General features: G+C 38.8%; 3 protein-coding genes across 6 annotated transcripts; 1 reads left to right on the top strand and 2 right to left on the bottom strand.

The window, feature by feature from the left end:
* The first annotated feature begins 7141 nt into the window (after positions 1-7141).
* Positions 7142-15559, top strand: psap (prosaposin). 2 transcript variants are annotated; one of them, XM_005810992.2, is made up of 15 exons: positions 7142-7250; positions 9616-9749; positions 9831-9905; positions 9982-10107; positions 10487-10684; positions 10781-10924; positions 11005-11061; positions 11360-11365; positions 12645-12803; positions 12890-12982; positions 13096-13279; positions 13506-13669; positions 13766-13846; positions 13966-14073; positions 14970-15559. In XM_005810992.2, exons 1-15 carry the CDS (start codon positions 7217-7219, stop codon positions 15006-15008), a joined length of 1602 nt encoding a protein of 533 aa, XP_005811049.1. In that variant the 5' UTR covers positions 7142-7216; the 3' UTR covers positions 15009-15559. The 2 variants fall into 2 exon arrangements, with proteins under 2 accessions (XP_005811049.1, XP_005811050.1); XM_005810993.2 differs by lacking the exon at positions 11360-11365.
* On the bottom strand, positions 15155-21708 carry slc29a3 (solute carrier family 29 member 3). The gene is made up of 6 exons (XM_005811001.3): positions 21559-21708; positions 19931-20293; positions 19471-19553; positions 18761-18987; positions 17395-17557; positions 15155-17256 (listed from the first exon to the last, which is right to left on the bottom strand). Exons 2-6 carry the CDS (start codon positions 20234-20236, stop codon positions 16641-16643), a joined length of 1395 nt encoding a protein of 464 aa, XP_005811058.1. The 5' UTR covers positions 20237-20293; positions 21559-21708; the 3' UTR covers positions 15155-16640.
* A 6555-nt stretch (positions 21709-28263) lies between these two features.
* Positions 28264-98132, bottom strand: unc5b (unc-5 netrin receptor B). Of its 3 annotated transcripts, XM_023327412.1 has the most exons (17): positions 97451-98132; positions 49737-49967; positions 49356-49499; positions 48942-49045; positions 47375-47555; positions 46096-46263; positions 44305-44469; positions 40547-40579; positions 37184-37378; positions 35732-36094; positions 35561-35648; positions 35134-35308; positions 34812-35051; positions 31531-31680; positions 30832-30996; positions 30569-30747; positions 28264-29139 (listed from the first exon to the last, which is right to left on the bottom strand). In XM_023327412.1, the coding sequence occupies exons 1-17, from the start codon at positions 97629-97631 to the stop codon at positions 28974-28976; spliced, it is 2928 nt and encodes a 975-aa protein (XP_023183180.1). In that variant the 5' UTR covers positions 97632-98132; the 3' UTR covers positions 28264-28973. The 3 variants fall into 3 exon arrangements, with proteins under 3 accessions (XP_023183180.1, XP_023183181.1, XP_023183182.1); XM_023327413.1 differs by lacking the exon at positions 40547-40579; XM_023327414.1 differs by lacking the exon at positions 46096-46263.
* Positions 98133-143801: the final 45669 nt, after the last annotated feature.

The raw sequence follows: 143801 nt of genomic DNA, 5'->3' as shown, positions 1-143801 counted from the left end.
GATCAAAATTCTTTTGGCAATTTTCACTGACAAGATTATGTGCTCTTGACATTTGCTGAATTGTATACCAACAGTATGATGGTAGGATGACTGCATTTCTCTCCATTTTTTAGTGAAAGTATTTCACAATAACCAGAATCCCAAGGTTCTTTACACGAAAAGCAGGTCTAAGTTAAATCCAGAAACTCAGCTCACAGACTGGTTCCAATTCAGTGCGTACACTTCACCGTGATCCAAAGCAGAATGAATTGCAGTGAAATTCAGTTCATTGAAGTGGCTTAAAACTGCCATCACAGAAGCAGACTTTGTGACATCACTATGACATCATCAGACTGTCGTCTGTTCAATTACATTACAAACTTGCATTCTGCAGCCAGGAACAGTTTCAGAATTAAACGTATGGTTCTTTATTAATTCAAATTCAAAATTCAAATCTCTGTGAAAGTACAGAGATACTCCAACGTGCTGCAACCCAGCACAATTCTAGAAATAAATATTGAATACCTGAAAGGAAATTTTAGGAATACTAGAATATAATGTCTGAGTGTTCAATGATTTTGTATTTTTATGTATTTTTGATGTAAAGCTCTTTGAACTGTCTTGTTGCTGAAATGTGCTATACAAATAAACTTGATGAATGATATATCTTTTTCACTTATTAAATAATCGTCATTTTTAGAGTGCATTTTGTGGTGACAAAAAAAAAAAAAAAATATATATATATATATATAAGTGGAAAACCCCCAGATTTTTGAAAGAGGGAGAGAGAGCAAGATTAAAAGAGAAAGACAAAGAGAGAGAGTTTCTTCACTACTTGCATTCACCATGCAAGTAGTGAATATAAGAATTCAGTTACAATTTTTTTGTACAGCTTACTTACTGTACAATGACAATAAATCAAACCTAATTCTAAATGGTGAGGAGTCAGACTGAGCAATAAAATAAGCTCACCTAAGTAAAAATATTCCTCTGCAACCCTTGGCCAAAAATGAACAAAACATCATGTTTGGAAGAAACAGTAGGGGCGTAGGATGGCTTATAGTCGATAGACTGTAGTTTTAACTAACATATAAAAAACCACAATCTGCCACACGACCTGCTGCCAAGACAGGCTGCAGGTCATGGCAGCCACAACCTGCCACAGCTTAATAACGGCAGCTTCTAGCTTTTGTGACGTATGCCACGGCTTTTGTGTCAGACTGAATGTGAATGATGTTATTTAGAAAAAAAGAAAAAAAAACAACCAGTGGATCTGGATCTAGCTCTGCTACAGAGCTAGGGGACATGGGGAACATTTTCTTTTGCATTTCCTCTTAAGTTTTGCAGCCATGGCAGCCTGTGGCAGGTTGACCGGCAGCCTGTGCCAGGTCTTGGCAGACAGTGGCAGCTGTTACTGTGAACTGTGAACTGCTATGCTAATAAACTTAACCTACATTTTTTATAATTTAATAATCATAATAAAAAAATGTTAATATTTGATTTATTTAAATTTTTTTGGCACTTGGGGGATTTTAAAATTAACAATAAACTGACAGGAAACAGGAAGGAGAGAGAGGGTGAAGACGGGCTGCAAATGTCTTCACCCCATCTCTCGTTAGATTTAAAGCACGCTATAACTGGGGTATGTAACTCTAATATAAAATTTCAAAAACGTTTTTTTATATACTTGTTAAAACTGTCACTACAGCCTACTGTCTATAAACCATTTTATGCCCCTCCTGCTTCTTCCAAAGATCATGCTGTTAGTTTTTGGTAAATGCAGGACATTTATTTGTATGGCACATTTAAGCAACAATGCAGTAAACTAAACAAAACACAAAAATACAGTCATTGAACACGCAGTCATCGTAATTAAAACAATAATTTTAGTCATTGTCATTCCTAAAATTTCCTTTGAGGTATTCAATATTTATTTCTACAATTGTGCTGCTCAGTTTTGCTGCACGTTTGGAGTATCTCTGTACTTTCAGTGACATTAGTATTTTGAGTTTGAATTAATGAAGAATAATGCCTTTAATTCAGAAACTGTTCCTGGCTGCAGAATGCAAGTTTGTAATGTCATAGTGATGTCACAAAGTCTACTTTTGTGATGCCAGTTCTGAGCCACTTCAATGAACTGAATTTCACTGCAATTCATTCTACTTTGGATGAATTGCAAGCCACACTGAATTGGAACCAGTCTGTGAGCTGAGTTTATTGGATTGATAGGAATTAGACATTTCTGGATTTAACTTAGACCTGCTTTTCGTGTAAAGAACCTTGGGATTCTGGTTATTGTGAAATACTTTCACTAAAAAATGGAGAGAAATACAGTGATCCTACCATCATACTGTTGGTATACAATTCAGCAAATGTCAAGAGCACATAATCTTGTCAGTGAAAATTGCCAAAAGAATTTTGATCGCTTGCGACCAAAACTTGACCTTTTGGAGGCAAAACGCACTAAACACGTAGCAAAGAAAGACGCAGAGAAAGTAGCAAAAGAGCAAGGATTTGACCGGATTGCTGAAGAAGAAAGGATGTTCAAAGAACAAGAAAAACGTGCCCTCATTGAAGACAGCAAATACAAAATGATGCAAAGAGACAAGGCCGTGGAGAATTTTAACAGAGAACTCAATAAGCAAGGGATGAAAGAATACAACAAGGTGTTGGCGGCATATCAGCGAGACAAGAAGACAGCTGCACAAAAACTTGCAAAAGAAAGTGGGGAGATTAATTCTTGGAACAACAAAGCTGATGAACGCATTAAAAATGACGCTATTAAACGGAAACAGAACACACGGGCTCACGCCGACGATTATGTTGGCCGGATGCGTGAAAATAAACAAATTGCAGAACAGAAACAACTACTTGGACTAGAGGAAACAAGGCAAATTATGCTCCGAGATGCATACCTAAACCAAAGGGAAAATGAGGACAGAGAGAAATGGAGAGAAAGGGAAAGAAATTGCATTGAGCAAAATGCTAAAAAGCAAATACGCTCTAAAATGGAGCAGGTGGCAAAATCTCGCAAGGAGAACCCAGTAAATTGGGGGGATTTTCTCTCGAGCTCTAGAAATCCAGAAAAATATAAAGCCGACAGATTAAGAGAGACTCAGGTGAAGATACAAACCGTGTATGACAAGCTGGCAGAGATAAAAAATGAGGAAGCTTCCAGGTTGGCTTCAAGAGAGGATAGAATCAATAAACTCGAGTCACAAAGGAGGATGAAAGAAAAACAGCGAGCGGAGGAAGAACAGGAGAGAAAGGCTGCAATGGAAAAATCTGTTTTGGAAACAAATGCTTACCAAGCAAGAGAGAAATTGGAGGGGATACAAATCGACAAGGAGAAGAACAGAAAAAGGTTTTATGAAATGAGGGCGGCTGACAAGTTTTATGTGGCTGAACAAGAAAAAAAGAACCAACAAAAACGACAAATCACCCTCGACTTTTCCAACTTCAACCTTCGACTGGCGGCAGAGAAGCGTGGCAAAGAGAGATGTAAGAAAAACACGAACATGGAAGAACAGCGGAGTCTTCATCACAGTTTCACTACTGTTTCAGATCCAATTAAGAAATACATGAAGACTGAACTGCAGAAGGCTGAAGACAGGGGGCTGGATGTACAATACATCCAAAGCAAATTTAGGAAACCCAAGCCACCTCCAAAAGTTGGTGATTCTTGCAGGGTTTTAAACATTTGTCCCAGTTATGACACTTGTCCCAGTCTTGACACTGGTACCAGTCTTGTCACTAGTCCCAGTTTTGAGCCAGACCCAGCAAATATCATCAAAGTGCAACATGCACGTATAATGAGGCATGTCCAAAAGCCAAAAGATGGTTCTCTGCCACCTTCAACTTCCAACACTCCCTGCAATTGACTAAAGTATCTAAAACAGTGGTCTCAATCTGCAGTCCTCAAGAGCTATCTTGCATCTTTTAGATGTGCCCCTTGTCCTGCACACTTGAATTAAATTGCAAAACTGCCTCACTAGCATCCAGTCAAGCTCTACAGAACTCTGCTGATATGCTAGTATCAGCAGGTGTGCTGAAGGAGAGAGACTTCTCAAAGTTTCAGTAGACCGTCCTTTCAGGACCAGAGTTTGAGACCACTGCTCTAAAACTTACCCTAGTTCTTCAATTTAATCTCATCTCTTCATCTCTTGTCTTGTCTTCTCATCTCGTCTTTGTTTTGTCTGTTGATTCTCTCCGGGTGCTCTGGCTTTTCCTCAAGTCCACAAACATGACACTTAATTGATCTCTTTAAATGACCCCATTCCCATAGATTCTGTTATGCTATAAAATATGTATAGAAAATGGGTGGATAATAGAAATCAACTTGTATACAACTGGATAAAAAGTTAAATTAATACAGTAAAAATAACAAAATCTCCCCACTATGGAATAGCCACTAGGTGTCCCCATCTCCAGTCCTCAAGGGCTACCATCCTGCAACTTGTAGATGCATCTCTACACAAACACACCTGAATCAAATAAACTGCTCATTACCAATCTAAGGCACCTACCAAAGCCGGTGATTCTTGCAGGGTTTTAAACATTTGTTCCAGTTATGACACTTGTTCTTTTCTTGATGCTGGTACCAGTCTTAAAACTAGACCCACTTTTTAGCCAGACCAGGCAAATGTCATCTAAGTGCAACATGCAAGAATTATCAGGCATGTCAAAGCGTCAAAAAATACACATGATTCTCAGCCACCTCGGACTCAGACACCAAAGAGAAGTCACAGCAAATGCCCTTCAATTCACAAACGTATGTGAAACAGTGAGCAAGTGTTGCATCATGTCATGTCGTGATGGGTTTGGGTCTGGTCTGGTTTGGTCTGGTCTGGTCTGGTCTGGTTTAGGTCTGGCTCTGGTCTGGGTCTGGGACTGGAATTGTCGGGTACGGTCTGGCTCTGGTCTGGATCTGGGACTGGAAGGGTCGGGTTGGATCTGGGTCTGGTCTGGTCGGGTATGGTCTGGGTCTGGTCGGTTCTTGTCGGGTCTGGTCGATTGGGGTCCGGTCTAGTCTGGGTCTGGCCTGGTGGAGTCTGATCATATCTGGAGGGGTATAAGTCTGGGCGGGTTATTTGATATCTATCTATCTATCTATCTATCTGTCTGTCTGTCTGTCTGTCTGTCTGTCTGTCTGTCTGTCTGTCTGTCTGTCTGTCTGTCTGTCTGTCTGTCTGTCTGTCTGTCTGTCTGTCTGTCTGTCTGTCTGTCTGTCTGTCTGTCTGTCTGTCTGTCTGTCTGTCTGTCTGTCTGTCTGTCTATCTATCTATCTATCTATCTATCTATCTATCTATCTATCTATCTATCTATCTATCTATCTATCTATCTATCTATCTATCTATCTATCTATCTATCTATCTATCTATCTAGATGGATAGTTAGATAGCCAGAAAATGGCTATCTATCCAAAAAATGCATCCCCTCCTATATTAAACAGTTAATGGTGATGTCTATCTAGATATATATCTATCTATCTAGATAGATAGATGCATATCTAGATAGATGCACATCTATCTAATATCTCTAGATAGATAGATAGATAGATAGATAGATAGATAGATAGATAGATAGATAGATAGATAGATAGATAGATGCAAATCTATCTATCTATCTATCTATCTATCTATCTATCTATCTATCTATCTATCTATCTATCTATCTATCTATCTATCTATCTATCTATCTGGATGGATGGATGGATGGATGGATGGATGGATGGATGGATGGATGGATGGATGGATGGATGGATGGATGGATGGATGGATGGATGGATGGATGGATGGGTAGGTAGGTAGATAGATAGATATTAATATTAGCATTTTCAGGTTGCCTATAAAAGCTGCAACAAATGGTACCACCAGCATTGTGTCAAGAACCCCCCAGCTGACACAAATTGATGAATGTGTACTACTTAAGAGTTAGATTTGAGTAAAGTGCGTTACTCAAATTTAACTCTTAGATTTGAGTAAGAGTTAGATTTGAGTAAAATCTAACTCTTTGAAAACATATTCATTTTTCACCCTTTGTGGTGAAATAATGAATGCATAACATCAAATAGTCCAGTGACGCCAGATGAGGAAGGCCATCAGAGCCTCCAAATGTCCCTTGCCAGAAAATGCATGCCCTGTAATGTGAAAATATTGGATGGTATGACATTTTGTACATAATGACACATATCCTCTGAGCTACTGGTATGACTTTTATATCTGTAAGACACCTTTTCAGCTGGGGATGCAAATAATTTGCTGTGCCAAAATATGCATCCCCCTCCAAACCTGTAGAAATAGAGTTAAGAGGAGTTTCACCTTTTCTACATAATCACACTTCTTCTCTGAGCTACTGGTAAAAGTTTCATATCAACAGGACAATAAACAGGGGATGCAGATATTGGCAAGCTCAGAAATGCATTGCCAAAAAATGCACCTACTCCTATGGTGATATCAAATTTTCTACATAATGGGCCTCTGCTTTGTCATGCGTTAAGCTATGACATAATAGCGTTAAGCTATTATGGGGTTAAAAGAAAAAGCGGGAAACTGCAAACCATGAGCGGAAAACATATTAATCAGACACTGACTAAATCATTCGACACATAGGCCTATGTGTCAAAACCGTATTTCAATTCACCTGCGAAATAAAACCGTTTTAGGACTTGCATAGTTAAGAAACATAATAATGTTACTAGTATTTTTAAAAGTTGCCTCTTCGGTCATATTTCAGTCCGTTTACTCAGCAATATGCGAGAGGTCACGGCGATGCGTGTTCCCGCGACAGGGCATGCGTTTTTCGGCATAACACCTGTAGCCTGTGGCAGTTTATGCCACAGGCTACAGTGATTATGGCAGCTGAAGTGCCAGTGCCGCTTCAGCAGCCACTGGCATGAATTTACCCTTGATTTAAAGGAACTCAGTGTTTCAGCTGTTTTGAAGTTTTCTGCAAGTTTTTTTTTTTTTTTTTTTTACAGATTAGTAGAACTTAATAAGGCATTCAACATCGAAAAAAACCTAATCAATTAAAGAGTTTTGTAATAACAGACATTTTTAGATTCCAAAAGGTTAGCAAAGTGTTGAACTTTGACATCGTGCTCATCAATTGCTGACTGAGGGTCACATGCCTGAGTCAGCTGACTGTGAGCCATCATAAAAGATTGAGCTCAGTTCCCGTTCTGCATTTTCCTTCTTCAACCACCGACAAACGCAAACCGACTGGAAACAACGCAGTCATGCTGCTACTAACTCTGCTCTTCGTGTCCTCAGGTAAAATCAACGCACAAGGCTCAATTTAGAAATTGTGTTGGGACTATTTTATCACTGAATTCTGGCTCGTCTCGGGTTACAATAATAGCTCTTATTTTCTAACTGAGTGCGTTTGATGATTGGGACGCGGAAGCGTTTCATGTGTTGTTAGCTTTGGTAAACAAGTTAACTTAAAGGGCAAACACCCTGGATATCAGGGTTGTTTTATTGTTAACACAAATGAGCTTCAACTGTTGAAAACATTATTTTTTTCAAGCTATAAAATAATTCGTCTTTAGTTATGAGTGAAATCCTCTTTGAGGTTTACACGTTGTCCGCTCGCTGATCTTTCAGTTTCACAGCTAATGTTAGCCTGCTAGCTAAGCTAACGGGTTTAAGCTATGTTTGGAGGTTGTTTTTTTTTTTAGTTTTTTTTATTTTTTGTTTTCCTGTGGCCTTGCTTTGACTAGATTAACCTTCAGTGTAGCCTCTGCTTTTCATTCGTATAGTTTTTAAACGCCAGCAATTTACACTTCGTCATTTCACTAACATTTCTGTATTTTGGAACATTTTCAGATATATTTTTTTCCTGGTGTTTTTGTTTCTTTTTAATTCTTTCGTTTTAAGCTGCTGATCTATGACATTTTCGTCAGCCGATAGCTGTATGATCCTGTATCAAGGTAATGACCAGATGGAAATGGGTCACTGCAACAAATCATTTCTAATAGAAACTTTGAAACAAGACTATTTCACTGCTGTATTATAGGTCTTATGGACCTGAAGGGAATAAAATGTATTTGTATCTTGTTGGTGCTGAAGATTGCATAAAGACTACAAGCATGTTGTAAATTCTTTTTCAGGCTTGTGTATTTAGTGCTTATCTTTAGTTTAACTTGTGATTATAGAGTCAAATGCTCTATGCTCCTGGACATTCTTGTCTTCCAGGACATTCCTAGATTTTAGCGTCACTTTAACATATCTTCACGAGCTGCATACTTTGTACTTTAGTTGCATTGATCTAGGCTATTTGTTAAAGTTAGTTCAATCTGATTGCAATTTACAGCTATTTTTAACATTTTTGGTGCATTTTCTGCTTAAGTGCCATAAACTTATAAAAAGTTTCTGTGCCCTCATGCTTATACAAAATTCACAGCAATCCTAAAGCATGTGCTGAAAGCTGGCCTCATTCAAACAGTTAGTTTGCCTGGGAACAGCTTGTTTTGTCTGACTGCTCATGTGACTCAAGTAGCGGATGGGAGGGGCCCTGCCCTCTCTGAGCTGGAAGATCAGAGGTTTCTGTTGGAGCAGATTTGAGTGTTGCACCATTAGTAATTATCAGACAAAAACACATTTTGTCCTGTGTTGTCATGGTGAGTTATTATCATGAGCTAGTTTATTTTATTAAAAGGAGTAATTGGTCATGTCCAAATTTAGGTCCGAAGTGTTGAAGTTGGTTGCGGCTTCATTTGATAAAGATTTGAAAAATGTAAATGAGGCAGTCTCCGGTGTTTTTCCACACGACTGTTTTCAGTTCACTAAAATCAAGAACTGTTAGTTGTATTGTTTTTTTTTTTTTTTTTTTTTTTTTGTATGTGTATGAAAGGCATGACCTTTATTTGCCGGATGTAATTACCACTTCTGCTTTATAAGTATCACTTCATTGTCCCCGTTGGGGAATGTTCCTTTTTAACGGGGACATGCATATTTACTTTTGCATTGGTATCTGTTTTTGGAAACCATTCTTTGCTGTGTTTTAAGGCCACAAGAATATAAACTAATCATATTAGCAATTCATACAAATAGGTTTTGATATCTGTCTTATGCAAGATGATTTAAAAACGGTTTGATAAGGTATTTGTATACAGATGAAATACTTTAAGCTTTATTGAGCAGCTTGCACAACATTAGGATTCAACTCTTTTTAAGGGATGCTAAACTTGGAGGGACCAGTTTTAATATGTGGAACTTTACAGGATCAGTTTCTAAAGTCAAACCTCAGGAAATGTTTGGCATTTGGCATGTACAGCAGCACAGAGTCATGTTGGTCAGACAATGAGCTATAAGACTTATCCGCTGGGTATTTTAAAGTTAAGTTTTTTGCTTTTTTTTGTTAATCTTATTGATCAATATCACAGTTGAAAGTGCGATAACTTCCTCTTGGAACTTGTGACTGACATTCCAATTCTAAAGATCTTGTTTCTAAGAAATCTTGCTTGACTAGAAAAAACAGACAGAATAAATCTCCTTAACCTGTTCTCTTGTGTTTGTCTTTAAATAATTGAATACAATGGCAGAAACTTAACTCTTTCTTTGTTTTGTAGTTGATTGTGATTTCTAGAAAAGCATTAAAAGCGTAAAATTTGACTTAATTTATTGTCTCTTTCAGCTGTAGCAACACCTCTGCTGGGCACTGAGCAGTGTGCCCGTGGCCCCCCCTACTGGTGCCAGAGCTTAAAGACGGCATCACTGTGTAAAGCTTTTTCTCACTGCCAGCAAAATGTGTGGAGCAAACCTCAGATGGTGAGATTTTTATAATTTGGACTTTTCTGACCATTTCTAAATGTGGTGTGTTTTCTAAGATGTTTGCCACTTTTTCTCCAGAAAACAGTACCATGCGACATGTGTAAAGAGATATTGATGGTGGTTGAACAATTGCTGAAAGACAATGCAACTGAGGTAAAATGAGGCAAAAATTCAGAGTTTCTTCAGTCTTTGCTGAGATTTAAAAGCATCAATGATGTTTTTATTGCAGGCGGAAATTCTTGGGTATCTGGAGAAGGCATGCCATCTCATCCCTGATCAGGGTCTGGGGGCTGAGTGCAAGGAGATAGTGGACAGCTACTACCCCATCCTCCTTGGGATAATCACTGGGGAACTGGTAAGCAACATTGCTTGGAATATAATGCTTTTAAATTAAATGTTATCCTATTTTGTATTAAAGTTTATCAATTAAACTGGGTAAATAAAAGTCAATCTGCTCATTGACATGGGGTGGGAGGAACAGAAGCAGCTGTGTGGACACAGTGCACTCTGCTGAAAAGGGGCCATTGATGAGGAAGTGAATCTAAATCTGAAGGAGAACAGAGCAGTCGCTGTGCAACCCACAACCCTGACAAAAAGCATTTTTACTTCTCCTCTTAACTCTCACCTGCTAGAACAAGACGTGGAGCAAAATTAGCTAAATTTAAATAAAGCCACTTACCATGATTTTCCTTGATTTTTTTTTTTTTTGTCTTTTTTTTTCTTTCTTCTTTAAGGAGGATCCAGGTGTAGTGTGCGGTGCGATGGGTTTGTGTAAATCTGCCCAGATGTCCCTAGCCAGGTTTGAGCCCCAGGAGGAGCTCAAGACCAATGAAATCCCTGAGATGGACCTTGCCCAGCGTGTGGCACCCTTCCTGCTCAATGTTCCTAACCTCCTGTATCCCCAGAATACAGGATATCCTGCTCCAAAGCAGGTACTCTTGCAGTCACCCCTCTGCTCATCTAAAGAAGCCTTGCCATTTAAAATTTTTTTTCTTTTAATCTTGTTTTGAACATCTTTCCTTCAATAGACGGGTGACGTAGTGTGCCAGGACTGCATCAAGTTCCTCTCTGATGCTCAGGCAGAAGCGAAGGCCAACACCTCCTTCATCGACACTCTGATTCAGAACATTGAGCACCAGTGTGATATGTTGGGACCAGGCCTGTCCGATATGGTAAAGACTTAAAATGCGTCTATTTCATATGAATCCAAATGACCTGAAATCAGACTTTGAAGTGTTGTTTCTCATTGCAGTGCAAGCAGTACGTAGGACAGTATGGCCCTGCTGTTGTTCAGCAGCTGATGTCCATGGTGAGTCCTTGTGGGTTCTTTAGAGTCTTTAAGACCCATCTCCCCATGTTGTAACATGAATCTAATGCTTAGACCTCAGTACTAATGGCTGATTTTGTTTTTTGAGGTTGCTGAGCCCATGTTTGTGCCAACAGCAGTTTCATTTGTTTTTGTTTAGTTTTTTTCACTGTATGAATTACTCTAAAAAGTTTCCTTTTATTAATTTTGCCTGTATTCCCCATTTACTTTTATCCTCTTCATCCATATCATTCTGTTCTTTCCCTCTTTTACCCCCTGGGTTTTTTTTGCTGCCCCCCAGGAACAGGTAGGTCACTCTGTGTTCAGCCTGTAGTCTTTTAACCTCTAGTTCTTCTACTTGCTCTTGGGAAGTCCATTTTTTGCACTTAACACTTGCCACTGATGCATGAGAATAGTTGTTTCACAGTTTACCTTAGAACTACTCACTATTCAACATCACGTTAAATGACCACAGTAAAAGTTTCTTTTGCTTCCAAACTTGCTTCAATCGTGCAATGCAGGGGCATCTCAAATGTTAGTGATGGAATTCAAAAAGTAAAACTCTTGTTTACATTTGCAATAGCAATTTTGATAAATACATTTTGGTCTTTATTTTGATTATTGCTCATGGCTGCTTTAAAAACCCAAAACTAGTTTCTCAAAAAATTCTGACTCTTACACAAGATCAGTGCTGCACCATTTATTTGGTCAGGACTCCTCTTGCATGAATTAAATCAGTGTGACCTTGCACTGAGTTCATGGATATTTTTCTTTCAAGTTTTTTTTTTTTTTTTTTCTCATTCCACTAAACATTCCAGCACTTCAAACCGCCAGCTAGATTGAAGTGCCAATTCACATGTCAGTTCAGTCAGATTATTGTATGCAATAAAATGGATTTTGGTGATCAAATGATGCAGTTAATACAACTGGTTAAAATTTTTTGTTTTTTTTGACAACTCAGCTGATTGCAGGGAGTCATTGACTCACTGCATTCACTTTTATTCAGCTTCTTCTTTCATGGTTTACTATTCTTACTGACCTCCAGTGCGGTCTTCCCCCAACATTGTTTAAACCACAACGTAAGCGGAACAGTTTCTGTAACAAAATCCTGCTGCATTGGTCTAATGTTTAAATTTTCTGGGAAGCTGAGTTTTGGATTTTTTTTTTTTTTCTTTGGCTGAAATCCATAAAGGAAAATTGACACCCTGTGTGTAATCTATGTACTGTAGTAAAAGTTTTACTTTTTAAATTTGTATTGCTGATCCTTACCTCTTCAGTGAGATGCTCCTGTATATTCAAGTGGATTTGCACATTGTGCTGAGAGATGCACTAATCTTCAGTTGGACAGTTGTCTGTTTCTGAGTTGGTTCTACAGTTATAAACACTCTTAACACTGGGTGTGTTTGGCACTGGTAAAATGGCTGCGTTAGGTGTTTGGATTGGTTTTGTGGTCTGTACTGCGTGCATAGTGCATGACTGGCAGTGTTGTGTAACGACATGTTCACATTCCTAACGACATGCCCCAAGGCAGCGCTGCAGAAGACGGAACACTGACTGCTAAATTAATGGTTTACTTCTCTCCGCAGCAACCAAAGGAGATCTGTGCTCTTGCCGGTTTCTGTCCGGAAATGAAGAAGTCCGTCCCCATGTTGGACCTTCAGCCTGCAAAGGCCATCCCTGCTGCCAAAACCATGGTGGCTGCTAAGCTTTTCCCTGCCACCAAAGTTGAGGCTCCTGCTTCCAGGGTGGGTATTGGGAGGTGGATTTTAATGATTTCTCACTTTATTTTTTAAAATTAAAAATAACTTTTTCTACATAATTAATATTGCAGCCGATGGTACGCATCCGTGATTCGCCAACTTGTGCAATCTGTGAGTTTGTGATGAAGCAGTTGGAGTCCATGCTGGAGGATCATGCAACAGAGGTGGGGGATATATCACAAGTTCTTCTTCCTAGTATCTTCAATTAAACAGCCCTGCTGCCTAAATTCTGCATGTGTTTGGCCTTAATGTGTCTGACTCTTGTTTATGGTTTCAGGAGGAGGTTGTTCAGGCTGTGGAGAAGGTGTGCACATTTCTGCCCTCCTCTCTGACTGCCCAGTGCAAAGACCTGGTTGAGACGTACGGCCAGGCCATCATTGAGCTGCTGGTGCAACAGGCTGACCCCAAGACTGTCTGCACAGTGCTGGGACTCTGCAACGGTGCTAGCCGCGCATATATTGGTACGTAGTCGCTTTTAAATATATTCATCGTATTTTCTTTGTTGCTATGGTGAAGTATTAGGGCCACGCTAAGAAAAAAAAAAAAAGTCATAACGTTATGACTTTTTTTTTTTTTTTTAATATGACCCTTACCTGTGTGGTGCAGCTTGGTCTGTTTAATGTAAACCATAGATATGCAAAACTGAGATTAAAGTAGTTCAACGTATGGAAAATAAATATGTTCCAGTTGCCCTGGATAAGGCTCGTTTTGAAGTTGGCGGCTACTGTGAGGTGTGCAAAATGGCCGTGAGTTACATCGATGGCATTCTGCAGAAGAACGCCACAGAGCAAGAGATTGAGGAGGCTGTGAAGAAAGTATGCAGCTTCCTGCCTGACTCGTACAAGACGGAGGTGAGTGGTGGTTAACTTTTTTTTTTCTCGTTTTTTATATATATATACACACAAACATAACTTTACATCAACCCTGTTGTATGATTCTGTCTGCAGTGTGACCAGCTGATTGAACAGTATGAGCCAGTTCTCGTCCAGCTGCTGCTTCAGATGCTCGACCCAGACTTTGTGTGTACGGTAAGTAATTATTTTCTCTTTTGTGGGAGAGATGCACTTATAGGCAGATCTATATAATATGCTATGGATTTTCATCAATGTTGAAATTCAGATTCTGAAATCTGCATCTTTTGTTACAGAAAGTGGGAGCTTGCCCTGCAGCTAACCGTCGTTTCCTAGAAATGTTGGCGTGTTCCCGGGGACCTGACTACTGGTGCAAGGTCAAGGGAGCAGCAGAATTGTGCGGCGTAAGTACACGGCTCTTCAACAGGATACTTTCATGTCAAACTGGGCTGCCATGAATTTTGTTTTCTGGTTAATCCACGAAACTACTTGGATTAGAAAAAAACTTTATACAAGATCAAATGTAAACACATTTACACTTAGTGTTGATGAGATTGAACTGGACATGAACAAAATTTGGTGCAAAAGAAGCAAGTTTCTATTGCATATTTCACTAAAATATATGAGGAACGTTAATGATTTTATTAACAGTAGTGGGTATAGTTATAACCGATTCATTTTGATAAACATTTACAGAAGAATTTAACACTGAAGTGAAAATTAGTTTTGTTTGTAGTCAATCTGTATCCCCTGGGCAAAAATGCTATGAAAGGTTGCCATAGAAACATTATGCAACTTGATAATGCCCTCAACTTCAGGCCTGATCATAATCTGCATAAAATGTCTTGTTTTACCAATCAGTCTGATTAGTAAAACAATCAAACAGATTGGTAAATTTGTAATACAGGAGAAAATATCTTCAGGCTAAGGAAAACGATGCATGATTGGATGTGAAAGGAAGAACGGTAAGCTGCCGTGGTAGAGTACTAAAGTAATTTGGCAATTCACTATTTTACCATCACCTAAAAGAAACTCTTAAATTTCACCCAAAATTATGCTAATTTCATGCCGTTTAAATTAACATGGGATGAAATCATGCAAACAAAAAACCCCCCGCAGATGTCAATGAACCCAAAATTAACTTGCAAAATAAAAAATTCAATCAAGGATGAAAAAATATTAAAGTCAGAGGGAAGCTGACAATAGCCTAACTATTCTGTAGAAATGCTGTTTTGCATCTGTCAGTTTTTTTGAAATTACTGATTTATGATGCCTATCTAAACCTGTTTCTGTCTTTCAGACTGTGGCTCACTGCAAACGTTATGTGTGGAAGGAATAGAGCATGACGACGAGCTGGAAACGGAAATTAAAAGGAAAATTACTTTAGAGCTGCTTCCATTATTAATTTTTGTCTAATAGACTAAAACTGCTGTGATGTCTGACTAAAATGACTTCATGTTTTGAATATGATAGAAATGGACTAGCTTTTTTTTTTTTTTCTCTATAGTTTGGGAGATGAAGGGTTTGAAGGTGGGAGGTTGGGGTGAAGACACAAGTGATGTGAAACTTGGTCAGGTCTGATTTTTGTATGTATTTTCTGTATTGCTTGCTTGAAATGACAGATTGAACTTATTTCACCCCTATAGATTTACTGACTGCAACCTTGTGAACCAATTACTATTGTACTGGCTTGTCATTATCTTGGCAAATATGTGTGAATCTTGAACATTTTGCAGATGTTTTTATGAGCACATGTGGAGGCTACTTCTCAATGTTTGCACTCTTATCTTTGTAAATTTGTCTGCAATGCCAGAATCTTAAATCTGCTTTGTGCAACTGAACGATTCAGTTGATTTGACTTTATCAATTAAAGTAATTTCCAAACCAAAACAGCTCTGTCTCCATATTAACCTTGAGTCATCACACTTTGTACAAACTTTGCAAATATATTAAATCTATAGACATTTTTAGTGGCATTTTTGCTTACCAAAGCTCAAGTATCTGTACAGACATGATTTCAAACATGATGCCAATTATAAAGTTTCATAGAAAGTCAAGGTGAAAACAGTGTCATGCCTCCTCAATACTTGCAGAAGATGAGAGTACCATCAGTCAGATGACTCTAGAAAATGCTAAGTCTACATGTTAAACAATAACTGAAAATCTGCCAAATATACATCATTCTACCTTGCTGGCAAATAAAGGACTCATTGTGTTAGGTTCATTCAGACAATTTGCAATTGCTTAATACTAGAAGAATACAAGGGCACAGGTTCCTTGTCCTAGGGAGAATTTTGGTACAAAATGTGCAAAAAGCCCCTTGTGAAGATGCCAGTCAAAGCTGATGGGTCACTCAAGGTCAATCAACAGCAAGATTAGCTGGCATATACACTAGCTTCTGGCATTTTCTTATGACCAGTATATTTGGAAGTAGTTTCAAAGCCAGAGATCACATGGAAGAAGGACAAAGTTCTTCCAAATTCACAGTAAGCTGAATTAATCAATTAATTTAACTACAAAGACACATTTAGGACAAAGTATCAGGAAGTGTTGTGACCCAGCCTTCACAAAGCCTTGTTAGTACCATAGAAACGATGAATCAAGCTTGCTTAAAACAAAAGCAACTTTGGTCTTTTATCTTCAGCAAAATGTACTTGTTACACACTGAACAGTTACATTTTAAACTCATCATGTAATCTTTTTACATTGTTTATATTTTAGCAAAATTATAAACAAAGTGTTTCATTTATTGCTTACCCCAAACTTTCATCTCCTCCATATCCTGTGTATAATTTCTGCAATATGTCAAATTGCACACATAATGCTTCAGTTCTTAGAATCGGCACTAATTACTGTAGGATTGAGACGACACTGGAAACCAGATGAGGTACAGAGAAACTGACACCTGGTGGTCCAGTGAAAGTAAAGGCTGTATGTTTTTCTTCACTACAAAGCTATATATGGCTTTGGTTCAGATATTGTGCACAATTAAAACAGAAAACGCAGATCCAACAGCCAGCCCCAGAGTGAGGAAGAAGGACATGACCACTCCTGTGGCTTCGGCCAGCTCCCGGGGAACCACCTTTGGTCCATAGATCATCGGCAGGGTACCCAGGTAGCCGTTAGAGAGACCCAGCAGGCAGTTGAAGACCACAGGGTAAACGTCATGGGGGAACAGCACAGTATGGAGGTGGTTCCGTGGCTGGTAGTTACAGAACATGAGAAGTGGCACCATCACGGAGCGACACAGCACCAGCACTGGCAGGACCCGACTGGTGGGGCCAGGGGTCTGCACCCAGGCTGTCACCTGCCTGCCACTAAAGTCTGCAACGTTATAAAGGAGAAAACTGGTCAGAGGTACAAAATAAGTTGTTGCCCAGGGGCTGCCGCTGTCCGTGTTCATAGACTGGATTCCAGATGAGACGGAAGGGAATACTGATATTGAGACGAAGAAGACATAAAAGACACAGAGTCCAAGCACCCCGGCCTTCTTAATGATGGGCTGCAGCGGAGGGACTCCGCCTGCTGGACTCCGCTCCTCATTGAGCGTCCCGGGACTGACGCAGGTCGCTGCCGCCATGTAGTGCCTGACAGGAATAGAAGATGTGTCAGCGTTTGTTGAATTTATTACATTTTCAAGCATGTTTGCTGTAAATGTAGCAAATAAAAAGCTAGAAAGTTTTTTTCCCTAAATGAAAGCGTGAAAGGAGAATTACTATTCTCACCTTGAATATGCATAGTTTGGCAAAAGCAAAAACGAAATAATGCAGAGCAGGATAAAGACGTCTGCTATCAGGAAATAGGACAGAGCGTTGGTGGTCACGTCCTCAGACACAGCTAGGGTCACTATCGATGCTAGTGCAGTCAAGGTGCCCCCCATCGCCTGGCCTAGAACAAAAAAGAAAAACAAGTTAATGTACAAGGCAACATGTACCTTGTACAAGGTACATTTTAAATGTACCATAAAAAACATTTAAAATTTAATGACATAAATAAAGTTGAATGTGATAAGCTTTACTCCCGTGACTCAACCAGGGTGGAAGAGAATGGATGAAATGTGACACTTTGAATAAATTATTTATTAAATTCACAATTTATTAAATTCACAATTCCTATAACTCTAGGAATTGCTAAAATGAAATATAATTATTTCCGTATTTATGTAATGGTTGCCGTGGCCATCAAATTCAATAACTGAACTGCTGTGCAGAATAATCAATGGAACCATCTTTAGATGAGCCACAGTTCAATTAATACATGAAGCCTAAAATCGTAACTAAAGTCTCTCAGTAATGATTTAAAACTGTAAACAAACACTTATTTAAATCTCATTCAATAAATGTCATTTATATACATTTAAATAGCAGAAATCGAGAAGTATTTTTTTTTTTTTTTACAAGTATATGGCGACATCTGCTGGCCAACCTTCATCTTTGCATTAGAATGAGACGAGTTCAAGACCAGTAACTGTATATTGGTATACATTTGTATATTGGCTACGATACAAATTGGTTAAAGTACTAAGTAGACACCCAAGAAATTACTAGAGTAAGCCTAAAAAAATGGTATTTGGTAAAAAGGCTACTTCCAAGTATCTAATCAACACATCTGACTTAGTATTTTACAATATCATCATCAAACAGACAAAAGTATAGTTATCTGCAAAATTTAGTATTTAAAAATACATATGCTGAAAATGTTGAATGAAACAAGTTCTGAACTAAAACTGAATACTTTATTAAAAAAGCCCCCAAAAAACAGAAATCCTGTCTACAGTGCCCATTTTTCAATCCTTAAAATTGACACAATTTTTACATTTTAAAGTATTACAGTAACAACCACCGCACTTTATTGTCAAACTGTTTGCATTTTATATATTTTTAATGTCTGTTTTCGTGTCTACTTGTCTTGTTCATTGTGACGCATGCTGCTGCTACCTTTCTTGGCCAAGACATCTCGTGACAAAGGTCTTCATCTCAATTGGCTTGTTATATGGTTAAATAAAGGTCTACCGTAATAAATACATATATATATATATATATATATGGATGTAGATGTTACACAGGCAACTGAAAACATCAGCAATCTAACCTGATATAAAGGCTTGAGAGATCCTCATGGGAAAATAGCCACTGATCCCAAACATGCTGCCACAGAAGATGTTGGAGGCTCCGCTGACCACAGCAACGCTGACAAGTGTGCCGGCGAAGAACTCCATCTTGTATTCTGAGACGTCCACCTTCACCAGCACCGTGGTCACCACGAACACCAACAGCATCACGACGAGGGAGGACAGGATTCGAACCTTTGGAGACAACCTATGAGCAATCAAACAGAGGAGAGTTGCTACTGGGATAAAAAAAAAACAACAAATAAACAGCGCAGTAGAGTCTCTGAGGCCTCTATGCTTCATCACCATTTTCATAAATATGAAAAGCTTGATGTGTCCCATCAAGCTTTACATATTTTGTCACATTACCAACTTTAATGGTAAGCAGCTGGTCTTCATGATGATGTTTGTTGACTGATTTTCTCCAACAAACCCCTGACATCTTCACACAACAGCTGAGAGATTCATCAATTTATTAATTACATGACTTCAGAAGGCAATAGGCTGCACTGGATTTGTTTAGGGGTTTCAGAGTAAGGGGGGCTGAATACAAATGCCAGGGTTTCATTTTTTTCTGTAAAAATTTTTTATAATTTTCTTACAACTTCACACTTCTGTGGAAAAGTACAATGTCAATTTTTTTTGAAACGGACTGTAATCTGTGTGACGTGTGTGTATAGTTTGTACTAGCCTGTTAACAAGAAAATAGCTGAGTATCAGGCACAGCACAGAAGGCACCGCTGAAGCAATGGACATGTAACTTTCAAAGTAGTCCTGTGTAAAGAAGAAGAGAGAAAATACTCTTCTTTAAGAACAACAAAGCACACAATCATGTTTTCAAATAAAATATGAGGAAGGGAATGGGAGAGAACAGGAAAATAACTATTTTATTGTAGTGTTTAAGTCAACTAAAACATACTATTTCTCTTCGTTGTATGTAGGGCTAAAACAATGAATTGGATTAATCACAATTAATCAATTATTGAAATAGCTGCAGTCCTTATTGTATGTAAATTTCCTTTAACATTTCAAAGGGAATTTCTTTGACATATGAAACAACACTTTGTCCAATCATACTATCACATGATATTCACACTGCCATATCAGAAACTCAAAGATCTTTAGCTGTACGTCATCGTCCCGCTACTCACACCGAGACCAGAGTGTTTGTTCTGGTCAGTGCTGTTGCTAAGTTTGTAGAGCCAGTATTGCTTCGCCGTTATGAAGAAGTTCCAGGGCAGCAGGGAGCCGATACCCATCAGAAAAAAGGTGAGATACACCAGTTTGTACGAGTCTTCTGGACTGTAGCGCATAGCCAGAGGCGCCGAGGAAATCGTGGGAAGAAGGGTTGCAGAGGGACTGATGTCGTCATCCTCCTCATCCTGGCTTTGTTGGTCATATAAAGGTGGAAGATAGGATGAGTTGACGCTGGGAAGCACAGGTTGTGTGTGGTTCATCTTCACAGGCAGGATCCAGGGTACTCAGAGGGTGAAGACAAGGGAGAAGAGGGCAGGCTGAGGCAGGAAAGGAGAGAAGAAGAAGAAAGTATTACTCGAGTCATTCTGAAGATAACGTGACTGCAGTAAGAATGAGATTTCAACAAGAGCTGAAGAGTTTAAAATCCCTTTAAAAATCTCACTCAACAATTTCCCTATGTTGTTGTTTTATATTACCTTGCAAAATTATTCATGCCTCTTTAACTTTTCCACATTTTGTCATATTACATCCACAAATTTCAGTGTATTTTATTGGGAATTTGTGATAGACCAACACAAATCAGCACAACAAAAAACAACAAACAGAGCCCAACTGCCTACTGAAGTAAAGCAGATCACTTTTCTACTGCAGTAATAGAGAAGAGTGGACAGGATGATGATGATCTGAAGAAAATGTAGCACAGTTTGTACTTTTGAACATGACTTCGTTTTTTTTTGTTGTTGAAAAGTTCAAGAGAGCATAAACATTCTGATTTTAAATCATCTCAGTTTATTTATAGAAGGGCCAATTGACAACCAACGTCATCTTGTAATAAAGGCCATTAGAGAAAATACTTTTAAGTGGCTCTGCATGCAAAACCATCATGTAGAGTAGCTTTATCAGCACTGTCACCACCCCACTATTATTAGAGTCATCACTTCAGTTAAATCAGTGTGCCACTTCTCTCCCACAGACCTGGATCAGTCTCTCTCTTTGGTAACTCGAGTCATGATCTGCCAATTTAATCGGAGTCAAATCCTCCACCAGACAAACGTTTCTCACATCCCGTGTTTGTCAGGCATGCGATTGTTTGACTCATTAGTCCGACTTCAATCAAAAGCCTTAATTTCCTCACACCTCTTCAGTGTTTCTGCAAAATGCTGACCGGATGCTCCTGCATGATCAGAATGCTGCAGAAATTCGTCAGAAAATGTATTAAAACATGTTTTCCCTTTAATGTGATAAAAACTTTGACTATTGTTATACTAAAGTAAAAGCTGATTTTGCAATTTAGGGGGTGAGAAAGAGGAACTAATATTCACATGATACTAATGCCATAAAAACTATTAGTCAAAGATCACATAACAGCGACATATTTCCTTAAAGAAAATATGATATCACCGAGTACTTTTTCTTGTTTATGTTCCAGTACACTGTTTTAATTTGCTGAATTTGACAAAGTTTCAATTTGTGTGGTGGGAATAATTAAAAAGGGTAAACAGTAAAAGCTACAAACAAAGCTAGCTAACCCGAGCCTTGCTAAATGTTGTTACTAGTAAATAAAATGTATTTCGAGACGTACCTCATCCCTGAAGACTCCGAAGCTTAAACCTGAAGGTCTTCTCAGCAAACAAAACTTCATTTGGCAAGCAAAGGTCTTTCTCTGGTCAGCTGACTAACTTTCTAACAGATTTTCGAGCTGGGATTTTTAACAGCGGCAATCATTAGCACAACTCCACTTCCGGTTCTAAGAGTTAGAAAACAAAAACTAACAAAAACAATACAAAAAAACCACTTTAAAATAGCAAAATTTATTTTCAGAACTGTTTGCATAATATGGGAAACCGAAACATCATATGAAAATGTTTAAAGAGGGACTTATTTTTATTTGTAAGTGCGTCGTAAAAGTAAAATCTGCTGCTTTTATTGTGAAAAGCACCAGCGTTTTACAATAAAAGTACAACTTTAGTTAAATTTTGCAGCTGCATTTCAGTACTGCACTAAAAAGACATTTTTAAATTCAGTAATTCAATTCAAAGAGTGAAACTCATATATTATATGGATTTATAACAAAAAGTAATATATTAAAATGATTTTGATGATTATACCTCTTCATTAGCTTTTCAGAAATTGCGACCAGTATTGACACTCTTGACAAGTTGGGCACCAAAGGTAATTGCTAAAGAAGTAGGCAGCAGATTATTTGGGAAGATTGTGAATCAGTCAAGACGGGTAGTGCAACTGCAGTACCCATATGGGGGAAGACATATTTTACGAGTTTAACTTGCATTTGCCCAAGTACGACCCATATAGTTGGACCAGGTGGGCCCCATCTGTGTCATCAGTTGTAAAACATACTTTGATTATCCACGTTTGTCCACGAGGGGCCCACAATTACAGGAGGTTAACTCTGAATGATTGTTCCAAATCCAGGTAACAAAAACCCAAATGGGTTGTATATCTCTCATTTTGAACCAATTGAAACATTTCCAAGAAGGACAAGTTGCTGAAGTCTACTGTAAAGTTTGATATGTTATCTGCTGGTCAGTCCACTGTGTTTTATTTGGTCAAAAGTCAATACTGTGGAAAACCAAGAAATTATAGAAAACTTCCTGCTACCGTCTGCTGACAACCTCAATGATGTTGAATTTATTTTCCAGTAGGACTTGGTACCAAGCCACATTGTCAAAGGTAATAATACTGATATTTTCTATGGATAATTTTCAAGAGAGCCCTAAGTGAAAGCAGTCTGTACAATCAGATGACCCAGATTGCTTTTAAAGCAACCTGGGTTTCCATTACACTTCAGCAGACCACCAGCTGATCTCCTTCATCCCATGTGACATTGATGCAATAATTCATGCAAGAGGACTTACTTTTCAGCGGGTTGACATTTCTCTGTCATAAATCCTTTTATTATTGGTCTGATGAAATATTCCAATTTTCTGAAAAACAGATTTTTTTATTTTTATTAACTGCGAGTTACACCTGTGATATATTGTAGGTAAAACTTAAAATATTTTACTCTGTGCTTAATGAATATGTTTTATATACATTGAAATTTTAAGAGTTACTGAAATGTACTTTTCAATAATAAATAAATAAATAAAACACATCTTAGAATAGTGGTTCTCTAACTTCTTATAATAAGTAGGGGCTGAATTAATACCAAGTTTACCAGTTACTCTGTTTGATAGACTTTTAAAACGGTATCACAACAGGATTTGGACCTTTTCAGTTCATGATATGAGTAAACTGTTATTAACACAAAAACTGTAACTGAAACCTGAAAGTGAACCTGTTACTATTAAAGTGCTAATAATTTCACTTTCTGTTGTTTTTGAAGATTCAGTTTTGGAATTCATTAAAAAATAATAATAAATTAGGATTCGCTAGGTCATATGAACCAGAAGATGGCGCTGTCGGACAGTTTGTCCGGTCATTCTGGTCCTATTAGAAGAAACGAGGCTGGATGTTTCAGGCGCACAAGTCACAAGAGATGGCCTGCTTTGCTGCTGGAAAAGAAAATCTGTAGACTCCTTTCTTCTGGTGAAAATAATGGAAATAACAAGATCAAATCTGTCAAAATTTAAAAAGGAGAGTGTTAAAACTGGCTCCTTTCTAAATTATTAATAGGGAACTTTATTTTATATACACCCTAAATGTCAGCTGGAAAAATTGGAAGAAATGTTGCTTATGGGGTTCGAATAAAAGCAGTCATCATGTGGAGAAATTTGGTTTTCCATGTTTGATGAATTCTGTGTTCAGATTCTTGTTTTGAGTTATTTTGGGATATTTTGGGTTATTTCTTAAAGCTTCCTGATGTTTAGATATTTCTCTCTATATATGTTTTCTGTGTAATCAGCCTCCCATAGTTTTTTCTGTTTTCAGTATTTAATCACCTGTTTAATCATCTGTTTTAAGTATTTATACCTCCTTAGTTCATTCATTCATAGTTGGAGTCATTTGTTTGCTCATCTTGTGTTTCTAGTTTAATAGTGAAATTTTCCCCTCCAGCATAATTTTGCCTGTCTCTTTCCTGATGTTGGGTTCTACAGATCATGTCACACAATGTTATTTTAAATGTTGGTGTGATTACAAGGATCACTGCAGTGCATTTACTCAGGATTATGACACCATAAGAGTTTCACACTGTACCACACCTTAATTTTTCTTCTCAGTTCGAGAACCCCTGTTATAATGTTGTAATACAGCACTCAAATCATGCCATGATTCAACAACAAAAAAGAAACTTAGTAAAGAACATCACACAAAGTCGTTATTGATGACCCCCAAGACTTTTGAGAGCATTTCCCTGGACTGACGAGACAATAGAGGAACCATTTATACGTTGTTTGTTGTGTTACATCTGGTGTAAGGAAAAATAACATGAAATCTAAGTCAAACATGTCGGTAATGTAATATTTTGGGGCTGCATTGTTGCTTCTGGACATAGATGACCTACAGTAATTGCTGAAATAATACATTTCTGTCTTTAACAGGACATGCTGACAGTTTGTCCATCATTTTGCGACCTTACACTCAGGCACATTTGGGTTATGCAACAGGACAACAATCCGCAACACACCAGCAAGTTGACCTCCGAATGTCAACTTGCTAAAAAGAAAAGGAAAACTCCCAGAATCATAGTTCTGTCTTCTGGTCAAAGTCTGGACATGAATCTGTTAAAATACCATGGCATAGCCTTAAACAGGCTTGTTGCTTGGAAACCTTCTAATTAAGCTAAATCAAAACAATTGTGGAAAGAGGAGTGAGACAAAATTTCTCCACTCTAAAGTGAAAATCTCATTGCCAGAGTTTTTCACATAGGTTGAAGTTGGCTTCGATGTCTTTAGTCCCGTTTAATAAATTAAATAATCATTTGTCTTTACTTATCTTTGCCTGATATTTTTAAATGATTTAAAATATAAAATTTTGATACAAAGAAGAAATCTTTAAGCAGGCAAATACGTTTTCACAGCACCATACATGCAGCAGGTTTGTAACTCTGTATTTTCACTTCAAATGATTAAGTTGTGTGAAGATTGAAGGCAGCGTTTTAGACATTACTAAAGATCCGCTTCATTTGTGCATTGCCTGTCAAGTCAGTTCCCAATTAGCAGTGAAATAATTAATACAACAAGTGCCAAGTGTTGCTAAGCTTTGAGGCCACATCCAGGTGCACAATCAGTAAAAATGGGATATTTATTTCTGACTAAATGGAATAATCCAACAATTCCCCACACCGGCTGCAGTCATAAAAGAACTGAGGTTAGAACCCTTGATGTAAATGCCCAAGTCATTCCTTGAAGGGCACTATTAGTGTCTCCAAGACCTGTTAATGTGAGGACCCGTCGGCCTGCCTGTTAAAAGCCTTCGAAGCTAAATGGACCTAAAGGGAATTTGTCGGCGAGGTGTGAAGCAAAGTGGTGCAGGTTGAGCTCCTTCACATTTTCAGTTAAAATGGGGTGTAATTGACGCAATAGATGCCATTTAGGAGACATTTTGTCCAATAGAACCATTTGAGAAGCATTCTAAGGGATTTTTCTAATGCATTATTTGACTTCATAACAGTGAGATATGATGGAATTAAAGAAAAAAAGAACAAAACACATATCCATGTTAATCTAAGAAATATAATTTATTGCATAAAAATTATATTTAGTTACAAGTAAGAAGGCTAGACAGGTATTTACAATTGGTACTTCACAGAGACAAAATAATGTCACTGAACCCATTTAGAGTTTCTGTAAAAATGTCTGAATATTTGAACAAAGGCAGAGTTTGTCTCCTTCAAGTGAGCCGACCAATCACGTTCAGCTTTAGCAACTCCAGCGATTATGGCCAACAATCCAGCGGACACAGAGAGATCTGCACGCAAAAAACACTGTATAGTCATCAGCAAGGAGGTTTCTGCAACAAGAATGGTGAAAAGAGAAACATCCCGTGGTGCTCACTGAACCGACTGCAGTCTGGTAAAGACCTGCAGGGCATGGCCTCACCATGTAAGCCACGGCTCGTCCTGAGCCCGTTGCACCACTCTGTTTTTTGTTTTTCGTCATTTATGGCATCCTCGGTGAGGTGAGTGATCCAACTCTTCCAGTCCAGATGGAGAAATCTTTGAGCAAGATTAGCATCCCCCCCCAAAAAGAAGAAAACTAAATCACCATTAGACCACTTCAGGATACAAAAATCAAAAACCCTATGAATGCTGTGATCTGTAAAAATAGAAATACTCTTGGAGGAAACAAAAGAAGTTGGAAATGCTTCACTTTTCCTTTGTACTTGCATAGCACTTACAGAGAGAAATGACAGCTCCAAATGATGTATACATTTTTTTGTTTGTGAACATCAATCTGCCCCCACAAATGCATTTACTCACGCACGCTCACTTCATTCACACAAAACAGTTGCATGACTCACAGCTGAAGAGGAGGGATACTGGCGCTGTTTTGGTTTCTGTCTTTTTAGAACTATAAACACTTGCTTCTCCTTTCTTGGAGACACAAAACAGAAAGGAAAAAACTAAATCTGTGGAGGATGAAATTTCATTTTCTCATCTAACAATAACTGATCGATCAATAATGATAATACAAATGGCTCGAGGAGCCTAACCACAGAGCAGGCAGCTCAGGAGAAAGATCGTCAATAAGCCATCACTGTGAGATAAAGGAGGATAGAATGTCTTACAAGACATAATTAAGCTTGTGTTGCGGTAAATTAACATATATGGTCCCTTGCTGCCAAATTGATTTCAGGTAAGGCTAATTTATTCTATAATCGTCTCTTTTTCAGACGCAGAAAAGCAAGGGTCCTATATATTATGATGCCTCGCAAAAGTACTCATACACCTTGAACGATCCCCAATTTTGTCATGTAAAAACCATAGACATCAGTATATTGTATTGGGAATTATGTCTTATAGACATTATAGTGAAGAATAACAAAAATGACATATGATTTTCAAGGGTTTTTACAACTTGTTTGGAAGTCTCAACCAGCTCTGCACATCTACAAACTGGAATATTTGCCCACTCTTCTGTGCAGAATAGCTAAAGCCAAGTTAGGTTAAACAGACAGCATTTGTGAACATCTCTTTTAAAATCTTTGGATCTGGGTGTGGACTTTGACTGGGCCAGTCTAACACTTGAGTAAGTTTTAACTCTAAACCAGCTCTGGTGTTATGTTAAGGGTTAGTTGCTAAAAGATCCATCTTCCAATCCACTCTGACCAGTTTTCTGGTCATGCTGAAGAAAACCATCCCCATAGAATGATGCTGCCACCACCATGTTCCATCATGGGCATGGTGGGATGTGCAGCATTCATTTTCTGCCACAGAGTTTTCCATATCTGACCAAAATAATCTCATTTTACTTGTTTGCTACATGGTTTGTGACAAAATTTTAATGGGATTTTTCATAAGTTTCTATCCAAAATGCCTTTCATTTGTTCCTCACCCATAAAATATGGTTTTCTGTGAACTTATTGTCCCACCTGAGCAGAGGATCTGTGTAGCTCCTCCCAAGTTAACCTGGGCATGTTGGCTGCCTCTCCTTGCCTGGCCTCCCAGTTAGTTAGAAAGCCGAATTGTGGTCGATTTGAACAATGTGCTGGATTTTATTGAGGAGAATCAGAGTAAAGAGCACAGATGCATGGCACAATTGTACAAATTTGTATGTGTTAAAACTTTTGAAAACAATCCATCTTGAGCTGGGAAAATGTGGAAAAAATTCAGTGGGTGTTTATACTTTTGCAAGGCACTGGAAATATTAACATCTTGAATCGGTGCACAAAATAAAAAATATAATTATTTTTTCCTACCAATAACCACCATCTATTCACTTCGCTGTAGAATGAAAATACAATAATCAAGAGCAGCTCGGTAGCCTAAAGAAGCACAAATGGTAAAACAGGTCCTATATGATAACTCTGTCAGTAAGAATGAAAAAAAATGCAATCCACAAATATGGATAATAAATTAAAAAGCGTTCCCCAAAGGAAACTTTTAAAGGATGATTCAGTTTATTCTCGGCAGATAGGGAGCGCAGCAGAGCGATGGAGGAACATAAGAAAACATGAAAGAGAAACACCCCTGTGAGTCGGAGCGATATGCCAAGGCTTTGAGGCGTTTGTTGGGACAATAAAAAGAGTCAGTCTAGTTATCTGCCAATCCTGAAACAAACTTTGCAATTTAATCTCCCACCGTTAAGGAGAGGCAGACCCTTTTTTTACTCCCCTTTTCAGCCAGAAGCAATATGACTGAAACCTTTAGGATCCGATTCTTATCTGTCCATAAGACGAGAATTCTTCGCCTGCCTGTTTCCGAGTCGATTAACGACCACTTTCTCCATGTGTGTATTTTGGAGAGCGCGCGTGCGTGTGTGTGTGTAAGGCTGCAGGCAGGTTGGTGCAGCCTGTCATTCACAGCCTACTCTGAATAAGAATGAAGAAAACAAAACCCTGTACCATGAGATGAGATGGTGTTGAATCATTAAATCATGCACTTCCATGCTGCTACTGAAATAATCCCATGTCAGCAGTTAACTGCGTGTTGACTAAATGGATTTCTGTAGCTTAATTTAAAACAATGTTATTAAATATGTAAGAATAATGTAATTTTCAGCACTTAATAACACGTTACATCACAATCTTGGTAGACTTTGCAGCATTTGTTCAAGTTGGTGCGCCCAGAATGGTTTTCCATCTTGCAAATCCAATATTGCTTTGGAGAGCTGAGGCTGAATCAGGCTGGCAGTTGGACGGCACACATGGGGACGGGCTATGGTTCATATGCAGCTACAATGGCTGGTCAGGACTCAGCAAAAGAGTGGGTAGTACAACCGAAACGCTCTGCTGATGAAAGATCTGTGTCAGCGTGTGCATATTCATAGGCAAGGATTCTCATTTTCATCACTGCGGTGGAAATAAATCCCCCTCCTGCTCCCCCCGAAACAAAAGTCCAAAAATGTCTTGCTTGGTCTTGTGTATCTTGGTCAATCAACAATCCCCATCTGTTGTCATGACAACCAGCACTTCACTTTTGCCCATCTCCTCCAGAGCCGTCGCCAGAGAGACCAGATCTGCGTCACCTTGGTGACACGCTTCCCATAAGTCCAGCAGAACACCTGTGGGGCTGGGCTTTGTGGCAAAGTAGTTCAAATACCTGCGACAGAGGAGAGGACATGTTGAGAGAAGACACGCAAACTTAATTTCTAAAAACATCATAACAGTAACAATTATAACTCCTGTTCTATCTTTAAAAAAAAAATAAATCACAGGTTTAGACATTTCTTACGTCTTTGGAAATTTAAGTACAAACACAGATGCATAACTTTTAGATGGTGACAATTCAAATGTTACCATCTATAATATCCAGGTACACTTCAATGATTGTGGGTTATGAAAAAAAATGTAAATCTGCTTCTCAGAAAAGTTGCAACAGAACTTTTTTTAAATACAGAAATGTTACATTATGATCAAAACAAACATAGAGAAGACAGTAAACATAACAGTTGTCCAGAATACAGTCAATAAAAAACTCCACGAGAGAGCACAACACAACAAGGTCATTGAAAGAGACACAGGCTGTTCCAGGATCAGAAAATTGAGTGGAAGGAAAAACTACACAATTTTGTTTTTCTGAACTTGATAGGATTGCATCCTGTTATGTTGGTCATTTTTAGGAAAAACTAAATCAGAATGCTTTGGTTTCTCTGGGAAAGTTTAAAGATGTTTTAAACACTATTTTACTGGAATAATTTATTGGATATTCCCAAACAGAACTTTGAACATGTCCTGTCAAAGCAATCAGGATTTCCTCAATAGCTAGGCAGAGCCACAGGCTGATCACCTTCTTGCCACTGATGCAGTAAAAGGAGCCCAGAGTCCATATAGTGTACAACAGATGGACATAAATCGCTGCAGCTTGAGGTTTTTATATTGAACATCATTTTTATTCGTCCTGAGAGCACGTAGCCTACTAAAGTAAAACTAAGTAATGCCAGTTGTCCACAGATGTTTCACACATTATGCATTTAATTTCTAAACCAGATTTACAATGCAGATTACACTCAAGACATACAGGCACAAACACACTCATCAAATCCAGCAGATAAACAAAAATTGGCTCTATTTTTTTTAGACAGGTTGCAACTGTTCCCCTCTTCAGTCCCATTCAGAGAAGATGCAACCTGGATTAAAGAGTTGAGGAAAATAGCTTTGAACAGAGAGCTTAATGTCCTGACAACGACTGTTCTCATAACAAAAAGAACAACATTAGATTATGCTGGAAAGGAATCTAGTTTGTAGCCCTCTCTATGTGAAATGATTTTCATTAACATTAATAACTGTGTGCTTTATTTTAGTTTGAAAATTAGATAGCTGCACAAAATATGGTTTGCGCAAATGTAGTTTATACGCAGAGCTCTGTGACTTTGCTGCTTTGATTTTTATGCCATTTTTGAGATGGAAAAGTCTTTACACAGATTTATTTTCCTTCCTTCCAAACTGCTGGTGAAACTTTATCTTGACAGCAAATATCCATCGTATATAAACCATCTCACCCAGACATGGACATGTGCGATGGATCTGACCTGTCAAAGCCCAGACTGCGAGCCAGAAGTCTCCAGTCGCACCCTCGAGCGCTGGGCGCATCCAAGCTGGCGCAGATCTTCTGTCGGATGGAGTCGGGCAGACGAAAGGCATACGGTCCCACCTGAGAGGAAGGCAGGCAGGTGCTTCCCGACGGGAGTGGTGAGTGAGGTGGGAGAGTCTGTTTTGACAGAGGAGTTCAGATTAACCGTGGTGCAAACACGTGAGCGTCAGTGCAGCTGAGGATCTGAGTTGTAAAGGTTACCTCCTGGATGTCCGTGTGCAGCTGGAATATCTGTCCCTCCCCTTCCACCTGCCGGACGCAGATCTTGCAGGCGAGCTGCGACACGGCCAGGCTGGCTCGCTCCAGGCTGAAGGTGCAGTGTAAAGGTCTCTGGCTGCCGCTCCAAATGTGATAGAAAGGGATCTCCTGTCGCGCAAAGAAGCATGTTTAAAACCTTCAGCACAGAATCATCCATAGGAGCATCTGGTTTCTATTCAAGGAGCATATGTTTCCTACAACTGTCTGCTTGCGATTTATTTCAAGCGCACAAAGCCCATAAATTAGGACCGCTATCAGCTTTCCTGTTTGTTTTTTCTGGAACATATTCAGACTGTAATCTTATTTCTGCAGTATCTAGTCAGTGGAGAGGCACAATGTTTACAGCAGCACTGAAAGATGCCCCACAGAATATTTTCTCTGATAAGAAAAACTCTTCAGATTTAATATTTGCACACAAAATTTCCAATCAGTGCTTTTTGCTTTTGTACAATTTTTAATCATTAACATTTAACTGTTTTTCATAGACTTTTTTTATTAACAAAAAAGAAACCATTTCTTCTGCACAGGAAGAATCAGTTTAGACGTACAAATAACTTTTTAGTTGCAAAATCAAATGAAAGAACTTCATTTGTCTCATAAAGAAATGATCTAAAATGAATGCAGAATGTTTTCGTGAAGCACCTGGTACTTGGCCAGAAGTTTGCTCCTCCAGTGATTGTGAGGAATGTCGTGGATGGACAGGCGGAGGTTGTGGTAGCTGTCTTTGAAGAACAGCGGCTTCGGGTCTTCTAGTAAAACTCCACCCAGACTCCTCTCCAGATCCAGAACTTCCTGCGTACAGACAGAAAGCATACACAGTTAGGAAAATACTGACTTTATCACTTTAATGCATCAAGTTTTGAAAAAATGTTTCACTTAAATGTAAATACAAAGTTTGTAGAATGTAGGAACAGAAAGTGCAGACTGCTGCAAAAACAAAACAAAAAATTACCAGGTGTCTTGTCGATTTCTAGTGCAAATATAACTTTCTGACTTCTAATATGAGAAATATTTCTTGATATAAGTGAAATAATCTGTCAGTGGAACTACTACTTTTTCCATCAATATCAAGGAATTATTTTCTTAAAACAAGTTCCCATATCTTGCAGAAAAGTTCCTAATAAGTTATTCTTGCCTTACTTCAAGTGTATTGAAAATTTGCACTAGAAGACCAACAATACTTGGTAGGATTTTGTTTTTGAAGTATAAAAGCTAGGCGAACTTTGATCATGTGTTTCTTTGGTGAGCATTTTATAGAAAACCGACTATATTTGAATATTTACCTGCTCAGAGTTCAGTTTGTTGTTCCCCTCATTTTTAGAACGAAGTTTGTATTATTTTTCTACTCTACTGGTCTGTTGTTTCTTGAGGGATTTGAAGGTTTAATATTAATGTGCTGAAATTTAATTTGGATGCATAGCTGGAGAAAGACTGACAGAGGCCATGTGCCACTATTGCCACGAGCCACTATGGAAATAAGGTATATTAGTTTTTATTATTATTCAGAGGCACGCATCAATATTTTGACCTTTTATGACTTTTGTTTTATTGTTTGAGACTTTTAAAGTAAATTTTATATAACATATTTTGAATGTAAATTTCTACCCTTATTTAACCAGAGGGAGCGTCTCAACATTTATGCATTATTTGCAATTGCTGGCGCAATTAATTGCTAGGTGATTCACTCAGATTTCCTTCTCTTCTTTAGCTGCCTTTTTTCTGCATGGATTCAACGGATACTATTAATTTTGTGTTAACTTTGGCTACTCCAGTCCTTGAGGAACGATGTTCTGCATAATATTTTCCTGCCTCAACACACTTTTCCTTGACTGAATCGTTGGCATGCAAAATCTGTCAACTGGCAGAAGAAATGATTAAACTATTTGAAACAGGTGTTGGACCACAGACACACCTAAAGCTTGCAGACCACCAGCTCTCAAGAACTGGAGTTCCTGGGTTTGACTGTAAAACCCCAAGAAACTGGATGAATATTTTGATCTATAGAACTTCAGTGCTTCTGTGATTAGCTGTCTCTTTATTCTAGATGGCTTTATTGACAAGCTTTTGGTGCCATTAACTATGAAGGATACCTTTGAAGTAATCTTCACTGAGTGCTTCTGTCTCTTTTTCTTGGTCTGTCATTGGTGGACATACTATTTTATGCCATTAATTATTAGAATTTGCTCCGTGTTTTCCCCTCTAAACAGAAATCACTGCTTCTTAGAAGGGGTGGAAAATAAGTGAAACATTTGAAAGAAAGAAAAATGAACAAATTTCGTATAATAATAGTAGCTGCTTTAGCAATAAACAAACAGTGTTTTCTTGTGTTAGTTTGCACTTCAAAACTATAAGGATCTGGATGAATATTTTGAGCTATAGAAAGTGTCCCTATGTTTAGCTGTGTCTTTTTTCTCGATGAAACTATTTAAGGTGCTTCTGATACCTTCAACCGTTTACATTTTCTTTTACACAGAAAGCACTTCTGGGCCGTTTTCAAGTTTGTTCCTGCCTTCTAATCTTTTTATGTCTCAAGCCAATAGGGGCAGATTATCATATGCATTAAATCTGATTCTGCTAAATGCTTCTTCTTGTTAGAAGGAGTTCATTCACTTTCAATGTGGATCAATATAAACGACTCCATGCGACTTCATTATTAGGAATAAAAGATTAACTGAATTTGAATGTAGTGTATGTTTTATAATTGGAACTGCAAGTAACTGATGATCATTGGACCAAACTTTATTCAAAATAATTGAATGTGAATTAAATCAATCTGAATTTTGATTTTCTCCTTTATTCTCTTTTCAAACTCGTTCTCTATAAATCATTATCTTACCTACATTCCAAACATAACAATAAATACATTTTCTTGTTAGAAGAAAATTAGGTTTATTTTATTTATCGATAAAAAATGTGAGTATGTTCACTACTGCGTTTGTTTTAATCCACTTTTATAAACATATATATTCCATGAAACCTTCAGAGTGCTATGGAGAAACATTAGCGCAACTTCAGCTCTTTTGCAGGCAGTCAAACCTGAACATTCATTTCAAGCGTCCCCATGTGGCTCAGAAAAAAGCTTTCCGCAGATAAAAGTTACTCAAAGAGCATCTTGGCTGCAAACAGCCAGGATTGGTGGGACAGGCTTTCAGAAGGCTTCAGCAGAGAGGAAAATAAAAGGTTAGAAGAATTTTCTCAAACACAGAGAAGCCGAGTTAGTGAAGCAGTACAGATGAGATCATGCAGACGGAGATTTCATCTGACGTGGAGTTCATTAGAGACACAGTGCAGGAGACAATAACACCAGAAATGTGAGCCATGAAAGCAATTAGATATTCTGAAAGTAGCCCTTTACAATGGTTTTGAACTCATCACCTAATTTAAGACTTGAATGCAAACCAGCACCGGCAATCACAGACAGGATATAGCTACAAAGTGGCCGCCATTGTGTGAAACGGCGTCTTAAGTGTTTTATGTGCCTATTTAAAAGCACTTTTAACAATCATATGAATTCAAAAAATTATAATCACACAGTTTTGAAAGGTCAGCGTATAATAGTGCCTTTGTTATTTCTTTTTCCCCATTTAATCAATCATACTAATAACCCTAATGTGCTTGAGCTCACAAAGTGATGCCCAGAGGTTCTCCTTCAGAGAGCGGAACGACGCTTCCATCGATTACAGCAAGTCATCCAGGTCCTGAGGCAGAAGAGCAACTCCAGACCTTCACAGCACCACTAACATTTTTGACTTTAGGTACAATCATTTTCTTTAGATCTAACAGGATGCACACAAAAGGTTCTTTATTTCCTTTACTCTACAAAATGTTTGATATTTTCTTCAAGGCAATAAATACTAAGGTAAGTGAGGCCTGCAGAGCTTTTATATGCTGTGGAGGGCAAAATGTGAATTTCGGAGAGGCACCTTGAGAGCGTGTGGCGTGTCGTGGATGCAGTAGATGCGCAGGCTGTAGTCCAGGGAGAGGCATGGCGCGCGGGGAGCGAACAGAGCCAGCTGCAGGCGCTTGCAGGCCGGCCGTGGAGGGCAGGACTGGCCCACCAGGCCGTACGTTCCCAGCTGCTCCATGAGGACATGGCAGCATTCCTCCTCCAGCTGCAGGTAGCAAGGAGACGACAAAGTCTCCTCCCCGACCGTCAGCACCTCCTGGAAACGAAGAGTGAAGTTTGACTTAATTGTAAACAAAAAGATCTTTGAACAATCTAAAAACAGCTTAGGAATGACTTACCTCCCATGCTCCCTGGTGCGTTTGCGTTTTGAGTGTGAGGGTCCAGTCGGGCGTAGGCGTGTCCAGCTGAGCGCAGTGGGGAAGCGTAAGGACAACAGGCCGGTTCAGCAGCATACTTGATGGACCACAGCTCACCACGGGACTTAGCACAGTCTGGCTCCCCTCTGAGGGTAACCTGCAAACCCCCAGCACATACATGTTTTTCACAAATTGCCACACTTCATTTATTAAAAGCTAATTGCCTCAACAGCTTGGAATTCGCTCAAATTTCTGACCTCAGGAAAAAAGACTCCAAAAGAACTTTTTTATCACGGCAGTAAGCCTTGCATCGGAGAAGTTACTGATTGAGGTGAGAGAAAGGTCTATGCTGCCCTGCGGCTGCTGAAGGAGGGTGGGGAGAAAAGGAATAAAGATGAAGGACACTCACGTTGTTTTGTCCCACTTGTTAATAATGAGGTACATCTCGTAGAACTTCCCCTGAGGGATTGTGCCAGGCGGGACCAGCAGGCTCACACCTTTGGGAGAAGACGTGCCGACATGTTTAGTCTGTAATCAACATTGCCTGACATTGGCTTTTCTTTCTTGGAAGGAGTTTTACCCGTGTTGGGGATGGTAAGTCGTCCGCCCAGATGTCCCAGGGTGGCGCTGGTGCTCAGCCCCGGCTCTCTGGACAGTGTGTGACTGTGAAACTCTCGCTCTCGGCCCACGGTGCCCACCGACTTCAGGCTCAGGATCTCGCCATCGCCAACACCCATATCAGCCGGGAGCTCCAGAGAGGACAGAGTGGACGAGTTGTACACCTTGATTTTGAGACTGGGGAGCGGGTCCAGCAGGGGGGAGGTGGTCATGGGGATTTTGTGCGGGCTGTCATTGATGCCCTGAGGCAGGGAGAAGAGCGGTCCACGGAAAGCACCGGCTGTCGCTGTAAGATCCGGAGGAGCCGAGGGGTGGAGAGGATTATCTGCAAACATAGGGGTAAAAATGGGGCTTTTAGGACTAGAAATGACACAGGCGGGGCTGAGAGCGCTCAAAGTGGGGCGAATAAAATGGATTAATGTTGCTAATTAATATTTGATAGCCAGAGCAGGAGAAAAGACACTCTGATAAATGCTTAAAGTGTGAAAAATGTGATGCATTAAGAAAGGGATCGAGACTTGACTGAGAGGAGGTAATGGTACATGGGAGCTGATTCATAGCAGGATTATATATAGTAATGCGATGGTGAAATATAAGAGGTGCTTCTTTTAAAAGAATAGCAAGAAAAATATAGAAAGTTACATCCATAATGTTCAAAACCAAAAAGTTCACTAAGTGCCTTTCAAAAGTATTAATACTCCTTTAACGTCAGATATTGTCACATTAAAACACTAAATTTCAGTGAATGTCATTGGAGTTTTATTTATTTACAGTTACAGTGTTCAAGTTCAATGAACTGAATTGTTTTGTGTTTGTCACACAAAGTCAGGAGTTTGTTTTTATTTTATTTTGCAAAGAAATTGTAATTATTTTGTCAAAGTAAATCTAGTGTGTTTGTCTTTAAATACCCCAATGGAAATACAAGAAAACAAATTTATAAAAAGAAGAAACAAAATGAAGAATTTTTGCTCGTAAAGTAAAAACTTTGATGCTCCTAAATAAAATACATCAAAATCAACTAGCACCAGAAGCCTAATTAAGAATTTGCTGTTCTCCATCCAATCAACGAGCTATTTTACTAAATCTGTATATGTGCAAAGCTGTTAGAGGAATACCCCAAACAACCTGCAGCTGTAATTACAACTGTAGTGGTTCTGCAAAGTCTTTACTCAAAGGGGCAAAAAACAAATGCATGCCACACTTTTCAGATTTGTATATATTTTTTTAAGTTTTGAAATGATGTGTCATTCTCTTTCCACTGAGTAAATTTCTTTTAGCATCAAAACAAATAAAAAAACAAGATGTATTGAAAATACAGTTGAAATGCAAATACATACAGTATGTATACTGTATATATATGTGTGTGTGAATACTTCTCCATGCCATTGTATGGATGTAATGTGTGCAAACTCACCCTGCCTGGGAGCCTTGTAGTTGCCAGGATGAAATGCTGCAGTAAGAGCAGATGAAGAATCTGTGATGTCTCCGTGGAGATGGCGACATCGGCGGCGATACGCCAGCACACCCACACCAAGAGCCATGACCACCGTCAGCAGCAAGGCTACTACCAGGCCTGTGTACACCGCTACACCCATACCAGGAGACAACGCTGCAGGGCAAAGGCAGACAGCGTAAGATGAGACAACAAGGACGGCGATAAATCATGTTGTTATCTACATGCAGCTAAAAAAAAGCAAGTTATTCGAGTTCCTGCTGAAACTATACAATGACTCTGAAGAAAATATTAGCCCTGATAAAGTAAACAGGACTGAAATAATTAATTGATTACTGAAGTCAACTAATTTAATAGTCTGTTACCCGGAGCATAAAATGCTAAAGACTAAAATATGCCATTTGCTTATTTTAACAAATGGCATATTTGCTGGCGTATATACCAAACCCAGAGAGCTGAGAGAACCAGCTACATTTTGCATTTCAGATGAAAAACCTTCCTCGTCTGTTCTACCCAGAATTCTTAGTGGCAAAATTTTAGTTTCTCCTGATTCAAATTCTTTAAAAAGAAAATACTAAGCACCTTTCACTAACCAATTATTAATCAAAAAATAGTCTTGTAAAGATTAAGTCATCGGCTACTAATGAAAAATTCATAAACACAAATTAAAACCAAATTATAATAGAATGATATAAATAAAAGTTTCAGGTGCATTTATTTCGCAGAAAAAAGAAAAGTGCCAGTTATTGCACCACATGTGATTTTGTGATTTAGCAACCATTTTCTATCATATAACTTTTTCCCTCTGAATTAACATGCAAGAATAAAATAATGGATTGATCTGAAAGTGTTCCAGACTTCTTTACAAGGGGAGTCAGTCAGTGTGCAGGGCAGTTTAACAGTTGCTGAAATCGCTCCTTGTGCCCCCAGCAGACAGCAGCGGTCTCTGCTCATCGTTATCTCAATCTGACTGCCTCTAAACATTTTACAACACAACAGATTGCAGATGATATCAACAGTCCTCAGTGCAGGCCGGTGGCAGAATGCTCCGAGCATAAACCACATGGCCTGAAATAACCTGAGCACCAGAGTCTTTGGTTTTTGGTTTGACTTCAGCTGGCCAAACTGTTGCTGTGCGTCATTCTCGACCCTTCTGTCTATTGTCCACATTTCCTGTCTGTCTTTGTCACTTTATGAACGATCCATAAAAACGCCACAGAAACCTTTAGAAAAATAATTTTTGATCAAAACTAGTGGTTAATTGGAGGGTCTGTAATTTATTGAATGTTATTTATCACATTTTAATCAGAAACCATATATCGACAATTCCAACAAAAAATTTGTTGCTAAATTATTGAATAAACAGACATGTGAGCTCAACAACTCAACCATCAGATTAGTGCAAAGTGCGATTATACACATTCGGTTTTCAAGTGTTTCAGGAACCTCATGTAACTTCTTTAAAAACATTTCTTTAGAAATGAGGACTGTGGACCCTGATATTAGTATTGGGGACGTCTCGGCTGCTGCAGCATGCTTAGCATTGAGATTGTATTTTAGACTTGAATAGCTGCGGTGACAGGCCAGCTCCTTTTGGCACAACTTGCTTACAACAACAGTCTTTTCCAATGACCCATCAAATCATATTTTGAAGCAAAAGTCTGTCCCCAGTGGGCCATGAGTGTGCAGGGGGACTAAATAAAAATCCACGCCACACTTTTCAGATTGCGACTGGTCAAATAACTAGAAAGACCTGTTGTTGTCCTCCAGAGAGACCTGTTGTTTCTAGCACATAACTAGAAAGACCTGTTTTGCGCTGGTTTATAACATAAAATCTGAATAAGATGTTCTGATGTTGACTGTAAGTGTGGCTGTGAGCAGAAACACATTTGCAAACAGCAATAGATTTTTGCACAGACAGGCTACAACTTCTCATGCATTTCTTCACAACATGCTGACCGTTAAAATGCACCCCGTGTTCAGTTTAAAGAAAAGGGTTAATAGAGATCATCTCATTAATTAACAGCCTCCTTCTACCAAGAAGAGATGCATCTCATCCCAAAAATAATCACGAACAGAGGTCGGCTGTGGGGGGGGGGTTATTTGGCCCGAACTTCACCTGCACCCTGTTGAGCTTGATCAGCCTCCCCTACTGGGTGATTGGTTTTGACTGGTCAGTGGGCTGTGCACCGCCTGCTTAGCCCAGACTCCCCAACTCTGGCAGAACCAGATGCACGTGAGCCAGTCACACCACAGCAGAGAGGAGTCAAGAAGACAAGGAGCAAAGTTGGCGGGAGAAAAAAAAAAGAAACAGAAAAAAAAACAAGAAGACGTAAGATAGGCTGGATGAGAGGGCTAGATGAGAAGCAATTTGGCAAAAAGGACAGGAAGGAGGAAGATAAGGTTGTGATTTGTGGAGAGGCATTGTACGTGTGTTGAGGAGGGGAGATAAGCATAGCGAAAGACTCTTCAGCAGGAGGAGAAGAAAGCCGGAGGCAGGCGAGCTGGCAGAAGGGAGCCCTGTTGCTCACGTGGCGCGACTCAACCGAATCCGACAGCCGTCTGCACTTATTACAAGAAATGGAACAATAGCGAATTAGGTGTGTTGCTGCAGCTACTCTCCCCTTACGCCACATAGCATTAAGCCAGAGGAATTACCATCAGTACGAATGTAAACCAAGTCACAGATGAACTGAGAAATCAAATGTTTTAATGCTAGAAAATACTCTGAGCCTTGAGTGAGAGTAAAGGAGGGAAACGTGATTAAGTTAAGGTCAACATTTCAACAGGGTCCACGCTTTACTTATTTAAACTTCCAGAGGTTTCAATGCTTTTATAGTAGTTAAAACATAATTATACACAAAATGGAACGTGGATGGATGCGTAGATGGATGGATGGATGGATGGATGGATGGATGGATGGATGGATGGATGGATGGATGGATGCATGGATGAGTAAACAAATGAATGGATGAACATGGAATAAAATACAAAATAAAATCTTGAAACAAACATTTCTCCATTCTCTGTTTCCTTGTCCTATACTTTTTCACGCCTGAAAAATTCCTGAATGAAACTTGTCTAAAAGCTCCCAGACTGTGTAGAAAACTTGTTTCAAAAAGACTAAACAACATCAAACTTTTCTGCTGGACAGGAAGACGACGCCTGTCTTCACTATGCAGCATCTGCGCTGACACAAAACGCAGAAGACGTTGACACACACGTTCAGATTCCCAACGTGTATCAACACATGTTCACTCAAACACATAAAGGAGATGAAGACAAACAGAGCTGAAAGCAAAATCGTGTGGAAGGTGGACTTACGATGGCTCGCATGTTCTATTGAGACCTTTTTATCTGTTAGAATCAGAGAAAAAAGAAACAAAAGCAGAACATAAGGAAATGGGAACAAAAACATAAAAAGGGATGAGCTAGTTATGCAAATGAAAGATGCAATAATTTAATGCAATAGAAAACTAGAAATGAAGAAAAGCTCATTTATGAGCAAAAACAGTAATAATCAGTAATTTAAAAATGACTCTCGTATTTGTGTGCTACAAAGTAAGAGACACTATAGATCTAAGCAGACCACTCTCTATCCCCCGCAGGGTAAATTATAACCTTCATCCCACAAAAAAAAAACTCAACATCTGTCCCAATGGGAGCAGTAACTTCCACAGTGAATCATAACTGAACAGTCGGAAGAATATCAAACCCATCGGTCAGGATTGTGTCACTTAGCAGATCTCAAATCAAATAACTTTCCCTCTGTAGCATCATCAAAGCACCAAATGGTTTCCTGGAGTTCGTCTTTCGTCCAATAGCAATTAGAATCTAGCAGGGATGTAATGAGCGCAACGGGTGGAGATGTCTCACAGCATTGTACATTTATGACGAGAGGGAAATGTGGGACCGAGCGCCGGTGATTTGATCATGTGAATTTCATCAGAGCAGCTTGTGACCCGCAGAATAATCATTTAAACATGCAGGGGAAATCAAGATGTCACCTGCAGTCTGCCATGTTACACATTTACAGATCAGGAGAACAGCAGTCTGTGTGTTCCCTTTACGTAAAAACCACCTCAGAGACCTTCTTCCTGATTCTCCCCTGAGAATGAGAACAGATCAGCTGTGAAGAAGCCTCTTTCTGTCAGGACTTGCTCGCTTGTCTGACAGATCTGAAACAGAGAGCTGCTCTGCGTACCATCTCGCAAAATGAATAATGCTCACAATTTTAGGGAACTTTCTCTGTTGGGTTGGATTTATTGTTTTGTCACTTTCTTGCAAGTTTGTCTATGAATTGAATGCATCCCTCTGTCTTTTTGGTTGTGCAATTGTGAGATGCGAATGCGCTGTCGGTTGGATTCTTCCCAGCTCGTCACGGGCAGCACATTGGGTGTCAGAGTGAGTCTGACTCACTCTCATATGCTCTCCTCCGCGCTAATTTTTCAACTTGGCCGTGTCACGCTCACTTCCCACTCGATCCGCTCTCTTAGCCCATACTTGCACCGGCTTTCCTTTTCACTTCCCCTTTTTTTTGTTGAGCTTTTTAGATCTGGAGCGGTTGCCTTCTCTTTTTATAAAGCTAAACATTTTCCTCATGAATCATCTGTCTGTCTTGCTTTCATCTCTCGAAACGTTGGCGCTTTAGTGGCCTAACACCCCTGGAAAACTGCTTTTTACAAAAAGAAAGCTTTGAAATGCGCTTTGCTTTACAAAACGCTGAACTAAGAGCAAAGAAATCACTGCAGGCGAGATTTTTATAGTTATCATATGAACGGCTACCTGAAGCACCAAACATGCTCTCAGGGAATGGACACCTATGGCTCTGACTGAAATAGTCTTTTCAGTACGGAGGGTAAAAAAAGTACTGAACACACCACACCTTTTCTAGGAAAATATATATTTCTTAAGGCGCATTTGACATGAAAATCTAACCAGACATCAGTAACAATGATAAATATTAATAATATTGTTGTGTTAAGACCATTTCTAAAAAAATGTGTTTTATAAATAAATATTTACACTAGAACTAGACGATATTTTAAATATCCAAAATAAAACACAAAACAATTGAAATATAAACAACAGAAAATGTACATAAAATGGATCAAGATGTCTCTTCATACAAAATTGCCCTTCAAAGAAATAGTAATCATCAGGATAGAAATGATCAGGCTCATTTTAATTCCTCATGTGATTAATTGTGTATTGTGACAGGGTTATATATATCCACAAATTAAATTTTGTGTAAGACATGACACCAGCTGAAATCTGTCAGGAATTAGGAAGCAATTTTGCTCCTTATTGCAAATCAATATCAGACATTCAGTCCCAATCTACTGCCTATAAAAAGGTTTCCCATTACCAAAGTGTCACGTCTCACGATGGGCAAAACCAGTGATCTCCCAGAAGACCCTCACAGCCTTATTACTGCCAAACACACTGATGGCATTGCTGACAGTCTAAACTCCTTTCAGTAAAACTAGCCACAAGTTATGTACTCATCCTCCATTGCTTTCTCACTGTGCAAGACGCCACTGCTGAAGGAAACAAATCTGTTGCAATTTCTCAGTTCCAACAGTCTGGTTAGATGAAACCAATATTAAATTCTCTGAATGCAATAATAAGCAGTTTTTGGAGGTCATGATAAAAATGGTGCCATATGATAAAAATGATGATAAAAATGAAACCAAGGCACATTGACCCTGATACAAGTCAAAGAAATTATCATCGGTTTCAAACAAAGAAACTAAAGCTGATTAAATGTTCCATCCAAACACTTGACCCGCGTCCTGGAGAAAATCTTTTGGATGAGGGTTTTTGTGGAAGAATGGGTCAAGATCAAACCTGTGCAATGAGGGCAACTAGTTACCTTCATACTGGAAGGTGACTGGAAGCTGTCATTTAGAAGAGAAGACTTTTTCAAAGCAGTAAATGAAGTTCAGTGACTGTCTTTTCATGTGTCATTCCATTTTATTACACAAAACTTAATTTATGGGCAGCTAGAGTCTGATTTATTTGTATTTGTTGACTGGATGGGTCGTAACTTAGGTCTGGTTATGATTTCATGTCAGTTGCACCTTCAGAATTATTTTTCCTTAAAAGCCAGTTAAGGCAGATAGTCGCTCACACTGAGTAAGGCTCTGCTGGAGGTTTCTTCCTTGTACCGGTTTGAAAAATAAACCATAGTGTTTTATCATGGGGATCAATTTGTAATGTATGTTATTGATTTTAAATCTTTTTGTTCAACTAGACTGAATATTTCTGCATATAAACTGGATCTGTTTGTCTTGTGAAGTGCATAGGGATGACCTGTGTTGCCAGTCCATATAAAAATAAACTAAATTAAATTGAAAATTGCTGATGTGTTCAAAATGTGTTTTACACACTGTCTATTACTATCTCAAGGTAGGTGAAATTCAGCTTTTGGCAAGTTCACCATCAAAAAAAAAAAAAAAGGTTTTACAAGAACTTAATTTCATGATGCTAGAAAGTTTGTTTTCATCCAGGTAGAGGAGGATTGGACATTATTTTGAGATGATTAGACCTTAAGCTTGTTTTGTTGTAACAATGTTTTAATTATCTGATCATTTTGAGATGGCAAACTCTGAGTGCTTGGGGTAAGATGACACAGAAATATTAAAAGGATGTTGAATTTTCCACAACCTTGTAAAACAAGGTTTCAGTTAATTTAGACTGTGTGAGAGCAACATTTTAAGTAGATAAAAGGAGGGCTAAAATGAACTTAAAAAGTTACTATTTGGAAATTTTGGACCGACAATAGGCATCTTCTTTTTACATGGAATACACGCGGAGACATTTGAGTAATCACAGCTGTGCAAACCAAATTAACGAATAACTTAAGATTGTTAGGAAGAGTGAATTTTGACGTAACATAACAGCAGAATCTCGTCTCACGGCGGCTGCTCTTTCAAATAATGTTTTTTTGCAGGAAGGTCAATAAACAAAGACTAGAAAATTGACCAAAAATTCAGATTGGCACATTAGTACCAAAAACTTTCTACTTTGATCCACATTTATGCAAAAACCAAGAAACTTTAAAAAGAAAAATAACTTACTTCTTGCACATAGGCCCTCGGTGCAGTTTTTGCTCTCCATCATGCTTCCGCTACAGTGCTTCCCTCCATTTATTGGCGGTGGGGCTTGGCACTCGCGACTGCGCCAGTGGGTGCACTCTGTCCCACAGGCGGACCACTTTGCCCACTCTGTCCAGCCTCCGTCCACTGGAAGGACAACAAAGATGTGAGTCATTTTACAGCCCAGTATTTCCATTAGTCCAGGTAGAGGAGGATTGAACATGACGTTCTCCTGGCATCTAATGTAATGGCTGGAAGTGTCTGAGTTTGCTGAGTTGGAGTCTACCCAGATTCTTACACATTTATTCAGACTTTCAGATCATTTTAAACACACAAACATAAAAAAGTGTGATTTGGTTTCACTATTTTAATTATGTTTGTGGATTAGAGTATTCTAAACATTAAACGCGCTAAAACTTTGCACTAAGAGACTCAAAATATTGTAAATGTGCATGCGCCAGTGGATTAAAATATATATTTTTTATTTGCTTATCTGTATAGGAGTTGTTTATACTATCAACTTGAGATAACAAAAACCTGAGCTTTATTGCCAAGATGAGTTTCAATACCCACTATATGAATATATAACAATTCTGACCTTGCTTTGTAGTGACAGAAAATTCATTATCTTGTTTTGTAAGAATAAAATTTTTCTTGTTTCAGTGTTTTCAGATATCAAAATCACAAGCATGTTTTTGTCATGATAGCAGTTTTTCTATATTATTTTGATTTTCTTTTTCATTTGAACAGTTACATTGTGTCAGTTATCTCATTAGGCTAAAATCAGGATTTAATGTTAATTAAATGGTATTTGCAATATATTTCATTATCTCATTATGTATATACAGTAAATACAATATTTTAGGGTTGTTTTCTCATCATAACATTTTTGATATTATTATCCTAAGATTTTTAGTTATGATTACAGTCTGAGTGGCTCAATGTCATGAAATGAGCCACTCATTTTTAATTAATATTTTATTATTAGTCAAAATTTCTTAATTGCTTGTTTTGTTGCTGTGTTTGTAATTTGGCTTGTTTTATCAATACAGGTCTCTCTTGTAAATTATATTTCAAAGATTTAAACAATAGAAAACTAAACATATACAGTTATATTACTTACATAAATATTAATTATAAAAACAGGTGACAAAACATTCAATAAATTAAAATTAATGTTTCTCTTCTTTGAATTTGATAAAGACTGTATGTTATTTACTCATTTTAAACTGTTTTTCATGTGAAGATTGCTTCTTCTCCACAAAACTTTCCACATTTTAACTCCTTGCACAGCAGCACAAATAACTTTTCCAGAAGTTTTAAAATTATGAACACCCTTACATGATAATTTCCTTCCTTTACAGAAAATAATGTTTTAAATATTATCTGCATTATCTTTTACCTCTCAACAAATTTGAGCTGTTTAGAATTTCACAGAATCAGCAAACTTCCATATGTCAAGCTGGAAAAAATAACGAATAAGTTTGGTCTCTATGCCACACATTTTAATGAATTCAGCTTTTCATAGAACAGAAACTGCACAGAAAACAGAATACAGAGATGAGTCTGGAAGCCCCAGGAAGTTTTCCCCAGCTGATTCAATGCTTTTAAACAGTGTGTAGGAACCATAGTCTAAAGGAGCTTTCACATACAGCAAAGCAAAGATGGTCATAATGGTGAATGACTGTATTCCTTCTTCTAGCAGTTACAGTTTTGAGTAAGAAGCCTTTTCAGGCTTTAGCACATAAAAGTTTGGAAAGGTTTCTTCTTTACCTGGGCACAGTGTGGTGCAAGTTACTCTCTGCACCGGCGGGCCCTCACAGAAGACTCCTCCGTTCAGAGGGGCTGGATTGGTGCAGCTGCGTGTACGACGTTGCCAGCCACGCCCACACCGAGCGTTACACTCTGACCATTCAGTCCAAGAAGACCACCCTCCGCTAACTGACACAGAGACACACAAATGGCAAAACCTCTCAGTTTTCCTGCTTTATATTTAAGAGGAAGAAGCCTATTATTCCAAAAGCAACATTAAAAAAGCCAGATTATTGTTTACAGGTGCACTCAGGGACAAAGACCTTCATTTTTGAAGACATGTCTTAAGATTTGATGATAAAGTGTTTGGTCATAAAAATCAGTAGCTGCATTTCTATAGACCATCAAATTGTGTAATTTGATATTTTGAAAATATATTGACTTAGTGGAAACATGCCAATTTTGAAAAAACTCCCATTTTTCAATACAAAGTTTCGGAAATACGATGAGGTCGTTTTATGGCTGTATCGAAATTGGATTATTTGGCAAAACTCCAATTGAAACACTTTTTTTGCAACACAGGAGTCACATAACCAATAACTGGATGTTGCCACTGGCACAAGAAGAAGGCTACTGTTATATTTGGGGGAAACAGTGGGAAGCTTGTAAGCCTAAAAATACCATTCCAACTGTCATGTATGGAGGTGGCAGCATCATGTTTTGCAGCAGGAGAGACTGGTGCATCACTATTACATTATTAGTGACACCAAGTTAGTTACAAAGTTCAATATTTTGTCAAGTGACCATCAGAAAGCCCTGATCCCAGTCTGTTAAAAACACATTGTGAGCGTGAGGCAGCTGATAAACCTGACTCAGTTAAAACATTTCTATGAGGAGGAATTGTCCAAAATCACAGCAAACTATTGTGAGAAGTTTGTGGAAGGAAAGCCAAAATGTTTAAAATCATACTGTTTAAAAGGCGATTCCACTAAATTAAGTAACTGTGTATAACACTTTTCAGTTATTGGTCTGGTTTGATGTCACACACAGAGAAAAAAAACACTATTTTTGCTACGATGTACCTAAATATCCAATTTCAACTGTACATAAATATAGATAAAATTAAGTAAAAGTGTTTTATGTTACTGCTAAATCAAGGAACACAGGAGTGATTATGGTGACACAATTACCTCAAATGCTCCTCGACTCCACGAATCAAAGTTTTGGATAAACAATCAAAGATGAGTGAGATGAGGTTTGAGAAATGAAAAAGACAAACATGTGGTGCAGCTTAAGTTACCATAAACAATGAGAGTGGCTGTGCTGCTCCGCCGTCTGGCCACCACATTTCTCGCCACACACGTGTAGTTTGCCGTGTCTGAGAGTCTGGCCTGTTTGATGATCAGGTCGTGATCAATAGTGATCAGGAAATTGGAATCCTGTGACGGATCAATGATATCCTCGTTCTTCAGCCAGTCCACCTTTAAATGATGCACGGGAAGAAGACTATCAATTACTGATATTGTTTATCAACAGTTATTAAAAGAGACGGATATTAAGGTTAAAAACTGAAATAATCAATTTAATTTCTTTAATATTTTAAGCTGAAAGTTCCTAAAAATAAACTGCACAAATCAGCAGGTGTTTATGCAGTAACATGACTCAGCACGCCATCCACAGAGCCGCTCAGTAAACACGATAAACCTGCAGGGTATTAAGACTCCACAACACACGGTGATGATCAAACACTTCTGAAACTTTATCATTCTGTCTGAGGATAGAAAGTCTGTTGGTTTGTGTTGATTCTCAAATTCCAGCTTTACGCCCCTCTCTAATCAAATGACTGCTTTCCATAAACAGGTGCAAGTCAATTAAATTGACATGCAATTGATTTTATTCGATAAACTTAATTGAAAAATTAGAACTCTAATGTTTACATTTGTACATTTTTAAATTATTTCTTGGTTCGGCTGAGAGTGAAAAGTCAAATTCAGTTTCTTAGAGAATTACAGAAAACCAATAAAATATGATTTTAAATGAAGAAATGTCAACCTACTGAAAGGTATGTCCGCATACAGTATATTATATGCACTTAAGATTTGGTTGAGCCTTGTTTTGCATGAATTACTGCATCAATGTGGCGTAGCATGGATGTGATGAGCCTGTGGTTCCGCTGAGGAGTTAAAAAAGCCCATGTTTCTTTGAAAGTGGCTTTCAGCTTGATTGTATTGTGAGGTCTGGTGTCTCATCTGCCTCTTGACAAAACTACATAAGCTTTCTATGGGACATTCAGGATCCATGATTAAATTACAAAAACATAAGCTGACATTAGGTAAACATTAGTTCCTTTAATAGCTTTCATCCAGCAATATGTGTAAGTTTAATTGTCAGCAGAAGTTTGTTGGCTGGCTACTTTAGTTTTAAGCCCACATAATTTTCTATTCTGTTTAGTCTCCTATATATAATAAAATTATATCAAATTTTTCTCTCAATTCACACTGCAGTCCTGAGTCATTGGTGTGAAAGTCCAAGTCAAGTCCAAAGTGTTCTATGACTTCTTAACTCAAATCCATAACTCTGCTTTTTGATGATATTCTAATTTATTGAGATGAACAGAAATTATTTTCCTCTTCAAGTGTTTTATATCACTTATGAACATTTGTTCTATTACTTTAGTCCAAGAACATAAAGTCTACCTGATGTGTTGCTGAAGAAACAGCATGTAATAACGTATAAGCCAATAAAAGAGCTCTTTTATTGCCACAACGTCAGATGGCTGCAAAAGAAGGTGTAAATATTTCCCCAAGAGATAAACAACATTTAAGAGAACATGTTAAGGTAACGTTGATGAGGAGAGAAATGTCTACCTCCGCAGCAGGCATGCCCTCCGGGGGCCGACACTGCAGCAGCACCTCCTGCTCCAGCCGCACTTCCCTCCCGAGGGGCTCCTGCTCGAAGTTCTTCCTCAGGTCTACAGGGGGCGACAAGCGTACTGTGACTGACACTCTGCCTTTCTTGGTGACTCTGTCAGCCACACAAACTCTCTCACATGCTATGCAAAGCCTCCATCACTGAATCGCATTTTTCACTCCATACCCTCATAAACATGCAACCTGTCAATCAAACCGCAGCATATATTTCCATGGGGGGACAGCGGCGGGATGCTGCAGCCAATTTATTTGCATTTATGCTTAAGCTGACACGTACAACAAGCAGAAAATCAGGAATGTCTCCTTTCTTTCTCTGTGTTTCACACAAGGACTGACAGCCTTGATACTGACATGCAATGCGAACGTAGGCACGGTTGCTCTTGGTTGTGCCAGCCGAGCTCCAGGCCACACACTGGCACCAGTAGTCCTCCAGGCCGAACAGCTCCTCCACCTGGGTCCGCGACACGGAGATGTCCACTTCCCTCACTACCAGACCTGCGCAGAGAGGGCGGAGGGAGGGAAACCACTGAAGCAAATATTTCACAGTGCATGTAAATTATGCAGTGGCTGAATGCCAGAAGCAGTTAACGCGCACATTAAATCCTAAAGGACCTAATGGATTATATAGCTGAAAATGATGTTGGTAATTAAGTTTGATGTTTATCTCTGTATAATACAAGGTGACATTATTGTGTGTGTAGCTGTGTTTACAGTTCTCTGCGTTGTGCATACCTGTGAGCTGGTCCAGGCTCTCCCTGGTGACATGGTCGTTCTGATTGACCCACTCGCCGTTACATTTGAAGTAGATCTGGGTGGCCGGCGACGCCCGGCAGCGCAGCTGGACCGGACGGTTCTTCACGATAAAGGCGTCTTCGGGTTCCAGCAGGAACTCCGGCAGGGGCTCCGCTGGAGCTGACGGGAAGGAGTCGGGCAGAACCTCGGCTTCGCTGTAGTCGCTGCTCTCTGAGAAAAAAAAAAAAACACATGCCAGATGTCATTCAGTCTCAACATCCTGCTCTTGGGTTATAAGAAATGCAGGAAATTAAAAAAAAAAAAAACTCAGCAAATCTGGAGGCAGTAAATGTGCAGCAGCTTATCTGGTGACTCTCAATCCAACTGCAGGGTGTTAGGTGTATTTTGGGAAGCCATTTAAGGTGTTGACAGTGTGCACCATAAGTGGTGACATTTTTGGTTCCACATATCGACACCAATCTGTTCAAGGGAGGCCTCCTGCTTTGGTCTCCCTGGAAGAGTCCGCACTTCTCGGCTGAAGAGCAGAGCCGCTGACCTTTCACATATAGGTCCCGTTGATCTCACATTATCCCCTGACATTTCCGAGGTGACACATCACTCCAGGCAGCGCTGCCAAGACTCTTCTGGCGGCAAGGACAGAGATTTTCTGACCTCTTCAGCCAGACTTTTTCACCCTAATAAAGATGGGTAGATCCCACTTATTGATGGCTGCTGGGGTTCATCATAGGAGAGGTTAATGCACAGTTCTGCTTACAAGTTTAAACACACCATCTCTGGAAGGTGAGTTTCTAAGGGACATTTAAACAAATTAGAGCTGCAGCTAACAGTTATTGACACATTTGTAGATTTTTCATTTTATCCAATATTAGACCAGATGAAGCTGAAACTTGAATTCTTGGTGGAACATATTTACAAATACGGTTTTTCGTCTTACATGCAAAGTGTAGATAGTTTTTTTTTTACAGTTTTGTCCTTCCTGCTCTTAGTGTGTTGTTCCCTAAGCAAATGGTATGTTTTGTAGACTTCAGCCTTTTATACTCCAGTTAATGATTATTCAATTACTTAATTAGTTGGCGATTATTTCAATAATTGATTAATCACGATTCATCTGAATAATTGCTTCAGCTCTAAAATAAATACAAGTCGGTGTGTGTTAGTATGGATGAGTGAAAATCCACAAAACTACAAACTTGTTTTTTATTAAAAATAATTTCACCCTGAAAAAAGCTGCATTTTAAGTATAAAAGAACAAAATCAGTATGACAGATTCAAGATGGGTGTATGTTAATTTCTGACCTGAACTGCAAACTAATGCACTTTTTATGCGTGTCTCAAAAGTTCAGTTTATCTAGTGGCTCTTTTTTTTTTTTTTACATTTATTGAATAGCTTAATGTTGTCTTTCTTTGAGCTATTATCATCACTTTCCCTTTAGCCTAATCTAGGTTATAAATTTTAAATACCGCTGACCTTCCAGCAGAAAACTTGCTTCAGCACATGAAAATGATCTGAATTCAATAAGCATTAAGTGGAAGACTGGCGCAGACTGACAGCATCAGCTCCAGACAGGAGGTTTCCAAAAACCTACGGGCATATTCATTCCACTCAGCCCATTTTCCTCCTCTATCGTAAACACACACACGCACACACAGATGGAAATGAACACAAATAATAGCTCTGCCTCTCTTACACAGCAGTCTCACAGTTCCTAAATCTCATTTGCTACACTCTGTGGATAAAGAGGTGTGTGAGCAAACAGCCGATTTAAAACCAGGCAAATTTGCAGAGCTCAGTTTTTTGAAAGCATCAAGCCCAACCTGGTCCCTTTGCTAACAGAGTACAAGAGAAACTACCCAGAAAGTAAGATGCCATCTTCAGCTATTGTGTGCCACTATTCCCATGAATAGATTCTGTCTGGCTGTGCTCTGAAAGGCTGAAGGAGAAGCTCCACAAAGCTTGGAGCTCCACTGCAGGATACATGGAAGGTCAACAGCTTTTCCAGGCTTAAACCAGGATGAACTCATCATCCTATTTCCACCTCTGTCTTTGAAAACTCTGGCTCACATGTACTTCTTCCTCAGCCAATTTCTGAACTTACAGTTCACTTCTTACCTGTGAAAAGATGCCTTTCATCTGCAGTCAGCTTACAGTCACTTTCTGTCAGAAAGTACAAGGGTGCCCGGAGAAAGCCACAGCAGTAGGACAGATTATCTCCATCAAAAACACAAACATTTTCACGCTTTCTGTCAGTAAGTGATTGTAAAATTGGGGATTATTACAAGGCATGCACTCAGAAGTTGACATATTGATTTTGTGCCTGAACTACCAATTAGATTTGACAATCAGTGAAGATTTTACAACGACTGACATAAATATTATATATATATATACAGTATATATACGGCATACATATATATATATATATATATATATATATATATATATATACCGTATATATATATATATATATATATATATATATATATATATATATATATATATATATATATATATATATATATATATATATATATATATATATATATATATATATACAGTATGTACTCCAGCAGTAATTTCATACACACTCACACCTAATGGCAATTTAGAGACACCAATTGACCTATAGAAGGAAGGTGGAGTACCCAGACAGAAACCACACATGAACAAGGAGAACATATTAAACTCTATGTTGTGGATATTTTTCAAATTAAAAACACTTAGCTCCACAAAGCTTCACCCTGAAGCTTCAAAGTCTCATCAAGAGTGCTGCTTCTCTTCCATGATCGTTTTGTTTGGTAAATTTCTGCTCATAGCCAATCTGTTTTCACCCTGGTAGCAGCACTGAAAATGGATGGAGATAAATATGGGTCTGGAAATCGCTTCTGGAGTCTAAAGCTGCCTCATGACAGAAGAACTACCAGAAACTATAAAATCTGTAACAGACTGGAATCAGAAATACTACAGTAATTTCTAGGCTATTAGTCGCTACTTTTTTCACATTATATAGCTAGTATGCGGTTTGTTGGAAGGCTGAACTGCTGTATGATGAAGATGACTGCACAAGATCAAGAGTAAGACAGACATGACACTGAGAGCGACAATAAAAGAGAAACTGAGAGTGTGTGAGACCAGGGAGGCCTGCCGAATATTATCGGAGGCACACACAAAAACTGTCACCGCACCTGACCCACATGAACACAACCACGTCCTCAGCGCTCATCGTGTGTGTGGCACACAAAACCACCATCACCACTACACAAATGCAGGTCACATGAACACCACACAGAAGCATCGCATCTGACCCACACAAGGACAAATACACACAATGTGACCCAGGCACACATATACACATATGCCTGTATAGCCTATTATTTACAAATTACAGTAAAAACCAAAAAAGAAAAACAAAGCCCATGTATTTGAAGTGAACTCTCTTCCTGCTGGTTCCCAGGCTCAGGTCCTGCACTATTCCTTTTGGAAAATATTTTGATAAGACTGACTGATTTAAAAGTCTGTTTACTTATCTCTTAGTTTTAGTTAGCTTCACCGTACATTCACCGTACATATATATATATATGTATATATATATATATATATATATATATATATATATATATATATATATATATATATATATATATATATATATATATATATATATATATATATATATATATATATATATATAGCATCTGCCTTGGTTCCTGCAGTGCAAAAGTAAATAAAATTTATTTGATTTCTAAAACTGAAAATGTGTTTTCCACTTCCTACTTTAGGTAGTGCAATAGCTACTCATATGCACCTTGCAAGGTATTATAAGAAACACAACAAAGTTTTACATCTGCACAACACAAGAACAATAAAAAACATAACAATGTTAGACGTTAGATCAGTGATTATAGTCTAGACTGACAGAAAGGCACGACTGTATGTGAAAATAACTGCATGTCAGAATGAGTCAGAGCACTCAACTGTTTTCACTTCGGGTTCTCTGAAAATAATCGGAAAGCTTTAAAGCTGAAAAGTGAATGATTTTCACTCAAAGAGAGTACCCAGGCAATTACATTTCAAGAATTTTGATGATTTCAGGACAGGCTGTGCAAATAACATCTCTCTACCCATTCCTGATTGATTTGTACACAGTCCCACAACATATGGCAGGAGAATACAAATACTATGCATCCTTATCACTGAGAGTTGTGCAATGCAGGGCACCAGCAGAAAATCAAAATGCATTAACGTTTAGTGACTTGCAAAATTAATAATACATTTCTACCTGTTTTGCACATTTAGAAACTGAAAGGTTTTGTCTAATATTCATGGTAGAGCTGCTCCTTTGTGACTTATCTCGTAAGAGTGAGTCTTCAGCATATTAAATAATTTTATTAAACGTAATAGTGGTAGTCTTGTTCTGTATAAGTTCGTATTCTACGTATATGCATGATTTTCTATGTTCACCCAGCAATTTCAACAATGGTATCAGGTGGAAATGTGACAATGCTACACCTTTATGATTACATCTAACAGAATACATTTGCACCGTGCTTTAATTTCTACTTCAGTCCATCAAAGTCAGAAGTCTAAAGCAAAAACTCTTTAGATTTATAGTGGTTGGTGATTTGATCAAATCAACAGACAAGTCAGGAGTGACAAGGTATGGGTCCATTTTTGAGCTAGCTATTTCTAACTTTTGTAAAGTCTGCTGCCTATGAGCCACCTACTAGGTGACCTACTTCCACAGATAAATTAGCTTCACTTGAATAAGTAGTGGCTATACTGGCAAAAAAACACTTGGGAAAACAATCGCAGTTGCTCTGTTCAATACTCTCGCCCCTCACGTTCGATGTCCGTCCAGGGATCTCACGTGATTAAGTGGCGTAGTTGCAAAGGGTCAAAACTTTATTTGTATTCACAATGATTTTTTTGGGGTGGGACACCATTATGAAGGGGGGATCTTGTCCCCTGTGTCCCCCCGGGTTTTCCGCATCAGTCAAAGTAGCCGTTTTCTGTTCCTACCCTGGCCAGAGTCCGCCCTGCTGAATTAAACACAATCGAGGAAGTAGGTGTAAATGCAACTGAGCACAAACAACTTGGACAGTTAACACATCTCAACCCAACGCTTAACAATGCACGTGAACTGCAATCAGCGCCTCTCGTGATCCTCCCCCCCTATCTCCCTTCACTAAGCCGTCGCCTCCACTCTTTCAGACTCTGAAATCTTTGTCAATAACCAATTGTGTTCCCCCCCCATAGCTCCCCACGCCCCTCACCCTCGCTCCTTTTCTTTTTGTCCGGCATTGATCGGTCCGTGTTCAAACATCGGCTGAAAACACAGCCTGTCAGTCTTCAGGCATGACGGGCAGGAGAGGAAGAGACTAGATGGGAGGAGAGGTCTGCATGTTCCCACTCTGTGCAGTATGTGTGTGTGTGTGTGTTTTCTGAGCCCTGCAGGAGTGCACAGTTTAATTAAAATAAGAACACTTTTGGATAACAGAGGTAGGAGACACAAACAGAAAAACAAGTTCTGTCTCAGTCGGCCCGACATGTCTCACTGTAACATAATGGAGCCAGGAGTTTAAAGCAGAACCTGTGATTTTGAGCCAGCATACAAACATCCATCACAGCTCAGCAGCTGGCAATTTGCGCAAAACAGAGGAGCCTTAAAGACGCGAACTCCTCGCTGTGCAGCACAGCAAGTCTTTTATTACTCTAATGACAGACAGATAGACACCAAACACTGGCTTCTCGCTATTCTTTCTCTCAGAGAACAATCATGTGAACACGCACACACGCAGCCACACTGGAGATGACAACCCATGCTTATGCGGCACCATTCTCACTCTATTTATGCATGCTAAATTCGACCGTAGGTGAGGCGGTCCCTTCCATTGTGCGGCCTGGTCCAGCTGGGAGACGGAAGGAAACATTAGGGATGGAGACAGAGTTGCAAGATCTGACTGACAGTTTCCATCCCAAACATAACATAAAACCCACCCAACTCCAAAAAAAGGCCAAAATCTCAACCTCTTATGAAAAACAAGTTTATAGCGCTAGATACAGTCATATATATGTATATACACAATCTCATATGCCCTCTACTTGTGACAATTTCCAACACTTTTGGTTGTCCTTTTTTATATTCTGACCAGATACCATTAGGACTTCACTCTTTGAACACAATAAGACTTGAATGTTTTGTGGCACTATCTCCTTTTAAATCATGATGTTGCACTGGAATGTCTGTTTTACAATACTACTACAAAGTGACACTTGATTAATCGATCACTAATCACTGACGATGCCACATTTGACAAATTCTAGACATTTCAAAGTAAATTAAATAATAATAAAACAATTGTGTGCTTTTTGACTGTTTCAAAAATAATTTTCATCTGAACACTTTCTAAAAAAAAACAAAAAATGTTGTGAAAAGCAGCCCAAACTCTTAACCCAACCAAAGCTGCTTTTTCCAGCTCGTGTTCAAAAGCAACCCAATTGGGTGGAAAGCCTCCCAATCTGGCAGCCCTGGATGGAGATGGGAGGGAATGTGGGAAAAGGTGACAGGCTGGGAAGACGAGAGGCGCTGACCAGAGACGGGTCAAAGAGGAGAGATGTACAGCGGTGGATCGCTATAGCATCTGGCAGGGCGAATGAATCATGTCTGTCCCCGTCTCCCGTCTGACTGAAACGCTCTCTGTTCTTGTCTCTTTGTCTTTCTCCACCCTTTACCTCTCATTCTCACACACACTGACACACACACAGATGACTGTAATTTTCTTACCCCCAGTGCCTCTAGCCAGAGTGGAGTCTAAAGCATCTGTACTTTATCATTACCTTTACAGAGTTAGTCATTACTGTCCCCTCCAGTGCCCTCGCTATCCCAGCACTGCACTCTGAAGAGGAAGAAGAGGAGGAAGGGGAGGTGGGGGGCATGCAGGAGAGAATAAAGCAGGAAGAGGAATACTTTGAAGCAGCCAAACAACTGAGACGCACCATGAAAGACACGAGGTCAAGCTGTATTTGGCAGGATCAGAAGACTTTTTCCTTTTTTTCTTCCTTTAAGTATCCTATGAGGTCAAAAAGAAACAAACAACAGCATCCCACCCCCCTCCTTCCGCCTGTGACTCTGGAGTACTCTTCTTTTTGCCCTCCCTTGACACCAGTCCTCCTTCCCTCCAGCCTGCTGGATTCAAAGCTTTTGGTCAAGCTCTAGTAGACTTCAAATGGTATTCTATGACCTTATCTGAAAACACACACAGAGATATGCAATGCCTTGCAAAAGTATTTGCATTGGACAAGTCGCCAGTCCATCACACAAACAAATAGAACAAACAAGGATGGATCTTCTTGTGCAGCCAGACCAGTTTGATATTAAGTTGTCTCCTGAGCACCACTAACGACTGTCCAAGTAACAATAGATCCAGAACCTCCCCGTTGTTGCCTTGAATGTGTGTTTAGAACTGCTTTTCTTTCCAGTTTCTTACAGGTTTTCTTTTATGATTGTCTTGTTTTTAGTCACTATCCCCACAACCTTACATCAAGGGTGTTCAGCTCGAGTCTTTCGGTGCTTTTCTTGTTTGAGATGCCTCCAACAAAACTGAACTCATGTCTACATTCCCTCCTCAGTATGTCATTAAGTTTTGTAGAGACATGGAGTGAACCATTCATGCAGGTGTATTGAAACACAGAAACATTTAAAAAATAAGGAATAGTAGCTTTTAATGACTGGAGTCGTTCTCTGGTCCTACCAATCTCAGTCCTTTTCCATCTCATAGATCTCTTGACCAAACCATAGCCTTAAACACAGACTACCTTGATAAGTCTTGATAAAACATACCTGATTTGATTGTTTTTTTGTGCATGTTTAAGGAATCCTTGAATCTCCTGCAGCAGCCATATGGGGCACAAAGCTCCTCTTTGGAGCTGCAGCCTCCAGACGAGCTTCTGCCTCACAGAGCAGTAGCAATTAGCAAACACCTGGTGGAACTGCGAGTCTGCTGAGCTTATCATAGGAACTTCTTAGTCAAAAGTTTCTAAGAATAGTTATAAACGGCTTATTGGAGGAGCATTCCATTTATGATGTGCTGAAGGCAGAGAGTCAGATAGAGTTGGATGTTCTTAAGGGGGCAGTATTATGTGAAATTGTGTTAATAGTGTTACTGTGATTCTTTTATGCATATTTGAGAAATTCTTTACTTTCCTGTGGCAACCATTCAGCTGTGCAAAACACATGTTTGGACCTCTGGCCGCCCCCTCGGACAAACCTCCTCCTCAGGCTGCAGTTTCCAAGTTTACGAGTTTGCACATTACAGAGCACCCCTACACCGACGACTCCCCCACTCAGCTCCTTCAGACTAGTCAGGAAAAGTTAGCAAACACCTGGTGCAACTGTGAGTCTGATGAGTTCATTATGTGAGAGACTTCTCAGTGCAACACTGGTAAAAATGTTGTTAAAGGGTTCATAGAGGAGCGGTGAAAGCAGTGTTTCAGAAAGACCAAGAGTTTCTTGAAGAGACAGAGGTCCAATTTCAAGGTGTCTAACTACAAAGTAAAATTTATTTTAAGCCATATTTGTTATATACAGCATTTTTATATCAACTGAAGGTAACTTAGTTACTTGATTGAGCTATAAAATGGCATAATGCCTGGAAAATAAATAAAACAGCCTCTTTATCATTCTAAACAAAGGAGACAAGTTTTCCTTTGCATAAGTGCCATTTGGAAATAAAACCATGGATGACATTGAAAAGGTTCCAGACTTTGGGATCTTAACAGATATTGTGTTTCACTGGGTTAGAAAAGGATCATAGTTGGAGCATCAGCTGCTGACCAAACCCAGGTGTTGTGGGTTGTTTGATAAAAAATTATTGCACCTTATTTTCTAATGCACTGCTATTTAGACTGGTGTCAAGACTATGCCTTCCCTGAGTTGAAGAGAGTCACTCCACAGTATGATGCCATCGCTGCCGTGCTTCAACACATATATTTGCACATTGGCTGAAAAGTCACATTTTAGTCTCACCTTCTTTCACAAGTCTCCTACATGACATCTTGGATCTCTTCCCTAAAAGCTGCAATTGCGCAATGCACAACAGATCATCCCACCTGAGCTAACCCTCTCTGAAGATCCTCCAGAGTTAGTAAGGGTGGACTCTGTTTGCTACTTCCATGAGGCAGCTGGTTGCACATTACGGTAACTGTTTATCCTTTACTTCTGCTTCACAACTATTGAATAATACGCGTTTCTGTAATCATGTGTTTACCATCTAAAATTGCAATAAATACTTTGAAGTTCTAACATGACAAAATGCTTTTGCAAGGCACTATTAGGTGGAAGTGTGGCCCACAGCTACTGCAGGAGGCACTAAAGCCCGGATGAGACCATTAGGAACAAACAGATTTTAAAGGCAGTCATATTATAAAAACGCTTCCGGTGACAGATGGCAATTAATACAGTGATCAGCAGCCATTATGTAACATCGATTGACTGAGCATATACGTCATCTTCATCCAATCTACCTCATTACCGTCTCTCTTGCGAGGACGCCCCGGGGTGCGAGTTTCACACACCGAGTCTGGTCGAAAGAGACAGAGATGGATGAAGGGAGGCAGTCTCTCCTTGCCTGCCTTAAAGGACAATTACGCTGAATGATTGATATTCACACTGACCTCATCTTCATCAGCCTGAAAGAAACTCCGGGCTGCAGGAGAGAGGAGAAACCAGCAGGGGAAAAGATGAAGAGAGGAACATGAGAGGAACACGTGAGGATGGGTGGGGGGAGGGCCGAGTGTTGAGGTTTGAGAGAAGTTTTGAGGGAAATAACGGTATTTTTCCGGGGGTGGACAGTTTCAGAGTGCATATGCATGTTGGCATCGGGTGACAGGAGTGAGGGTTGATTCGGCAACATCACTTCCACCTCAACAAAGACAGGAGGATCATGAGGAGTCATGCAGTTCGCCATCTTTGCACACTTAAATCAACACAGTTTTAAGCTGCCTTTTTCAGGCTCAGGCAGGGGGGCTAAATTGGTAATTTTTTAAATAGGAAAAGTCATTAATTCAGTCAGTGAGTGACAGAAATGCCATTATTTTTATTCCATCAAGAGGCGACAGGAGGTGGGAAGGAGAGGGTGACTTCCTGCTATGACAAACGCAAATTGAACCTCTTCAGATTCTCTCAGGAAAGCTTCCACATGTTGACCCCGAGAGCTCTGCTTCTGCACCAAGACATTCGCTAGAGGTGGCTCCACATGGCTCTGCAGACGGCTTCTTTATACTCAGCATGAACACTCTCTAACGAAGAGATTTCTCACCCCGACAGGTGCATAGCTTACTTTTCTCATCCTCAATGACTGATACTTCTGCCTATATAATTTTAAAGCAGCTATAATGTGCTTTCCACCTGGTACAAAAACAGAAACGAGCAGTTCATCTTTTCAAATAAGGGCAATATTTGTGCATGAAACTGAAATATTTCACCAAATATTTAAGTTTTACATAACTTAAATATTTGGTGAAATATGTAGGTTTCACCAAATATGAAGGATGCTTACCATATGCATTCTCTATATGGTAAGCCCAATATAAACGCAAAGACAGTTTTACAATGTGGAGACCCCTGTTTTACAAAATACTGGCCTTTTCTTTTCTCTTTGAGACATAGCTCTCTAAAACTAAAGAGGAAGGATTCTTTAAACATCAAAGCTGATCCTAAATTGTTCCTGCACACTCGGTGCACATGCAGGAACATTGATTCTGCAACAGCCTCCCTTTAGATCTCAGCATGCAACGCAGGAGGTGGAGAATGTGAAAGAAAAAGTAGAAAAAATAAAAGTGACTACTATGTTCTCTTTTATTTGTTTAAGTAGAGGTTACATAAACTAAAACCTTTATATTACAGCAGAATTAACCTAATAGGGGCTCTGGAAGGGACTGCAACTAGTGTAGTTTTCTTGGGAAATGTCAGACGTATTTTAATAAACATGAGCTAGAAAAATATGGAAATCTAAGCATCTTTATTTGGAAAATTCAGTTGATATAATCTAAGCCAATGTTGTCAATTTAATTGCAAAATACTCTTTTTGTAATAAAATGGATCTGTAAACCATTAGACATTATAACCATAACAATGGTTTGTTTTCCCAGTAAAAATATTTTTAATTTTACATTTTCTAGATCTAAATTTTTTTCTGTGCATTTTTGGGAACAAGAACAGGAGTTGGGTCAGTTTTTGTTAGAAAATGGTTACGTATAAGTTTTCAAATATTTCTGATGAAGTCTGCTATTTAATAAGTTGTTGGATATCTCTGTATTCCTAAATCCAAGTTTGTCGTGTTGACAAAGATGAAAATAATTGCAGGTGTCAGTCAAAAAATGTAAATAGCTCAACAAAGATCAGATTAAAAACAGAAGGTAAAGATTAAATTAATTTGCTATTTTATACATGCCATACCTTTTTAACATTAAAAAAAACAACTATGTCTCTGTAAATGAGTGCTGTGTTGTAAAAGTCAAAAGTTGAAACCAAAGGTAGGAAGACATTGAACTGACATTCAGGATTTTCTTCCCTGACTTATTTACATGACCATGAAATACATTTACACAACTCTTTTCAGATTACTTTTCTGCTACATTTTTAACAAAGATGGTTTATCTGTGTTCTGGTATCGATACCAAGGTTTTAAAGTGTTCTGGTTTCAAATTGCTACAATTTTCCATCATAACATTCCTGTAGTTTAAAGTTCTTGTAGTGAAACATCAGAGAAAGTGCTGGAGTGACACGTTTTCATCGCATGAATAGAGCAAAAAGTATTTCTCTAATCCCTCTCCCATCCCATGCTACAGTGAACTGCTGGTCAGCTGGCTTAAAGGCTGGTTTGACTATTTACTAATTGAGAACAACCTAAAGATTGGTTTTCAAAATTTTTGCTTAAAGTATAAATCAAAATAACAAATACACAATATATAACTGTAATAATCGATGTTGTGTAAGTTTTGCAAAAATGGGAGTAAATGTAGCTTTTCTGTTTTTAATAAAAGTAAAACAATTATGTTTTTCCTTTAAAAATAACATGGTATTTTTAGACATGGTTGTCATGTTCATGCTAAGTTGCCAATCAGAAGAAGCTTAGTCTATCAAGAGGAGAGCTTTAAATAAATAGGAACTAAAATGGAACCAAGAGGCAGATTGTGACCATGAAGAAAGTTTAAAACTAATTAAAAGAAAGGAATATTTACCCACAAGTGACTCATTGTATCTTAGATAATTTAAATCTTTTGCTTTAACATTAAAGTCTGCAATCTGCTCCACTAAGCTCTCCCACATCCGCTGCTTAATTAAACAACTTGCCAGAAACTACACCAGGTGCTGCTGATCAATTAAAAGCTACAGTGTTACTTTTTTTTTTGCGCATCCCTGCAAACGACTGTGAAGCTAAACATTTCCAGAGGTTGCAGTCATCGGCAGTATGCTGCATTGATTATGCTCAGACAGAAAGAGGTAAGCGACCGAGGGCTGGAAAGCAGATTGGCAGAGGGGAGAAGGCCAAGCAGGTGATGGAGATGCACAGTGACAGGAATGCTTCGCTTGTCCATCCAAAATGTCTGGGTGGCATGAGGAGAGAGCTTGGGGACGGGTTAACAACACACACGCACACCAACACACACGCCAACACACACACACAAACGCACGCAACAATTGCAGAGGCTTGCAAGACCTCATTTGCAGACCTGTTTGTAAATAGAGTGTAATCCCACGCTCGTAGCTCCAAGGTGTGTTGCTCCAGAAGCCTCTAATTTTACATGAAGTGTGACCTGCCCTTTTTCAAAAAGAGCTCCTCTACTCTGATTTTTTCCCATAGTGACATAATAACGCTTAATCAGCCACGTTGGAGGGGAACGCCATGTGGCATCCCACCAACACACACGTGTAAACATGCTATCCACCCTCATGGTTACAGAAGGCAAATAAGAGGCAATTAAAGAGAGGACTCAGTGGTATTTTTCTCTGATAACTGGGCGAATGCTGCAGCATTCTGTTTGTTTCACAAAATATACACTGTTATAAAAAAATCATTTGCCCTTTCTCAGGTTGCTTCAGTTTTGTTGTCACTTAAATGTATCAGATTATGAAAAAAATACTTGAAAGATTGCATGAATATGCAAAAAGTAGTTTTAAAATGATTATTTCATTTATCAAAAAGAAAAAAGTTATTCATACCAACATTGTGAAAATGTGAACATCTTCCTCATTAAACTATGAATTTACTATCATTAATGACATTTTTAGAAAGTTGAGTTCAATGTCATTAATCACATCCAGGCCTGGTTTCTGCCAAACCTGTAGAATAAAAAAATCTCTTATTTAGAAATTGCATAAAGAAGACCCGAATGTCTCAAACAAGTAAAAATCATCTCCGATCTAAATTAACTTTGACTTGTTGACCAATTGACTAATCCCCAAGAGACTGTAAATTTTAGAGCAGAACTCAGAGAGAGGACTGGGCAAATATAGCTCAAATATGGCAGAAGTATGGAGTCAAAACTACTCAAATATTGTTCGGAAAATAAAAGTAAAACAACTTCCTATTGATCTTCACAACTTTAGGGAGAATACTGGATTACCAACATTTTTCTGAAGGTGTGGGTTGTATTATATCTGGAGTAAAACTAACATATTTACCAAAATTAAAATATAGTGGTGGTCGTTTGATGGTTTGGGTCTTCTTTGCAGCTTCAGGAGATGAATGGGTTGCTGTAACAGATGATCTTGTGAACTATGAATCCCATCCAAAGTTAAACACTCCAACCCCAAAATCTAAATGAAAGTTTAGTACCGGTCTAGTCAAAGTGTCAATTTAAGTCTGATTGAGATCCTAAGCAAGTCATTCATGATGGCAAAAAATAAAAACTTCTAATGTGGTTGAATTACAATGATTCTGCAAGTAAAAGAGGGCCATCAGTCCTTCACAGCTACATGAAAAACTGACTTGTTGGCAGTCGTTACTATCACCGGTGGCACAACCAGGTATTAGGTTTATGAAACAATTCACTTCTTCACATAGAGCCAAGTTCATTTGGACCGTTTTCTTCCTCAATAAATAAAATGATAATTTAAAAAACTGCATTTCGTATTTGCTCAGATTATCTTTATCTGATATTAAATTTGATGATTACAATAATTTAAGCATTTTAAGAAGCAAAAGAGGAAATCTGTAGGATGACACATGCTTTTCCACATCATATATCTCTGCGGACAGAGGGTGTGTGTGTGTGTGAGAGAGAGAGAGAGAGAGAGAGAGAGAGAGACTATGGATTATTCTTACTCAGAGTAGATTCAGTAGACAGTCTCCTTCAAGTAAGATGCTGTTTTTAAGAGTGTGGGTGAATGTGACTGTGGGTTCTCTAAGACGATTTGTACTTTTTTTTTCTATATAGCTGCAACCCCACTGCTGAATTTGAATAGAAAGAGAGAGAGAGAGGCTGAAAGTGGGCACTGTCGCAACTAGGGGGCGCCACCCCCCATGGAGCTCATTAATCACTGCCCATCAAAAAGTGGCCCTGTGCTGTTTGTGTGCGCTCTGATGGCCACCTATGGCATGGGAACACGGGTGTGCAGCAGAAGTACTATCAATCACTATCAGAAGTGGAGACTGGGAGACCAAGAAAAGAAAGGGTGAGGGTGAAGAGGGGGATGAAGAGCCGGAAGAGTGGGTGAGACAATGATGTTTTGCTATTATCCTCTCTAAATTACAGACCAATGTCACGGCTATTATACAGGGAGGTCAAACTCGATGCTGCACAATGCGACTGCTTCCCTTCCGGGGTGAGGCTTTGCGTTGAGACGCCGTAGCTCCAACGCTGAAAATCCACTCCACAGTGGCCAGTTGCCATGGTGGGAGTCCACAAGGAGGCGGCTTCTCAAGAGGCCTGCATGTAGACTACACAACTGTGATGTAAACACTGCCGCTGCAGTCAATTTTGTTTAAAATCTGTCCTTCCCTGTTGCTGACTGTCTATAAGCACAAACAGCGAATAGGTGAGCAGTGGAGTGGGATGAGTGTTTGGGAGCTGGGGTTGTTTAAAAGACCGTAATTACATGAGAAGATGAGCTGCATTCCTTCCTGAGGGCAGGCTGATTACAGGCCTCTCCTCTTAGGGCCCCTGTAATTACACACCCTATCCTGGCTACCCTCCCCAACTCAGCGGCTCACCCTCCACCCCACGGTATTTGCATGGGTGAGGCTACAGCCCCCACCCCTCACTGCCATGTGTCCTCTGATCCACCTTTCTTTAACTTCTGCAATACTCTGCTTCCACCTCCTTTTGCCTCTTTCATGCCGACAACTTTGATTCTCTTCTAAAAATGTATTTATTTAAGATTTATTGGAGTTAAAATAAATTATATACTCCAAATATTAAAGCTGAAGCAGACATGTCTCTGTTGGAATAAGGTGGAGGCTAGTGCTAAATGCCAATCAGCGCTAATGGCCAGCTCTTGACAAGAGACAGCTCCTGCCCTACGGCTAAGTTACGGCTCCTTCCCACCAAATTTTAGTCTCTTTCACACTCGAAGTACATGTGGGTGTGCTTAGATGACACCTTCAAAAAAGCAGGTTCACGAATGTCGTTAATTTTAATGACGAACCGCATTTTTCAACACTGTTGTAAGAGATTGGCAAATGAACGGGAAATAAACAGCTCGAAAAAACGAGTAAGTTCCCAGCAGTCGGTAAGCTGGAGGCACAGACAGCTATGCTTCACGCACAAACCGAAATCTGAAGGCAACAAAACTTTCCCATTAAAAAAAAAAAAAGGATAGAATTCATGTTCGAGATGCCGTCTTTAGGCAGCTTAGCATTATGTTGTGTTCAGTCAGTAGGCGTGAACTACGATTGTGAGAGGAAAGCCTAATGCAGCACAACATATGTGTTTTTTATTATACGATATGACAACCCAGCTACCCCAGGAGACAGGGGAAGACGGCTGTATCAAACTTCCTGTACAAATCACATCAGACACCCAAGCAGGTGATAATGAAGGCGGAGGACAGTGTTAGAGGGGGGCTTATGGAGCTGCAGAGTGGGAGAGAGATAACTAAAACATCACAGGAAGAAGAAGGATGGATTAAATATGAAAAGTCTTGATCTCTTCGAGCATTATGGAGACGGAGAGCAGAAGGGAGGGAGACAGAAATAGAGCCAGTCGAGGAGTGACGCTCTGGGAAAGAAGGACACAAAAATGGAAGAGATGGTGAATGTATCCCAGCCAAAGTTAGGGAATGATGGAGAGGAGGAGGGCGATTAACAGTGAAGATGTGGGTGTGCAGCCATGCAGGAGGGAAGGAAGGAAAGTAGTTAGAAAGAAAAGAAGGTAGGAGGAGATGTAGAAACACTCCTGAGGTGCAGATTGAGTGTAACTCTTGAATGGTGAGCGTAAATACGTGAGCAGTGGGCACTGGCCACGCTTAGAGATGCCAGCTGCCGTAATGTGTTGTGACAGGAGCTGATTCTTGTGACTAACTGCTTTGGCAGCGGAGCTCCTCTGTCATGCTAATGAACAGATGAGGAGATGAGCCGGATTGACAGCGGATCGACGGGCAGCGCTGGTGACCTCTTCCACACACATACGCACACGCACGCACACAAGCAGAGGTTTGGACGGCCTGCACAAACCCACGAGCAGACCTCGCTGTCATAAATGTGCACTGCACACTAAACACACTGACATCTCCATTCCTGCTAGTTTCCAAGCAAGTGTGACAGAGGTGACAGCCCATGGACAAATGGAGGAAAAAAAACAAAGCATGATCAAAGCCCACACAAACACAGCAGGGTTGGCGTCCCTCCGTTGCTTCATTGCATCCCCTTGCATCAGAGAGCTCCCCAGATATGCAGTAGACAACAACCGAGAGGCTGCAGGATGGCCTCAGTGTTTGTGAGCGTGTGAAAAATTGGTAATAAAACTGGGAAATGCCTCATATCCAAAACATTATGAAAGAGCATTACTATTCTGCAAGCAGCTGCAATAAAGAGGTTTAGAAAATGTGTTTGGGATTGGGATGAAATTATAGTGACAAATTGTCTGGTGAGTGGAATTGGACAATTTTCAGCTTGGCTCAAAAAATTTGGTGTTTTTCTGATCAGTGAATGAACCATAACTGGAAATTACCAGGTCACCTCAACACTCTTCAGAGTGGAAGTTGTTACAGAGGGACAAAGATGTCCCTTGCTTCAGGCAGTTAATCTTTGAGGGACAGCAATAGGTGGGGGAGGGGCAGGGCTGCATTCCTCTGTGCTGCATAGTTTGATCGTTTCACGTCATTGAAAGGGTTTCCAACTCTCGAAAAACATTTACTGGTACACATTCCTGTTAGTTTTCCATTGCATTGAGTAACCACTCTAATGGCTGGAGACGTCATACAGTTGGGCGAACCCAGAGTCCAAAAAGATCTGTATGTGACACAAACATAATGGAGGAACTTTAAAACATGTTTGTGGAAACTATGTGGCTTTTTGTCTGACTCAAAAAGACGGTGAATGGAAAATGTACAGAGAACATATACTTTTATGTACATCCACTTTAAGGTCGGGCTCACAACAACATTCTTCATTGTACCAGAAACACCCTAGTTGTTTGATTTTCCAAATTTTGATTTCTCAGACATGGTGTATGGTGAATTTAGAAATAATGAAAGCTTTCCTGAAACCTCAGAGGTCAGGTAAGGATCTTTAGTCTTTTAGTAGATAACTAAGACAGTTTATTCATTTTGTTATAAAATAGTAAAGCACCGTTCATCTCTGGTAATATAAATAATACATAAGCGCTCACTGAAGAAGAGCAAGAAACAAATATTTCAAACAGTTTGAATTATAGTTCTGAAAGAGAAATCACTATTAGCAGCTCAAATCTTTTCCAAAACTGAAGATAAAAAAAGAGCCTAAAATCTCCAAGGTGAAGGCATAAAATTGCTGCTTACATCAATAATAGAAGCTTCGAAGTACATTTAGGCAAAAGTCTACTTTTCAAGAAGATTAAAATAAAATGAAAACGTCTGAGATAGAAATAGATGAAGAATGGAAGCAGAGAGACAGGCAGACAAGGATGAGTAAAGATTAGGGTACTAATAGCCTGAAAATCCACGTTGGAGGAGATAGATGACAAGATGTGATGTGGCGATGGCACAGGAGGACAAATGGGGAGGCAGCAGTTAGAGGTGAGATTCAATCTCCCTACTCTGCAGAATGTCAGGGTTCTGCAGGCAAGAGAAGCCCTGTGCAGAGGCTAATGGCTGTTTTATCCTTCTGATATTTTTCTTTCATTCCCCTTATTCCTCTTCATCATTTGTTCAAAATAAATTTCCTCCTCCCTGTGCTTAGCTCGTATTAAGTGAGCTGATGAACAGAAGAATGAGACAGAATTTTAAAACAAACCTATAGCTTTAATGAACAAAATACTGTCAGTTTTTAATTTGGATTCATTAATGCCATTAGACATGGGCCAGTATGAGCTTCCCAATGAGATAACTTCAAAATCTAGACAAAGATGAAAATGTGTCGCTCAGCAGCAAGAGGAAAAAAAAACAGGAAAGAAAAAGGAAATGTCAGTGAACAGCTGCAACAAAAAGCACAATTCATTTTGACAGAGTATCACTTTTGGTCAGACCAAACTTTTCTCCATCCTTCAATCTCCCTAACGCAGTGTGAAACTGAGAAGACTGCAGCACGCAGAACAAAATAGGAACATCTCGGCAACCTGTGCGCATCTCCGCCCCTCTCAACAAATCTAAATCTTGTTATGTTTCCGGTCAAAATATTGCTTCTTTTCCCCAGTGTGATGAGTCAGCAGTCAGGCATCAATCATTCATGAGCCTCCGATTCCTGTCTTATGTCAAAGTTTTTTTGCGGTTCTCCGCTGCAAGCACATGGTTGTCTCCTTGACCTGAAGGAGAGGACAGAAAGTGGCTTGGACTGGAAAAAGAGGGCATCACAAAGCCTGGAGGGGGGCCGGACCAGAATACGTCTCTGGTCTGGCAGGATTGGTGGTGATGGCCAGCGCTGATGATGATGAGAGCATGACAAAAGTCCCTTTGGCGTGAAAGAATAAAGGAAGGGGTTTCAAATGTGAGAGAAAATGTACTGTACTTGTGTCTGTGTGTATGATCTAAAAGAAGGAGAAGCAGAAGGATGGACAGAAAGACACCCGTCAGACGCCCAGGGCCAACGCTGACGGATGGTGACTCTGCGTGGATAAAGTGTGTGACACCATGACAATAATGATGAGAGACTCTTTCACAAGCCCTCTGTCTTCTTCTTCTTCAGTCTGCCTCCCCCACTGCTACCCCCTACATCTACATGTAACCTTGATCCATACACTGTGTCCTTTTCATGGCCCTAGTCAAATGAATTTGACAAGGTAAGTCATTCTTCACAATGTTGAATATTTAATAAAAGTTCAGTTTGAATATAGTGCCAGATCCATGGATCAAAATATTAGAAAGGTGGCATGTTTACAGCTTTGTTTGGAAAGCTGTAAACATGATACACATCAGCAAAGCCTCTCTAGAATAAAGCATCCTTTAATGTAACAAATATTGAGGGCATCACAAAGACTACTTTACATTATGACCTAATTAAAAAGTTCACTTCAAATCTGGTTCATAAAAAGCAATAATGTGCTGAATCAGCTTTACATTTTATAACTCTGTAGGGATCTGCACACTGACAATAAAGACACTGAAGGTGAAATGTTTGCTGATTCATGTTTGATGTACCGTCTAAGTCCTTTATAAGCTCTGATCAGCAAGCAGATCTGTCATGCACCTGAAGGATTGCAGCACACATTACTAATTCAAACAGTGGATGTCCATTGACATCTTTTAAGGGCTATTCAATGTCGTCCATATCCAACTGAAAAAATACATAGAAAGTTAGACTTTTTAACCCAAAATTAGCCTCCACAAACATTTCTCAAGTCAGGCTTGGTTAGCCCTTTATAGCAACCCCTCAATAAAAACTTTTCAACCACATTTGGATATCAATAGATATATATATTTAACTTTTTTTTACTTAGCTTTGTGTTGAGAAAAGAAGTATTTTCTGTCTGTCAGAAGGACATCCAGGGAGATGTTATAATTGTTTTCATCAAAAATGAAATGATTCAATCTTATGTGCAAGTTTCTTTGCTAGTACTACACATTAACCAGAGGTGAACTGATATTATACACTAACTAATGACAAAAAACTCAAAAATCCAGCCCTTTTCTGATCTGTGAATGCACCATAATAAATACAACCAGACCACAATACTTTTGTTAACTTTCTTCAAAAAAAAGAGTCAACCAAAAACAAAACAGAATCTGACAGGCTTGATAAAAAAAAGTGTCCTATTGCTCATTTACACCTGATAGTAACATTTATCCCTGATCTAAACTGATCAGTTCTACTCATGATCAGTGAAGGGATGGTGGTTATCTCCAGTGGCCAAAACAGAGATTTGAACCCAGGACCTTCGCCCTGTTACAACATCTATGCAACATTGCGTTCAAAAATACAGAAAGTATAAAAACTGATGGGTGTCATTCAAATGTAATGTACTCTGCATTCGTTTCATAAGGTTTCATGGAAAATTTCCTTCTGAACATTGAGAGATAGTCTCTGGGATTTATCTAACATAAGAAATAATCTCAACCATGCACTCAAACTGAAGCTAAGCTTACCTGGGAATTATACACCATTGAGTAATTGCTTATGTTTATATTCAGATGTTAAAAAGAGTTTAAAGGGATTGACCTAAAAACAGTATTTGAGATATTTAGGAGTTCATGCGCAGCCCTTGGACCTCTGCCAGAGGTGAGCAGGGGCACATGTCCACGGTTTGTGTGGACAGCAGGGCATTATCTCTGTCCCAGATCTGAATACCCATGGCTCACTGAACCTCTCACAAACCAAAGACCGCCCAGAGTCAAGACTTGTCCATTTCCACTGGCTCCCAGCAGCGCTGTCATGTTTACACCGTGTATAGTCTGACCCGTGCACTTGAGTATGTTTTTCAGTGTGGTCCTCTGATTGTACACTCGGCCTGGCCTTTTCACTCCTCTTCCTCCTCTCTCTTCCCCTTCACCCAGCTAAAGCCAAGGCAGCAGTGCTGGTTAAGAGCTTTGTGTATCCCATTAGGATGATGAAGAGCCCTTTCATCAGTCCGTTCCCTCCGGCCCGGCGCTGACAGGAGCTTTACCTCGACAAGCCTCTCAAACACACGGCTCGACGTGAGACAACACCCAGCGAAGAGGTCCGCAGGCGGCTCTGATAAACAGTCACAGCTGCCCACACAAACAATCACACACAAGCATGCACACACACACACACACTCAGGGTCGAAAAAAAAGGTTTAAACATTTCCCTGTCAACTTTTCATCCTCAATTTTCTATTCACCTCCAACTGCTGGGGCTCATGTATAAGAAAAAGCGACAGGATGAGGCACTAATTCACTCATTCTGACTCTGAACTCGGATCTATTTTTAATCACAACTGAAGGAGTAATAGCCCACCATCCGGGCTGAGCTAAGTCCAGATGGGCAAAGTCATTTTTCAAGAGTCCGGGAGCAGGAACAAGAAGATGGAAGGTAAGGATAGAAGAACGTGAAAAGAACCAAGAACAGAGACTCTGACAGCGACTGATGGATACAGAAGTGGAGACAGACGAGCCACAGCAGCCAAGATGACCTGGATTCTTCAGAGCAGTATTGATTACTTAGGGATGAAAAGCTGAAGAAAAAACCCTGCTTATAGACAAGATAAAGGAGCTCAAAGATGCACAAATCAAAGTATTATAGGTGCTTTGCCTTGAAGCAAAATAAGTAGGATGAAAAAAATATCAAAAATAGAAAACAGTTAATGTTACAGCAGACTAACTGAGCAATATGATCTTTAGGAAACAGTGTGTATATACAGTATATGTGACCTATATGCAGGTTTAAAACAACAAGCACCCAGTCCTATTCAGTGTATACACAGCCACAACACAGAGGCCAATCTCTCCCTGCCGTAGTCTGGATTATTAAAGTCCGCCAGATTAACTCTCTATAATCGCTTTTGAGACCTTTGACCTTAAAACTGATGCTGCCCAGAGACTTGCCAATAAGGACGCACAAAAAATGAAAGGCAGGTAGTGAATAAACTCCTGGCTTGGCTTCACATAAATAAGCATTTTATTATATCTGAAATATAGCTGGAATTATGATAGAAGGAGCTAAATGACTCAAGCATTTTGCATCATTTAGAGGTGTTAAACAAGGCTGATTTTTTTTTAAATGTCAGAAGATTTCTATAATTATTTATGACGTTATCATGTTCCTGGAAAATACATTTTGACCACAAAACAACCTAAACTGCTTCGTAAGGCCGGTGGTAGCAAATATAAATCTAGTGACATTTTTTTTATATAGCAGGGCTGTGCGAGATAAATTTGGGAACCCAGGGACCTTCTTGATGTTCTTCATTATTTTACCAATTTGCCTCTTTGTTTTTTTGCCAATGGACTAATGTCCACTGGATGTCCAGTGAATGAACATCATTCATTTTCCTTTGTGTTAGTTGGCCGCACCCCCAACAGTGGAGATAAGGAAGACCATAGACGTTACTGTGTGGTTTCCATTGCATATTATGGTATACAGTATTTGATGTTTGAACTACTAAAATGGGCGATTATAAGCGTTCTTCAAGGAGGTTTCAAGTATTTATGGATTTGAGGGCAGCTGTGGTCCCTAACAGGAGCCGTTTGTATAGGAAATGCTTTTTACATGGGGGGTTCACCTACTTTTATTATATTCCTTTAGGGTAACTTAATGTATTCTATAACTGAACATCTAAAGAATCAGTTTAAATTATGATTTTCTTTTTCATGCTTTTGACATTTCTTGAGCCTTTGTTATACTTCTGGCCCACAGAGCAACGGCATCACAGCTCCTTAATAGCCACATGGCTGCGCTGGAAATTGTAAGAACACAACAGCTTGACCCTCATATGGCTGGGTCATTTGTGAGGCACAAAGGCAGTCAGCAGATATAAAGGTGTTTATACTTCACTCACAATTTACAATCTATTCAGCATGACTGACTTCACAAGTGAAGCTCCATTTTTCACAACAATAAGGAGAACCAGCTTTTGTTGTTGTGTGACTCTGCAGAGCAGAGTGCAGTTGATGTGCAGAGGAACATCCAAGCAGATTACAGAATCCATGTGGTATATATGCATTTCTCTTAGTGGTATGAACCACATTCCACAGTAAAATGCCGCCCTGTTTAAGTAGATCCCAAATCATATAAACAAATGACAGACGGGAGTGAAATTAAACTCTGTTTGCAGCTTCTCTGCAAATATGCATGAAGCAAAATTTATGCCAGACAATGTGGGTTTATCAGCTTTACAGCATATTGAAGTCATTTCCTGAAGTTTAATATCCATGCTTTGTTTTTCTGTGACTCATCTTGGAGCAAATCAGCAAGTCAGACGACCAGGTCTTTCATTAACTTCATCTCCCAAACTGGTCACATGATATTTGGGCAATTTTGGATGGCCTAAAAGCATTGCTCTTATAAGGTCCACATGCATTTTGAGGTGTATGCAGATGCTCAAATCTGCTGAAAACACAACGTGACCTTCTGCCTTTGAGATTTTTCATCTTTCACTTATGTGTGTTGAGCTGTTGGTGTGTCTGTCTGCAAAATGCAACCGACCACACGGATCCGCCTCTGTTCATTCTCACCTCCCAAAGAGTTTGTTTTAATTTTAGCAGTAAGGAAGTTGTAAAAATTCATCGGAAGTGTGTCAAAGTTTATGAATGATCATTTTCACACTTCCAAGGATAAATACTCTGCTAAGGACATCTGAAAGGTGTCTCTCTATATATATGACTCTCATGATTCACAATTCATGGTGGACATATTTATATAAGTGTGGCTGCACATTCAGTTCATCACCTCACTAAAGTGAGATGAAGTGTTGCGATGGTCTTTTTAAGCCAAATGTGTGCTTCAAATATTTTTATAGAACTACCAAATTATTTTCTTGCTCATGAAAGCCTCAACTTGACTCCTATTGTTCCTTTCAACTGTCATTACAATTTGATCTGAAGAATAATAGGTTGGTATAATGGCTACTTTTAATTTTCAGAATGTGACACATGAAAAAGGGAGCAGAACTTACTACTTTTCTGCACTGCTTGAGGTTTTGGAAAATTTTCATGTTACCCACTTCTCTCTACATTTTGAGCTGTGCTTGATTTTTGCTCTTCTGTGCAAATAACTATTTATGCAGAGATTACAATCAGCAAGTAAGTAGCTTTTCTCCTAATCATCAATAGGAAGTAAAACATAAAAAAATATTTTTGTTAAATAGTAGAGATGCACAGAGAAATCAGGGATGTTTACACTTCAGGGGCTAGGATTGGTGATCAGCCAATCAGAAATAATAAAATACAGATCTTTTTTCAATCTTTATTTACATGGTGAATCTTTAATCATCATGAGAATACCAATGACACTTCGGTGTTGAATTGTCTTACTATTCGTTTGACACCAACAGGCCAAATTCAATTTTTTGGACATAAAATTCAACTATATTAGCACCACAGTTTACATGTCACACTGAAAGCAACACACAAAAGTGGCCTTGATGCTCCACAAAATTCCCTCCATTTTCTCACATTTGAGCCAATGTAACTCCTCAGCATATGCGTCAACAAATACAACAGTGAGACAGCAGCTTTAGCAATTTCAATATCAGTGAGTTTTTATAAAATTAAGTTATAGGATACCTTAAAAGTTGTTGGGAACCTCAATAAGGGAAGGTGTATTTTTTTCAGAAGCACGTTGATCCTTCAGTCAAGCTGCCACGAGCTGGAGTTAGATGTCAGCAGATAACAGCAAGCTGAGCAGAAGTTGCTCTGTTTAGTTGTTGCGAAGAGTGAGCTTTGTCTGAACCTGCGGGATGTTTCATTCTTTCGGAAAACTCTCAGGTAAGATAAGTATCCACTAATTGTACAGTGAATTCACAAAGGGTCTGCTTCTGGAAATACTAATGGCGCTAACCAAGCTAACAACACTGCTATCATTAATCTCTCTTGTCATGCTAATTATAGTAATTGCTAAAACAATATGGTGCAACAGACAAAAATATCAACTCTGGTTTTAGGATTCCTTTAAAGCAAAAAGAGATAAAACATAAACAGTAAATCAAAGCTTCTTCCTGTCAGGTATTACATTTGACGCTGCTTATTTTGTTATTCACAACCATTCTTTATACATTACTGGCATCTTATTTTTTTTTACAGTTTTCAATTTATTTATAAAGCAGGAATTGGCTTAAATCAGTATCAGCAATTAGAATGTGCATTTCTGGCAGCTCTCACAAATACAAACCCTTGCCAAGGTTTCTCTGTCCTGCACTTTACAGTACTCCAGTGCTGCCTTTTTCTTGGTTGTTTTTTCCAATTTAGGATAAATTATAGGATCACATTGGGAGACAAGGACACAAGGTACTTATTGTAATGTTACCCAGAGGTGCTCACTCATTGAATTAGAAAGAGGGAGAAACATAGTAGTTATTTTATTCTGTGCACCGCACCTTTCCGTTCCTAATGGACCCACCAATATGCAGCTTAATTCAAACAAGAGACCTTGAGCATGTGCATACAAAGAAGGAAAAAAGAGGGAAGAAGTAGTAAAGCTTACATTTATTGCTCATTTGGCGACAATGGAGAGATAGGGGATGTTGATGGCTTGAAGATGAACCAGGCTTTCATCAGTATGTTCCCCTCCCAGGGTCTGAGTGTGGGTTGCAGCTCTTATTGTGGGCAGCAGAGAGCAAGATGATCAGATCAAGTGCACCTAAGTACATGGATGGTATTGATCTCCACACCTTGTTACACAGAACACCTCATGATGAGTCTAAGACAAAACAGTATGATGAATCTCACACCAACCAAAATTGCCTCTTCTGCTCAGCTAACCGTCTCTTCTTATCATCTTCAAACCCCTTAAATACACAGATAGTTTCACTTCATCATATTCGTTTTACTTCTTTCTGTCTCTCTTTTCTTATTTGCGACACTGATTGCTTTCTGTGTTTCCACAGCCATTAAAATGATTGGAGACCATGTAATGTATATTAATGTCTTTGTACCTTCAGAAAAGTCTAGCTCCAAGCTACGATAAAAAAAAACAACAAAGTTTTGAGCCTGGGCAACAACCTGAGTGTAAGTTTACTTTACTCTCAAAACACCAAACAAGGATTTTTGACACAAGTTAAAAATAATTTTGTGACTAAGCAAAAGAAGAAGAAATCCCAAAAATATATGTACAAACTGATTTACATGTTATTTCACTACAGCATCCTCAATATTTACCTGCAACTCTTGTAAAGATGTGAAAAAGCTCTATAATAAATTAATTTTATTATGCGGTAACATAATCTCACATATTTGGAGATTATTAAAAACCTCCTTATTGTGCACAGTGGCAAAAAAGTGCCTGAAGAAAGTTTTAAAAAGGGGGTTCACATCGGATTTCTAATTTAGTCATATATCAAAACTAAGCAAAATTTTCAAGAGTTTTTTAAGGCTAATTCCACATTTAAGAAGGGCATTTTTATATGATAAATTAATAAATAATAATCACAATATCACTGCGGTGTGTCCAATACTCCAGTAAAGTATTGATTGGCCAAAAAGTGGGGAGATGAAAATTTAAAAATGCAATTTTAGAAAAACAATTAAAAAAAAATCTGATACAATGCCCTCCAAAAATAACAGGAAATATATTTTATATCTTCTTCACTTGCAGCATTTTTTTTTACACACAGTAATTTGTTCAAGGGTTCTACAGTCAAGATTACTGAGCTTGAAAAACAGGCATAAAACACAGATGGTGTTTCTGCAGAGTCTTGAAAATGCATACTTAACATGACATCTGAATATTAAACAGATGAACATCTTTCTAGAAGCTTTAATACAGATGGAGCATCAGCTTTACCAGCATGAATACAGTCTCACTTTAAGTATGTAGCAGCTAAAGTTACACATGCCTACAGACTGGTTGATAAAGGGAATTTCATTATAGATATGTTCAAATGCAAATACAAGTAGAAGGGGTGCAGCTGGGTAAAGGATACTCGCCATCATTTATATTAAATTGAAGATGTCTCATATAAAAAGCAGCACTATATTAGATGTGTTTGCTTCTATTTTCTTTATCCAGTTCTCTGAGTCTGTACTATCTGGGGCAGTGGTCAGCAGTTTTAATCAATTTTCCAAACACAGGAGCACTCCAGCAGTCAGGAAATCCCAGCAGGACAGTGGGGAATGGACACAGCAATAATAATAATACAAAGTATAATCAGAATTATGGTCTAAAGAGATTAGGTCAAAGTAATCCCCAGTATAAACACAAAACGAGGGAGGATGGGAGCCCGCTTGTGATCAAGTGCAGGGATGGGAGCTGCGTCTCCTCTGCATTTGGTGCTTTTATTCTCGGTTATGGGGATTTGTGTGAAATCGTGTTTGATTTGAGTTTTGATGGTGTTTATTTTGAGAAACAGGAATACGTTTGGGGCTCAGACTTGCTTTTATTAAAGAACAACATAACGCTGCTCAAACAAACACTGCTTTCCTCCGTTATGCTTTACAGAACAATTTCAGAGAGGAAACTAAGTGCATCATTTTCTAACATATCGCAAACATTTTGAAGTAAATACTCAATTAAAAAAAAAACATCTTACTAAAAGTAAAATTAGGGCTACATGGTATGCAACTTTTATAAACAATTTGTCTTTCACATATTTACATTTTTGAACTTTAAGTCATGTTATAATTTTATTCCCTCATCAAAAACCTATCTGGAGTGTTGCTTTAGCAAGGAGGAGGATGTGAGCAGAACAGCACTAAGACCCTCCTCCTGGTTCTGATTGGTTGTTCCTGACCAAGCTGTGTATTTCTGCAGATGGCAGTAGGACCACCAAGAGAAGGAACAGGAGCCTGATTTTTTTCCACACACCATCTGTCTCGTACTATGGTGACAGTTTTTGTAAATATGTAAATAACACGTTTTTATAAAAGTTACCTTCTACAGGTTTAAGAAAACATGCAATACGCAAACATTTGGGCAGATTGTGAGTTTCTGAGTTGCGTTCATTGCAAACTGCAGGTGGTGAGTGGTTTATACAGCAAGTGGAAATCAATTAAACTCTTATTTCTGTTTTAAGAACATGTTTTAATTGAAAAATTGGCATCTGCTGTTTTAAGAATGAAACAACCTTATTTCAATGCCCACTGAAAACATTTCCTGCTACAATGAAAAACTAGTCACACCAATTATATTGCTTGCATAGAGAGCCTGAATGCTTAGAACCTATATGATAACATCCACAGGAGTCCAAGTATCTCTTTACAATCCAAATATTGCTCACCTTATTATTGCAATAAGTCTAAATTTGTGCAGCCATACTAAAAACAAAACATTTTGAGTATACATCACTTTACAAGCCGACAGGCTTCACTCATGCATTCAACAATCACAGAGTCCGAACGGCTGATTCAGCTTATTACTTAGTGAATTTCCAGAAAAAAAAGAGAAAAGACATAGATTTGCAGTAGCATGCAACATTCTGATCTCATATAACATTAGAAATGTTAATTTGCATAATTTCAAGTGGGTGCGGTTGGTATTCTTCAGCTCTTTCAACACTTGGTCTAACCATCTGCTCTCTGTTCGTCTTTAACAAAATGCTAATTCTCTTAATTCATTAATCATCTCCCACTAGAAGCAATTAGAAAAACACAAGTTGGCAGCTCAAAGATGTAATTTTGGTTGATTTGCCATGTTTATGACAGGTCTCTGTTGCAGTCCCCTCGGTGCTGACTCCATGTGGAAGGGGTTCAGGGATCAGAGAGCCACACCTCGGGGTCACTGACCGCCTTTCTGCTGAGCAGGCTTTTGTCCAGCAGCTGCATGCTCTCAGCCTATTCAGCAGCCCCAGCTGAGAGCAACAAGAGACCTGAGCCTATTGTCTGGCGCCAGATCTGTTTGAGGAGCAGAAAAAGGCTCTCTTCATCTCCCAGAGAGTTCAGAGAAACAGTTAAAACTCCATAAACGCAAGCAAATTTACTAAAGGAAAAAGAAGTGTTGAACGAAACTACAGTTCTCCTCAATACGCTGAGGCATACCTTTATAGTCAAGTGGAAATTGGATTCTAAAATATGAAATTTCCCAGTTTTTTCTAAAGCAAAAGCATAAGGAACTAATATACTAGAGCACATAATGACTATCATCAAAACATAAACCTGACAAATACAAAACGTCATGAAACTTTGATCCAAGAATCTGCAGGAACAGTCTGTGCCTCACTTTTACATTTGCACACAAGCCAATTACGAAAGAACTAATTTTTATGTTGTAATTATGAGCTCAGTCTTGTGGAATACGAATTAATAAATAATTTTAAAAATCAGGGAGACAGAATTGAATCTGGAAGTAAGAGTTTAACAGAGCTACAAAGCAAACAGAAGAGCGAGAAGAAAACGATTAAAAATAAAGACAAATGACCCGAATCAATTCGAAATGTTACATCAATGTCCTGATCATGATGTATTTTTAAATTAACCATTGCTATTTACTATAAGCAGCTATAGATCCCTTCCATTGGTGTCATATGCTTGATATTTATGCTTTCTGCACTAATGGCGTTAGTCAGTGAGCTGTGAAGCCATATATTAAGAGATCAATGTTTAAAAGTCAGTCTTTCTGAGTGACTTGCAAAGCTGTGCAAGCTCTTCACATTATTTTGCTGATCAACTTTGTTTGGAGTTTTTCTGTCAGTTTCACAGTTTTTCGCCATTTACAACAACAAAGTGGAAGATCAACTTTATTGGCTTGTCTTGTTTGTGTTGTGCGACCTGCTCTATGTGCTGTTCTCTGTCCACAGACAGCTGCTTCTGTTTAAGAGAAATGGTAATCATCAAGCATCAAAACATCTACTGTAATATGAACAAAAACACAACAGAAAAAAGGAAGAAGAAGGACAACCTGTTTTTTTAAAAGCTTGGTGATACACAAGAACTGCACTGACATATTTTACAAGTCATATAAAACCTTTACCTTACTGCTTCAGAAATCTGCTTTGTATGAAAACATTGTTAATTAGGTTTACTGAAGAGTGAGGCTGAAATGATTGCATCAGATAAATGATTAATTAAATCATCAATGGGAAAACTGCTGCAGTCTTCTCAAAGCTGTGGTATTGCCTCTGTCTGAGCACCATTTGCCAACACAGTTTTTCCTTCCATTCAACTTTCCATTAATTTAATTTGAAACAGCTTTCAGAACAGTCGGCTTCTTTAGCAACGGTCTTTCATGGCTTACCCTCCTGTGGAGAGTGTCAGCAGCCATCTGGAGGACAACTATCAAATCAGCAGTCTTACCTACTATTGTGGAGAACATAACATAAGATTTATGTGTTAAAACTTACATTTTTATGGTTTTTTTATATTAAGATTTTCTGAGAAGCTGAATTTTGGGTTATATTAGTTGTCATAATCCAACAGATAGAAATAGAAATCAATTGAAAAGGACAAAAATATCTCTGTGTGCAATTACTCTATATATTGTATAATTTTCACTTCTCAAATTGAAGTAGTGACAAAATATACATTTTATCGACATTTTAATTTATTGAAACACCTGTATTCTTCAACCTGCAGGTAACAGGTTGGAAGGAACAAAAGGACAATGAAAACAGACTGAAAACTATGATTATGTAACACTTTCATGGACAGAACCAGCTTTGATCATTTAACACCTGGTTCTGTTCTGTTACATTTTGAATGCGTTTGAGCGAGTCATCTCAGCAAGCTCTATTTGCATTTGCCCACTGTCGCAAGCATGCAATGAGAAGCAATAAAGGAATTATACTGCAATGACCAGTGGCGTTGCTAGAAAGTTAGCAGTTCCCAAAGTACGAGCTAAGTGTCTGATCATGCACACAAAATGGCCATATCACACTCAGTAAAAAATGCCATCTGTAGGCATCAGCACTTCTATGAGCAGAATTAAGTCAGAGTGCAGTGACTTTCTCATTTACAGTGCCTCCAAAAAGGACCATTATTAACTTCCCAGAATGCAAATGTGCTTTGGGCCAATTAGCGATTAAGTCACTACCACTGTAGGCCCATAAAAATCCACCCTTTCCTGATCATTCAACAACATGACTCATGGGCAAGACTAGAACAGCAGCCTCTAAATGTGTCACGATTATGACTGTGGGCCTAAAACGAATCGAGGAGCGACGCATTTCATTCCCACGGTGCTGGAGCCGAGCCATGCCTGTTAGTGTCAGGGCTTCTAATGAAATAAATGGACTTGTGATGGCACCAGGCCTCCATAAGTGGCAGGTAAAGAAAACTGATCAAAGGCAGCTAAACGTCTCCTGTTAGATCTCCCTCAATCAAGAGGCATTTAAAGAGAAAAAAAAGACGGGAGGGCTTCCTCTTTTTTTTATGTGTATGTTTTTGGAGACAGACGCCCTCATCCAGGATGTCTCTGTGTAATTACACGCCACAGAAGACCTTCATTCCTCTCCTCTTCACAGAGAGATGAAAGACAAGAGAGACACAGGCATGTAATCGCTCCTCTGACTGAAAGAGGGGGAGAAGAGGTGAGGGCCACTAAGAATAGGGGGACAAAAGGATGGTGAGTGCTGGTGGGGTTTTAATAAACCTCCTCTGTCTCTTGTTTACACAGTCTCTCCTGCCACTCCCACACACACACACACACACACAGACTCAGAGTTTCTCTTTGACTGAGGCTTTCATTATTCTCCGAGTTGCCTCAGGACAGATGTGTAAATTGTTGTGCTAATGTTAGGCCCACAACTGAGAGCTTAAAACGGCAGGAGATTTACACACTCCACACTGCCGCATAACTGTCACTCAAAACAGCACAGAGAACGAACGCCACGCAAAACAGCGCCGCGAACACATGAAGCCGACACATCCACGCGAGCTTATGCAGGTAATGCAGGTACGCAAACACGTTCGAACTCCAGCGCTGACAGCAGCGTGGGTGGAAGCTGACACTCATAAATGTTCTATTTCCCTCCACTATTCACAGTTTCCTAAGCTGAACCCAACATAAAGACTCAATCATCTCATCACACCCACCAAAGGAGCAGAAGTGAAGTCACAATACGATACTGTTTTATTATAAAAAATGATTTGTTTCTTTGTTCGCATTTTCTTTTTTGTTTTCATTTGAAATGGGAATAGTTTGCTTTGGAGCATAAGAGAATGTAACACTCTGACTCGGTGTCAGATGCATTTATTTTCACCCCTGGTACTGAAGTGTAAAAAGCCCTGAAAATTTATTTAATCCTTCATCACCACATGGAAAAAAAAATTAAAAAACTATTCATCTGATTAAATTTATTCAGCGAGGAAAAGAAAATCCCAGTTGAGGAATAATAGTTTTTAAGATACATTCTGTTAAGTAAGGAAGAGGATGTGTGATTCTGTGGGCCTGTGTCTCTTTACAGAGCCTACGCCTGCATGAATTTTAAAAGTAAATTTTGTCACCTTATCTAATAATGAAAAAGTCAGCCGGATAATCATCCGAAACTTATTTTCCACAATATCATACTTCTCAGTGGTTATATTATTTCTCAGGTTTTCTATTTTCCACCAAAAAGTTAACTTACTCAAATTAATGATTTGAATTTAAAATCATTTTTAGTGCTACAGAAGAGAAATATTAACCTGTTAAGGGTTTTTATATCCACTCACTCATTAATGGGATGGGTCTTGAGATTTTATTTTATTTTTTATTGTTGCTTTTGGTTTAGAAAACTCAGATGCATAATAACCACATTGTGTAACATTTATCAATAAAATTACAATACATTTTGTTTCATGACAATTATAGAATATTGTTCACACTTTCTGGGAGTTGTACACAAACAGAGGTGAAATAATTTAATGTAATACCAGTAAGGTTACCGGTAATCTCGTTTTAAATGTCATAAACATAATTTCAGGAAGTCATTTTTAATAAAACCTGAGTGTGAATGCAGCATAAGATGCTTCGTGTGGCTCGTTTCGAGAAAGTGATTAGTACCATTTTTCATCCGACAGAGCCAAGTGCAAATTTCAGTTTTTTCACAGGAGAGAGAGTTGCCATGGAGTTGCATAATTACATATCTATGTACAATCTGTTCAAACCGTTTTCTTTCTCTGTGAACTTATGCCAAGGACACATAATACACAACAAACATTTTGCCTACTTTTTGTGGCTCTTCCTTGTCAGTAACTCCTACAGTTCTCGACTAATTCAGACTTAAGCTTAAACTTCAGATATTTCTCCTGTTTCTATTTGTTTATACATTATTTGCTATTACTGCTGCCAATAACTTTGAATACTTTGTTTGTTTTCTATAGAAGGTACACCTATTAACTGTCTCTCTTTTGTGCCAAAGCAATCAAAAAATTTACTCCTGCCATTAACTTATTTCGTTGTCTTGTTTTTCTTTCTTGTGCTTTAATATATAGCTGTCTCTCTTTAGTGGAGGATGCCATTGGCAGATATATAGTTACCACTAACTTTGCCAACTACTTCTGTTTTCTTAGTCTTTTTCTTTCCATAGAAAGTAAACTTGGCTCAGTGGTACTGACTTTAGTGTGCCTCGTCAGCTATTGACTGTCATTAACTTTGTGTTACCTCTTTTGTTTTCCTTCCACAGAAACTAATACTTCCTCAGGGCTTTTGTGCAAGCGTGTGTCACTGGGCAGATCTATTGAGTGGGATATTGCTGCTAATAGCTTGATGATACATTTTTGATTTCCCCTCCATGCTTTTCTTTAAGACTGTGTGCTTCTTCTGGATGCATTCACTGACTGAGCTTTAGTTATTATTAACCCAGTGTGTTCACTCTGCTGCTTTTTATTTCTGCAGAAAGTACTCCGGACCAGGTGCGTTTCTGGTTAGCTAGTCTGTCTTTCCTGCACAAAATCTTTGAACAAAATATTCCTACCACAAACTTTGTCAACCCTCTGTGTCATAGAAACTACTCCTTACTAGTTGATTGTGTTATCTTTGATTCCTGATATTACTGCTGTTATCTTTGAACACTCTCCTAGATTTTCTACAGAGTGCTAATGAACTAGTACTTCAGTGTTTAAAAGTGTCTTTTTCCTAGACAAAGTTAGCGAAATTAATACTGACCCCATTAACTTGGTGTCTTGTTTGGTTTTTCTTACACAAAGTTTTATTTTTGCTGCATAGTCAATAACATGATGTAATCACTTGAGTTTCTTTATCTTGGTCAAACTGGCATGATATGATCAACTGTATTCAGCTGAAGTGTATTAGAATTAGATTATTTGTATGTAATCAAATCAATCAAATCAATAGTTCAATTGAATCGAAAAAAAAAAGAACTGAATGGGATTTTATATGTTTACACATGAATGGGCATATTTGTTTTGTGAAGTGCCCCAAGATGAGATTTGTTGAATGTATTAGTGCTACTTGAAAATGAATTTAAACAATAATAATGATAAATGCTTATGCAAATGCTGTGATAGCTCTTTTCTTGGTTACAATGAGCCCGCCAACATGTCCTGGCGTCCGCCCTACATGTGGCATCAAGCCACTTCTAGAGATGTTTTGATTAAAAATAAATGTGATTTATGATGTAATGTTTCTGGTGTGGGCTTTTTGCTTTAGTGTTTTGTCAGACAAAAATGGAACATGAAAGATGATTTTCTCTTACATTTTTTCTTCTGCTTTATTGACTAATTATCATTAACACATTATGAGGAAGTGAAGACAGCGAGCGCTTGCCACTTTCATTTGGAACAACAAAGATTCAATATCATCAAAGACAATTTTTCTTTTTGTAAAATGAATGATTAATCAGTGTGTTTGCAGCATTCTGATTTTTTCCCCCATTGATGTTCTTACTTCTGGTCACACCTCTAGCTCTCAATTTGTCTGAGTCTGATAGCTATGAGGCCTCAGAGGAGCACCAAACAACCCATCTGTCCAGGAATCTGCCAGCCCGTCTGTCTGCCTGTCTGCCTCTCCACAGGTGTGTGTCTGTCTGTCCCTACATGATCCATGTTCCTTTAATTAAGCCACAGAAGATAGGGATGAGAGCTGGCTGTAGTGTGAAGGTTGAAGCCATAGAAAGGGAGACAATGCTTTGTGTTTAATGATCCGCTGTAACTATTCATCTCCCTTAGCAGAGCGGAAGAATGCTGCGGAGACGCTCCCTAGCCTCAAGATGCTGGGTCACCCCAGAGTAAAACTTCTCTGCTGCCTGTGGCTTGATGGGATGAAGTGTGCTTCACCTGCTGCTTTTTATTTTATTTTTTAAAAATATTTCTGGTTAATAAAACAGGGGAGATCGGGAAAAAAATGTAATTTGTGTGGAAATAAGTTGAAAAACTATGGAAAATTAGGGAGTTACAATATTTTTTCTGATCTGGGTAAGAAATCAAACCATCCATCCATCCATAAATAAGTAAATAAGTGGGGATAAATGGAGATGCTCCCAGTTTCCCAGACTTCAGAAGTTGCTCCAGTTGATTTTACCGACTGTGACGTCAGAATTTCCAAGTTCCAAATGAACAATGGAAAGCAGCATTTAACCAATCAAGCAGAATCTTCAAGCTCATTCTGAACAGCCAATAAATATCTATAATTCCTCTATCTCACATATGGTATTGTATTTCTACCCATATTAGGACTTTGCATTGACTCCCATTCACTTTAGTAACTGCATTTAATGACTAAACCAAACATTTTCCCTAACAATAACAATTACTAGTATACAGCTAACCCTGATCTTAACCAAAACCTAATTCACACCTTACCTCTAAACCTATATTAAAAGGGGTCCACTATATCAGGACCAGGCTTTGGTCCCCATATGGCCCATTGGTCTTCAGTAGTTTATTAAATATGCCAGTAATGGTCCTAAATGGGATAGCTGAACAAGTACACACAAACACACACATGCGTTCTGGCTGCTGAACTAGTTGTGAGCTGAGGCTGAGTAACAGCAGCATGAGAGTCAGAATAGAGACACCCAGAGTTAATGAACCCTCACCAGTCAGCATGTCTGTCCATCTGCTTTCATAATCCCCATAAACAGCAGACTGTGCTGCACGCACACACACACCCCCACACACACCCCCACACGCCTACACACAAACAACATATTGTCATCTGAAATATCTAATATGAAGAATGAGGTCTGCATATGTGCTCTGCATTTGTTTGTGGATGTGTGTGTGGGGAGGGACTGGCCGTTGCAGTGGGGGGTGGTGGGCTTCATATGTCCACCGCGATGCCTGCGCCTTACTTCGGCTCACCAGCTAATCTAAGCAGAGCGAAGGGGAAAAGAGGTGAGCGTGAGGTCGTCTGTAGAGCCCATCTGGTCAGCAGCAGGTAAGAGGCTTGAAACACACACCCGCTGACACACTCAATGCGCATGTTTGCTCCGACACTTAAATCTAGCCTTAATTACATGCAGGTACATCTGCCACATTATATGAGATCTCTCATCCCTCTGCTTTGCACAAATGGTTTCTTACTCCGCAGCGGCTGATGCATGACACTTTGCATGGTGACCACAACAGGATTCCTTCTGCGCAATCCAAAGAGGTGCCAGAAGAGTGAAGAAGCGGCACGTCGGTATGAGCAGACTGACTGAGAGAGAGAGTACGACCCCTTTGTGACCCAAGCAGAAAAACGGAGTGATACCTGAGTAATTCAGTTTGTTTCCCATCAGTGTGAAGCACACACACATACTCACCAAACACACAAACCAAGCCAAGACATGCTTGGCAACCCTTGATTAAGACCTGAATTCAAGTGAGAAGGGAGTCTTTTTTTTTTCCTGTGTGCTTGCTCCCAGTCAGAGCATAGAGAGGAGAAGTAAGAATTAGGTCCCAAAGCTGAAGATGGGTAGAGGAATTAAAGAGTGGATGAGGCCAGATCCCGTTCTTTCACGCTGCTCTTTGCTATGGTTCCAAGAGTGTTTGCTCAGAAATGGGGATTATTGCCGCAACTGTGGCTGTTTGTATGCATCTGCTTATACTGTGAGGATGAAGCTCTATATTTTGCATAGCAGAGTTTTTTCCTACGCAAGATCTTAAAGGATCAAAAAATGGGAAAGGGTTTAAAAGAAGCTGAAAGAAGGTAAAATGGTAGAGATGCAAGGATTAGGCTTTTCCAGACCATTGCTGATTTCAAATTTTCTCTCAGTCCAACTTTGACCAGGGATGTAACATCTAGAAGATATAAAATGTGTCATGAGTTTTTTTGGCAGAAGAATCCAACTCATATTGACAGAATTACGTGATCGTTAATGCATCAAAGCTTATGTCGCTTCTCCTAAGATTTTATTCAACTCAAAAAGGCGCAGCAATATAGAGGCCAAATGTTTCTGCCATACATCATGTCAAAAATTTTTAAGTGCTTTAAATAAGAATCCAGTAAAGGCACAAGATTTTGAGTTTTCTCCAACTTTTTGAATGGTGGAATAACTTAATACTTCTCTTTTCTTCTTGCTTCTGCACACTGTTAGATGGTTGAAAGAAGGGTAAGTTTACAAGAACAAAACATGTCTGAAAAACTTCTGGTTGCAAAAAGGAGAGTTACTGTATTAATCTCCAAAAGCATGGTGGTGGCAGCATCATCCCGTAGGGATGCCATCCATAACTCTTGTTAAGGGAACATAAGTATACACACACTAAGGAACAAATGAAGGCTTTATTTTTATTCTATTTGGAGCAATTATATTATTTATAGTTAACATTTGATTGTACATGACTGTGGTGTTTTCACTCAAGGTGATCAGATTCCTGGAATCTCATTTCAAATATTATATTTGTAATAATGGATGTTTTTTACTTGTTATGCATTTAATAAATAAAAAATGTACTCAGATGTTTTTAACTAATTAAGCCACAGATCATGCATCAGTGACAATCAAGGGAAAATTGGCCAATTTTGATCACCTGCCAACTGATTAGTGCATTTCTGGATGAAAATAGAAAAAGAAAGTAAAAAAAAAAAGCAGAAGAGTCAACAAGAGTTTAGCCACACGCTTTCCAACCTCTGATTAAGTAGCAGATCAACGCCCTGAACAGACAGGGACAATGAGCTTAAGAGACAAACATGATGCTTTGACTCCACAACAAGCACTACATTAAATCACGGAACAGCAGCCGTCTGACATGCAGCCTATCACACACAATCCATCAAAGCAGTGCCTCTTTCCTTCTTGCACACACCTACACTCACTAATACATAGAATAGACATCATCTGAGTTAATTTTAAACCCAAGAAAGGAAAAAAGTTAATGATCTGAAAGTCCTGCTGTTGCTTAGCTGCGTGCCACAAAGACTAAGGGTGCTAAATGATTTCCGTCTTCTTTCTTTTGCCAGAGGTGTGCACATGTATGCCCCTCTCTCCAGGGAGGTCTGTGTGTCATTCCCGTGCTTTAGACACACCAGCTGCTCAGTGTGCGCTCTGCAGCGTTAAGAGACTGATCGTACCTTGCATGAGGCCCCCCAGTGGCTCCCACATCCACTTAAACACAGGAATGACAAAGCTCCCCCTCGGAGTCCCCTCCTCTGCCCTTCCTTGACAACCCATACACCTCCCCACATTCATGAGTATCTCAAGGGCAGATGGGACCCTAATAAGCGTTACACCCAGAAAAATGGGATTTTTCACGCTGCCTTCTAAAGAGCAATTCTCAAACTCTTACTGAAAATAATGATGATGGAGTGAAAGAGATGGACGAAAGAGGTTGGCACAGATGAGGATACAAAGCTATGTATATATGCCCATTAGAGTTTCATGAAACTGAGGGAAGAAGAAATGAGTTATGACAGTGGTATATTAATATTGATTTTAAGGGTTGTAGTTTTGTGTGAGAAATTGGTAAAAGAAACAAACACTAGGGAAAAAAATTAGTCCTTCACTTTCAAAGCAGGGTTTTCTTAAACATTGAGATGCAACAGGTGGCTGAAATTGATTTGGCCCTGACCAGTGAAAATTCAAAACTACAAGGTTTTTCTAATAAGAAAAATCTTGTTATGATCACCATATGTAAGCAATGACAAGTTGGGCAACACGACTTTTAGAAGATGCCACTGAGGCACTGAGGCAAAGAAGAGCGAAAGTTACTTGTCTTCAGAATCGGTAGCTATGTTTCCATCTGATTGTCATGCGAATACTAAGCAAACATTTGAAATGTCAAAAAAAGGAAATACATGAAGAAATGTGAATTACACGGGTTTCCATCTACTGATTTGGAGCAAAACAATCAGATTTTAATTTCAGCAGAAGTTGATGGTAACTATGTTTGTAATAAACAAGATGCAGAAGTTGAAAATTAGCACGGACCACAAAGATGGAGAATTCTCGACTCCATGCTGAAAGTTTGCCTTTAAAAATGTCTCTTAATTTTGTGCCTGTTGTAAGGCAGAGACCCACCAGTCAATGGAAAAGTTTGCCATGTCAGAACTAATTCAGCAAATATGTTTCCATTTCCTGTTTTGTGCATTAACTCTCTTTTGTAAAGTCAAAAACCATCTCAAGAAAGCGTAGAAGCTTTTTGCACACCCTAGGGGCGCGCTGTGGTGGCGCAGCGGGTTAGCACGCCCCACGTGTGGAGGCCTTAGACCCGCGGACGTCAAGGGTTCAACTCCCGGTCCCAACGACCTCTGCTGCATGTCCTCCTTCAAAAAATGGCGCTGGCTGCCTGCAGACACAGCTCCTGTCGTGTGCTGTAACTGCGAAATAATTTCCCTGCTGGGATGAATAAAATAAAAATTATTATTTTGGAAATTTGCCTTTTCTCAACTGTTTCTAACAACATACGTCAAAATGTGCATAAAACTTCATGAAAACGGGAAACTGTGGTCCAGGGGTAAACGCAACACATCTAGGGCCGCGTTTTGTATTTTGTATCTACTTTGATTGTAAACACTAAACAATGTTGACAGTTTATGATTCATCTAGAAAAGATTGCTAGTCCGCCGCCTCCATTGGTTGTTCTAATATCCATTGACTTCTGTTTACATGCCAATGTGGAAATGGGTTAAAGGTTTGCAAAAGAGCATTCCTGTAGCTGCTATGATGTGGTTGCAATATAAGTCCACTCTGTTCTTGGCCCCTTTTGGGACTAACCGTTAGCTTCAGCTTCTGGGACCAACAAATCTGAATTTATACTAAATGAAAATACCAAGAGAGTGATGTAACATATTAAGTGCACATAACCTCTTCGCCGAATCTCCCTTTAAAATCCTGAACTATCCATTTAAAATTGCTGTCTTTATTAGTGCAGCACATTTTCTCCACTGATGTAAACGGCAATAACAACACAGCCTTAGATATATTTTCTTGCAGTTACACACTGACTGACACACACAAAACCATTAACAGACTGTGGTCTCAGAGATGACTTGGCCCTTTGAAGACAAAAAAAAAAACCTCAACTAAGAGGATGAGGGGAATCTATATGTTCTGAAAAACCCTCTTTTAAGACGAGGACACACGCAGAGAGCTGGACCAGAGAGCAGCCAATCAGGAGCTGACACAGTCTCCGATCTCCGGTCCTCACTGTTATGGCTTTTACAACGTGTGTATGTGTGTGTGTACCGACTTAGGGGTAAAAGTGGTTGCTCTGGATCTGGCTGGATCCCCCGCAGAGAATCCAGATCCTATTGGTCACGACGCTCCGAGTGCCACTAAGATCTTTAAGTGAAAATTCCAGTGCTAACTCACTTTTTCCTCCCAGCGGCCGAGCAGGTCTGCCAGTATTAGACACACAAACGGTACCTCTTCATAACGGGACATGGGTCTGCTTTGCAAGAACTGCAGTGGGTGTATGCAAGCATGTGTGGGAGGCTGCTGTCTTCTTAACATTCGATGTCACCAAGCTTGGTTTAGCATATGAATCGTCGGGAGAATCAGACATTTTCAGCTCAAACAAGTTTAACTTGCATGAATTGTTGGGCAATAGTGACACACCTTTTGAAAACAGATAAAAGGAAGCAGCGCTCCTGGTGAAGTTGTGAAGGCGTGTGTGTGTGTGTGTGTGTGTTCTCTTGCTGTCCCTCTTTACCCCACACAAAGGGGGCAGAAAAAGCCCTTTGGAGTGTCCTATTCATCTAAAGTACAATGGAACCCCACAGAGGTTTTCTTCATGCCTCCATGTCGGCTCCACCCAATCTGCCCCACAGGGCGTGATGGAAGGGAAGGGGGTACCCAGTCCTGCTGGCAGAGCAGAAACTCAACTCCCATCTGTCACTGAAACTATCCATCCATCCAACAACTGGGATGGTGATTACTAGATGACAAACAGGTGAATCTAATTAACAACAGGGTGCAGGAGGAAAACTGCATTAAATGAATATACCAGGAAAAAGGAACTAAACAGAGAATGAATAAAAATACAAGAAGACCTCAGTCAATCAAACCAGAGCCTAAACAACATGTCTTTGACTTAAAGTGCAAAACAAAAAGAGACAAAAGAAACCAAAAGCAAACTAAAGTTCAAATGACACTGAAAAACAAACTGTTTAAAAACTACTTTTTGAAAGTCACAAGGTGGGATGCAAAGTCTTTATAAAATAACTTAAAAAAATTAGAGGATATTTATGGAAATGATCTGAAGTCTATGTGATTAAACAGGACCAACTTTCACATGTAAGGCAGTTGATGAACGACCCCAAAAAAGGTAAGGAAAACATTATTTTAGCATAATCTGGATTACTGCAGAGGCATTTAGGCTGAGCACTCCACATGCACTGTGCATTCCTCCATCATTTACGTGGATATGGTCAGACCCCGGACACACTATCATAGCTCCATGTCTGAACCTGTGGAGTATTCAAAATGCAGTGAGTTTTCATTATAGATTTTTGGCCAGCTAATACAGGCTTATTTTACTCCCAGTTTTACTCATTTTCACACATAATTCTTTTGTGAGTACTATGATAATGTGAAACTGTGTTATTCTTACAGAATATTATCATACTCTGACAATCTAATACTGACTCAAACCTGGGACACATTTTAGGAGTTCCTCTAGTCTGAGATAAACAAGACAGTTAAACCAAAATGATTAAATCAATATAAATACTTTAATTTACTATCTCTGCAGAAGAAACAATGGCTTGTATTTGAAGCTATATCCCAGTCACGGCAGTATCAGCTCAAAGTCTTTCTTCAACTACAACAGTAATTTCACTTCGCACTCTTCATAGTCAGCTCCCTCTCCCATTTACCTTGTTGTTTTGCTCTCTTACAGAGCCCTTTGCTGTTTGCTGCAGATTTATAGCGTCGTCTAACATGCACCATATTGGCAAAGCATTAAACATGTCTGCTCTTAATACTGCAAGCTCTTTCCATCGATAAGAGCCTTAATAAAAACATCCTCTTGGTAGATTTGTGTGTCTCTTTTCACTTTCAACCCCCCACCTCCCTTCTCAACAATATCTTTCTTTTTAACTACTGTTTCTCCTGATGTTGCTAGCAATAACTTCGTTTCTGTGCACATTGAATGCGTTTCCATTTTTTTCCCCTCCTTCCCATCTTAGTACCACTGAGTCTGGCCTGTGCCAGAGGTTTAATGATGCTTGAATGCTACTGGTACAGAGTTTTCTTCTTCAGCCTTTTCCCTATAAAGAATATTTAAAAGCCTTGCCCTGAGATTAGCCTTTCAATGTCTTTCTCACAGACACGCTTCTCTTCCTGTTCCTCTTTTTTTTGCCAAATTTGCCTAAAGATGGAAAACATCATCCTAAATAAATTTTTTGTTATTCAGCTCAGGGGCATCATCTCTAATAGCTCCAAGCTGCAATTGGTCCTCTTGCTCAGATGACACAGTTTATAAATGTGGACTAGGACTTTAAAAATCCTTCACCACCTCCTGTAGCCATCCGTGTCAGTTACTCTAAGGAGAACTCAGCAGCGGCTCCCCTCCAACCTCTTTCTCTTTAGCCATCTCAGATTTCAAGAATTTGAGCATCATAAGCACATTTTAAATATTAAAAAAGACCACTTTGCACATATGAATAATACAGCAGAGAGGGCAGGGGCTGGCCAGCCTTCCCATCCCCTGCCGCCTGACGGCCATAAAACTAATGCACTGCCTCAGGACGGAATGCGGCCCGGCTTGGTGTGCAAGCAGAACTGGTCCGCGGATCTGGCCTGGTTCGCAGAGAGCTGCTTATCCGCGCTACCAACCACCTGTTCAAACCTCTGCGGATGCAACGGCCCGACAGCACTTTTGTTATGACTACATGTTTCAGACACACTCGAATCTAATCTGACATCTCAATCTGTTGAGTGTCTTTGAAGCCAAATCTACTTAGGTGTCTGCTCAAGGTAAGCTTTGTTGTCACATTCCTTCCTTCCCGTGAATGTAAACCACACGCTCTAGCAGTCTGAAAGTTGCAGAAGTCTCCTGACCCCTCCACAGAGCAAGGGCACAAATATTTCAGAAGCCTTTAACACGCTGGCATGTAATATTAGAGAACAAGATTCTCCAGAGGCTTCAAGCGTTGTTCGCGGGGAAGAAGATTTCAAAACTTGACACAAATGAGAAATCAAGTTGAATTTCTCTTTCAATGTCTGACATGTTGTGCTTCTTGATGCTCAACTCCCGACTGCCCACTTAAATCTCACTCACTCCCCTGCTGTCTTACAGTCTGGACACTTCCACCTGCTTCATCCTTTACCTGCTGGGAAGAGAAGCACCAGAAATTCAGCTGCTAGTCAGAATAATCTGATTTTCAGCCTGATTAGTCCTGACCTGATCAGAGACTAAGTTGCAGTGAAAACACCATGGTTACTGAATGCAACAGGATATTCAAAAGAAAACAGTATTTTCTAAAACATGTGAAGACCTGACTGTGGTTCATTGAGGCTGTGAGAGAGCAAGAGAAAGCAAGACTTTCGTCAGATAAGGATTTTCCAATTCTCGATGTTATTACTTTTAAATTCTGACTTTTATTTTGGCACATGTTGGATTTTTGAACCTTGGCATCCTTAGAAAATCTTAAGATTTCAGGTCACTGAGACGCTAAAGAGCATTTAAAATGTCAGCTTCTGGATAATTTTGCTTTTTGTTTTAGAACGGTTTGGCAGATGGGAGTTCTTTAAATGCTGATCTTTTACCTTCCTATATTAGGCTGTGGAAGAGCAAGAACAAGCTAGCTCTACTAAATACTAATAAAAATGATAAAAACAGTGAAAGAACTGAATAAAGTAAATAATTACTGAACATTACTGAAAAATTTAATCATCTAAACTAAACAAAGCTCACAAGTTTGCCTCTGATTGGTGCTGCTGGGAATCTATTCATCTTAAAGACACCAACTTTGTATAAACATCCCTTTCTTCTTTCAATTTTCCAATTATATTGAAGCCTTGAATGGAACAGTACATGCCCATACACACACACACACACACACACGCGCGCGCCTACGCGCACGCCCCCGCACGCACGCTGCAAAAACAGTGGATATCAGGGTAGTAACTCGAGACAAGTGTTCCTGGCAACACTGTAATTAATGTATATGTCAACACAGGGAAAAAAAGCTCTAAAGTAAAAAGCTCAGCAGATCCACAAAATGGTGAGAAACTGAGACAGGATCGTGGGGGGATGATGCAGCAGAGGAAAGGTTTACCCACAATGGGAGAGAAGATAAATGCAATCCGTCCATCCCATCATGACTACCATAAATATATCTCTCGCTTCCTCTCTCCCAGACAGAAACTTTACTGGTGCACACTGTGCTATTGTCTCCTTCACCCCCCCCTCCTCCTTCTACATGTGCTCTAAGCTTGGAACAGCATGAGATTCCCATGGTATGATAAAGCATATTTACACAAAGTTTTAATAATAAAATGAGTGACTTAGTTGCTTTTATTTAGGATAGACAACATTATTCCTGCTGCTGCTAGAGTCCTATAATATATTACCATGACATATTACAGTTATAATACGATGACTTTAACTTTTGTTTTAACATTCATTCACAAATAAAAACATAAACTCTCTTAATTGAGCTATTTTTGTTGCACTCTTGCTCAAACTATTAAACTTTTGTGCTGTTTATGTCTTTACAAGGTTTAACAAACTGATCTCTGATGACTATCTACAGATGAATGTTTAACAGAGCTTGCTCTCAGCTTGCCAAGTTAAGTTTCAAAACAAATGGGCTGTAATAAAAGCCCATAATGTGAGGTGGCCCTTTAGTTTTCACATCACTGGCCATGTTTTTTAATGTATGCCATGGCTTTCTTTTCAGACAGCTGACCGGCAGTGCACTGCAACAGGTAAAGGAGGGGGAAGTACTACTGGAGGAACTGGCACTTCCTCCAGTTTTTATGGAGATTTTATATATCTGGAAGGACATGGTGCAATTTTTTTAGCATATTTGAAATCATAGCTTTTTTAAACCTTGGTATGCCATACCAGTAACCACCCCATGCCTAATCTGGTTCTCTAATCGGAATTCCCTGCAGTCCTACAATATTTTTTTTTATCAACAATTCTCATGAAAGGATTTCAGAATGGCTAACAACTTTAATAAACCTAAGCTGCTTTTCTGCCCTGCTTCAGGGAATAACAGACCCACAAGGACCTTGGGAGCTATTGGTAGCAGAGGTGGTAGTGGTGCTGCTGATGAGCCGGGATATCTTATTGGCCTTTAAAAAATGATGAACATCTTGGGAGACTGTATACATTTCTACAAAAGACTACTACTATAACAGCAAAAAAAAAAAAAAGAGGATCAGATTTATTTCTCAGAGCCGTCTAAGATTTTGCCCCCAAAGCATGCTGCATTGTTCTTTTTTTAGCCAACTGTACGCCAAGCTTAATCCACAATCCACTAAACCCTCTGATTTCTGCCTTGTTTTTCAATCTGGTCGGACAAAGGGAGGGGAGGATGATTCTATACTTGGATACAAACAGGCTAAACTAAAATGAGATTTAAAGAGTCATTACTATGACGTTGGAGTCTCAAAGTGTTAAATTGACATAGGAATCACCAAACTTATCATACTAGAGGTTGTGACAAACACCAACGCATCCAAACATCCAATTTAAAAGATTACAGGTCAGACTGCTTGGGAACTCTATGAAAAACGGAAAAATGAAACTTTTGAACTGTTAACAAATGTTCCATTTATTTATACAAACTGCAGTTTTCTCAAGTCAATTCTAACTTTAATTTCTAAATAGGAAAACAAGTGAAGAAGATTTGAAACCTGCTATTTATAACCTTCATTTAAAAAACATGTTTTTCAGTTCTGTTTTCAGGTTTCATATATATTTTTTAAGCTATTGTAGCACATTAAGAAAATTGCAACATATTTTGCAGTCTAAAAAATATTTGAACAATTCAGGGATGGGCTGATCACCAGTATCAAGATTTTAAAAATTGTTATGCTCACAGACGTGCTAAAATGTTCAGCCACATTGATCCAACCATTTAAATTGATGAGATGTCAGGAAAAGTGCCTGAATGTTCCCTTCCTATTACCCGCCTGCTGTCACACTTCCGGACAGCTGGCTGAAAGAAGCTATCTACACTTTACAAATATCAAATTGTTGTAAATTATTTAGCTTTCCAAAATAAAAATATGTTAAAAAGAAAGCAAGTAAGACAAAAGAAGCTGTGGTGTGAAAACTGAATCCAACATGATGGTGGCAGCATCATACTATGTGAATGCCGCCCAACACTTTGAATAAATAAACATCTTATTAAACTACAGTTGGAAAGCTTTGCGACGTATTTAAGTTAAGCAGCCAGTTGTGTTTTTTCAACATTTTTGTTAAACATTAAAATGAAAAAAAATATTAAATAATAATTATAATGACATTATTACAATATTTAAAATATTTTAGAGGCAGTGACAAGAGAAGTTGCCCTTAAGATGTAAAAAAAAGCAATTAAAGCAATTTTCTGTGTATATACTGTCATGTTGTAGTATTTTTACACAAAGTTATAACAGTGTGAGAACTTTACACCAGTCCATGTCACTCATTTATAAATCCCAGTCTGTCCCTTCCTCAGTCTGAGCTCCTCTGAATGCAACTTTCAAACATAATGAAAAATACATTGAAGAAGCATAAATAGTTTACAGTGATAACTTCAGCATTTCATAAGCAGGTTCCCAGGAAATGTAGCAACCCGTGCTTGAAAAGATCTATATTTTATTGAGGATGAGAAAGTTTGTCAAGTGTCATTTCATTTCACATGGCTTTTTCTTTGCCTTTTCCTCTGTGGAGAGGCCAGGAAGGCATGGAGCAAAACCTTAATTACTCCCTGCGCACCGGGGGACTTTGATTTTTCCGCTTCAAGAAGAAAAGAGAGCTCTGAGCTCAGGTTTACTGTAACACTGAGACTTTGCTGTGTGGAAAAGAAAGAAAACGCTCGTCAGCAGGAGGTCCCAGACCCCCGCGCTGCTTTCCCCCTTCATAGACAACACTCTGGGGTTTAGAGGTAACCTGGATGACTCTGATTTAAATTCTTCAAACTGATTAAAATGCTCGCTTTGTGAGCACAGCTGGGTGCTGTGCGTGCGTTTCGCCATGTGAGTTGAAACTTACCCGTGTCAGACGCCACAAATCCACAGACCAGGAGAAGAAGAACCAAAGGACCGGCAATTTGGTCACGCTGCATCCGAAGAGGGCGCATCTTTTTCGGCTGCGCCTCCGCACCGAGGGGGGCTCCTGTCCTGCACGGTCGTTGCCCACAGGATGAGGCTGGCTTGAACGCCCTCGAGTTCATCAACTGAACAAAAACGCGAGTTAATCTTTTTCCTTTGGTTTAAAAAGCATCCATCGCCAAAACTTTAATTCCGTTCGCATTAAAAGTTTGTGTTTATAGATTTCACAATGTTTAAAGGCAAGATCTGTCAGGTTGACCTGGTTCCCAGCCCTAAGCGCACAAATGCACTGAGAGTCACCAAAAACTTTGACGCATCGCTGCGCTGGACGGAGAAATTAAACGAAAGCGAGTCCAGTTCTGTGCCCAAAAAAAGAGAAAAGAAAAGAAAAAGAAGAAAAAAAGAAGCGCAAAAGATAAAACGCTGACAGGTTGCAGCAAAAAATAATAACCCAAAGACTTTACTCCCGAGTTTGTCCACCGGACCCCGGCGCGCCGCGTCTCCTCTCGTCCCGGTCAGCAAAGGTGTAAACATGAACACCGGGAGCAACGAAAAGCCTCGCAGTGCCAACCCCCGGACTACCAGTCCCCGCCTGGCCAATCACATGTCATCATCCTCCTCCTCCTCTCAGACTGAGGGCTGAACAAGTGAAGGTGCACTGTAGTAGCAGGAGAGGAGGAAATAAGATGAGGAGAGAGAGAGAAAGAAAGAGAGAAAGAGAGAGGGAAATAGAGAAAACATGGAGTGAGAGCGCGCAGATAGATTTAAATGCGCAGATCTATCTATCTATCTATCTATCTATCTATCTATCTATCTATCTATCTATCTATCTATCTATCTATCTATCTATCTATCTATCTATCTATCTATCTATCTATCTATCTATCTATCTATCTATCTATCTATCTATCTATCTATCTATCTATCTATCTATCTATCTATCTATCTGTCTGTCTGTCTGTCTGTCTGTCTGTCTGTCTGTCCAGCAGCCCACGTTTTTGACTTTGAGAGTGGGATATTTCCTGTCAATCCAAGCGTGGGTCATATTTTACTCTCAGTGGCCACAAGAGAGCACCCTCTCATAAATGAGACCATCTGCAGTGGAGACCAGAGGTGACTTGATCTCCAGCACTGCCACGCTTCTCTGTGGAAGTCGTTTTTCTATAAGGCTGCGTCTAAAAGTGGCTCCACACAGAGTACAGAGGACGGAGAAGAAAAGAGCATCGTCTGTCATAGTGATGGCTCTTTTTGTCCTTTGTCCTATTTTTTTTTCGAATTTATTTTATTTAATCACGACAAAAATTTTGTTTCAATGGATTTTATGCAAAACACCAACCAGAAGTTGTTCAAATTTTTACATGTATTTCAGGTTTTTTTGTTTCTCAAATACAAATCCTAAATGTTGTCATATTTGTTTTCAGCCTCCTTTTGTCTGATGCCCCTAAATAAAATCCAGTGCAGTCTGCTGCTCTCAAAAGTAATCAGATTTAGTGAATATAGTCAGAGTCAGGTAGAAATTAGTTACATTTACTTGAATAACTTTTTGAAAAACAAAACTTTTAGTCGTTTGGTAACACTTTTTTTTGAAGCGGTGTGCATGAGACTGACATTATACTGTCATAAACATGACATAACATCTGTTGTGAACATGAAAGAGACTTTATGTCATTCAGTAAATAATGACACTTTTAGTGCAAAGCTGACTCTTTTAATTGACTTTTAACGTAAGTTTTAATGCAACTTTGCATAAAAAAGTCATTATTTGCCAAATAATGCCAAGTTAACACTTTTAATGCAACTTTTAATGCAGATTTGGATAAAAGAGTCATTACTTACCAAAAGACACTTATTCATGAAGACTCCTTCATGTTCAAGACAGAGTAATGTCATGTTTATGACAGGGAATGCCAGTCTTATGCACACCCCTTCAAATAAAGTGTTAACATAGTTTTATTGCTGTACTTTTTTACTTTTAATTAAACAAATTTATTACTGATCTTACTTGAGGAAGCAATCTGAACACTATACCCAGAGTCATTTCATTGGATGAAAAAAACAAACATGTTTTAACCTGAAATGCATGAGACACAGAGACACACACACAGTTGATGTTAAAGTGAGACATCTTGTCGTTTGGTAACACACGACAAGATGAATAAAAGAATAAAGAATAAAAAAACACACAAGTTTTTTTATTCTTGTGTTTTTTTCTATTCTACGTTAAACGGAAATACAGTAAGCATTATATCACTGGAAGAACTATAACCTGTTATAACACACATATATGCATTACCTCGTGTAAGTATTAGTTTCTTACAGTAAGTTTTATGTTAAAATCAGCTTTTGGAAAAAGCTTTTTTTATTGGTCTACATTTGTTATTTTGTAATTATGTTACTTATTTGCGTTGATTTTTAAAAAAATTATTTTTGTTCTTAAAATACCAGAATTTACACATAACTATACTTTTGTCTGCCTGATGACGTCATTTAATTTTAAAACAAACATTGACACTAATACAAAAGTATTTCAAAGAATACTTTTGTACTCTTACTTGAGTAATTTCTTGGACGGCTACTTTTACTTCTACTTAAATTATATCTTTGGCTACTCTCCACCTCTAAACAGAGTCCTGCTGTGTGTAATCTATCTCAGTCTAAATCCAGCTGCTCTCTGAAGGCCTCAGTGATTTCTTGGAGAACATTAACAGCATCTGTTGAAACCTACAAATTGTTTGTTCATTTATTATTCTAAAAGGTTTTTATTTTATCTAGAGAAGCGGTGAGTGACAGAGAGATGCTTACAGTGAATGTAGGAGCAACATTATGTGTGAAATAGAGTTTGCAGGTTGTGTCTCAAACAAATTTCACTCGCGGAGCTGCAAATTTGGTTTTTGTTTGCGTGTCTGTGCAAGCCACAGTTTGTGATTATGTTTTCTTCCACCTTTCATCTTCGGTTAGTATTTTAGTTTCGCCTTTAGCTGTAAACATTAAGTCTACATATCTGGTACGTGCAGTCTGGAAATATTACAATAAAATCGAGTTTTTGTAAAAATTTGTTTCGTAGCTCATTTTTATCTTTTATGCTTCAGGGTTCTCCATATATTTCTATTCATTTCATTTGTTTCAAAGAAAGCTGATCTGGAGTATTTATTTATATATAAGTTCTTTGATTAAAATCAAATATATTTTAAAATATAGACTTCTGCTTTTAGCCACTTCTCCAGCTTTAACATAAATCCATCATCCTTGATTTTTTTCCAACATGCACATTTAACACAACTAGACCGCATGTGACACTTCCTAAGTATTATTTATCACATTAATAAATAAACACCATTTTTAGTATGGTACTTGTGTTCAATGCAAACACATAAACTGCAGAGTGGAGAAGATTAAGCAAAGTTTAACTTGCTGCACTTTTAAGCTGCCATTTCTATCGATTTTCTTGAAATTTCTAGGTTTAATTTACTGTAAATTCACTTTTTAAAATAAATATTGGAGCAGATTTTGAAATGGAGTTTATTTATTTATTTATTTTTAAATCAATTAGACTTTAAAAATGATGTTTGAAGTTCTGTTTTCTGAGTTATAAGCATCAAAAACTCTCCTGGGTGAAGCAGAATTTGGTTCTAACCTCGACTTTGCTCTGATTTGGCATAATAGGATGAAGGTTTGGGGAAGTTTAATGGAAAAAACACCTAACAAATGTCCACAAAAACAGCATGTGAGGAAACTAAGAACCAATTTCTGAACTCTTGTTACAGTTAGGCTTGAAATGCTCTCAACTCTAAAGGGAAATTTATAACTTTCAGCTCATATTTATGTCATTTATTGACATAACAGCAGATTGAAGTTTTATGAGCAGCCAAAATAACAAACGCTCTGTCTGTTGGCACTGACAATAATATATAGAGCAAGAGTTGCTTGACAATACAGTGTTTTATTTTTAAGCCTCATCATCTGCCTGTGACTCATCACACTTTGGGGGGAAAGAAACTCCTCTGTCAATTTTATGTTTCTGAATTTTGTGACACTTCGCCTACCTCGACCAGGTTGGCCGGGATGTCAGTGGTTCTGGAGCTCTAATTAAACCACAAACATTTTGTAGCCCCACTTATTACCACATAATGATGAAGCTGAACTTGCTATAAGTCATAATTTTCCGCTGCCCTTTGTAAAGGCTAACCAATGATATAAGTCAAGGACGTTGAATGGAGCGGTGGAGAGAAGGCTGAGGAAGAGGAGAGGCGTAATCGAGTGGGATGGAGCTCATATGAGGTGCACCACACAGAGGAAGACACAATAAGAAAGCTCGGCCTATTATTAAGGCATAATAGGTTACCCAGCAAGTCTGTTTGGCACCACTGACTCTCTGCTGCTTTGTGTTGCAGGCTTGACATAAAAAGGATCAAATTCCCTATCTCTGTAAAACGTAGGAGGGGGGGGCTCTAAAAATAGGAGACGTGCTCTAGAAGTTGCTGTGGAGATAATTGAATATTATTTTCAGGAATGATTAAGTTGACCTATCCGGTAGACTAATTATTTCTTGCAGGCCAGAGCAGAACTTGTTTAATAGATGTTGGTAGCAGTGAATAAGGGAAAATAAAGCAGCCAATCTCCGAGCTGTCTGCTGACCAAGAACACGGTATCCGTGGAAAAATGAATAATGCCCGTCATTAGAGTTTAACTTGAGGAATGGGCGTGAATTTATCTTATTTTTTCCCCCCTGGTGATGTCCTGAGTTTGTATGGAAGCTGGTGTCCTACTTCCTACTTCCTTTCCCTCAGTGGTCCCCAGGTTTGTGCATATTTACGCAGGTCAGGTTTCTGCTCTGCAATTTCCCATGCTTTTCTTTCTTTAGAAAATATTAGATTATAATAGCCTCACTTCAAAACTTTCATAGGAACTTCTACAGTCTGTTCACATGCGTTACATTTATATTAAAATGATGTTCATTTGATCATGTGTTCATTTATCAATTTTGTGCACAATTGCATTAGTCAAGCTTTGATTCAATTTTTCTATTACAGGAGTTGGTCAACTGATCCAAAGTGAATTATAGTCAGTATAGCAGCGAAACTACAAAATTATATAGCTTTATTTTATTTAATATTAAAAGTCATACCTATGTATTGTGTTGATTCAGTAGAGATATTTATTTAAAGCATTTATTTCTGTTATTTTTTCCAATTTATGTAGCATTAAGCTTCTGTGTGTGAAATAAACAAACTTTTTAATGAATACAGCTGTAAATCTTTTAAAACACACAGGCTAATATTTTCAAGCCTGTATTTCTCTTATGATGGTTTTCCACTTATAACTGAACAAAACAACAATTAATTTCTTAGAAATGTTATATCATACCAATAAAAAATTTTATGTGTTTGAAGGTCGTTATTTTCAAAAGATGCTTTTAATCTGGCAAACAATCCATATTGGAATGGATGTACGCCTTAATTGAATACTATGACTGTCAATAACAAAATTGTTACAAAAGTCTTGCAACATCAGATGCAGGATCATCAGACATCAGAATATAAAGTTAATTGTTTGAGATTCTAGAAACAGGCTTTCTTGTTCCTTTGTTCACCATAAGATGTGTGATGATAATAAATTGAAGAAAGACAGTCTCTTCCTTTACCTTTGACCATGATGATACATTTCAATTAGCAGCAATTTTCTCAATATCAGTTCTCATTACTTAGTGGCTGCTTCTAAGAGCAAAATTTCATTTTAAAAAGAAAAATAATAATCTCCAAGAAGAGTTAGAAATAAATCTAGGAAAAAAACACTAACATTCGTCAACTTACTCATAGGAATCTCTTTTTATTTACCCTCACTTTTGATGCAGTGCACTTTATAGGCATTTTACATGATTGTCCAACATAAGATAATGCAAAAATAATTCATGGTTTTCAATATTTTTAAAAAATAAAATGAATTTTGTTGTTTGTATTTTGCCTCTTTTAGTTGGAAACTCCAAAATAAAACCTAACCATCTCCTTGCATAAGTCACCTTATTAGTCAGCCTGTAGTTTAATCTCAGTTTGAATCTACAGTATGTTCAGTGAAGGCCTCACAGGTTTTCTTAGAGAACATTAGAGAACAAAAATGAGTCTGACATTTACCATTTTAATCCGCATGCATAATCTTACATATGGTTGAAAACAAACTACACATCACCAAGTACATACTGTTTCCGTAGTGACACGTGGAGATGGCAGTGTTAAGCTGTGGGGATGCCTTCCTTCAGCAGGAACAGGGAAGCAGACCAGAGTTGACTGGTGGGTTGATGGAGCTAAATACATGAAAAGCTTGCAAGAATTTCTGCCAGAGGCTGTAAAAAGTACTGGGTCAGAGATTCGCTTCTTAGCAGAAACATCACTAAACATGCAGCCAGAGCTACAGTCAGATGTTTAAGATCAAAGCAAAGGTTACTGTATTATGTTTTTAGGCTGTTGAGCACTTTGAACTGTCTTGCTGCTGAAATGGGCTATAAGAATAAATTTGACTTCAAAGAACTAAATCCGATCGAGAATCTGTGGCACCACTTTAAATGTGATGCTCACAAATACTCCTTGTTGAAATCTGACTGAGCTTAAGCTATTTTGCAAAGAAATTAGAAAAGAAATGTATGTGCTCTTTAGATGAGCAAAGCTAGTGCAGACAAACCTCAAAGGACTTTTACTACTGTAAATGTATCAAACAGCCCTCTACCTAGCAAACAGAGATGAAACCATAATCAAATATACTTGTAGTTGTAAGATGACAAAACATGAAAATGTTCAAGATGAGTGAATACTTTTGAAATATTTTTAAACAGTTAAAGTTTATCCTTTTCTCTGACCTTACTTCAACTACATAGACATTCACTTCAACAACTAACATAAAAAGTAAAGTATTTAAAACATTTTTTTGATTAAAAGCTAAACATTTTTTTCTCCAGGCATTTGTTCCTCTGTTGTTGTGTCTAATGGGTTTTTGTAACCATGAATTTTCTGCTACAACACAGCAGACTCACAGCAGTGCTATTTCTGACTCGCAGCTGTATTGTGTTGCAAGAACTTAATTCTTTTCCTAGCTGTGTTTCTTCACTGCTCCTGTCCTGAAATCAGCAGGGGACTTGGTCCATTTGCAGCATGTGAAGAGAAGATAGTCTGTCTTCTTCTGCAATGCATGTTCCTGTTGGCTGCAGACTGCAGACTGTTGTAAATAATTTTACTCAAGCATAAGCCTGACTCACATAAAGGAGCCACAGCACCAGGATTATTTCCATTATGCTGAAAACCAGTTCAGAACAGTGCGCATTAAAGCAAACCACAACTTTCTTTTTTTTAATTGATGTACAGCCAATGCTCTGCACTGTTGCAAAGAGAAAATACTGATTTTGTTTTTGAAACAGAATCATAAATGCCAACAGATTAGACTGATTGTTACTGAAAAAAACTCACAATTCTCTCTAAAAAATGAGTGACTCAAAATTGTACTTTGTGCCTCCTCAATAATATGCAGTGTTTATTTTAAATTATTAAATAGCTCAAAGCCAAAACATAAGCATGTGTTGTCTGAATATAGCTGTAAAGCTTGATAATGGTTGAACAGTTGCATAAAATCAAAATCTTTATATCTAATAATTCAAAAATTCAATTTCATACATTTCCTATTTGCACAGTGAGGTTTAAAATATTATATTCTCACTTTCAGGTTCCTTCTGTTGTCGCCAGTTTCAGATCAAACAAATTATATCAGACAAATTTAACTAGATTAAACCAGCTGCACCCAATGTCAAATTATTATAATCCTCCTTGTTGAATCATGAATTAACTGTGATTTACAGAAATCTTTGGTTCAGCCTTACTAGTTATACTCATGATAGATAACTGCCTGACATGTGCAATCAAGAAATCCTTTAAATAAAACCTGACTCAGAGCATGATGTAGATAAAAAGATCTTACGAAGCTGTTTCTAAGGCTTTGACACTATAGTGAACTACAGAGAACTACAGAGTCCCAAAATACAGAGGTGAACCTTTTATGGATCAACAAAACATTTTGGAACAGAGGACTAGCTGCCAATAGTATTCTGCTTCACTCCTTAAATTAACCCTTGTAGGAAGGAAAGTCTTTCAAAATTACCTCTAACATGGAGCTTTCTGACAATTTCACAAAGTTTAAATGTTTTATCCAGGTTTTAGACTGTAACCATTTTCATACAATCAAAGATTATTGCTCTCTTGGTTTGAATTTACTGTTTTCTGCTCCAATCTGAATACTATGGGCACTGACATCTTCTCATTTCTGTAAATATACAAGAATAACTAACTTTTAATGTTATTTTTACAAACATTTCTACTGATTTCTTCAGTGGAACTGCAAAATAACATACTAACAGGGTGTAGTTGACCTGCCGTGGGTTGCTGTGCACCTGTTACTTTTAATATTTTCTAGACACATGCTGAGTGCAGACACTCCTGCAAGCAGTAAGGTATTGAGGAGAAGTTGTTTTCTTCTCCTCAATTTCAGGTCTAGGAGTTTCAGGTCTAGGAGTTGAAGACCTCTGTTACAAAGTGACCTTATGAGAAGACGTTTGGGTGGGTGGCGGTGTGTAAGAGTGTTCACTGTCCGTACTGCTTTATATGACGATGTACAAGCTACTTCTCTCTCTGGTGGTGCTGGCATGGCTACATTGGTACCTTCTCTCTGATCAAAGGAGATAGAATTGATTGTGTGGTGGGTGAGTGAAGTCATCAGCAATTTTTGTGGCTTTTTAGGTAAGTCTGTTGTTGTGAGGGAAGGGAGTTGGTGACTAATGATCTTTTCTGCTGCCCTCACCTTCCACTAGAGATGTTTTTGGTTTCTAATGGCGCAGTTATCAAGCCACACTGTTACGCAGTTGGCTAAACCCAATGTTGCCACCATAAAAGGAGGTTAAGATTGGGACTGAAGCTTTTCCTCTTTTGAGTTTTTGAAAAATAGAGATTTTGTTAGGTCATTTTTAGTCAGTGACTATTTACATGGACAGCCCTTGAGTCCAAACACTATAAATAGCCCAGTAGAGAACAAGAGTAAGGAGTGATTAAATTCCAGGGATAAAGGTTCAAGGTAACTTCATGATAGCACAAGCTTTGGTAAATTAAAATAAACACAACCCATAAACACTTGAATTTTATGATGGCTTTAGAGTTAATGTTAAAAGACAAACAATAATTACATGAACATTATCAAGGGCAAAAGAAACTACATTCATAACCACTTATTAGTACTGAACCATATCTGCACTTCAGTCATGTAAATATTCAGATTAGAACCTTTTTACATATGAACCTTGTTTATATAATCTACTCATGCGTCAATATAAGCTTTCAGAGCTATGAGGTGGATCCACATCTGTGACACCTTATGAAACTTTGAAAAATTTGTTTACTAAAGCAAAACAAATGCAAAGCCCAGGGAGACTATGTTAAGGTTTGCTGGCTTGTGTATGGCTGCATCTGCTTGTGTGTCTGTGCTTGCCTTTGAGAAGACGACTGAACAAACGTGTGCATGTGTCACCATCATTGTGCATTGACTTCACCTGTCCTCCAGCTCTGTAATCCCTGGGTACACCTGGGCCTTTTGGGCTTCAGGGCTTTTAGCAGATTGCATGTGTCAGACTTAGGACAATTACATTGATTGTTGCCCTAGAAACTCTGCTGTGCCTCTGCTGCTGAGGGAAATAGTAAAAAAAAAAACAAAAAAACTTAATAAAAAAACTTAATAACATTTAAGGTGACAGAACAATGCTGAAAATAAGTGAGCCTGTCTGCATGTTGCTTTTAATATCACATCTACCTCCGGTAGGCTGTTCAGCACATTGATTTACAAACGAAAATAGATTTATATAGTGAAAGGTCAGTTCTCCGTCTAACTTTTGAATTTGTTTTTTTTTTTTTTAGTTCGAAACTTTAGAGAGCTGATTTTATTGTGAGCTTAGGTAATAATGTTCACAGAACTCTATAACATTGGAAACAGATTTAGGTAAAAGCAGTATGAAAACTTGTCTCAATCCAGTCTTATATGAACGGTTCAGGCTTGTGGTATAATAGTGTAGGGGTATATTTTGGACACACATCAAATTTGTCTAATGGCTTCACAGACAGTCTTCCCAAATATTGTTGACAACAATTTCTATCCCTTTAAAACAATGTTGTAGTCAGGAGTGGCGGTAGTGCAGGGGTAAAGCATGTGATCCATATAAGGAAGTTTGGTCCTCAACGTGGCTGTCACAAGAACGTGTACCGGCCCACTGACCTTTGCTGCATGTCTTCCTCCTCTGTCACAACCTGCTTTCCTGTCACTCCACTATGAAATAAAGGCCACTAGAGCTTGAAAAAATCCTTTAAAAATAAATAAATAAATAAAATAAACCTGCCAAACGTGTAGGGGGCAGTGTGGTGTAAAGCTAAAATATGTCAGTCAAAAAGATTGCTTCAAAACATCTATTACATTCTTGTATGAATTAAACCTGGAGCCAAGAGATTTATTTGTGTGGACAGATATAGAGGTTGAGCTACTTAGAATATAAAGGTATAGGGAATCGGGAATCATGTCAAAGCCTGTATGGGGATATATCAGCGTATTATTTGTCGCTGTCTGTGCGAAATCCGAAATTTCAATTTTATCAAGTTTCAATGAAGTTTATTTGTATAGCACATTTCAGCAACAAGTGTCTTTCCCTATGTAAGTCTTCAATAACCTTTTGAATGTAAGGTCTAGGTCAGTGGCTTTATGGTCTGAACCTGATATATAACTTCATTATTATCTCCAGTACTGAATAGAATCGCTCTTAACAGCAGCGTTTATATTCTGGAGTCATAACGTCTGAGCTAATGTCTGATGGACGTCTTGTTGTTTGTTTCTGAATATTGGGGCAGAAGTGTGAAAAGACCCTGAAGACACATAAACTGATTCATTTCTTCAGCAGGTTAAAATTAAACATGCAGCTTGGGTACACTGGTTGCACGTTAACTGTCTGTGTATGACACACTGGTCTACAATGAACCTAAAATTACAGTTCCTGTTAATGCCACCAAATACTGATGCACTCTTGTGAGATTCTAGAATCTCACAAGATTCTGTTTACACAGCGCGAGTTGTTAGAAACGGAAACATAAAGATGTGCGCCAGCGCTGTAAATGTGTTGTTTTGATGGGGCGAGACTCCCGGCTGCAGAGAAGAGTAGGTGTGAATGCTAATTAAACTTAACATCTGTCAGATTCAGAGGCTCCACCAGACATCAAACCCACAGTCAAATAATCAGCTACCAGATTATTAATGTTACATCAAGCCAAATTCATTCTGTATATTGATAACCGGGGGAGGACGTTCTTCCTGAAACATACCCGTAGCTCCGTCTCAGTGCGGAGGAGTTTCTTACTCACTGTGGGCCTCTGTCAAGTAACGCCTCGGTTTATTAGGTCTGATATGAACTATAAACCCAAAATTTGTTTATGTTCAGGGGCATCAGGGCATTGTTGAGTGATAATTTCACAAGGGAAACATTATGTACACTTCATAATATTGTCTACTCAGCACACAGAGCGGTCCAGTCCAGACTGGTTTTTATGTGAGAGAAGGGCTTTAGGACGCTGCACATCAGAGTGTCATCTCTGAGAGTACCATTACGGCTTCGTTGCCAGTATGCACTTTAGTGTCTGAGTTGTGTTGCGTCTGTGTTTGCATTTGTGTGGATTAATGACCACTGGCATAAGCAGTGCCACAGACTAGTGTTTTACACAAACAACAACTGGTTTTGTGACGGCGTGGGGAACACCTCGGGGCGGAAACATGACTTTTGCTGTCCTCTGTTTCTCGCTCTATATCCCTGTCTCTTCATCATCCGCCTCTCTTGCTCACCTGTGCCACCTCACTAATGATTGCTCAGCGGCTGCGAGTCTACCATGCATCATTTACCAGGGCTCTAGAGGCAGCAACGGGGAGCCGTAAAGGAAGTAAGGCAAGAAAGAGAAATAGAAATATTCTCTCTTAATTCAGATATACGAAGATGAAAACGATTGTTATCCAGAAAGAGGTTCTGAGAAGAAAGAGAGACGATGAGAGATATGCAGCCAGAAGTAGACAAGCGTTTGTCACAGAAGCAGAAGAGAAGGTGAGAGAAGACTGGAGGGGACCAAGAAACCCATTTTATTAATCACAGCCTTTATCTGGTGGGAAACATAGACAGCTCTGGATGAAAATAAAACTTTTGTCTGTGTGGCAGCGAAGAGCAAGTGCTTATATATAGAAAACATAACTACCCAGTCTTGCAAGAGTATTCACATCCTTTTTTTCCACATTTTGTCACGTTAAAACTAAAACTTTTATTGTGTTTTACAGGGATTTAGGAGATAAATCCATACATATTTTTATTCTGCCAAGTAAAAATCTGAAAAAGTTTAAGATGTTTGTATATTTCCGTAAATCTCAGTATAAATACACCTGTCCTGTAAACGCCTAAGAGATTTGCTGGAGAACGTTGATGAATAAACAGCATTGTGAAGACCAGGGAGCACAGACATGATAGACAAGAAGTAGCTGAGAGGTTTAAAGCAGGATTAGGTTTTCTAACAGTATCCCACGCTCAAAGATCTCATGCAGCATTGTTCAACTGAACACCATAGAAAAAGGATGGCATAGCTGAAAAACCCAGCAAACTGAAAGACCAGGCAGTTATCAAAGAAACAGTCAAGAGGACCACTGTAACTCTGGAGGAGCTGATAAAACCCTGAGCTCATCTGAAAAAAATGTTAACAGGGCAGCTATTAGTTGTATGCTCTCTTTTGAAAATGAAAATAGTCATTGTGAAGAATGGATTCCCACTAGTCACTGCAGTTTATGGACCACAACTGACTGTGAACAGCTGAAATATGCAAATATTTAAAACTCCTATAAAAATGTTTATTACTGGGCGTGCCGTGGTGGCGAAGGGGATAGCGCGACCCATATTTGGAGGCCTTGAGTCCTCGACGCGGCCGTCGAGGGTTCGACTCCCGGACCCGATGATATTTGCCGCATGTCTTTCCCCCTTTCCTGTCGGCCTACTGTCATATAAGGGACACTAGAGCCCACAAAAGACCCCCTGGAGGGGTCTACAAAAGTCTGTAAATAGGTGATTTTTCCGTGAATTATGTGGAGTTGTGTTCCAAAAAAATGGAAGAGGTGAATGAGTGAGTATTGAACCATGAATTGCCTGGTCTGAACATGAACTGGTAGACACTGTTACTAATGGTGACTACCTCCAGGCTCTGGCCAGGAGAAAAGTTGGTTACCAAGAAGACTGAATGTGAACCAGTAAATGGACGTTACCACTGATCGAGGAGTTCCACTGACTTTCTGGGCAATGTCATCAGAGTGTTAAATGAAAGAGATAAATTCAAAAGCAGGAATGGGTTTCTTAGGAGTTTCTCTGCTTATTGACCAGTTCAGCAGTTGATTTCTAAGGATACTAAATGTGGGCTGAAAAAAAGGCATTACATTCCTCTGTGTCCATCATCAAAGAGTAAAAACCCAAAGCACAAATAGATTTTGAGGACTACTGATGTCCACTGACCAGTGGTTGGTTACTATGGAGACTGAATGTGGACTTGTAGCTTTATGTCACTGCTGACTGAGTTATTTCCCAACTTCTCCTGTGTGTCGCAATAAAGAGTTAAAACCTGAAGCACCAGCAGACATCTTGAGCACGACTTGTGTTCACGGGGCTGTGCAGTTAACCTGGAGGCTGAACACAAACTGGTGGAATCATGTTAAAGTATTCTTAATCAAAGAGTTGCACTGTGTTTCCTTTGTGTGATGCATCAAACATAGTGGTAATGGATGTCTCAGGGACTACATCCACCTTTTTGAAAACACAGCAGTTTGTTTCCATGGAGACTCAGGATGCAGGCTGACCAACGAGTCACACTGATTTTTTAGGCAAGTTTCCCTGCTGCTTGAGCATCAAGAGATGTCACAGATGCTGCTCCCCTCCCAGATAGTCTTTGATCTCCAACATCTAAAGGGAAATATCTTCTCATATTTATCATACTGGACAATGGTAACACTATTTTTATTCTTTTTATATTTTTGATGCAAATAAAATGGACAGAAAGAACTGTTCATAAAGTTATCGTTGGATGTTTTAATGCAACAACTGACTTTTGCCTGGCACATTTCTGTCTTTAAGCTGTCACACCAAACAAACTACAGTCGGCCTTCACAATGCAATATGTGGTGAGAAAAACAGGAAATTCCAAGTCTGCTCACAACCACCACAAGTTGTTTTTCTTCTATCAGAGACATGATGCAATGTTTAATTTGCCACATATGCGTTACAGGCCCTGACAAGATCCGGTGCCATCCCACGATATGACACAACACAGCGGGATGGCATCATGAGCTTACAGCACATTTCCTGCCTTTCACAAAGAATTATTATTACTATGTTGCTTTTCAGGCATTAAAAACGGAATAAAAAGTCAAAAACGCTCAGTGCCAGTTTTTTCACATTCCTCGTACAAGATGAACAGACTGTATCATTAGGTGTCTGAGTCGACAGCCAATCAGGATTGTAATGATGGGCTAGATTTGCCAGACAGCACAGATAACACACACGCTGACCCTGCAGTACCGCCATCCAGCGGTCATCTTATTAGGCTATAAAAAGCTCAGGTGTAGGCGTGCTCTGTTTGCCTGCTGGTGGCCTCCCCAACACACCAATTTCCGTTCATTTCTGGAGGAGGGAGCGGTGGGTAGAGGTATACAGGGAGAATGAACAATATGAAAAACATGGATAGAAAGAAAATAATAGCAATCTCTCAGCACAAAACTTTTGTTTGCAACATATGCAGTGCAATAGGTTGTTTGCTTCTAAATGAAAATCTATAAAGAAATCATATTCTCTAAGCATCATAACAAAGATGTGATTAGTTCATTACAAGATTATATTACATGACTCCACATTTACTTTAATATTTATATCCAAGCTGCCAAAATGTGTTTCTGTACATGGATGCAAATCCCTTATGTTCAAAGTCAAATCCATGCAAAACATCCAGGCAGGAGACAAAGAAACCTCAAACCAGGATGAATCTGTGCTGTGTGGAGGTCACGATATTGTGCTGATCAAGTGGGTGTTATAAACAGTGAAAAACCTGGGGTTTTTTGTGACACTAGCAAGCTTTAACAAGTGATTTATGACGATAGATTTATTTTGAATACTTCATTACTTCATTTCTGTGAAATATGACTCTTGCAAAGAGAAAATACAAATGGCAGGGTTATTGGCTCCCAAATAGAGAAGGCAAAGTGCAGAAATTGCTATGCAGTGCAATTCAGGGGCTTTTATTCCAGGACTGAATTATGGTACAGCAAATAATCTCCACCATTTTTCCGAACAGTTATTGAGTGCAAAAGTTAGAATTTAATGTGGAGTTCCTCAAACATAAACAGCAAATTTATACAAAAAGACTCAAATCCGTACACTGCTTGGACGAAAGAAAGAAAAAGATCACACACTAACATTTTGTTGGACCGCCTCTAAGTTTCTGCAATGTCACAAGATTTATTTCCAACCATTGCTGCATTCATTTTTCACTAAGATTTTGTATTGACGATGGAAGAGTCTGACCACCGAGCAAAGCCTTCTGCAGAACATCCCAAAGCTTCTAAGTGAGGTCGAGGTCTGAAGTCTTTGGTGATCAATCCACGTTTGAAAATGACGTGTCATGCTCCCTGAACAACTTGTTCACAGTTGTGGCCTGATAGAACTTGGCATCATCGTCTTGGAAAAACGCTATGGCATCATTGAAGAAACTATCCCATGATGGAATAATCTGGGCATTCAGTATATACAAGTAGTTAGATGGCCTCTTAATGTTGCCTCTCTTTTTGCTCTGATGTGCCCATCACTCTGGAAAAAGGTAGATAACATGAAATTCTTCCATTCCTCTAGAGTAGATCAGTATCTTTATGTTTTGTTGCAAATTGAAGCTTTTTTTTCCCAGTTAGCCTTTCTGATTAATGGTTTTCTTATGGCTACACAGCTGTTCAGTCCGAATCCTTAAGTTCCCTTTGATTTGTATGTGTAAGTAATAACTCTTACTTTCACTATTAAACAGTCCTCAGTTCCACTGTTGTTTTCCTTTGATTTGAGGTCAATGATCACGGTCATTCAGGGTTTTTTTCCAACCACATTTCTTCTTCCTTCTTTTTTCCTTCCAGTTTTTAATAATGTGTGGGACAGTTCTCAACTCAATTTTAGTAGTTTCTGTAATCTGTGCTTGATGCATACCAATGACTTGACCTTTCACAAACAGACGAACATCTTTTCCGCAACCACAGGATGTGTCTTTCCACATGGTTGTCTAAGAAATGAGAAGCTACTCATTGCATCAGCTGAGGTTTTATGACTTGTTTCCTTGCAGTAACTATTTAATACGAGGCTTATACTTATTTGTTTAGTGAAATCCAGAAGGTGACTTTTTTTTGCCAGTGTATATGTAGCTATCATCAAGGTCTTGCCTTATTCCAACTGAATAACTAACCACTTTTTGATTCTGAAATATTAATGTTGTTTAAACTGTTTGGTTCCCAATCAAAGGCCTTTAGTTTGAGGTAAAGACAATCTTTGAAGTGTTTTAATCAGAAAAAATTGTTGATGGCTACAGAAAGCAAGTGAAATCATATGGTTTCCATAAAACTTGCAAAGGGACATTATTCCAGCAAGGTTTGTGAATACATTTCTCTTGTTTTTAGGTCACTGAAGTATATAATATCATTATTTCATTTTGAAAAAACAACAGTTCAAATTAATAAATAAAACCCCAAAATGAAATGACAGTAATAGCTGTGATTAGTGTGTAAACATTTGACTAACACTCTCTGTACAGACAAATAAACCTATGTAAAGTATTAATATCTGCAAAATAACACTCTGTGACCTCTCCCTCCAGACTAAAATAACTAAAATGACATTTTTGCTGCAATTAAAAATAAAAAAATCATACAGCAGGCTGCGTCTCTGGTTATAACCTGATATGAAATTAATGAGCATGTTTTGCAGCAGCTTGTCAGGAGCAGACAGGGGTTAAAAAGGTGGGCATGCGATGCTGGAGACCCACCTGCTCCTCTCATCCTCTACATGATTGTTAGTTTAAGAATTGCAAGGCGATGGTGTCACCCAGACAAAAACTTCATCTCTCTGATTTCTGACCTCCCGCACCGTGCAATCTCACAAAGTTCAGGGACGCACAGAAAGTAATCCAACAATGTAAAGAACGAGCAAGGATGTGAAATTGAAACATCAGACCTGTAGTCCCTCTCATCTCATGTTTCCTGGGCTTTAAAGCAGCTCCTTCTGCTGCTAAAAGGGACAAAGGAACGATCACACAACTAACTAACAGTGTGAGCGAGCGTGCTCCAGGGCTCTCACATTCCCTTCGGAGGGCACACCGCAGTCTTTCATCTTTTTTTCCCCTCTGCATCTATCCTCTCATCTCTCCGCTTTATGTTCTGCTTTCTGAACAGAGTTCAAACACTGGGGACCAGTTTAAATACTGAAGGTTCCCACTGCACTGCTCCAGTGAAGTAGAGCATATAGTGAAACATAAGAAGCTCCAGTTTTCACTCGAATCAAGCTCCCTGGTATTCTTTTGTTCTTTTAAGTTTGAACCATATTAGACCCTTCTAACTTATTGGCAGTCCTGGTTAAGATGTGCAAAAATCCATAAAATAAATTAATCTTTTCATACTGTAGGAAATTGTCACACTAAGAGAGTTTGCAAAAGGCTGTTAACACTTTTGCAACCTCCAGTTGCTAATAGGACAGCACTGACACAAGTAGAGACATGGATCCTCTTCCTTTCTTTGCCCAAAGGTTTTCTATGCTGCTTAGAATTGCAAACAAACAGCCCAAATCCAGCAGGTGTGTTTGTTGCCAGAAAACTAAAATTTTCTCTCCTATGACCATAGAAACACAGTTGTAGGTAAAGTCAAAATAGAGTTTAGCTAACTACACATGTTTGAGTTTGTGATGGTTTTCTGGCATCCTTAAACATCAAAGTAACAGTTTATAGCTTCTATTGGGTTCAATTACATCTATTTAAAAATGATTACTCACAGTAATCCTTTTAAAATGTTTTGATCATATTGCTGTGTTTTATGTTTTACTAATGCAGATTTCAAGTCATAGGTTTGAAGCTATTTGGTTGGTGAAAGTTAAGGTGTTGTTGACCTGAGTCTGAGGAAAGCAAATCAAACAGTTCCAAACAAGCGAAGAGTTTTTTTTTTAGCCATTGTTGTCTTCTTCTTCTATTTCACTTCTTTGGCAAAAAGCAGCTGAACTTTCTTGTTATGGGTCGTTTGGCTTCAGGAAGAAAAATATGGCACAAATCTTCCAGCTTTGTGAGAAAGCAGTCTGTTCTTTAAAATGCAAGATTTTAGTCTTATCTACCTAAAAAACGTTTGAACAATTGGCAGATCACATCTAATGATTGTTATGGAGACTTGATGAGCCCAAGATGTCACTCCTTGCAGCGGTTCTCTGACAGTGAGCTTTCAAGACGTTTTTTTTTTTTTTAACCTCTTTGGAGTTGTTTTAACATTAAACATTTAAATTGTTGCTCCAACTGCTGATATAAATAGATTTAGCAGATTAGTGCTGTTATTTAAAAATGCCCATGAGAAAATATTCTAGAGAACACTCAGAAGAAAGCCTGAAAATTTGAATTGTAAAAGGAATCTCCAAAGAAACAATGAACAAAGGCTCCATTTTGTACCCTTCCTTGCTCGACCCATAAAATACCATATTTGTGCTATTAGACACTACAGTAGATATTTTTAAATCCATTCCTTAACATATTTTTTAATCCACTCAAAAGGGATACAATCTATTTGAAATAGATAAATAATCTTCATATTTTTAGAGAGGCTAATCCTCTCTTTTAAAAATGTGTCATGGAATATTTATTATACCCCAGAGGAAAAGTAACAAATTACAGATGACAAATTAAAAATTTACATTATAAAACATAAATAAAAACAGAACACCAGTGATTTTCCAATGGACTGTTTTTACTGAATAAATGAACTCACATTAAATGTTTGGTTTTCCTCATTTTCAGCGTAATGTTTTGCTAACATGAGGACTAAGGGGTTAAGTAGAGATGGAGACCACTAAATATTTATTATTATTATTTTAAGCAAAAGACAACATTAAACATATTAAACAGCACACAGTTGTATTGTTAGATTAAATCCCAGAGTTATAGTAAAATAACTGCATGGATAAAAAAAGACACAAGTCAAACTCAGAATATGATATTTACACACTGTGGAATACAACCTTAAAAACGCCAATGTCAAAAATCAATACAAGAAAAATGTGAAACAAATGAAAGAGAAGACGGATACCCTTGGATCAATAGACTTCCATGTGACTAATAGGAAACTGGAGTCATTGGACCTCCATAGTTTGTGAACTCTAGTAGTTGCCTTTATTTCACAGATATGCTGCTTGTGTATATTGAGAATATGCCAATCTTTGTGGAGTTATTTCTCTTAGTTACTCATCTCCTGTCTGCTGTTGGATCTGTTTGAATCTTTTGCAAAAAGCGTTTCTTTAAAGCAAACCTCTGGCTGAGAAAGGGCCTTGAAGTCTATCAATAAAGAGGCTGACGGACAAACTGCAGTACAACAGAAAACCCCACAGGACTCCACAGAGAGGAGCAAAAACAACAAGCCAGACAGTGTCACAGACAAAAGCAAAAACCCACTTTTAGCAGCAAAATGAAACCTGTTTTATCCGTCGTTTTATCTTCAGGCTCACAGTAATATTCTTAGATCCTGTGCTTCTACAAGCACAATTTTATGGATTAGGTAAGAAGAAATAATCTGCTGCTCAATCCCCATTACTATGAGGATTAATCCACTGTGATTACCTCATTGTGATTATTGTAATGGAATAAACATCAGCTGTTCTGACAGTAGTAACTATGATGATTGGCTGTGTTGCATCCTTGTTGTACAAGGCAGTACGTGTGTGTGTGTGTGTGTGTAGAAATACACAATGAGTTGGCTTCCACCTGGCTGACAGGAACGGTCAACCGCTTGAAATGAGATTACACAATCACAAACGGCCTAATCAGGACTCATGCAATATTCATACTTGGTTTTCATAATTACTTAATTAATTCCCAGCTCTGAGCAGATATTGCCAGTGCTAATCCTCCAAGTATCCCCCAGGGTTTCCTGAGACTGTTATAGATGTTCTGTCCCAGGATGCAAAATATAAGGGAGACACCCCAAACGATTGCAAGCACAGAGCTAAATTTGCTCTCTTATGAGACTTTGCTTTGTTCTTTTCTTATTTTGCAAATACAGGTTGAAACTCAGGATTCAAGCTTTCCTGCAAAGCTCACAGCTGGAGTTGTCTGCAGGCAAAGTGTTTCCTCCCCGCTGGGAGAAACATCCAACCCACGCCTTGTGTTTCCTTCAAGAGGAAAAAAACAAAAAGACTTCTGACTGAACTGATGCATGCAAGAATAGTGGAGAGGACGCACCTGCTCGCATACTTCTACCAGCAACATGTGTTCAGTCTGTTTTAGCAGCTTCTTTATCTCTTTCCTCCTGCAGTGGGGGAACATGATGCCTCAAGCACTGAGTCTAAACTGGAGGCAAAGAAGAAAACAAAAGGGGAGTCATATTCACTCCCAGATACTTAGGTGGATGCAAATATCCTGTATATCCACATTTTGATGTTCCTTGACTGCTTTTAGTTTCATTAAGGTTATACAATAAGAGGGAAGTAAAAGCAATGCATATAACTGTATCAGTTCAGCTGGTGGAACAACTTAAATACTTTTCATTTGGATATGTTTGATTCTCTACATAGAAATGACCAACTTTAAATCCTAAAAGATACTTATTAGCAGTGGAGCTCAATTAAAGTTTTAATTGAGTTAATTGCAGGGCCTGTAATTAATTCATCACAGTTAATCGCATTTTAATCAAAAACTATGTAACGATAAAATAAGCAGCATTTTCAATTGAAAAATCATTTTGCTGCTAAATTATTGAATAAATAGATATATGAGTTCAAATATCATTTATGGGTTTTAATCTGTTATTTAGGTTATTCAACCGTCAAATTAATGCATAGCGCTACTATACCTAGTTAGCTTCCAACTGTTTCAGAAACCTCAGAGCATTCAAGTAACTACTTGGAAAAAACCCATCTCTTTAGTACGTTGGGGATGTCTGTGCTTGCTGCAACATGTTTTGCATTTAGTTTATATTGTAGCCTTGAACAGCTTCAGCGATAGACTAGATAATTTTTCCACAACTTGCACACACAAGTCTTTTCCAACTTTGCATCAAATTATTTTCTTAAGAAAAAATTTACCCTAAAATTCTCCAGAGGACCAAGAGAAGCGGCTTTATTGTCTACTGAGGTGAGCACATGTGCATCAGATTTAAGGGCATAACAGAAATGCACTAATTAAAAAAGTTCTGAATGGAAAATGTGATTAGTTGCTTTAAAAATGTTTCACTTGTAAGTTGTAAGTACTTAATCAAAGTAGCTTAATCAAAATCTTTTAAGAGTTTGATTTTATTTGCAGGATTTTAATTAGAAATGTGTTTCCTTTGTCTACCATGTTGATTATGCAGCCTTGAGGAACACCTGGTGACTTGGGTAACCAAGGAGGAGTCAGCAGGACGGCAACAATCAGTGAGTGGTGGCAAGGAAAGGCCTTTAAAGAAGACAAGGGGGGAAAAGAGGGAGACCAGTAAAGGTAGCTTAGGACAGCATCAGCAGGCACAAAAGTGAAACCAGTCATGTCTTGGGGGGGGGGGCAGTCTAGTACTCTGTCCCTGGAATAAGTACCCAAAGCTTTCCAAAAGCCTTTGCCTCCTGCCAATCCTTAAGGACTGGGGCTCTCTTCTTCTTTTTAGAAGATGGCTGCTGATGCAGTGGAACCACAAAGGGACTGCTCAGGAGACCTGGAGGTTTCTTCCTAAAGGGGATGTATTATGCAAAATTCAAATTAGGCCCTTTTTTTTACTTTTTTACTGAGTCTGAACTGCTTCTAAAAACAGCCCAAGCACAAAACAGAAAAGAAAAAGTAACACCAAGCCATTTGGCAATAAGTTAATGTTTTTTGGTGTCTTGAAAATGAGCCTCTTAAAAACCACTGGTATCTAAACGTCACAAATCAGGACACACTGCCTAGCAACCCCAGCAGAGCTCTAGCACATGTGGTGCAGAAATACATGAATGACTTGTTGGTGACTTATTATTCAGAAACCACTTGCCAAATTCTTGTTGGTTGTGCATGAGCACTGGACGTTTAGAGTTTTGCATAACCTTTGTTTCTATATATATATATATATATATATATATATATATATAATGGTAATAAATGTTATACTTAATTTTTGACTGTGTGATCACTGCTTTGCCTTTTCTACCTAGTTAAACAACATGTACCCCTGATGGATATTTATAAAATAATTGTCAATAAGTATTTGTGTTCCACAAGATAAGTGGGAATTTTATAGAGACACTAACATTCACATTACCAGACATGACTTATGGTAAGAGTGATAATCTGTGCCACATTGAGTCCCTTTAGACTGAATGTAAAGCCAAATGAACCAGAACAAGATTCCTACTGGACCTGGAACCACTTAATCGCTGATGAATGATTATAATGAATATAAACATAATAACATTCATTTAATCACACCTCTATATAACCAGGATGGCAAATAACATCTATTAAGGGGAATTATGTTGACCCAGTGTGAGAGAGACCATGGCCTTTTCTCCCTCGCATCCATCTGAAAAATGTTCTGTCAAATCATTTCTTAACAAATTAATTATATGTCCACTGAGAGGCAAAATAACCACAGTCTACACAGTGTGTCAACACTGAGCTGAAGAACCGGTCACCTGCTGTGCGCTGCCTTAGTCCCCACAGCAGGAGTCCACTGACCAAGGGTTTTCACAGAGAAACAGCTAGATAAGACAGTGTGAGACCAGAGACACATTGAAGACACAAGATCAATCAGTACTATGACTCAGGGCTAATTCTGTGTTGATAATTAGCCAGCCGGAGCAGGCTGGGTAACGGGAGCTCGCCAGACAGGTGCCCGGAGGTCCTCAGGGAGCCTGAACTGTCTCTTCCCTTCATTAACTCTTTTCGTCCTCTCCCCTTGTCCGTCTGATCCTGCGAGCAGCAGGGGCTGCTGGGTAATTCACTCTCCGGTCTCTGAGGTGACCCTGAGCCGCAGGGCTGAGGGAGATGAGGATACAAAACTTCATTTTAACCTTTCCTCCGAATCTCTTTTTCTCCAGGACCTAAACGGCTTTCTGTACTTAGCTCTTTGTTGCTGAAATGGACCAGATACCATAACCTTTTTCTGTTTTTCTGACCCCCCAGTCTTTAGACATATAGGTCAGAGCAAAAAGACTGCTGACCTTCTCTTTTGTATTTTTATCTTGCTTATTCCCTCAATGTCTCTCTGCCTGCCCAAGTGTCTTCAAAGAAATTGAGAGAAGGAGAAATGCATTTTCCATCCATCTCTCTATTTGCGGCATTTTATAGGGTTTTTATTGCACTTCTTAGCTGATTGCTCACATTTATTTACAACAAATGCAGTGATGAGGTACTGATGTGAATGCAGCTAGCATATAAATGCCGCACTCTGCTCCTATTTGCTCATAAGAATGTACTGCTTAGCTTTCATCTGAGCATCTTTTTCAATTTGTCTCCATGACTGCAAACTTAAATCACCCATAGTCCGCCCCTGTTTTTTTTTAAATTGTAGCAATGTTTCTTGAAATTAAGAAAAGAAGAAAAAAACAGAGGAGTTTTAAAGATGAGTTAAAGTCAGACAACTGAGCCATCATCCAGTTTTAATAAGAGAAATGCAGAGTTCCTTGTCTCGCAGTAATCTGCACACACACACACTTATACGTGCCTGCACTGTAATCAGTATGATTTCACATTATGGCTTTGCACATTAAACCAGAGTTACAATGTGATTATTGCCTGTGACAAATGAAGAGGTTATATTCAAACTGTTAAACAGCTCATAGCTTTTGATCAGAGACATATATGACCAGTTAAAATGCTTCATGTAAAGAAGTGCTGCCTTTTTTTCCTATAGATTCTCATATTTTCCGTCAATGTTTCTCACTGCAACAAAGACAAAGAAGCATCCTATTTTCACACCAGACAGGATGGAAATCTTAGCGACATGAACATGATGGAGTGAATACCTTTTCTATCAACATACAGCAAAAGCTTGGTGGAAGAAAGCAGGTGAAGAGTTAAGGAGGATTTTTATGGATCACAAGCAGTCTCTTTGTTGGTTATTTTTTTATATTTTTCACATTAATTTGATTAGAACCAAATGTGGTATTAGTCCAAACACTATTGGGAAGGAAAATTAGAAAAAAATTACAATGCAAGATTCCCTTTAAGATGAAAGAAGAAATTGCCTCATTTTGACATCATCTTATTCATGTATGTACATGATTTCTTTCGTGTATAAACATCTATTCTGATGAAGACACAGGAACATAATCACCTCCACTGCCTCTCCAGAGAGCATGCACTTATCAATACAAACTCAGGAGAAATAACACGGGGCAAGACATTCACACTCAAAGCACACGCGCAGGCTATGACACACTCACAGATGACAGGTGCATCACGCCTCACTGAGTAGCTTTGGTTACTGACAGATTGTGGCAGGCGAGCAGGACTGAGCAAAACGATGACTGTCACCTTTAATCTCCTAAAACTGCATGCATAGACGCACACACACACCTAAATACTCCCACCATCACTGTGCACTGCATTATTTTTTCTGCTCTGCACCCCGCATGTCTGATTGCTATCCTGTCTGCTGGGAACTGGGATTACCCAAGGGGGGAGCCAGCACAGAGTCAGTGATTTAACTGATCTGCTTCTCCTCTGAGACTTCTTTTTCTCTTCCACCAGTGCCTGCACGCCTGAAGTGCCTCTGCTGTCCCATGTCATCCAGGCCAGGCCTGGGCAGGCTCCTGCAGCGAGGGCTTTAATGACTTCCTCTCTCCTTTCCTTCTTTGAGCATTTAGGTGTGGCTGGAATTGGAGGGAGGCGACGTGAGAGATTAGCATATCAGGGGTCCAGATTAGCACCTCTGTGGTGTGTACACATACTGACAGAAGGTGGTAATGAGAAAGAAAGGACCTCCCTCCCCCATGTCGAATCTCCACCCTCGGCTTAATAGAGGGAGCTCAAATGGAACCGCAGATAAAGATGCGGGGTGTCTTTATCTTGCTTTTACAGGTAGAGGCAGTGACATGTTTTCCTCAGTTTAGATGAAGAGTTAGCAAATAATAAGATGAGAAACCAGCGTGAAGATGGGAAATAGCATGAACAAATGTAACAGTCTATGCGTTATGTCTTTCATTATATTAGCATTTCGATTACATCAAGGAATAAATGACTTGTTTCTAAAACTGAAAACTTGTTGGTCTGACTGGTCCAGTTGATCCATCGGCTGCTAACTGCCACCCTACAAGAGGACCAGGCTCAGTGTCACAAGATGAGATAGAAGAGTCCGACCACTGGTGCCCTGTTTCTGCCGCAGGGCCGAAAAGCTGCTCACCCTGATGGATTTTTCATTTGTGGATCTTGCAGAATCAATGTTGTGTTGCCCTTCTCAGATGGGCTTGAAGGATTTTTTTTGGATTTTTTTTTATTTTACTACTAATCATTTCATATGTTTTAATTTCATTATGTTGTAAAACTTTACCTTTCATAAAGTGTCTTGTAGAAATATTTGTACCTTTGCTGATAGACCAAAGTGGGAACTGCATGCAAAAGGATGAAAGGTTTCTTAAACTCTTTTACAAATACAATCGGACCAATTATATCCTAAAAAAACCCAAAATAAATTTCACTGTAACCAAATGTCTCCTAAATTCACCCTATGATTTGTGCATAAATACAGCTGTTCTGTGAAGATTTGAGAAGTCTGCTAGAAAATCTTAATGAGAAAAAAAAATCACTGTGAAGACAAAGTAGTACAGCAGGCAGCTCAGAGATGAAGTTTAGGAGGACTTAAAAGCAGGGTGAGGTTATAAAACAATATCATGAGCATTTAACATGCCATGATGTTCAATCCAACATGGAAGTTGGGAGTTCAGTAAAATTGGAAATCCACAAACACGACCGATCACCAAATTTTCTCATTGCAGGCGACACAGAAAACATGTGGAGCTAGGTGCTCTGATATGATGAGAATAGAACAGAGCACTTAGGTGAAAAATGCTGTGTGGTGTCTTAAGCTCTAAGACTGAACTCAAACTGTGCGGGTCCCGTGCAGCATGAACTGTGCAGCTGTTCAGAGTTGATCAAAAGTGGATGGAGCTAGAAGCAAAAATAGGTAGTAATAACTAGTTGCATTTAGTTGAATAACGATTTGAAAAACGTACTCGTGGGAGTAGTTTTACTGCACTGTACTTTTTGCTTTTACTTCAGTAAAACTTCATTAATACAAATATTCTAACTCATAACCTTACTTTTTTGCCTGTCATATAATACTTAGAAAAAATACTTTTTATTTTCTGTTACTGAGTACTTCAGTAGCTTATTTTTTTAACCAGATACATTTATACTCGAGTAATTTTTTGGATGACTACTTTTTACTTCTACTTTAAGATATATTTAAGTAGGGCTATTCTTATTTGAGGACATTTTCTAGAAACATAACTCACCTCTGCCAGCAAAAAGACCTGTTAGTAGCTGCAAACCTGCACCCAGATGAGAATATAATATATGAAGCCAAAATTACAACAGATCAAAGTGTAAAACAGAAATAAAGATTATTAAATGAATTAAACCAATGGGTCAATAAGTTCGGCTATCGGAGCACAGTGCGGTGTTTAAATGAGACACAAAGGCAGTTAGATGAATTTAAAGAACAAACTGGCTTTAGTGAACTAAACCAAAAAATTGTAAAAAATGTTGTACAAGACTTAAACAATTATGAAAATAAAATTACACAACATTAAATACATAAAGTATTAATAATATTTGGCTAACTGCTAGTTCTCAGTTTTAAATCTCTTGGGTGCATCGTGTTAACCTGAGCTCCAAACAGTGATAGAAAACAGATTCATCAAATCCAGTTCCAATTCAGTTTCAACTCAAACACCATTCACATGGGAATTTCCTACACAGCACTTTGTTATAAAGTCATAAATTAAAAATAACTTGTCCAAATAGTACAGTCCAAAAATTCTCGGGATGAAAGAATAGAAGTGAAGAGATCTCAGTGGTCTTACACAAACCACTGTATGATGATGTGAGTGATACAGGCCTCACACACCGCAGGGTGTAGCAATACTCCAAACTCAGCAAAAGTTTACATTTCAACAATTAAATAAGTCAGATAAATTCTATTATTCAACAACAATCTGCTAAACAGAATAAAAACCTAAGTGAAAGTCAAAGAATTTGCTCACCGCTCTGAAGGCGACAAGATGGTGACAACAGTATGATGGCTCTCAGTCCGAACACGTGGGACACTAGATAAGCAACAAGGCATGTTTTTTATGCCTTAACCACAGTAACATAAAAGTAAGCAAATACTATTCCCTTCGCGTGGGGTCTCATTTGCTCTCTCGACTTTTGGCATGACAATGATCCTATAGCTAAAAGGCTAGTGAGGTTAGCTCCAGCAATACTTTTTAAAGTCGGCAGAAAAAACTGAAACGCCGATCTGTTTACTCACTTCAGCTACTTCCAGCTCAGAAGTCGGATGATAACAGCAAAACTGTTTGTTGAAAGTTTATATCCAGTAATTTTACATCTTAAACTACACAAACTCACACGCTGCACAGTTTAGCAATCTCCTCCTCATGTCAACCCTACAGACACACACAACAATGCTGGAGACACAGAGAAGAAAGGTGGGACCTACAGCGACACTCTGCATTCTGATTGGTTGAAACACACTGGAGTCTACATATACTGATTGGTTAGGCAGGCTATCCGGCTTTCCTAACCTCCGTTTTCTTAAAGAGGCACCCTTATTTATGTGCGTTACACAAACATTTCCATCAGTGAAAAATTCAAACTGAACTTAAGTAATTACCAAAAGTTGTAAATATAGTAAAAAGTGGTTCTACAAAGAAATAACTATACGCTGCTGAACTGAAATTTTTTTCAGATTGTTTTTTTTTCTATAAATAATGTTGAGTGATCAGTTTCATAAATCACATTTATTGCTCTATCATGCAAAATCTCAGTAACAAAAGTTAATATTTGTAGTTTTAATGTGACAAAACGTCAAAAGGTTTAAAGGATATGAACACGGTAGCAAGAAGCTACACTCCCAGTTTTGTAGATGTTTTAGCTTCCTCCCTTTTCTCTGTTCCCCTTTACGTCTTGTCATTGCGTATTCTGTTTATATAAAAAGGAGGCTAACATCCAATTTGTGAGCTCACTTTTTAATATATTCCTTTTTTTTTTTTTTGCAACATCAAGGACTTTATTTATTTAGATGATTCTTTGCCCCAGGAGCTGTTTTTATCTCACCAAAGACCTGGCGGCAGCGCAGGGAATAACCAGAAACTCCCAAAAAGCAAGAGAAAGTAGGTCCCCCCACTTGAAAAAAAACTAAGTTGTGTGAACTGTTTTTTAAAGCACAGCATGGGGCAGTTACAGAGCTTTGCTTCTCCACCTGTTCTCTGTCAGACAGAGGAGTCTGGTAGCAGGTATTTTTTTCATCGCTACCCTGCAGAGCGTTGCTTCCTAAGAGACTTTCAGTTGGGTAGGATTCATAGTTACGAACGCTGCACCTCACCATGACAATGGCTGCGTAACTGGAAGTCTAGCTGAGCTTTGCTACTTTAAGAGCTTCGCTGCACACAATGTAAATGACTTCTCTCCTGTGCTCTCTTTCATTCCGCTGCCCAGCAGACCATTGGAAGCAAATAATGAATCACATTTTACACCTCCTCTGTAGCAGAGTGGCAAAGTTAAAGGTAAAAACTTCACAAAACTGCCCTCACAAAGCACACACATACACAAGCACACCAGGTACAAGATTCTGTATCTGGTTCTCACCACACAGCTGACATCCTAGCACAAGACGGAAAATAATTGCATTCTCTCAGCACTCTCAAATACTCCCTGCAGACATTTGGGTCAGTTAATTGGAATTTCACATAGTGCCAACACACCATCAAGTAAAGGCTGGGTTTGTGCTGGCTGCTGTTCATATTGTGAAGCATTAGGAACGGAAAACCTACCACTCCTCTCTAATTACCAGTCTCTTGATGGTTTGAGGGGGGGGGGGGGGGGGGGGGGGATGTTGGCTATGAAGACAAGATGGTTCTAAAAATTAGAATAAAACTACAGATTTAGAAAACACTGTGATTATTGGATTAGTTGTCAATTACAATTATTTATTGTTAATTGTTTACCATATTGACAAAGAGCTTCTTGTTTGGTTGGTTGTAATTTATTGAAGTGTAAAAGTGTTGAGGGATCATCATTTCTTTGGAGCTTCACATACCAAAAACGCATAATGTTGGAATACGTGGCAAAGTCAAAGCACAATCTCTGTTCATGTTAGCTGGTGTGACAGATTTATTTCTGTATAGCACTGAAAAGCAAAATTGCAATTACCACAGATATGTTGGTCTTTTATGTATATTCTAAAGGCTCTCATTTGGGATTCTTTCTGCCCTTTTACATACAATCAAAGACTTGACCAGAAAACTGTGAAAAAAGAAAAAAGAAAAAAATTGAAAAGCATTCTATAAGACTTTAAATACTTCACTGAACTAAAAAGAAAACAAAGGAAATTAAAATGTTTACCAACATTTTGCAAAAGGCAGACTGATTTGTTGGAAATAGTTGAGGAGGACATTCCTGCCTGTGTATAGCAGTAAATGCAAACTTTAATACATGTCATAGTTGCAACTATAGACCCGAGGCCAGAGGCTTATTTAAATAGTGTCTTCACATTCACAAAAACAAAAACTGCACATTGTCTTCATTTTTAATATGTACAAAAAATGACATTTGCAAGATTATTTGTTACTGATGAGACAATGTTACTTGAAAAACATAATTCACCATTTCTGTTATCGATACATACAAAATACAAAATAGTGTTGTGAAAAGTATTCATCCCCATTTTAGTTTTTATTTCTCACACTTATTTGTTCAGACCATTAGACAAATAATAACAAAACTGAAATGTTTTCAGGATTATTTGATTGGAGGCCAACTGGGAGAAGCAATCACACCCTTGGCAGTGACAACTGGAGAAGGTGTTTATGATAATTGAACACCTTAAAAAATGCGGGTTTTTTCAGCATCAACAGCTCAGTTTAGGTTAAATCCAGACATTCTAGGCTACTCTAGAATGTCATTTTTTTCTTTCACTCAGAGGATGACCTGCTTGTGTTCTTTGGATATTTGGCCTTAAGCTTAAGGTGGTTGAACATTTTTCTTCAAGGTTTCTTAGTTCCCTAATTTTTGATCAGCTACAGCAGGTCATTCAGGTCATGAAACAGCAAAGCAGCCCCAGACCATCACACTACCACCATCATGTTTGACTGTCAATAGGTGTCAAATTGTAGGTTGTGAAAGGTGCAGACAAAGACAAACTGAGAGTTTAATAATAATAATAATAATCAAGGAGTGACATTGTAGGAGGGTTTGAAATGCAAACCCTCCTTTGAAATGCAGTCAGGAATGAACATACAAACAGGAGCAACATGGTCCGGTACAGAAAGGTAGAAACTGAAAGTGTTAAATGCAGAGTCTGATTGTAGACAACATGCAGGTGCTTGATTACTAGCGGGGTGCAGCTGGGAAGCAGAGGCAAACAGGTGCCCTGAGGGAAAGTTAATAAATAGTACTGGGAGTTGAAATTTAAAGAGACAACAAAATTTTGTGGGAAAAAAATACCAATTTAAGAAAACAAAATCCAAAAAGATTAAAGAACAGAACACAAGAAATTAAAAAATGCTGAAACTGAGATGCCAAGAGCAATCTAGCAATTAGGACGTTTTTTTTTTCCTTCTTCTGAAATGATGTCTTGGTTTCACACGAGATGTAAAAGGAAAAAACTTCCAGAAGTTGATTTGTATAACATATTTCAATAATTAGGCAGTTCAAAGTGCTTTAAATTTGTCTTATTAATTCAAAGAATATTTTCCCCAGAGCCTGGGGGATCATCAAGGACAAAGACTTTTCTGTTGCTTTTGGTCTGCAGTTTGTTTTTTAATTTAAGTACTAAAATAAATTAATGTTTTGATGATGATCTAAATGAGTGAGATCCACCTGTATGTTTTTAATACTTGAGAATTAACACCTTCTTGTAATTTCTTGTTCTTAAGCAGCTGCACAATCATGTAATGCAGTTTTTCGATGTCAGCCAAGACAAAGTGAGTGTAATGTCACTCTGACATATGTGATAATCAGCATAAGACTTCAAATTATAGCAGGAAGACAGTGTTTGTCTTGCATTTGTTGTTAGCAGGATAGACCTGAATAAAGACATTTTGTCACATCTTTCTTCAATCAGCACCTAATAATAGCCACAACTGTGAAGTCCCTCCATCAAATACCCACACACACCACTTCCAGCGCCAGCCTGAAGGTAAGACAGCACATGGAGAGAGATACAGTTCCACACTTTCACATCACAGAAGCCATCAAAGTTGTGCAAACAACATTAGTCTTTGCTTTATCTCTATCACTACATTTCTGTCAATAGATCTCGTCTGATAAGGAACGGAAGCACATAAATATTAAACCTGGGATGCTTTTCCTCCGTGCAATCTGTCTTCTTTATGTACTTATTCTCCACCTGGGTGCTATTTATAATTATAGTTTTCCTTACAGTGTGGCCTTTTCTCTCCTCATACCTGCACATCTCTGGTGAACTTTTCTTCATCCTGTATTCCCTCATCACACAGCTTACACAGTACAGCCAGATAGCACTAGTGTCCGACATCATTTCCAAGGCTCCTGACTCTATAGCCAGGGGAGGTGTTAAGGGCCAGGAAGAAAGCAGTGCGGGTCTAGTTTCAGCTCTGTATTCTGCCTCCTCCACCATATATTAAATCCCACCTACTCCCTTGGATAGGAGAGGGGCCATAAAAAGCTCTGCAAGGGAGAGAGGAAAGGAGGAATCATTACATGCAATTTATAAACCATTAAGAGCCATATTAAAAAGCCTGCAATCTAATTCACCCAGCAGTGGGCTCTGGCTGAGGGGGAGAAGAGAGTTCATTTAGGGAGTGTGTTTTGGCTGCTCGGAGTGTGTATGATGTTAATAGGCTCCAGGGGGTCACCTCTAGCCGAGGGAGGCTGCTTACCTCCGCATCGAAGCCCAAGTCAGCATAAGGGAGCTGAGAAGAGAGGTTGAAGGCTGACACACACACCCACATGCATGCGCGCACACACAGAACGACAGAGATGGGAGGAGAGGGAATAAAAGAACTGAGGAGGTATGATATTGCTCACCCGTCCCACCTCGTCCGGTGGGTCATCTTTTTTTAAAGTAATCATTGTGTAGTTTCACAGCTATAACAGTTATGCCAGGGAAGTTAAAGCGGAAATTTGCCTCTTTAACTTCAAAGACCTTGTGGTGGGAGCAATATTATATTCCTGCATTGTGTGAAAAGGCATTCAATAATTTTTTTTTTAATGGAAGGAATAAATTAAACTTACAAATATCTATCTATCTATCTATCTATCTATCTATCTATCTATCTATCTATCTATCTATCTATCTATCTATCTATCTATCTATCTATCTATCTATCTATCTATCTATCTATCTATCTATCTATCTATCTATCTATCTATCTATCTATCTATCTATCTCATTGTCTCAAAGTGAAAAACTAGCTTTTCATCTTTTTGCGAATAAAATCTAAAAAGTGTGGCATGAATTTTAAGTCATCCCCCATTAATCAATACATTTAGAATCACTTTTTGCTGCAGTTTGAGCTGCAGGTGTTTTAGGAACCAGATAAAAACATTTTGACCCATTTCTTATTCATCAGACTGGATGTAAGTCGTCTACAAACATTGATATTCCGGTCTTGCCACAAACTTTGACTGGGCCATTCTAACACATTATTATTTTGATCTGAGCCATTTCATTGTAATTCTCTCTCCATGTTTGGGATTAAAATCTTGCCATTCTCGTTACCAAATCTTGATGCTACTCTCTTGCTGGCTGGCACCAATTTCCAGTGATCATTGAGCACATGGCAGAATTTATTCTAGACAGTCCATCACAGGACAACAGAAACACGCAGGACAAATAACTATGCTCACCCACTCACCTAAAAACAATTTAGAGAGATCTACTACTAAAAATATTATTTTTAAATTATGAATAAAATAACCTTTAAGCTCTGGCAAAGTGACCCTTATGTTCTGGGAAGTGCCTCTAGTTTATAGGGATGTAACCTTTGAATCTGAGGGTATTTTATTAGTATTTTATTGCCTTTTTTATCATCACCAAATCTAATTTTATTTTTTACTTTATCCTATACCAATATGTGAGGATGCTGCAAATAAACTTTGAATTGAGTTCTGAAAAAGTAGTGTTTAAGTTCTGGAAAAGTAATCTTTAAATTCTACAAGAGTGATCTTTAAATAATGAAAAGTAATTTCTAACTTTTTAAATATAGAAACCTGTAAGTTCTAGAGAAGTAACCTCTGAGTTCTGAAAAAATACATTTTCAGTTCTGGAAAAGTAAGAAATACATTCTCAAAGTTTAACCTTTAAGCTCAAGAAAGATAATCTCTAAGTCATGGAAAATTAAGCTGTAATTTCAGGAGACTCCAGGCTGTAGTATTTAATGCTACCATTGTTTCTAATGTAAAGCCAGCAGTTTTTTTCAGATATCAACAGACTCCAATTTTTACTAAAATAGTTTCAGACAACATCACTTTTAATATAGAGATAACTCTCTGCCTGTATTGGTTGTCATTGTTACTCGTCGATTTAAATTAGGATTTGTGTTTGAGCCACTAAAAGATACAATAGATAAGATTGATTAAGAATCAACACATGTTCCAACAATATAAGGTCATTAAGATACATCTGTTTTCTTCTGATGAGAGAATATTCAAAGCTCATCAGATGTTTGCTGACAGGAGACACTTGGACCCACACGAACAAGTGGATCAGTATTCCACAACCGTTGAGGTTCAATAAACATCTATAATAGGAATTGTGCTGGAGAGAAGCATTTTCAGCATTCTCGGTCCTGATAAGAGGAGAGTAAGTGGTTCTGTTTCTGTCTCGGCAGTGTTGATACAATATACAGGGAGCACACAGACATGCTTATATTGTCTTTGCAGCGAGAAGGTCAAGAGGGTCAATAATTGTGGCGTTGAGAGCGTCTGGCCGGAGCCTGAGGCCTTCTCCCACCATATCACAACAACACAGTGGTCAATACGCTCCAAAACGAGCCCTCATGCAGAACACTGCACAAATCAATATTCTTAAAAAGGTTACATGTCAAACTATTAAATATACGATTGATTCAAATGCAAAATGTAGTGCTTGGTTAGAGCACTGTAGATGTATTATCTTTATTTTGACTTGTTTGTGTCACATTACCAATGACTCTCATTAAGACATATGCATGCACGGGTCATTTATTTCTGTCGAAGTCTCAGTTTAAATGGCAAGACTTGACAGATAAATGGTTATGGTTTAACATAGTTTTCCCGGTAATAACACAGAGAGCAACAAATAGCAAAAATGCATCTCAGAGAGAGAAGAAAAGTTGAATGTCTACCCTCCGTAAAGCATTCACCATTTTTCACACAGCTGTCAACATTTGGAGAGGAAACTCTTCTAGCTGAAATAACATCTTGCACCAAATGCACCTATCTGAAAGCCTAACATTTCCCTCTTTATTAGATGCCGCCTGAATGTTGAGCAACTGCGGCTAGATCACTGGGTTCAAAGCAGACCTGTCAAAGCTTGTTAAAGCAGGATATTTGAAATTAAGCGCAAACAAACAAAGAATAAAACAAGAACATTTGAGTGAGGAGGAACATTTAAAGCGGACCAGGTGTAAGTTTGATAAAGGTGCGGCAGTACAGATGGTGTCAGAGATCAGCAGTGTGATATTGAGTATTTAGGTAACAGTACAGCCTCCACAGCAAAGGAAAAAAAAGATGAGACTAGTCAGGAGAGCTAACACCGAAACAGTGCCAGCCACATTTATTGTCATTTTTCATGAGGATGAGCATAGAAAAACTCAATTTGCTGCAGAAGCACAATATCGCACTGCAATATTCAAAAGTGCTACCATTAATTTATTCACTCTGGATGAAGACCTTATTTTCAAAAACATTTAACAAAAACTGCTATTAGTAGTTAGGGCAGCTCTTAGTCTTCTTTTGTAACATTTCACAATATTGGACGAGAAAGGGAAGGATGTTTGACCATTCTTTTTTTGAACAGTCTCTGTAGATTGTCCAGAGTTCTCTTCCCTTCAACTCACCTCAGATCTCTTTTAAAAGATTTAGTTTTCTCCAGCAGGTTTTGTGTCTGTGTCCATTTTTCTGTTAATTTCACCATATGGTTTGGATCGTTATCTAACACTGGGCATTTTATGTTTAATTTTGATTAACAAAAAAATAACAAATTCAAAAGTGCATCTTTTTGTTAATCTTTGTTGAACAGTAAATTGTTTATCTAAATCTAATCCGGATACACAATGAGTCACTCTTAATAGTCAGGAAAATACTGATAATATTTATTTATTAGAGATCAGATTGTTCCATTATGTTCCTAGAATCTCTAAAACTAGAATGGGAGGCAGATCTATTAGTTATCTGATTCACAGTTTTTCAAGAGGCAAAAACCCTGTCTACTTTTCTGTTCTTTTTAGCGGTTAAACCTTCTTTAAGCTGGGCTACTGCTGACAACAACTTGTCAAGGCAGATGGCTTATTACCGGTTTCCTCTCATTAAAGTTGGGTTTGCCTTTCCACTGTCACCATATGCATGAGAGGTTTTTGCAGAGTCAAAAACACAATCTAAGCAATTTTCCACTGTTGCTACATGCTCAACCAGGAGGAGTGAATGCTGCAAGTCAATGACGTCTAGGTACTTTAAATCATTTTAATAATAAACTGAATTTGACTGGATTGTTTTCTACCTAGGATCAAACTGGAATGTATGCAATTAACTTTGAGTCTGTCTGTATGATTGGATTGAATTGACTTCATATTTCTGCAGATGAACAAGATCTTTTTGTTTGTCTGAGGTGCCTTGAGATATTTGTTCTGAATATGTGCAATATAAATAAACTGAATTGAAATTGAAGAAGTAAATGAAATTAGAAAATGAAAGAAAACAATTACATTTATTCTAAGGAGATGCTAAAGCTTGCCAGTAATTGTGGCACCATTGCACAAGTTTTTTTCTCCACTGAATAAACATGGTTTAATTAAAGCTTGGTTTTCTTTAGAGACTTTCTATTACTTCTTTTGTAGAGGTGCCAATAAATGTAGCCTACACTGCAAATACTGAAGTTGATTGGATCAATCAAATGTACAAAAGTGTTATCAACTGAAAAATAACTTGAGTATTTTCCCTGTAGGTGCTGTTCTAAAATGTGATGTTAATAATTAGGTTGCATCACAGAACACATCAGAAAGATAATAACAAAGGGCAGAAAAGTGGTAAACAGTGTGAGAATGCAGGCAAGCAAAGGGATATCGAGTGGAAATAAGCGACCAGAGGTGGTTATGAATTCACGCTCAATAGAGATGCAGAGAATGAGCAGGAAAAGAAAAAAGAAATGGGGAAAAAAGGTCAGAAGAAAGCAAGAGAAAGTAAGTGGGATTGAAATAAAAGAACCTGACAGTGAAGAATGGAAGCAGTTAAAGATATCTGCCATGCGATCTGTTATTACAGAAAGAAGGAAGAAAAACAGCTTCTTTCTCTCCTTCTTTCACTCCAAAATAAAGACACTCATCAATTTAAATCAGCAGGGTTCCCGGACCTCACCTTTTCTCTTTCAGACGCCGGGTGGCGAAGGCGTCTTCTTCCTGCTGCCTGTCCATTCATCACGTTGAGGAAGACGACACCCTCTCACGGGGCATCCTGGGTAATCTTGCGTGGCCGGAAACGCAGCAACAGTGAACGGGTGGCGGAGGGGCCCCTTTGTTATTTACTGCTCACTTAGCCCCTCTGCACCCCGACACACATGCAATTTATGAGGACAATTGTCGGACCTGCCGCGCTCCACTGGAGCACTCCCTGATGGATGTACACAGAGCCAGGAAGAAGGGGCAAAGGGAAGAAGCGAGGGTGGAAGGCAAACCTGGAAGTTGTGATGCCATCTGGTTTTCATTAAACTCATCAATGAATAAGACCTGCTTTAATAGAGCAGTATGCATTGGGCTGAAATATTTTCTCTTTTTAGAGGATGTGGCTTTACATGACGCCATGAACCGAGCTACTGCCTAATACGTCTTCCTAAATGCCACCAACACACCAAATGTCACTGGAATGTCAGCAACTCCTCTGTTTGTGTTTTGGGATTTTATTTTGGTGCCTTCATTTTAGCAAATCTGTCCGCTCCTCTTCCCACCATCTTCCATCTTCTCTTCACACCTGCAAACCTCCGCTTCATGTTTTTTTTTTTTTTTTCCTGAATTGGCTGCAGGCGTCTGATTCAGTAAATGCTCAGTCACAATAATCCAGTAGAATAATCGCTGGTTACAATTGCATTTTCATGAAAGATGGAGATTAATTAGCTTAACCCTACTTATGTTCCATCCATTTTGTGCTGTAAATCAATAATCCCATCATAATTTTCTTCAGTGAGGGTAACAAAGCCCCCAGAGCAGCGTTGCTTCTCCCCCTCTCTCTCTCTTCATGAGTTATTTGAGCCCTGCTATCTCCTTTGTTCTCCATGAAGTTGCCTTTTGGGATTGCCAGGACCAAACACATGTATTTTTAGTATTTTCTACACAGTCTGGTGTGAAACAACACGAGGGATTGGTGAGACTCCAAGAAGCAGAAAATGCTCAGGGTGGGAAAAAAAGGGTCTGGGGGAGGAGGGAGAGAAAGCAAATAAGTTGAGAGGAGGAGTGATGTTGCTGAGAGAGCAGGGGAGAACATGAAATGCATCAGAGGAAGACAAAAGAATGGAGGAAACAGTAGTGGTGAGGTAGGCAGTTTTACAAGGCTGTGTTTAATCAGCCTTTCCTCCCTCTGTATAACTACGCTCTGAGGTATAATTGTTCTCTCTCTTCCTCTATGCCCTTTGTTCGTTCATTTAGATTTTAAAGGAGATGGAATCAAAAAGTTTCAGCTGCCTTTTGAAGAAAATATTGGGCAAAAGTTTGCTCAGATTTGTAGAGTTAAGACAAAGTCATTTTTCTTTTTAAACTCTGAACTTTTTTATATTTTGCCAAGCTCGAACCACAAACTTTAGTTTGATTGAGATGGATGGACATAAACCAGTGCAGAACATTCAAATTTGAAGGAAAGTAAAAAAAAATAAAAAAAAATAAAAATTAAGCAACGCTTTGTGAGGGAGTTATCAGAGACAAAGAGCTTAATCTCAGTCAGTTTTGATAAAGCAAGTATAACTTAGATCTGGACTTTGACTAGGTTATTGCAGTACAGAAACAAACTTAGATCAAAACTATTTCATTATAGCTTAAGGTGACCTTTGATGTTGTTCTCCAACTGAAAGGTGAACCTCCTTCTCAGTATGATTTCTTTGGCAGTTGATGATTGGTTTTGTTGAAGAATTGCTCTTCCCTGTCCAGTTTCCCTGTCTCTGCTGAAGAAAAGCATCTCCACGTCTTGATGATGCCTCCTTCATGGTCGGGATGGTGTGTTCAAGATGATGTGCAGATTTTCCACATCATCAAATGTAAACCAGAACATTCAAATTTGATCCCATCTGACCAGAGCAACTTCTTCCACATGTTTGCTGTGTCCTTCTGCACCCTTTAAAATGACTTCTTCTGGTTTTCATCAGGAACCACTTTCATATAGCCAATCTTCAATGAAGGTATTATAACAGGTTGTCCTGTTAACATGATTTACAACTTGAATTGTGGATCTATACAGCTAAATGGGGAAGAATACATATGCATATTTCTTTTCAGATTTCCTTCCTTTCTCTTCAAAACTATGCCCTGCTTTGTGTTGGTCTGTTATATAAAATTAGAATAAAATACATTGAAGTTAGCGGTGGTGAAAATGTTCAAGGTATACTTTTGTAAAGGCAATTTAATAATAATAATTCTGCAGTTATTTATTAATAACTAAGGCTACACATCATAATGGATCGTGCCAGACATCCACTGTGAACAAGAAACTTGTGTGAACCAATTAGTTGTTCAGAGAAGTTGTCTTGGCAACTTAAGGTATTCTTACCTCACAGCAAATGGTAATAAAAATAAAAACACTTACAGCACATGTGGGTTGACAGCAAAACACAATAATTGTTTACCTACTGCTATTATTCTTTGTTGCCTTCCTTAGATTATTGTTACCTTATAGTTCATGTGGACCAAAAGAACAGTGGGAAACCACTTACTAAATGGTGACTAACATCTACCACCTGACAGTCACTAGATGAGAAAAAGCACACCTGGCGGAAAAGTGTCTGAATCTTATGCTATGTATTCCAGGGTAGACATTTTTTTGGCAGAACAATTTTTGAACAAATATTCAACTATCATTTGTTATGATGCATAACACTATCAACAAAGTGGCATACAACTTGATGTAGCTGATTAACATTGCAAAAGCTCAAATGATACCTCAACTGCACCCACAATACAAGAAGAGGTGCTGTGGATCCAGAGCAGGACCAGAAATGAGGAGGAGAAAGAAGAAGTTCAAACCATCTCTTCTACTGATCATAATGGGAAAACACTGGCAAAGAAGTTGGATGCTCTGGACCCCCTGGAAATTACTGTGCAAACAATTCTTCATCAAATAAAGAACATCATGGACGTCATCCTCTTTATCAGAAGTTATCAGAAGACGTTATAAAACAACAGTGTGTTCAGTCAGAGGCTTCAGCAGAGCTGCAGCAATAGACTGCTACAGGAGATCATTCCTGCCAACTGTCATCAGCATCTTCAACACATTTTTAAAGAAAAATGTAATTTCCCTTTGGGATAATAAAGTATTCTTTTGAATTAATTAAATTATACATGCGAATTAGAACAAATGTGATACAGTGATTTCAAGTCAACGAAGCAAGGACTTAAGTTGTAGTTTTAGAAACCAGCAGTATGTTGTAACAACTATGGTGATGGAACCGGGACCAACATTTTGTTTATTTTGAGAGTTTGTTCGGCCAAAAATTCTGTTTAGAGTGCTAAAAAAAAAATACTAGCAGGAAAAGCCGTGCTCTGTCGACCGTGTAGAAGATGGAGGTGGTACTAGGGGTTAATTTGAAATGCAGGAAGCATCAGAGTACAAGCAGTGTCACACATCTTCAGCTGACAACTTCCTCTCTCCTCACTCTGACTCCCTCGCCTCCACGACACTCAGGGAGGGAAAGCTGTTGGAGAGAAAAAAGTTGGCAAATTTTGTGCCTCACGTGCCAACACCAAGCCCCAACACTGCACTGGCTGCCTCAGCAACAATATCTGCAACAGCATTTGGGACAGGAGGTAATAGCCCACAACATACCCTGACGCTGCATTTATTCCGATAATGGATAATGTGGGCACATTTGAATGCAAGGGATCAACATCTCCTTCTGTCTTTCTCCAGATTTCTGAGTATTCTTTGAATAAAATTCAGCAGATCCTCGCTATCAGTGTATTGGTCCATCTGTGTTTCAGCCGACAGCAACTAAAAGATCCTCAGGTGCTTTATTTAGTTCTGCAAACCAAGGAGAAAACAACCCCTTTGGTGGGAGGAAGATGTGAGAAAATATGTGGCTTTCACCCCTGAATAGTGTAATCATTTTACAGTGTATTGCTAAAATCTCCATACCCTCGGTACTTTTTCACATTTTTCAACATATAGGAGGAAATAGTGTTTTTATAGTTGTTTTATGTGAAAGACCAAAGTAGCAAAGTAAAATTGAATCTAATACTGGAGTGGAAGAAAATAAGTTTTAATTTGTTTCATGAATAAAATTCTGAAAATTTTGGAATCCATTTTTATATTTTTCAGCTCTAATCAACTTTGATACCCCTATATGTAAAAATGAATTCAGCTCTTCAGAGGGTCCCTGATCAGTAAAAGCCTTCGCCTGGATCCATTTAGGAGGTAATTGTTCTGCGAAATTTATTTATACTGTGAAAATCTCCAGACATGTTATCACTGCAGCACTTCATGGTCTCTGCAAATCTGTAACTGGGTGAATTTTTGGCGAATAATTTGAATTAACGTCCCACAGAAATAGGAAAATCTGCGAACACTGAACCATGAATAGGCATGGGTCCACCACACTTCCATTTTATTTGTTACAAAATATTAAAAGCCATATATCATTTCTTTCCACCTCACAGTTCTGCTCTGCTTCACATAAAATCCCCCCCAAAATTGCATTAAAGTTTGAGGATGGAATTTTACAAAATGTGAAAAATTTAAGGAGTGAAAAATCTTTTGCAGGGCAGTGTAGGTTTAGCCCAGCTCACAGATCACTAGTACAGTCTTATCCTAATTATTTTTCTTGTACAGGAATAGTGGAGCGCCCTCATTATAAATGTTGCCAGACTTTTAAGGCGCTACAGTGCAAATCAAGTGCAGCATCTTAAAAGTGCAACATCAGTTCACCATTTCAAGATAAGATGAGGATAAGAGACTGGCAGCGAGAATGAAGAAGCGCCAGAGGCCATCTGTGTGCGTTATTAAACAACACGGACTGGCTTTAAATCCCAAATGCAGGAACAAATCCAGCAATCAAAGCACATATGGTGAATGACCTATGCTTAAATTATCCTTCAAATGTAGGTTAATGAATTCAGGGGCAGATCGAGCGCGAGGGTGTCATATTTTTAACAACCTGACAGACACACCTGTCAATCCACAGTGGGTTTCTCTGCAGCAGGAGGTGGGTTATGAGTCGGGGGTATCGATTAGCACATCAAAATCACATCCCACTGGATAACAGCCCCCGCTTCATATATGGGGACACTCATCTGATACCATCAGGCGCTAATGAAACACATTCAGAGGGTTATTAAGACATGGACATTCTTTTAAGGGGGGGAGGAGGGTTTATACGTTAATCACAGCAACTGTTTGTGCTGAGCTGTGAAAACACATGTATTTGAGAAACAGCTGCCACATAGAGGAGTACGTATCATTGCACTCAGGTGTTCTACACAACCGTTGTGTCTCCGCCTATACAAGGTTTCTGTCATGTTTTCAGACAGTCTCCTGACCCACATGTGGAATCAATCTTAAAAATGAAATCAGTGTTTATTTTACAGAAAATAACAAAGGCGCGGACAGGACTGTGACGAAGTAGGAGGAGTAGAGGGTGAACAACTGAGTTTTGAGCTGATCTGGTGGTTGGATGAATATGAATGGATCTTAAGGTTCGGTGGCGGAGTCCCAATGTGGAGGCATAAGCTGGATCCGTGGAGGTAGATGGTTTGTGAGCTGATGAGGATCATGTTTTTATTTTCCTCTTGGAGAGTGGGAAGGCAGGATGCAATGGTGCTAACGACAATCCAGAGATTGCAGAGCTTAAAGGGGCAGTATTATGTATTTTCCAGGCACATAATGCCATTTTATAGCACAATTAAGTAACTATGCTAACTATAGTTGTTATAAAAGTGCTATATATATCAAATATGACTTAAAAGAAATTTTACTTTCTAATTTAGTGCCTTGAAATTGGGCCTCTGTCTCTTTGAAACGTCCTGCTCTTTCTTATACTCCATGTATAATGTTACAACATTATAACATGATTTTAATACTGTAACTTTAAGGCGAACTGAAAGGAGCTGAGGCTGGAGAACTGGAACTGGGATGTTATGGGAACCACCAGGCATTTGACCTGGGAAACACAGAGGAGGTGATCAGGGCACAAGGAAGACAAATCGGGATTCTCTTAAATTGGATTTTAAGAGTTTCTTTGGTTTGACTCTACCAGGTATGGCAATCATAAGGTGCCGAATGGTTATGCAGAAGCTCCTTAAAAAGCCACATCAAAAGATTTAATTGGTGCCAGGTGTGGTTGCTGCCTCAGGTGGATCACGCCCTCCTGCAGATCCTCTGTTCAGGAAATACAAACGCTCACACAAATCTTAACAGTTTCATTTAACGCTTGCACATTTGCAACAAGCTCTGCTGATTTAGTACTTGTCAGAATCTCAGTGATTCTCAGCATGAATGTCATATTTATTTGAGGCTTAGTGGTTTCTTTTAAGCATATTTTATAAGAGTAAAAAGATGTCACTTACATCTTTAACACATTTTTAAATAAATCAAGTTCAAATTCATTTAGCTTTTTCCATTATTCACACAGAGACATAAAGTACATTAACATAAACATTAACTTGTAATTAAAGCTAGTGTCAATCTTGATCAATGTTAGTTTCCTTTCCTGGTTGTAACATCAAAATGTGTCCAAGTTTTAAATATTTAGCCATTATCTGTTGTTCCACCCTTTTTTGGTTTTTGCAATGCACCAATATCACTGTCAGTAAAACAGCCCCAAGGCAGGATGCAGCCATCACCATGCCTGACAGCTGGCAAACTGGTCTTACTTTCAATAGTTTATCTGTCAGTCACGGTGCTTTGAAAGCTGCATCTTGACTCCACCAAACATTCCTCGGGTCATTCAGGTGAAACAAGAAAAAACTTTCTCTTCATTTGGGTTGTTCTCATGGACATCTTCAAATTTCAGTGAAAGTCTGGAATGCGAGCTTATTTTTTGGTCAGCTGGGTCATTCCTGGAAAAAAAACTGACCTCCATTTCATTTTATTTCTATGAGAATTACTGTTTGCAAGAATTACTGAGAGAAAACATATATGAGAAAACATACTGAAACGGGTTTAACTATTGCTAAATCAGTCAACTTAAACTTACGGAATGGCTTCACAATAATCAGGAGAACTTTCCATATGCAGTAATAATGGATAATGTCTCAATAACAATGTGAGTGTTGTAACTTTACAACTTAAGAGCTCCTCGTTTTTAAAATTCAAACACTAATTACGGTATATCATATGTTAGATATGTTCAACGAAAAAATTTATAAATCTGCAAATTTTCCGCAAACAGTTTAGTCACAATCCAGAGAAATCCACTAATACTGACCCACAAGTAGACAGGGGTCCTCTGTTCTTCAATAATTATCTAACATTAATGGCATTCCAGACAGCTCTCCACATTAAGCATATTGCGTAAAGAGATAGGATAAATATTCTTTTTGTGGCATGTGGAACAGCCCCAGCCTTGACCTCAACCTCATTGAAAATAAAGGGACTGAACATAAAAGCTATAACTCACTAAAATCTGGGTAAAGGCTACATAGGTTTCTACTGAAGTTCCAGGTTGTACTGTATTTTCAGGCCTCCCACTAAAAAAAAACAGCTCAAACAGAAAAAGTAAAAGCCACAGATTAATTACTGACTCGTGCTATTGATGGATGTGTGGAATCTGAACCTTTCCGAGTCGTAAAACGGCCCACCCTTGTTGATATGCAATGCAAATGGAACAAGTGTCTGTTTTTATGATGGTAAGAAACTGTTTTGTTTGTTTGTACTATCTGCAGTGCGATATTACATAAGTTTGTCAAAGGAAGTAGGCTGCTAGAGGCTCCAGTGTCTCTTAGGGTAAAAGACACCAAGACAGCAGCCCTGCAACAACTCAGATTCATGAGATGATTTTCAAGCACCATCTGTGGAGTCACCATCAGAGGGAGAGAGAGAGAAGCTGCACATTGTTTTTGATGAGGCTTTAAGATGAGACGAGGTTTTAATCGCCTGTTTTATTGCTCAACAAAAGAAGACAGTATGAAGGTGATTTTTTATTTCTATTAATGAAGTTAATTAACGGGACAGGATTTGCTTCCCTCTCTCTTGTTGTTAATTAGATCTGTGTCTACACTGAAGTCCTGATACAACAAGTACAGATGTCAGCCAGGAACGGGTATACGTATGTTTGCATGCACCGGTACAATGTGTGCAAACAATATGGACCTTAATTATCTGCTCTACTATAATGAAGACAGCATTTAATGCAAACGATCTCACCTTTCTCATTTTATACATTAGCAGCTAGTAGGCAGACTCTGTTATACAATAGAAGTGAAATATGTGTAATCCCTAAAAATGAAAAAGACATTATCTCTCGCTGTGCTCCTTGCGTCTTTGTCCAACGCAGCCCTGTTCGACCTGCTGAGTGAGCAAACCTGCTCTCTCTATCTCCTTCCCTTCATCGCACACACTCCTGCTGCTGCAAATGGGACGGCGACCAAGGGGTCTGCACTACAAGCAGCAGATTAAAGGATTACCATTAATTAGATGTCAGGGACAGAGAGGGGCTTTGCCTGTCTTGGCCATGATACAATATCTGTTAATCTGCTGCGCTCCTGGATAAAAAGAAATCAGTCTGCTGGCAGGAACAAAAAAGAGAGACAGAAGAAGAAAAGACAGATGAGGCCGAGAAAGACTTGGAAACAAGAACAAAGAAGCTGAAGGAGTGAGAGGTGGGTTTGGAGATCGGAGGATGAATGAACGAGGCGGAAAACAGCAAATTTGCTCTTGGTCCACTCAAGTATGCATTGAGCTTTTTCTTTTAAGGAGAAAACCAGTCAGGATGATAAGACGCCATGGGGTGTAAGAGACCAAAAAGAAACAGCAATGAGTCAATAAAAGGCTGATTTGAGAAGAAACAAGGGGATAAAGGCAGAGGTGAAGAGGCTGAGGGCTGGATATGCAGTGCCTTACAGAAGTAGTCACACCTCTTGATCTTTTTCCAATTTGTCCTGTTTTTCCACAATTTCATCTTTCATCTGTCTGCAGTGTTCTTTCGTTTTTGTGATGTTGCTTGTTCTCTAATGTTCTCTAACAAACCTCTAAGTGCTTCAAAGAACTTTAACCACTGAAATAGGTGACTTCTGATAACAATCATTTGCAATTATTTCATTTAAGGATATCAGACTTAAGGAGGTTGAATAAATCTGCTTCACCCTTTTTGATTTTTATTTGAAAAAGTTAAAAGTAAAAAACTTAAACTTCATAATTGTGTACTAC

This window comes from Xiphophorus maculatus, chromosome 22, assembly GCF_002775205.1.
Source record: "Xiphophorus maculatus strain JP 163 A chromosome 22, X_maculatus-5.0-male, whole genome shotgun sequence".
Lineage (NCBI taxonomy): Eukaryota > Metazoa > Chordata > Actinopteri > Cyprinodontiformes > Poeciliidae > Xiphophorus > Xiphophorus maculatus.
Note: the sequence above shows the minus strand (reverse complement) of the source record. Positions and strands in the feature narration are given on the sequence as shown.

Excerpts from the sequence above, each read along its gene's own strand:
- psap (XM_005810992.2), top strand. The coding sequence starts at position 7,217 with ATGCTGCTACTAACTCTGCTCTTCGTGTCCTCAG. Across the intron at positions 10,685-10,780 it reads GATATCCTGCTCCAAAGCAG|ACGGGTGACGTAGTGTGCCA; the intron begins GTACTCTTGCAG and ends TTCCTTCAATAG. Across the intron at positions 13,280-13,505 it reads TGCTAGCCGCGCATATATTG|TTGCCCTGGATAAGGCTCGT; the intron begins GTACGTAGTCGC and ends AATATGTTCCAG.
- slc29a3 (XM_005811001.3), bottom strand. The coding sequence starts at position 20,236 with ATGAACCACACACAACCTGTGCTTCCCAGCGTCAACTCATCCTATCTT. Across the intron at positions 18,988-19,470 it reads AGCTATTTTCTTGTTAACAG|GTTGTCTCCAAAGGTTCGAA; the intron begins GCTAGTACAAAC and ends GATTGCTCATAG. Across the intron at positions 17,257-17,394 it reads CCAAACTATGCATATTCAAG|GCACTACATGGCGGCAGCGA; the intron begins GTGAGAATAGTA and ends TATTCCTGTCAG.
- unc5b (XM_023327412.1), bottom strand. The coding sequence starts at position 97,631 with ATGAACTCGAGGGCGTTCAAGCCAGCCTCATCCTGTGGGCAACGACCG. Across the intron at positions 49,046-49,355 it reads TGCCTACGTTCGCATTGCAT|ACCTGAGGAAGAACTTCGAG; the intron begins GTCAGTATCAAG and ends CGCCCCCTGTAG. Across the intron at positions 46,264-47,374 it reads AGCCACTCTCATTGTTTATG|TTAGCGGAGGGTGGTCTTCT; the intron begins GTAACTTAAGCT and ends TCTCTGTGTCAG.